The sequence below is a fragment of the Alnus glutinosa genome, chromosome 1 (assembly GCF_958979055.1).
Source record: "Alnus glutinosa chromosome 1, dhAlnGlut1.1, whole genome shotgun sequence".
Classification (NCBI taxonomy): Eukaryota; Viridiplantae; Streptophyta; class Magnoliopsida; order Fagales; family Betulaceae; genus Alnus; species Alnus glutinosa.
The window spans coordinates 2,535,154-2,641,891 of NC_084886.1; the positions used below are offsets into that span (position 1 = coordinate 2,535,154).

The window sequence follows — 106,738 nt, forward strand, 5'->3', positions numbered from 1 at the left end:
GTCTTTTCCATTGTTCGGTTTGTATGAAAAGTATTTTCCCACTATGATTGGAAACCATTCAATTTCCTAGCTTTCTGTGTAAGTTTTAATTACTGTGGTAAATAAATAAAGGTTTCCGTAACAGAAATGTGGAGGGGGTTTAAGGTAAAATTATACTCTGATTAGAGTCTGATAAGGCATAATTAATTATACTCTGATATGAAATAAAGTAGAAATCTTGTAAAAATACATATGGTGCTGTCTATTTCAAAGCAGGTTTGTTTAGTCATGTTATACAAATCTATATAATGGATGATGATGCTGTACCCTCATCTTTGTTTGAGGAGCCGTGGACTATACCAACAATATTCCATTACTAGTCATTGAAAAGGTACCAACCATTATTTCCCCCCGAGATTTTAGAGCAATAATGTAAAAGCTTTCCACATGATGCTTGCAAAATTTACAGAAATGTCCTGATCAGTTCGTTCCTCTGGCTCTTTGTAGTGCTGCTCGGGGTACTAAAACTTTTTTTTTTTACAAGTATGATGTGTCAGTCTAACGTGGTACGTAGTGCTTGTCACGCCCGCCACTAAAATGTGAATTGCCACGTGGACTAAATCTTTAATTCAAAAAGTTTTAGTGGCTGAAACCGTTGGAGGACAATATGAAATAGAATTATCAATTATGATCCTCTAATAGGGAGAAAATGATAACTATGACACGGGGTGCTTCACACAAAAAAAAAAAAAAAAAAAGAAGAAGAAGAAGAAGAAAGCATGCATGATTAACGTTAATATCAATGGCTTCTGTTTTGGAAAAATATTTACGGCCTCTAAGAATTAAGAGATCATGTTTCTCATAGAAGCTACATGATGAAAAGCTATGTTTCCTTTGGAAAAACGACAGCTAATGAAAATGCATGCATATGTATGTTCCTTAAACAGATGGCAAATTGATGGGCAGATCCACTGATCGATGATGCTTTAAACAACCAATTTTCATGCCACTTTCAATATATATATATATATCTCCTTTGAATTTTGCTGTAATTGGAATCTGCTTGCCATGTTAAATTTTGGTTCCATGCATGCCTTAAATTGAAAAAAGTAAAACGAAAGCCTCTGTAAAAGCACACCCAAGAATATCTTTTACTTTACTTTATTCTTCTTATTTCTGCTCCTTTCTTTGAAGCTCATGAGTACATTTTGATCAATGTGTTTTGGAAGCCAGGGTATTTTTTTTTCCTTTGAAAAAGTGTTATAATATGAAATAAAAGCAGTTTTGAGGGATTTTTTTTTAGTGTTTTATGTTTTGAATTGTTTATTAATGTTTTTGTTTTGAGAATAAAAAACCAAAAAAATAGTAGAAAAGAATTTTAGCAAAAAAGAACTTCATAATCCAAAATTTCAATTTTAGTGATTAATAGGTCCACCCCACTAATATTTTGGATTGTAACGACGTAGGAAAATTGTGATTATGTGAATCATATATATCAATACCATCACTCTAAAAAGACTAATCAAATTATAATAAATACTTTTATAATCCATCCATTCCGGGTGTACGTCGCTGATGCTACTTTTGTTTTCCTATTAGTCTGTAAAGCATGGACCTCTAGACTGATATAGGTTTTGAGGGGATTGCAGCACCATTACTCGAACAATTACATGTTAAGTAGCTGTTAAATCTCCAATTAATGCTTCGAGTTCTTGGCTAAATGGCTTGTTCAGAGAGTATCTTTGAGATGATCGATCCGCTCAAACATTGGGGGCAAGACTGAAGACTGTGTGTTAATCCTTCATCATTGTTAATTTGTTTTACAAGCTTATCATATATCCCCGTTAATTAATTGGAAACCAGAGTTTTCCCATTGCAGAAGAAAGTCAACGAAGGCATGGCATCCATGAAGTGCGTTTTTGTGCATGCATGTCTTATGTCTTATGGCTCATGATCCTGTTTTTTCATGTTTTCCCAAATGTTGTCAATTTGTAAAAAAAAACCCCCCCGACATGGGTACCCTTCACCAAAGGACCCTTACAGACTTACAGTGAAACAACCAGGATGACAACTTCCACGCTTTAAGGAACACCTCCAGCTGGGCTCTTTATGCTCCTCACCTTCTCAGCTCAAATTATTGTTTTTGCGCCTGCAGAAAAGAAAATGCAGTACTTTTCTTTCAAGTTAAAAGCACAAGCTAAGGTAGAAGACGATACAACTGAACGCTAACAAATAAAAAATCAAGAGACAAAAGAACTCGATCGGTTACAAAATCCTTTGGCCCGGAGGACCACATGAGCTGCTGCATGCCACTGCCTTCACCATCATCCTGCAAAGTGGCAAAGCCAGAGATCGAGCTCTTCTAGAAAAAGTGTAGATGAAGCAACTTCTTGGAGTTGGAGATGTACGTGGACCCTGCTCACTCTCTTCTTTATGTTTTGTAGGGCTCTTTACCATGCCACGCAAGAGTTGAAGAAACCTCCATGCTTCACACGTTCACCTGTAATTTCCTGGTGGATACAAATAACAAATTACATTAATGGTCCCCTTGAGAAAAAGTCTGCCACTAATTACACGTTTTCTTTGCCATAATTTTTTACAACATGGTTTTTACATCTCTTATACTACTGTTCATATCTTCGTGATGTCATCATCAACTCGTCCATTGGAGTCCCTATCTATCACGTTGATGGCGCAGCCAGCATCTTCTGATGCAAAAGACCAAACCCCGGCCATCATAGTATATTCCTGGTGTACCATGTGACTCGTTCTCCAATTTCAATATTTTAGGCATTTTTTAATATAATATCGTCTTGGGTTATTAATTTTTGTGTTCGTAGATAGTTAAAAAAAAAAAAGAAGGTAATATATAGTAATGTGTTAAATATAATTGGAAAGACAAATTAAGAGTTTTTCTTCAAATTAAATTGAAGAAACCCTTTTCAACTCGATCTTTAATTTAACAGATCGAGTTTGAATCCAATTTTAAAAAGAAATTAGTTGGTCTAACGTACACATTGTTGAAATCGATCTAGTTAATGCACTTGAAGAGGTGTTAGCTAAGAAATTGCAGACCTGTTTTTTGTTCACCCACGTTGTCGTCTTGTCTAGTGTACGTCTACAATAATTCACCATGGTTTTCGTTCGACCATAGGTTAAGGTTAAGCAGTTACCATAGTCACGAGGAAGTTGACGTGTCAAAACACCCAGAGTATAAATATAAGGTAATGTAGCATTTTGCTAGTTCACCACCTAGAGACACCTCATCGCTTTAGAAAACGTATAGATATAGAAGAAGAGATACACAACCTCCCATTGGAAATTAAAAAAGCTAAAAATTATTCATTCACTACAAAATTCCCTTCCTTTTCTCTCATATCTTTGGAAAAATCCCAATCCTAATTCGTATTCCACCGTCTAAGATAACTGACCACTCTCTGATCAGACACCCACTTTCTCTCTCTCCAGTTTGATCCAAATTTCGCTGTTTTTGGTTAAGAATAAAGGCAAATTCTCTGAAATTGTTGACGGATGCAGATGGGTTTTGAAGAATCCTGGTTTCTCTGATATGTAATCCTCGTTTCTGAATTGTTCTGTTTCGATCTGTAATGATCATAATGTACAGATGGAAAAGTTGTTTAAGCATATGTGGTTGTGTTCTGTTTTTGGTAGATTCTTTTTTTTCTTCTTTTGGTTGCTGATCAAGTTTACTTGTCAATCGGATTGTCTGATATATTTTACGATCTGGGTATGCTAAAAAGATAGACTTTTTTGGGTCGTTTCTACGCAAGATTGTTTATGATTGTGACCCCTGTTCTGAGTTTTGAAGGATGGGTGTTGGAATTGGCTTGCCTGGCTCATTTTGATCGTGTTGATCTGGCTTCTTTAAGATATGATGAATTTACGTGAATAGGAGTTTTTCTTTCCATGTCAAAATTCTTTTCTTTTGTGGTTTCTTTTGGATGTGGAATATCCTTCCCACGGAGAATTGGTATTCTTCTCTTCAACGTTTTCTTCTTTTGGCGTGTTTTAAATTCATAGCTTTGACTCATCAAATTGATAATATATGCGAGTTACTGCTGGTCCTTTCAATTTGGATGCTCTGAATCAGGCTGTTTTCACTTGGGTTGAGCGTAACTATTCAATGATCGGTTCACAAATTCCTTTGGTACATCAATGAACACCTTTGTTCGTATAGGATGATTTTTTTTTTATATTTTTTTCTTTTAGGTCTGTTTCGGAAAATGGGCTTTCTTCAAATGGAGATAGTTTGTTATATTATTTAGTTCTCTTTCAGTTTCTGTCATACTAGGAATTTTTATGAACATGCGTTTTATCTGTAGGTTTGAGACTTGAAGTTTGCTGATCCATACATATTTCAAGGTAGATACCTCTACCCAATATTCTACTAATGGGTATAAATAGTTTTTTGATAACTTACTAATGGATATAAATAGTAAGATATATTTAAATCTAGGCATTGTATACTCTCATTGGAGAGAGTAATGTAGTAATTTTTGTGCTCATGTCTTCCTAATTCACAGCAATTTGCATCTACTCATCCGCCGAGTTTGGGCACTGCAAACTGCGGCAGTGCCCATGGACGCCACAACGAGTGGAACCCCAACTATTCAATACCATAACATTCCTGACCAGCCAATTACTGCTATTGTTGCCTCATCTGTACCAGCATTTCAGCGACAGCAACGCCATTGCTTTGGGGATTCCATCCCCGGAGAATTCCCCTTGTCTGCCAATCCCTCCATTGTCCTCCATGTCCTGACGGCGTGTAATTTGGATCCTCAAGATCTTGCAAAACTAGAGGCAAGTGTCCTTATTATGTACATTTTGAGAATGAAGATGTTTTGCAATGTTAGAATTGATAATGCTCTTGACTTGATTTTGAATGTGCCTGTTGCAGGCAACATGCTCCTTCTTTAGGCAGCCTGCAAACTTTCCCCCTGACTTTGACTTGTCATTATCGGAGCTTGCTGCTCTTGACATGTGCCAAAAGAGGGCCATATTTAGGCCAATGACTACAGAAGAACGCCAAGAGTTGAAGCGAAGATGTGGGGGGTCATGGAAGCTGGTCCTGCGGTTTTTGCTGGCTGGAGAAGCCTGTTGCAGGAGGGAGAAATCGCAGGCAATAGCAGGGCCCGGTCACAGTATCGCTGTGACATCAATGGGGGCTGTTTACTCATTCGGCTCCAACAGCTCAGGACAGCTTGGACATGGCACCACTGAAGAGGAATGGCGGCCTCAGCCAATCAGGTTGCAACCATTTGACCATTCTTAGACCTGATACTGTAAATACAAGAATACGGAAAGCGAACTACTTGACTTAAGGAAAGTTAATTGAACTGCATTATGTTGCAGATCTCTGCAAGGCATTCGAATTATCCAAGCGGCTGCTGGGGCTGGCAAGACAATGCTGATCAGCGATGCTGGCCGGGTTTATGCCTTTGGAAAGGATTCCTTTGGTGAAGCCGAGTATGGAGTTCAAGGAGCTAAATTGGTTACGACTCCGCAGCTGGTTGAGTCCTTGAAAAACATATTTGTGGTGCAAGCTGCAATTGGAAATTTCTTTACGGCTGTCCTGTCACGAGAAGGCAGGATTTATACATTTTCTTGGGGCAACGATGTCAAACTTGGTCACCAGACGGACCCAAATGATGTGGAGCCCCATCCTTTGTTGGGGGCACTGGAAAACATACCAGTGGTGCAAATTGCAGCTGGATACTGCTACCTTCTTGCTCTGGCCTGTCAACCTAGTGGCATGTGAGCTGTCTTCATTTCTTTATCTTGAGATGGCATTCTAGTAATTTTAATAAAATTTTGGGAAGTTTATATGAATATTTTCATGATGTTGCAAAGTTCCAAAATTTCTTAACCATGCTGAGTAGTTTTTATTGACAACATACACGTTGATCTTTCTTTTCTTTTTTTTTAACTGATATTCGGACATGTGTTGCTTTTTATTTCATGAGAAATCATCTTTTAAATTCATTTCCAAATTGGTTCAAAGAAGACATCTTCAGGATTTTTTTCATTTACTATCCCAAAAGTTCCAAACTTCTAACAGGGATGTGACGATCCGAAAGCCTGATCGGCATCTCACTTATTTTCTTATAGAGCTGCACAGCATCTAATAAATGCATTGGATATGATATGTAGATAATTACCAAGTTGTTTTCTCTTCCTCATACAATTATATCAGGTCAGTATATTCTGTTGGGTGTGGCTTGGGTGGGAAGCTTGGACATGGTGCAAGGACCGATGAGAAGTACCCCCGACTAATTGAACAGTTTCAGCTTTTGAATCTTCAGCCAATGGTGGTTGCAGCTGGTGCTTGGCATGCTGCTGTGGTAGGGCGGGATGGACGGGTCTGTACATGGGGTTGGGGGCGTTATGGGTGCTTGGGTCATGGAAATGAAGAGTGTGAATCAGTTCCTAAGGTTGTGGAAGCCTTGAGCAATGTGAAAGCAGTTCATGTTGCTACAGGGGATTACACAACCTTTGTGGTGTCTGATGATGGTGATGTATATTCATTTGGCTGTGGAGAATCCTCCAGTCTTGGACATAATGCCGGTGCTGATGGACAGGTCTAGCTTCCTCCTTTTTCTTGATCATCTTATCTATTAATTTGGCTTAATCTGGTTCAATGGGCAGATTGTATGCAGTTTTCTGATTTTTTAAAAGCACTGCTTCATGCATCCTTGGGCCTTTGACACCATTAATTAAGCCTCCACATCTTGATCTTATTGTCTGAAGTTTAATTGTTATGAATAACTTGAACAAATGGTGAAGTTTTCCAATTTATTTGTTGAATTATCATTCATTTTACATACCATTTGTTTAATTTCCAATTTCCATATCTCAATAATGTGCTTGTCATTTCCAGTGCATACTCTGATGGTAATGCTGCATTTAGTGATTGTAGCACATTATATATATATATATATATAGAGAGAGAGAGAGAGAGAGAGAGAGAGATTTCATGAAGTTACTGAATTATTTATGTTGGTTGTGTTTGATATGTACCTTTCAGGGAAATAGGCATGCAAATGTGTTAAGCCCAGAGCTGGTAACATCATTGAAGCAAGTTAATGAGCGTGTGGTACAGATCAGCCTCACCAATTCCATATACTGGAACGCCCACACTTTCGCCCTTACTGAATCAGGAAAGCTATACGCATTTGGTGCTGGAGATAAAGGGCAGCTGGGCATAGAGCTTGTTGCCAACCAGACCGAAAGGGGGAGCCCAGAGCTTGTTGATGTTGATCTCAACTAGCTGTTAAATAGCTTTTACCTGCCACTATTTGCACCATATATGCATATCCTCTAATTTATCATCATCACAGTATCAGCATTTGGTGTTTAGATTTCCTCGTTTATTTTGTACATAGAAACAAAGAAAAAAAAAAAAAAAAATTGTGAAGGTTCAAGCTAGGTACACAGGGATTTGGTTGTTGATATCTGAAAAATTGGCTTGCACTTAGGCTTCAAGTAGTTGATAGTTGATACATTTGTCAAGGTTCATTATAACCTATTATATCTCTAATTCAATTCATAAGCCATCTGCTTAATTACCTAAAACTCCATGGAAAACAAAAATGCATTCATGGCATGCATCGACGTCCTCTCTTTTATTGGAAGGTTGTTGTTCACTTGGGTTTCATCATTTTAAAATAGAATTGTATTTGCACATCTCTTGCTTCTCTAGTTAATTTGGTTATGTAAAAATGCTTGAACATCTTTTACTTTTGGTTACTTCTGTTGACCGCACGCCGGAAGTCCAATCAAGGAGACTCACAAAGGCAGGAAACATGCAAGGGTGACTCGTCGGAGGTGTCAATAAGGAACACTTGGATGATTAATTTAGTAAGGGATTCTCTTGAGGGGAATAGAATACTATAAATATAAGAAAGGGATGGCTTTTTACCTGCCATAGTGAATTCCTATTTATAAGAAAAGGAATGTGGTAACTCGGGCAATGTGGCACTATTTGATTGGGGCAGTAACTTGGGCCACGTAGCACCATCCGATTGGGAAACATGCTGTTGGTAAAAGGTCTTGCTGGGCCCAAGTTAGCCTTTAGTAAATGGTGTCATCATTATTACCATTATTGATTCCCCTCTATTCATTTCATTGTGACAAGAAAGTCATCATGTTATAAGAATTGCCCAAAAAACTGAAGGCTAGCGTCCACATATCATCTGACGACTCTTAGCATTTCTAAATATTTTGAGAACCTAATTGTTTCAATAGTCAGGAAAATGAGCTTTACCTGAATGTGAATTTTGAATTTTAATGTATTAATTAAATGATTAAATTCAGTTCTTCTTAAAAGCTTATATTTTTTGAATAGGTTGTGATTTAACATGATATCACGAAGAAAAAAAAAATTATAAATTTGAACCCCGATTCATGCCGAGAGTTTGAACCCATAAATGAAGATGGATGTTTAATTAAACGACTAATTATTTTTATTAAAATAAATTTAAAGTTTTTGAAACAATTGGAATTATAGGCCATCTAGCTAAGTCGACGTGTAACTTTCATTCTTCGCAGAGTATGTAATAATAAGCAAGGAATAGAGTTTGGCGATGGAGAGTTTGTGTGTGGGTACGTATGGGGCACGTAACTTTTTAAAGTCCTTTTCGTCAGGGTGTATTTTAATTAAGAGTTAGGTGAGGTTGATTTCTTTGGCCTAAATCATAAAATTACAACTCAAAGACCATAAGATATTTTTGCTAATTGTTTTTTTCTTTATTGTCCTCTATTTTCCCAGATGAAAATGCCAGGGAATTCCACTTACATCTAGTTTTGGATCAATCCTTCTATATGATCATATGAGGTTTAGTCACTTTTTTCCCTATCATCAATATATGGGACACAAATTGTGGGCATGATCTGTGTTGGGTCTTGATGAAAAGCCCAATTGAGATCCAATCTGAGGCTCCTCTCTCTCTCTCTCTCTCTCTCTCTTCTGTGATATATAATTATATATCATATATTCACGGGTAACTGTAAAGAATGAGACAACAATGTGGCCATACCTTGTCTGAGTCTCAATCATAGGCCCTGTTTGAAGTTCTATCCCAATTTCTAGCTAAAAGCCCAAATCCCTCTTCGTCTCTCCGCCTTTTTTTTCTTCTTCTTTTGGAGGGGTGTTTGAAGGGAAAATGTAACGATGTGGTAATGGATTCACACATGAGAGGGAGATTGCTGGGTATACATGGGAAAAGGTTGAGTATTACATTAGAAAGATGTCACAACTGCGAATGGTTAGTATAAAATAATTGAATCCAAACTTATATATTTATAGTGTCCCAATATACTATATTATGGTTTCTTTAGAAGACTCTTCAAGATGTCAATCCCCTCAATAAGTGGTACTATTTAAGTTAATGGTGATGTATGATATGGTAGAATGGCGTGGGCATGGACATGGGTCCTTGGAGTAGGGATAAAGTTGCATGGCGCAAGCACATATGAGGGTCACTAGATTAGGGGTAAAACTACATGGTACGGGTACATACAAGGTTCCTAAAGTAAGAGAGAGTGCATGCCACAGGCCACGTACGAGGGATCATGGAGTAGGCACAAATGTGCATGGTGCATGCACGAATGGGGATCTTTTTACTATAGGCAAAGGTTCATGTGTGAACAAGCCCTCATAGTATACAAGTGATCCAAAAAACGACTTATAAGATAAATATAATTTTCGTTCAAGGATGAATGTAGTTATGTTGTTATCGACTCACATGTGACGGGAAAATTAAGATTGTTGAGTATACACGTGTGAATATAAAAATGTTGAGTCCCACATTAAAAAGATACAACAAGTATGAGTCGTTAATATAGCATAGTAAAACCCAAACAATATGAGTTGTTAATATAGCCTAGACTCAAGTTTTTTTTTTTCCTTTTAATTTTTTTTTTTTTGGTTTAAGCTTAAGCTTTTAACTAGGTTGAGTGGCGTCCAAGAATGCAATATTATGGTTTACTAGAAGACTCTCAAGAGGTTAATATGACGCGAACCCACTAGTAACAATATATAGAAAATGATAAATCAATTACTTCAAGAGAGTTGTGATTTTCAATAGTTATTTCGAGGGAGCCTTGATCTCAGGAACGGAGCCACTTGAGGCTTTGGGGGGATTGCCCCCCCCCCCCTCCAAGTAGGGTTGGTAATTTTGATACAATCTGTGAATTCAACACGAACACGACATGAAATTACAGAGTTATGGTTTAGGCTAAACGAGTTAGCGAGTTAACCCGTTTACTGACATAATTATAAACGGGTTGGCGGGTCAATCCGTGGGCTAACATGCCAACCCGTTTAGTTATCGGGTCACACGCCACCCCGTTTATTAAACGTTTATGACCCGTCAACTCATTTTATGATAAACGGGTTGACCCGCCAACTCGACGAATGACACACCCAACTCGTTTAGGTAATCGTGTCAGGTTCAGATTGGCCTAAACGGGTTGTTGGGTCAACCTAAACCCGACACGGCAACTCGAATTGCCAACCCTCCCCAAGCCCCAAGGTTTTCCAAAAAAAAAAAAAAACACTTTAACCTTTTTTTTTCATTTTTTTTTTTTTTTCAATTTGACCCTCTCCAAATTGCAAAAGCTAGATCCACGCCTCCACCCCTGCTTGACCTCTAAAACATAAAAACTTGTATTCTAAAACAATAATAAACTCATTCTTTTTCTTATTGATAGTTCCCTTTTAAATAGAGAAACAATAAACTACCGATTACATAAGAGACCAATTAAGTTTTGACTTCTAAGATTATGACGACTCTAGTAAAAAAAGATTCTGAATTAGAGATTTATTCTTTATTAGACTATAAAATAAACAAAGATATACTCTTTCTTGAACTCTAACCCGATACGAAAAATATCTAATAATTATTATCATATCATAATCCCTCCAACATTTATCCTACTTTTTTTCTTATTTCATTATGAAATCACCTTTATCATGAACATTAAGATATATTATCTGGCAACTTTATTCATGTGAAGGATCCTTGCAAAATAATTAGGCAGGATTGAAATCTAATAAATGTAAATAAAAATACAAAATCTAGACATATTATTATATCATAAAGCAAGTCTGACATTATGATTCAATTATAATTTAGTTGATAAGACAAAAATAGAGGAAGGTGTTGACTTTAGGAATTCGATCCCTAGCCCAGCACATGATCTAATCATTATAAATACGAGATGTCTTCAATCCAGGATGAGATAATAGAAATGGAGTCCATTGGATTAAGATAGAATATAAATAAATACTGTCGTGCTCTTATCATCATTGGTTTGAAAAAAAAATTCAATTGGAAGTGGGAAAGCACTGTTCAATAACTTATTAATACATTTAGTAATTAGACATTTAAAAGACCATCCGTGGTTGCGTGAGAATCTAACACAAGCCTGATTAGCGTTAATCGATTTAAATTTTATTGATATTTTGATAGGTCAGAATCAGACTGTGGCTCAACTGAACTTAAAAAAATACATACAGTTTCTCATCGTCTAAGCCCTCCCCAACTCCCTATCATTGAAAACCGTTTAATCTCAGCTCGTTCTTTCATTGATTCCTAGCTACTAAGTGCTATTATAATAAGCTCAATTAAACAATTTTTTGCCCCTCCTGCCCTTTTCGCCTAGGAAAATAAGGTTAGGAAGAACTTTACTTATAATTCCTGATATTTAATCACTTTTGAAACAAGATGCCAAAACTTTAAAAAATGTCAATTTTCAATTTTTTTCAATTTCAACATTTCGTTAGAATTTTTTGTTAAATCCTATCAAAATATATATCCCTCCTTTTTTTAGGAAAAAAATTTGCAAGAATTTAAATGTTGGTCAGAATTTAATGAAATTTATAAAAATATCCATGTCTGAATCTTTGAAAAAAATTTATAATTTTTTTTATTAAAAAAAAAGCACATGGGTATTTTAAAAATTTTGATAAGATTTAACCGAAATTTCTAACTGAGGGTTGAAATTGAAAAAAAAAAAATTGAAAGTTTAATACCTTAAATTGATATGTTTTAAAGTTTAAATACCTTATTTTAAAAGTGATGAAAGCTGAAAAATTATATGCTAAATTTTTTCAAAAAGTTATTTAAAAGAATAAACCAACTGCCAAAGTTCCCAGCAACACAAGAATGATGAATTTTGACCCTTGGAGCCCTAGATGCCCGCAGACTATGAGCTGAGCGGGTACCTTTTTGTAGATTATATATATATATTGAAAGAATTATAAAAAGAATAATAATACATAAAGACAACAGGGAACGTAGGCAAAAAAGGAATTTGATATTAATTAAGGACTTATAAAGAGGTTCAGAGCTCATGTGCTGGTATTGATGGATCACTGTCAAAAGTTTGGAATATGGGATCTTTCCATTCCATTTGAAAATGATATATATATATATATATATATATATATATATATATATATATATATATATATATATATATATATATATATAGTTAGATACATAAATTTTAAATTTTGACAATGAAATGAAACGGAGAAAATTTTTATCCAATTTATATATATATATATACCGTTAGATACATAAATTTTAAATTTTGACAATAAAATAAAACGGAGAAAATCTTTATCCCAAAAGTATAAATATAGTTTTCGAGTTTGAACATTCATTACATCAACCTTTGAGATGTAAAATTACTAATCAAACTTTCATGTATAAAGTTTGTTAATATATTATTCTCAATAGTTAATAGGACTAATATATTATATCTTTCTTGTAAGATAAATGACTCTGAATATGATTTAATTAGTTGTGTCCTAAAACCGACGACTTGGCCGGAATCGAAATTCGTAATAACGACCTACTAAAATTACCGGCATCCACTAGTAAATATGACATAAAAAAGTAATTCAAGTCTCTCTTGTGTCTCTAAAAAAATGAGGTGACTTTTAAAATCATTATATTATCAAAATTCAATAGTGATCAATTACAAGGCCAATGATAATTTTAAAAAGCACATCATTATTGAATAGACACAAAAAAAATTCTAGCATTACTCCATATGAAATACTAAATAAATAAATAAATTATAGAACCAAGAAGCAAAAAATTAAAAGTGATGAAAGAAAATAAAAAAGAGAGAAAAAAATATATATAAAAGGAAATTAAGTAGGTCGTGCCTTAATTTGAAATCTTTTTTAAGATTATAAACATCCTACAGCACTTTCTTTAATTTCTTTCTTTTTTTACTTTGTTTCTAAACCCTTATAACATGTCAAATGACCTCTTCTGAATTTATTTTTCTCCAAGCTTTTTTTTTTTTTTTTTTTTGAGAAAATGAAAATGAAAATAAAAGATATAATTTTGGGAGGCTCTTATAAATTAAGGGTAGACAATGGCCTAATTAGTAGCCGGCCCTGGCTTTTGCCCACACGCTCCTCTACCATCCACATGCTCATCATAAATGTAATTAACCAATAACTATATATGTACTATCAAGTACTACATTCGTCCATCCATAAAAACAAAAAACAAAAAATAATAATAAATAAATTGAAAACAAGTGAGAAGTTTACACGTACTTCTCATGAGGCTATGGTTTCTGCAGTGTCGGTGACATTTATCTGCTGCATTGCACATGGCGGAATGCCCGAATCAGTGTCCCTAATTTTTTATTATTATTATTATTATTATTATTAGTTGTTAGATTAATTATTTCAATAAAATAAGTTTTTCCTCACTTTCTTAAATTTTTATTTATCTCTTTATTTGTGTATTTCATTTCGTTCCACATTGAAAAGTTAGAAAAACTTTAATTTTGATACTTTAACAAGAGATTGTCTTTCACCAAGTATAAATTATCTTTTGGATAGACACATGCTTGGAATCTCACTTGCTTGTACTTTGCACTTTACGCATCCCACGGGCCTATTATTTTCGTGTGAAATGTGACGTAATCTTTTAGATTGGCACATGCTTTAGCGTTACGCCGTCACTTGTTATTTTTGGAGTAATGATAAAAAAAAAAATACCTCCATTACACACCCATTATATACCCCCAACTCACATGGGATGGGCCCATGTGATCGTGGATTCCATCCCATGTGAAGGAAGAGTGTGTAATTAATGTCTAATGAGTATTTTTGTATCATCCAATCCCCCTTATTTTTGTGTGAAATAGACAAATAATGCTACATATTACGTTCTTATTTACTGACACGCAAGTGCACATTATAAGAATTCTTGCATTTACCGCACCACTCATACCACGGGCCTATTATTTGAAATTAAATCTGTTAAGACTGCAACACGGCGGGGGCAGACCTACATGGGGCCATGGGAGGCCTGACCCCTCCGTGCTCCAAAATTTTCTCCTTTAAGAAAAAAAATAATAATAATAAATTTTACCCATAATTTTTTTTTTTTTTGAAGTTTTACCCCTCATTATTATTATTTTATTTTATTTATATATTTATTTATTTCAATTTGGCCCATCAATTTTCGCGAAGCTAGGGCCGCCACTGGAACACGGGTTTAGGATACAAGAAACATCTATTCCGATTGAAACTGAGCCTGAGGCGATGCCCCCACAAAGTCTATACCTTCAGGCATGAGTACTGGGACTTGATTGGGGCCACCAAAGACAGGAGCCGAACATTTCCAAAAAACATGCAGCATATTCAGACAAGCAACTTCAAAATGCATAATATATATATATATAGTGTAATCGATCTTATCCACCCCAATGACATTTATTAACGCACAAAAGTGGGTGTATATATGCTGCACGCTATGCTATCATTTCTTCCCATGAGTCCATGACCGGCCACGTGCCTTCCCAAATACCTAGGTATTGCACAGGGTGTCATGAGCTTTTTTTGGACCGTCTAGATCATGACACATGCAATATCATGAAAATGTGGTTGGCCTAATTTCCGGTGTATAGAGATTTTTAATAATTTTGTTATCCGAAATAGTCCGAACAGCAAATATGAAAGAGCTTTTATGAAATCCACTTGTATGAACAGGTATCGAACAACCCACCCATTTGCTCGAACAAGTAAATTTCATAAAAAAATTTTCACATTTGTTGAGAATTTGAATCTCCCGGTCCAGTACCACCAAACAGCCGTTCGAAAGTTGCACAACCGTCCTCAATTAGATTGATATGTATTGCACCGGATCACAATCTCAAAAACATACCAAAAAAATTGTGCCCATATATATAGTAAATCTAGCATTTCCCTTGGAATTAAAACCAATGGCCGAAAATGGTCTGCCACATGGCATCAATATAACAAAGATACGTGTTTAGTACTGGATGAGGACGTTGCTAAGATGTACTGTGCAGGAGTCATCACCCCACCCATTCCCTTCCATTGAACGACTGCTTTGGAAAAAAGAAGCCACCAAAGCAAAGGACCCTTCCAACTCCAACTCCAACTCCAGGCTGTTTTGGCCAAGTTTGGATCAGTTGATCAACGCTCAAGCTTTCCAGATAAAATAATCGAAAGGCTTAGACTTGACCTAAAGTTGAGGGACCCAGTTGGGCAGAATCCAAGGGAACAAAGCTCACATGGGAGAACGTGTCTTCCCAAGTAAAAGATGTCCTTGTCAGCAAATTTATTTTTAGAAATAATTACACCGTTGGCCCCTGTAGTATATCATAATTATTTTTCATTCCATATGGTTTAAAAAGTTCATGGGAGGTCTTTGTGGTTAGCAATAATTACAAATCAATATCTGGAGTCAAATTCTGTTAAAAATTTTAACAGATTTTGTCAAATGCCACGTCAGCACTACGTGTCGTCAATAAGATGGCAACACGTGTCCATCTTAATAAAAAATAAATAAATATACTTATTTTCCGTGCGCCACCCCTTTGCCTTTCATTTTTTCTTTTTCCTTTTTTTTTTTTTTTTTAAAAAAATAAGTATATTTATTTATTTTTTAATAAATTTATATTTTTTTATTCAGATGAACACGTGTCGCCATCTTATTGGCGACACGTTGCGCTAACGTGGTATTTGACAGAATTTGTTAAAAATTTTAACAGAATTTGACTCCAGGGATCGATTTGTAATTATAGTTTATCACAAGGACCTCCCATAAACTTTTTAAACCATAGAGAGTGATTTGTAATTATGGTATACCACAGAGACCAATGGTACAATTATCCCTTATTTTTATTTGATCACTATTATACTATTATGGCAAATTATATATAAATAATCCGGTTAGAGCATTCACAATGGATTATCTATTTGTAACTTAAAACTAGAATAGATAACAAAAGTGCTAAAAAGAGACTCCATCGGCTTGTGTATTCCAACTCTATAATAGATTTTTCTTAATTCCATAAATAGTGCAATTCCATTTATCTATTTTTTTTTATTCTTTATCTCCACCTTTTTCACTTTTTTTTTTTTTTTCCTCGATGACTCCACGTTCTTCCTTTTTTTTTCTTTTTCTTTTTTTTTCTTTTCTTTCTTTATAGTAGAGATCTAAGGGAAATTGTATAAAGTAGTGGAGTTATCAAGCGGGACCCACGTGAAAAAAAAATTACTATAATGAAAAATAATATAAAGTTAAGAATAGATAATTGGATGTATGGTACATTTTAAAACTCATTAACTAAACTAAATAAAGTGGATTTTGATTAACTATTCTAGATTGAAATATACATAAGCCATTGAGAATGCTCTTAATGACCATTGTTTGAGCTTATTTTGTTATAATTTATAGAGAAAACTTCACTTATAACTTCTGATTTTTTATTACTTTTGCAATTAAATACTCAAACTTTAAAAAATGTCAATTTAGAATATCTATCTTTCAAATTTTTTTAATTTCAATCATCCGTTAGAATTTTCCGTTAAATCCTATCAAAATTTCTAAATTACCCCTGTATTTTTTTTTAAAAAAAAAATAGAAAAATTCAGGAATAGGTACTTTTGCAAATTCCGTTACATTCTGACTAATAACTTTTTTAAGTTTGAGTACTCAATTGTAAAAGTGATGAAAGATCAAGGATTATAAGTAAATTTTTTCCTAATTTATAATGATACGTGAATGAGATAAGAGTGTAACAAGTATATATATGTATAGAAATATATATATATTTTTTTTTTAAATTCATGTATAGATATATGTTAGTTGCACAACAATGTTGATATGACCAGCATTTTTATTTTTTTTTAATTTATTTAAAAAAAAAATGTTGGATACATCAGCATTATTGTGTAAGAGTTGCATAAATAACAAATCTCATATATATATATATATATATATATACACTGTTAAATTATGAGTTAATTTAAAAGTTTAAGGTAATAAATAAAAAAATTAATTATTAATTAATATTTAACACTCTTTTTAAGTGTGGGCTTTAACTTTTCTTCAATAAATAAAGTACATGAAATATTTAATTAAAAAAAAATAAGATAAAAAAAAAAAAAGGAAGACAATTTTCAAACTTTGCATGAGAAGGATCCACATGTGATTATGGGCAGAGAGTATAGACATTTAACATTAAAGAATATTCAATTTATTCACTGACTTTCCGGATATAGATAGGGATAATGGTTAATTTGTGCCGGATCGAATTGTCAGCCTCCAACGACCGACCAATTGCATTTACAAAGAATTGTCCCTCGATCCTCCCTTCGAGGGAATTCAATCTTACGTCTTTTCTTTAACAATAAAAAGATTTTACTAAATGAAAGCAGAGTTAGACTAATTTTGGTTGCTACATGCATGCTTAATTAATAGGATGCATGAAAAGCTTTCACACATTAATCATCCTTATATATATATATATACATGGAAAGATGAAGATACCTAATAATTTATAATGAGATTGTGCTAAATTATGATTAAGAAGCTTTTCAATGCTTTCAACGTCCTCATCATGATAGCTAGGCAAACGGCTCATAAATTATTGTTGAAATCGTAGTCAGTACTGTCTTTTCTTGTAGAAACAACAAATCAAGGGAAAAGTAAACATATATATATAAGGGGAAATTAATTAAACATATTTGTCTGAACATTACTAGATTAAGGTGCAACAGAAGTCAGAAGCTGTATATGTGTGATGGAGAAAGAAAGTAGGGGCAGTAGTCTACATCTTTCGCGCAACACCGACACAAATTTCATATGAGAAAGTGTCGGTGTACAGTTAATAATGCAGAATATATGATAAAATAAAATGTCTTTTGGAGTTTTTTTTTTTTTTTTTTTTAGTAGTGTTTTGTGTTAGCTAGGGTTAGTTAATTTTGACATGGCTCGTAAACTCAACACGAATCTAAAATGAAATTAGAAGGATTATGATTAAAAGGTTTAACTCGTTTAATTAATTACATGGGTAAAGTTAATTTTATACTCGTAGTTCGGCACGATTTGAATCCAATACATGAACCTGAATTTCTCACCACCTATTTTCGTTTTAGAAAACAAAACAAATTAACGTCTCCAATGAAACGTCCGTAATTGCCGTCCTAAAACCCTAGCTAGCTCAATAAGTTTACCAATTAAGCACATAATAATCCACCAATGACGTACTCTCACCCCTAATTTTCAGGCAAATAAAGAAAAGAAAAAAAAAAAGGGTGGGAAGAAATTCTGAGAAGATCGAGAGGTTGCTTGACGGCCAAACTACTGGATAGGATTTTGGACCCCCCGCTGCCTCTTAATTAACCATAAATCATGGAGTTGGTGGCCCCAAACATATTGTTTAATCAGGCTCTTTTACCCGCTTTATTTATTATTATTAGTTTTTTTCGGGTAAAAGAATTTTATTTTTAAGAACCAGAAAAGAGAAACAGGTACGAGATCGAGTATATATCGACAAGACCAAACTTGGTCCGTTTGAATTCCCTATATAAGCACCCCCCCACCTTCTCCCAACTTCCTCACAACGGTTTGCTCTCTGCCTAGCTACTCTCTTCGATCTCTTTGTGTATTTCGTGCCATTAATACACAGAAAAAAGACAATGGCAATTCCAGTACTGATCACTCTTTTCTTACTCTTGGCTCTTAATCTAGCTCAAACCTCCATATCCTCACCAGTTCAAGACCCAGAACTAGTAGTACAAGAAGTACACAAGTATGATACTGAAACAATATTTGAATATATCGTTAATATATATATATAATGTGTCAGTAATTTTCTAATTTGGTCTTCTTTTTTGTTGGTTTACAGGAGCATCAATGCGTCTAGGAGAAGCTTAGGCTATCTCTCTTGTGGGACTGGGAATCCCATCGACGATTGCTGGAGGTGCGACCCGAATTGGGAGAAAAACCGCCAGCGCCTGGCGGATTGTTCAATTGGGTTTGGAAAGCATGCCATTGGCGGAAGGGATGGAAAAATATATGTGGTGACGGACTCCGGTGACGACAACCCTGTGAACCCCAAACCAGGCACTCTTAGGTACGCGGTGATCCAAGACGAGCCACTGTGGATCATTTTCAAAAGCAGCATGATGATCAAGCTGAAGGAGGAGCTGATCATGAATTCGTTCAAGACGATCGACGGCCGTGGCGCAAACGTGCACATTGCGGGGGGGCCATGCATTACTATACAGTACGTGACCAACGTTATTATCCATGGCTTGAACATACATGACTGCAAGCAAGGCGGGAATGCTTATGTGAGGGACTCTCCTAGCCATTATGGGTGGAGGACTGTATCGGACGGTGACGGAATTTCGATCTTCGGTGGAAGCCACGTGTGGGTGGATCATTGCTCCTTGTCGAATTGCCGTGATGGGCTGATTGATGCCATTCATGGATCCACGGCGATAACCATCTCTAACAATTATATGACCCACCATAACAAGGTCATGCTCTTGGGCCACAGTGACTCCTACACAAAAGACAAAGACATGCAGGTCACCATAGCCTTCAACCATTTTGGAGAAGGGCTTGTGCAAAGGATGCCAAGGTAATTAATCAAATTCATGAATGAATTTTGTTTGACTACCCAATTAATTACCCAGTTGTAGTAGGAGTAGGAGTTGGATTTCAAATGGGTTTTATTGAATTTGTTTGCAGATGTAGGCATGGTTATTTCCATGTGGTGAACAATGACTACTCCCACTGGGAAATGTATGCAATTGGTGGCAGCGCTGCTCCAACTATAAACAGCCAAGGCAACAGATTTCTTGCTCCCAATGACAGATACAACAAGGAGGTGAGAACTCGCGTACAAACTACTATATATATATTCAATCGTACGTTCTTGCTCAATTAATATTCAGACTCAAAAAGTACTAATGCAAGAAGGTCGCTACATATTTCAGGTCACTAAACACGAGAGTGCAGCACAGAGCGAGTGGAAGAAATGGAATTGGAGGTCGGAAGGAGACATGATGTTGAACGGTGCATTCTTCACTCCTTCTGGGGCCGGAGCATCTTCTAGTTACGCCAGGGCATCGAGCTTGGGTGCAAGATCATCTACGCTCGTCAGTACAATCACAGCCGGAGCGGGTGCACTTGGGTGCAAGAAGGGCGCGCGTTGCTGATGATGAGTGGCTCTGACTAGGACAGCCCGTGGCTAAAGGTGAAGGTGACCACAAAGTACGGAAGGAAAAAAGAACAAGACCAACTGTACTGTACTGTAGTTGCAAGAAAATTAGGATCCAAGTTCTTGTATATTAATTAACTATTAAAAGTGAGATATAATCGTTGTCTTATACATCTAATCTCTCTCTCTCTCTCTCTCTCGCACACATCCTTTCGGTCCCACTTGGGTTCTCCTCACATGGGAGGGATGGCCCAGTGTGTCTGAACTGAGCTAACATGTGAGAAAATAAATATTATTGCTACTCCATCTATTAATGGGGGAATGTGTTTCGGGCTTACATTTCTTCTTGAGGCGTGTTTCTTTGGAAACTCGCAGGGGCACCCCCACGCCTAGATTATTACAAGTTGTTGCCAGGAAGTAACTCCCCAATACTAAAGTATTCTAAGCAAATGCCGCCTACCATTTAAAAGGACTTCTCTTCTGTCTCCGACTAGTACAGTTGCCATAACCAATCAACATAATGGCCAACAGTAACACCACTCCCATCAATAAATACCAAATCTAGGGTTTTGCCTTTGCAAAATTAACGGTAAAGATATACTAGAGAGGTGAGACAAGACAAACTGGTAGGAGTAGAGATACAGGGAGGAGAATGCTAGTCACGAGTTCTCCATATTTTTCGATCGATCTTGGCATCTTGCATTTGCATTTAGAAACGGACAACATCTATGCAAACAATGTTGCGTTGGTACAAATAATTCGTCACCGACAGTAGATCCTTCCCCTTTTTTTTTGTTTTTCGTCATTAAGCGTCGTTTGTGAAGAACTTTGTCGATTATGATCAGTATTTGTCGATCCATTTAACCTTGATTTTTCACTCAAAAGGCAGTGTCTTACGTGGCAGCATCGGTTTGAAGAGAAATCCGTCCCCAAGGGAGGGATGATTATTGAATAACATTTATGGCCTTAATTGAGTACTTCAGTTCTGCTGTTAGTTCAGGGTACAAGCAACACGCTTTGCCCCATCACTGCTGAACACAGTTTGTGCTGCATCCGATTTTCTGTTTGGGTCCAATGGCTCGCGAAACTCTAAACCTTGGCAACATGATTTGATCCTAAATCTCTAACACCATTACTAAGATCTCTCTCTCCCTCACTCCCTTCTCAGTAATCAACAATAAACAACAACCTACTATGTTTATATCTTTCACCCAAACAAGTAAACGATTGGAACCAATTTGATTCATTAATTCTTGCTCACAAAAGCTAAATATAATAAATTCTCAACTCCTAAAGATCCTTCCAACTTTTGCACAACGTACGAAAGAAGACTAACTCTGTGGTTCTGGGACATCCGAAGTACTAGATCATTGCTGTCCAGCACTTCGCACCATCTCATAATCAGCATTTCCAGTGGGGGGTGCACCATGTGAGGAGGGAGAGAGAGAGAGAGAGAGAGAGACGGGGGGGCATGCATGAGGAAAAAGATGAAAGGGACTGCCATCAATCGATTCCCAAAAGGAACAACAAAATCAACCCATTAACCACAAGAAAAAGCATACTGCAATTTCAATCAAAAGCACTCCAAAATCTATGAGCAACAAGTTTCCATCCAAGTGAACATATGGTCTCAGAGTCACTTGAGCAACAAAATAAAACCGACAAAATACCCGAGAGCTCAAGTGAAGCAGAACTATAGAACTTAGACCTGGACATATCAGTACTCAGAAGGTGAGATAACATCATCAATTTTCAGTATCATCTTCACAACTTGAGTTGCCAGCAGGATCTGCTGCTGCTTCCCAATCAGAGTCTCAAACACATTTTGCTCACGCATGTCATTGGTGCCAACATCATTGCAATCTATTCCACAGTAGGGATTGTTCTCCTGCATATTGAATCCAAAATTATGATCACAATCGCTTCCATAATGCAAAGCTAGGATCGCCCCAGTCACGAGAGAGAGAGAGAGAGAGAGAGAGAGGAAACCAGAACCATCAGTCCAGAGTAAAATTATAATAGTGTTCCATTTACCTTAACTTGCTGTGACTTCACCGCAGATAGCGTTTCAATGGGTTGGAGTCCACTATTCTCTGCAAGTGCCATGGGGATAGAATCCAAAGCATCAGCAAATGCTCTGATAGCATACTGCAGATGAAAGGACAATATGGTCAGTACAACCCATTAATCAGAAGGATAGGATACCAAAAGAAAAGGTCATACCTGCTCAACTCCTGGATATCTATCTGCAGCTGCCTCTACAGCAACTGAGCAAGAAATCTCAGATGAGCCACCACCATACACAATAGAATTGTTGCGAATGAGATTCCTCGCAACGCACAAGGCATCGTGGATGCTGCGCTTTGTCTCCTCTATCATCATTTTGTTGCCTATTGCATTATTAAACACCAAAACAGAATATGAGATCATCAAATGCCTTAAAGATCATCCATTCTCAGTTTTTCCCTCTACTTTATATTTCCATTAGTTTTCTCAGCTTATTTGTTGACAACTATCCTAACAAGTTGAAAGTGAGCAACCTCCTTTCAAAATATACATCATGCTTCATATCTACACAAAAGTTGACATATGATGCTGCCAAAATGGATATAAACTAGATCACAGCTATAGTTTAGAGCATTTTCTCTGGATAACTAGGAGTATTATCAACAAAGAATCATAATAAGCTAAGATTATGATTGCAAAGGTAACAGGGCACAAAACATGAACATACCTCCACGAATAAATATGGTTACAGCCCTTGAATTTGCACAGTGTTCAATGTACAACATTCGATCTTTCGTTGTACCAAATGATCTTTCTCGAACCAAACCAGCCTATAAAAATTGAAAACAAAAGTTTTGGAGTCATAGAGAAGCGATGTTGGTAGACTAACTTATGTGAATCAAGCAAAATGTGAGAAACATAAACTGCAAGGTGACTATCAATGTGAAAAACGCCATGAGGTACAATGAAGAAAAATATTTTATTATTGATGTCTTAAATCTATTCGTATAAAACTCTCTCCACAGTTGTTTCCATCTAACAGTAACTTCATCTATGAACTGAGACTATGTCACAGTAAGACTAATTTTCATGTCCATTAGTTTCAGAAAATAAAATATATGTAGATCTACATACGTTGTACAATCAGAGCACTAGCAGGAACAACAATGAAAATAAAGGAGGAAGAAATACCTTTCCCAACTTTTCTGGGGTCAATTCTTGGAACCTTGGCACAATTCTCCCACCTACAAAGATGCCAACACCATTATTTGATGGAAGATAAACAACGCAAAACTGTAGAATCCAAAAGAATTGTCCAATGTGATCTATCAAAATAAATAAATGCATTACATCAAGAGTTGAAAAGCTTAAACAAGACAAACCTGTGGCTATTGCTATCAGTTCTAACTCCACACCACCGACCCATCTGACAGCAGGCAAGTTCCTGTGCATCAACAAATGATTTGCTTCATCATCGAACCCCCATTGACAGATAACCAAGGTAGCACCAACATCCTGCAACTCACTAAATCAGACGTTCCCCAGCCCAAAAGGCATGGTGACAACAAGAGAGATACATTGCACCAGGAAAAAACATTTTGATTTGCATATCATGAAACCCAAGTAAACTGGCTTAAGGGAGATAGAGAAACTTAAATTCACAACAAAAATAGATTACGGGGGAAAAAAACTTAACAATAAATAAAGAAAAATAATGTCATAGATGTTGGAAGAAAAAATTTAATGCTAAAGATTTTATTGTAATTCACAGTGCTATCTCACCTTGCATTTTTGAACCATATCATCAAAATACTTCACTTCTTGCAAGCGTAATGTCTGGAACTTTTCCACCGTATCAATATCGACCTTATGTTTAGTCTTTGGCTTCGGTGGCTCAAAGGGGCAAGTCAAGATTGCAATTTTTGCATCTTCAATTTGCTTTGGCATCTGTGGATGGCTCATATCCTTGTCAACAACAATTCCGTATATTAGATCAGTATCTTCCAACTTACCCCCTACTTTCCCATCTACTTTAATTAAGTCTAGGCGAACATCCTTCCTCTCCAAATCCGCGACAGCAAGAACTGCTTTAACAGCAATCTCAGCCAAACTGCGCTTGCATCGATTGACACTGCAATATAACGTAAAAGGCTTCACATGCACAGTACGTAACAGATAAAAGATACACCATCTAAAGAGTTCCATAAAAGTTACCATCAACCACCATTGCCCTTACTTGAATGCCAATTTGAGGGTCAAAATTTTTCATTTTAAATAAGAAATTAACAAAAAGAAAAAGAAAAAAGATGAGTTCCCTCAATGTAATATAGAAAAAGCTGGCAAAGCTCTTTTTTTTCTTTTTTTCTTTTTTGATAAGTAAACGAAAGTTTTATAAAAAGCGTAAGGCGCCCCTACATACACAAAAGTATTCAATAGGAACACCAAACTAAAACGAGCAAAACCCTCAAGGCTCCCTACACCACACGAAGCCCTCAAACCCAACCCACCAAACACCACCTAAAGCCCACAGCTGGGAAAGCTCTTCTAACCACTTCAAGTGCCACTAATGCGCTCAAAACTTCCTTTTGACATCCTCCATCAATAATAAAGCAGATTAACACAACCATATAAAAATTGGGAACTATTTACTGACGACAGATCAGGCCTGGCCCATACAATTAGTTATCATATTATAAAAAGAACTACGTAATTATGACTTGGCTAGTCACATCTTGGACATCAGCACAAGCTAACTGGGCCTTTCATACAGCAGAAGTTAATGCATTTTCACTTTTATATTAATTGTTTCTATAGCTACTAAGAAGAACATCTGTCTGTCAACTTTACATATAACATTTGCCGACTGGACATCAGCTCAAGCTCATTGGACCTGTGCCCATTCAATCATGATTCGTAACAAATAATAATCCGGAGGCACATGGCAAAATTTACAAGCAGCATTAGTAAAAAAAAAAAAATTAATAAAATTCACAAACTGATGGCAGAACCATAAAAACTATGCCAATGCTTTGTGACATCGTAGATACCAAAGATGCATTAACCACAATTTGATTGGCAAAAAATGAAGAGTAAAAGCAAATGAATATCACAATTTACTCATATATTGAACATAAAAAGGCCATTGTTTCTTTCTTTTAATTTTTTCTGACCAATGCCAGCGTTGTAATTCATCACCAATAATTTCTTCCCAAAAAGAAAAGCAGAATAAGAGCATGAAAGTAGAACATAACATACAAATTCAGAAAACACTAGCAACAGGAGCCATCAAATAGCATAATGGCAAAGAAAATACCACACTGATGCCACAAAGGCACTGCCAAGCATGGTGGTGAAACTAAAAAAGTAAACCGAACTTACATCTTCGATGACAAAGTAGTCATGCAAGTTTGAACCAAAGGCTCAAAATTTGACACTCCAAAATCGAACTTCTGAGCAATACGGTCCAAATGCTCAACAGCTATCCTAGAGGCCATTTCATAGCCCTCTGCGACCCGAATGGGATGAATACCACGTTCCAAGAGCTGCTCAGCCTGCTCCAGAAGTGCACCGGCCATGACAACAACTCCAGTCGTGCCATCACCAATCTCATAATCCTGACTCCGGGACAGTTCAACCATCAGCTTTGCAATTTGATTGTCAACATCCATCTGCTCCAAGATTGTTGCACCATCATTGCCTGACAACAAGAACATAACCGGTAAGAGACGCCCAAAACAAAATAAATAAATAGATAAAAAGATTTTTTTAAAAAAAATAACTGAAATCTTTTCATTTCTACTTCCTAACGCACGCAACGCAATAAAAGCAAAAACCCAACAGAAGAAAGGATAGCAGTAGTCTAGAGGGTACACCCCCAAACCAAAACTCTAGAGGGACACCCTCAGTGGTCTCCAAAGTGGATTCATGAATACTTAGCAGTCTTGATTCAAGGATTTCACTTGAAAATGATTTTACCCAAAAAAAAAAAAAAAGCATTTTCTTCAGAATATTGTTCAAAAAGGGTCATTCTCAGGATCCAGAGCAAAAGGTTAAGAAGGGACCCAAGAAGCTCAAACCTCGACAGAAAATTAGAGGAACCACTTAAATCTACTGCTCAAGCCCGGTTCCATCCAAATCAAATCCCCTCAACTTTGGACCTATACCCTCACATAATCGTCCGAAATGACACTAAAGCACACATCACTTCCTCACTGACTAGTTGATATAGCATACATAGATGATAGATCCGCACAAGCCATTTTACCCAACTCAAGCAACCAACTAACTCAGATCAATTACCTATAACAATCAATAGCCAATTCAAACTTCAAAATTCACTAATTGAACAAAAACATTAAAACACCGAGCATAGAAAGACATACTGATGGTGACGTCGCCATCAGGGCTCTGGAGCATCTTGTCCATGCCCTTGGGGCCGAGGGACGTGCGGAGAATGCGAGCAACGGCCTTGCCCGCTGAAATGTTGGCCTTCTGCGCATCCAACCCTCTCAGCCTCGTCTTCTGCTCCTGCTCCCTTATTATTATGAACGGCCTCCCGAAATCGTCGAACGCCAGCGCCATTTCTCACCTACCAAAGATGGAAATGAGCGTTGTGCGATGGTGGTGACGATCAGTGTGAAACTTGAAGAAGCTTCGAGAGGTTCGCGCTGTGTAGAAGAGTGGAGGGGTTCACTGGCTCGCCCTGGTTTTAGTTTTTCAAAGCCCTAGTTCGTACTAGTTATACCGCTTCATTTTATTAGGGTTTGGGTCTGGAGCGCTTCTGTGTATGGGCCGAGGATTGCTGTGTGGGCCAGATCCATTTGAGAGGCGTACTAATAGGACCTGAAACCGGTCCATGATCCCTATGGATGGGACCTTCGACACGGTTTGGAAAAAATGTTTGGGAGTCTTATTGTTATCTTTTTAGTTCCGGTTGGTTTGGGTATGTGATTTTAAAAATGTGAAATTTAAAAATAATGATTTTAAAATTCACAAGATTTGAAAAATATAATTTTTATAAATGCAACTATGTGTTTATAGTTAATTCATAGTTTTATTTTTAAAATTATATGTTTTTAAATAATGCATTCTTTTGCCTTGATTTAAAAATGCATTCTCAAACGATACATTTTATGTGATTTGGTTTAAAATTGTACTTTCGGTCTGCAAAATTATAATACCAAATGCACTCTTAAAAATTCACGTGGCATGACAATTCGTCTTTTATGAGAATAACGCACGGTATGGGTGAAAAGGCGGGCGGTTAATATCCGCCTACTAACTGGTAATAGTTAATCAACTAACTACTTTTTGTAGGCGGTTAGCGGTTTTAGGAATACGCCAAGGCGGTTAGTAATCGCCTACCCTATATATATACTTTAAATAACAATTAATTTCTTAAGGCGGAACGGTTGTGGTTATAGAAATAAAATGACTACATTTTCACCCCTAACGCATGGCAGTTTACATTTTAATAGTTGGCACGGTAAATATCATGCGAATTGTCAATTCTGTTTGTAAATATAGTAAATGTCATGTGGACTACCACGTGGTAGCTTATATTTTAGTGGCTAACATGATAATGAACTGTTCACGCCAATTTGTAAATAACGTATAATAAAAATTGTTATACCCCTAACTGTACTCTCACCATATGTATATATATATATATATATACCTGATTTAGCTTTCTTATCAAAACAAATTGATGTGCAATTAATGCTCGATCTATTGGATTTTGATTTTTAGATATCATTCATGTGTCGAGATCGAAGAATAGAACATTTTGGCCAAACTTTAGGTTTCATAATCATCCTGATCATTCCTGGATTGGGAAAAAAGACTTGATAGAATTATTCCGAATATTTTTAGAAAATTTCGAACGCTAATTTCTTCCTTTTGGCCACGTACACTTTAGGATTAATTCATTAAAACCCGGCCACATGATAAAATTAGAACATTAAACATATATTAATTAATTAATTAATTAATTAGTTGGCCGGGCATGAAAAATGTTAACCCAAGAACAACCACTAAATCTAGTGAACCAAAATCAGGAATTGCATGATCATCTTCTCCAACACAAGCTGCGATTTTAACTAAAAATACTTTAAGCTTAACTGAGATTAGCATTTAATTAACAAACTCTCCCACCCATGCATGGCTTTCCTCATACTCCGCAACTAAACCCACCCGCATTCCACGCTCACTCCTCTATATATATATATATATATATATATATATATATATATATATATATCAACCGGCCCTCCCCTCCTCATCCTTCCTGGCCTGCGGTGATTCTCTATCCACCTTAGAGAACTACTGCATTGATTCCCTACATATCATCTTCAAAAAAAGCTATATATAGCTATAGCTAGCTAATTCGATCGACCAAATATGACACGCCAAATTGCCGTTCTTCTTTTGGTTCTTTTTGCAGTTGCCGGGCTGGCTTTGGCTTCTGCAGCCCCCACCTCCCCTCTTGCCTCCAGCCCCTCTTCGGACGAAAACATTGGAAACTCTGATGGACCAAGTGGTGAGGACGTGGCTGAGGCCGCCCCAGTCGGAGGACCTGTGTCTCCTACACTTTTTCCTCCTAGTGCTGATCAGGCTTCTGTTCCCGGGCCTGCTGGTGGTGCCACCACTCACAAGGCAGTCGGTGTCGCGGGAGCCTTGGTGGCCGGTGCCGTTGCTGGCTTCTTATCCTTCTAATTAAGCTGTATGCATATATATACATAGCCATTAATGAAGACTTACGTAAAGCGTGTTTGCACAAACATATTCTACTAATTGGTATTGGAATTAATGTGCATTTCTGATTGTAATTTTCTTAATTTTCTTTGACATTTATGTGGGGATTCATGTAATGAATTCCGAATAAAGAAACTTGGAAGTGTGGAATTCAAAGCATGACATTTTTGTTAGTATTTGAAAATTGTGCCAGTGGTTCCACATAATCCAAATAAAAGTTTCTTTTTTTTTTCTTTTTTTTTTTCTTTTTGTCCTCTTTTAATCGCTGAATTAATCTTTGTATGAAACTTGTTCACTTTTATAGTTGAATTTTATTATATGAAATGTGAACAAACGATCGATTTGAATTATTATTATTAGTATTAACGTTATATTATTATTATTATTTTCATCTAGTCCTAATTATAATCATATAAATCATCCTGAAACATTTTTTTTTTTTTTTTTTTTTTTTTATCATTGGTTGGATTTAATTTCTGAGCGATAAAAAAGAAACAGGAAATCAGCTACATTTGTTTGCTTTATTACAAACATTCTCTCAACTCAAACTGGCATTAAGTAAAGATATGAGCACAAAACGTATTAAAAATGACATTATCCATTTAAATTGTCGGGTTTACAAATATCTTCCTTTTAAGTCCGTCTATCATGAGTCTCCGAGTGGAGAAATTTCGAATCCTTGAATTTGCCACATTCTTCTCATTCTAATTATCAGTTGATTAGGCCTCCCTCGGACTAGTAACTGGTATTATGATCTAATGCAAGCTTCAAAGTTAAAAACGCCTTCCAACTAGGGGTGACAGTTTATGTTTTCGTGTAAAGTTCGGATCGTATTCAAATATGAGTATAAAATTATATAACACAATCATAATTCGATCCATTTAATTAAATTGGTTAAACCCATCAACACTAACCCGCTAATTTCATATTGAATTTATGTCGGATTCGTAAGTCGTGTAAAAAATTATCGGTCCTACTTTCGACCCAGTTGATCAATGTAAACACATAACAATTTTAGGTTGGAAGGGAATTCCTCCGTCCTTTGAAGGAAAACTTGTTTCACACCTATTTTCTCCTGGCCTTTTTTAAGAAAAATTATGTCCCACACTTTAAAGCTTATTGATGCATGTCTTGTTACTTATGGCCCAAACTTTAAAAACTAAGGCTTAGTTTGGTTTGCGAAATGGGTATTCCATTAGAAAAAAAAATTGTTATTCCCATAAATAAAAGAGAGTGGAATGGAATGATTATTTATAATCTTTAGTTTTGTAACAACTAACACACTTTAATTAGAATCTAATCAAAATTACTAAAACACCCCACAATAAAAAACAAAAGGTTCCCACTTCAATAAGCACGCTTCAATCCAACAGAAAAGCCACGAGATATGTTGTATAAGATGGTGATAAGAGCTTGAAAAGCAAAATGCTGTAGGAGTTAATTCTACATTAAGAACTATTAGTCCAACCAACGTATCAATATTATCAAGTAAATAATCAATTATAATAATATAGGTGCGGTTCTCTTCTTTCTAGAGAGAGAAGGTCTGAATTTTCTAGAGCGAGAGAGAGTGAACTCTGTTGAGCTCCGTTCACCGGGGGGGAGGCTCCACGTCTACCCCTCCTGGTGCTGGTGTTCCCCTGGCCGTTAGGGCAAGGGGTTTTTGTCTCCTAGCCTTTTGGCTGTAGGAGTTTTGTTCCTCCCGGTGATTGAACCGGTGGAGGTTGTTAGTTTTTTCCTTTTTCCTTTTTTCTGTTTCTGTAGTTTTCTTGTGGCAAACAATGATTTCAGGTGCTGGCCCGTGAAGAACGGTGGGTGTTGAAGGATTTCCGGTGGAGTTTTGTTCAACGCCAGATCTATTAGCCTCGGCTGGTTTTTCTTCAGCAAGAACGTTCCAAGTGCGATGGCCAACCTCTTCTGGTCAGGATGGTTATTTTTCGAGGCTGTGCTGTTCGTCCATGGTCAGTAGTGACCCGCACGCGCCGACATTTCAGTTCTTCTGCTTTTGCGTGTGTGGGCTACAACTGTTTTCTCCGGTCTCGGAAGGTGCCGATCTCAGCTTGTGGAAGTCGTCTGTCGCTAGGAAGGTTCCCGGCGAGGGGGCGTGTTTTACATGCGCCGTCTCCGACAGTCGTTTCTTGTCGGTGTCTGCATTCTGGGTTTCTGTTTGTGTTTGTTGTATATTCCTGCTTGTAATCACAGTCTACCATTGGGTAACTGCTTCAAACCAGGTTTTCCTGGTTTTGTAGATAGAGATTCTTCATCTCTGTTCACTCCAACGGCCTTCGGGCTCTGTTTCTCGCCTTTGGGCGTTATATTTGTTTCTGGTGTCTTGCTTGTAATGTTTCTTTCTTCCCTGGTTTGTACCCCTTTGGAGAGTTGTTCTAATGGTTTGAAATGGAAGAAGACGGCATTGGGTTCAAAAAAAAAAAAAAGAAGTAAATAATCAATTTCTTTTATCTTTTTTCTTTTTTAATATAAGTACTTCACAAAAATTACAAGAAAGATATATATATAAAAGAGAATGCAACAAATAAATTATACGGCCCAAAATACTATTGGTACAAAGATCAAGAAAAGAGGTCGCCAATAAAGGTGATTCGGTAAGGTGCACCACGAATGGCGCAGCTTAAAGGTGCAAGAAGCGCATTAAACCTCGAAAGGTGAACCACCACAGTAGAGAAGACACTTTTGAAGGTCAAATAGAAACCTATGGTTAAGTTGGCTTTAACAGCTCGAAGGAAACACAGAAAAGAGATAACAATGTAATAACAGAAAGCCCAAAGAAAACATAGATTGCACAACAAGACCACCACAACATACCAACATTGGAGGAAGTAAGTGGAACGGAGGAACGACGACGGTAACAAGCACGGCTGATAGTCGCCAGAGCGTGAAGACACAACCAATAGAAGAGGCCAGAAGGTAGAGGGCCACCACGAACAACCAATCGCAATAGAAGCAGAGGGATGGGAGCAAGAACATGGTCACCACATGTCGACGAGCGAGATCCCCTCGTTGGCGTGTGCAAACCACGCTCCGATGTGTGAAAGTCCAAAGGAAGTGCGACTGGTGTCGGCAGAGTCAGAAGACAACGGAAAACACGATGCAGCAGCGTATGTCACGCTGGATCTAACGGAAGAAAGTAAATCTAGCTTTGAAAAATAAGACCCAAGAGATGAGCAGTGAAGACTTTGGTGATAGTAACGAAAAGAGAAAAAATGCCTCCAAAGAGGCAAACCAGGCCTCCAAAAAGGTTGATAAGGCCTCCAAAGAGGCTAATAAGGATAGAAAAAACTCAAGCTGGATAAAGGCCTCATAGGAGGCATAAGCAAAAGGGGAGGAGGGGGGAGGGAAGCATTGTGCTTCCCTTCTTCCATGGAGACTGCTTGTCTTAAACACAAATAAATAGATAATAATCTTCAACCACATCAAAAAGCCACCTGAGGAGCCCACAGGACCACTTGTATGATAGCAAATAGAAAAGAAAATCCATAAACAAACCCTTTATATTTTAGTAGTCAGCAGCATAGACCAAATCAAAACCTAAACAAAGTAACCAAAGATACACAACAACTACAATGTGAGCCATAACAATATAGGTAAGGATAATTAGTTCAAGATAAAGAATGCAACTTTCTCCTTTCCCATACAAAACTTCTTGTTTAGGAATAAAGAATGAAAAGTAATTAACAAATCCGAAAACCTACCAATGAAAACCAAACCAAAATGATAACCAATCTCAAATACACCATTACTGACGGATTAATTCAGTATCAAATTCTAGTAAAATAAAATAAATCACTAAATAACACCACAAAAAGAGGGGGCAGATGAAGAGACAGGATGAGCCACACTGAAGCTTCCAACAAAGAAGTTGTGAACAAAATCCTTGTAAGCTTTTCATTGAGCAAGTAGTATCAATCAGGAAAAACACAATGAGGCAGGTCGCTGAGCATGCACACCTCCATCAAAGATGAAGCAGTCCTAAAAATCTACTAAAATAACATGATCCAGCTTACATTACTGGGATATATTCCAAATCCCATTTAAACAAACAGGACAAGATGACTTACAAATTCTAAACCCATTAGTACAAAAGAAACTGCTTCCCACATTAAAAAAAAAAATAAAAAAAATATACATATAAAAGTTAAAACAAAAAGTACATAAGGAAACAGTGACTTCTGAGTCCTGACCCTAAACCCAAGTAATCCTCACAGTTTACATAATACAATTAAAGAATTACTTCGAAATCCTTCCTGCATTCAGGGATATTGCTTCAACAGAGACAGGGTTGTACAAATTTTACAATGACCAATTACAATTGAAACAGTGACCAAATGTTACAATGTACTACTAGCTCGACCCTGACTCTCCTAACGTGAAGAACAAACATTATCAGTTACAACACATCAAGTATGGGCCTCACGAAACTTTTACAAGCTCAGAGATAAAACCAATACAGTCAAACAACAAAAGAGACTGTTACACATCGTGGGCCTAATACATAAAGTCAACTTTACACAAGACAGTATTGTGCTTTACATAAGACTTATAAAAAAAAATGAGTATTGTGCTTTACATAGAGACTGACAGACATGGTGATTGTATCCACAAACTGTACACGAATATTCAATTATTTGAAAACTCGACTCTTTCTAGACATTTTCTTGCAGGAGCACAATTTTACAGATTTTTAGATGGTATAAGGCTACTTTTGCACACTTGGCAGACCAAAGCCATCACCAGAGGATTCCAATAAAGGCACCCATTTAACACATCTTCCTCCATGTAACCAGCACAGGCTGATTCAACCATTAAAACAAAATGTTGCCTACTCCACTCCCTGGATATAATGATAAAAAGAAAACCCCCAGGTCAATAGACATGGAATAAAATAATCAGCCAAAGACGCCATCCATCTCAACCACTCAATATTACCGAAAGATATTAGAAACAGAAACAAATCAAAATCTGAAAGCAAACAAAGTCAAGTATCCCCTAATCCATTTATTATACAGCCCTATGCCATTTTACCTCTATGAGATGCAATACGTAGAACTAATCCCTCAACTCCATAATTTCCGGTCATATCTTAGTTGCAGACTGTAGTTATTAAGACTTGCATGCTAGCAATGAGCTTACAGCTTTACTCTAGGTAACACCAACATCCTAAGTACTTAGGTTCAATGTAACACACCACAAAAAAGAGGTTGAAGAGGATTGGCTGTCAGTCATGAATCAAGATTTGAATATCATCAATATTTGAGAGTGATGCTTCATGACCACATCCACCGCAAACAGAAAACAAGGTGATAGTGTTATTTGATGAAGATTATAACTAGAACCATTCTTCAACTGCTAGCCACATGGCTCACAACTTGCTACTACAACTTTTTGCTCTTGACCAGACAAATGTCGACAATCATGTCTCCAAGAAAGCAAAATAGCACAAGATATTGAGTGAAAATACTCGGCATGTAATTTGATTGAGGAAAGGATACCATGTGGATCTACTACAGGGGCCACAAGGCAAGAAGCAGGGAACTCTTTGGCCATGGGTTAAAACTGGCGTCTAAGCTATTGAAAAAGAAGGGCCTTCCTTGCATACCATTCAAGCTCTAATAAGAGGACAGTTAACAACATCAGCTCTACAATTAGTTTTTAAGACCATAAAGTCAATTTGAAGCATTTAATAAATTTCGCTTTTGGGGAAAAGGAATATCAGAGTTTAAACCCTAACACCAGCCTATGGGATCGGATGGAAACAGTGGCTCAAGCTATACTAATGATTGGGTTAAAACAAGGCAATCATATACTTCATTTGATTATTCCTGAGATATTAATAACTAACATACTAATAGTCTCACAACCCTAAACAACACTGGAAACTTCCTTTTCACCTACCATACACCTAAAACAAAAGGCAAGCCGAAACTTGCTCAAACCAAAAGCAGCTAGACACACCTTGAATTACTCAGATTTTTCTTACAGAAATAAAAAAACATAGTAATAGAGGTATACTGAATTGCCATAAAAAGTCAACCAGCAACATGAGTTCAAAAAAGAAAATATATCATATAAGAAGTATAGAACTTAAACTTCATACTGCTATATGCATCTACCAATGGCTAAATTATCCACATGACAGACAAAAATAACTTCATTCAAAGCATATGGACGATGAACTCTCAATCTTATAAACCAACAAGAAGGTTTCAAGTGTACCAATATCACAGTTGAAGAAAGCAAATTGTCTGGAAGATAGATATTAGCATAACACCAATGGGATACCTAGTGAAGGATACCGGGAGTAAAACCCATAAAGATATCCACATTGGTATTCTACTAAAAGTTAAGCAATCGTTTTTTCAGCACACAAATATTAAGCAACTAATGAGTTCAGTAGCATGCAGTACGAAAGCAATGGAAATTTAGTTCTTCTCTCCAACCAACACAAGTAGAACTTACTTCTTCCCTCAAAGAAGCCACACTCTGAATGTGGGGCCACTGAGAACCAGAGAGAATAGAATCCAAGGGAGAAAATCTACGACTGAGAACATAGATTGTGAGGTCTCATTAGACCTGCCAAAGAAAATAACATCATGCTTGTGTCACTCTGATGGCAAACGTCTCCTCTTTCCATAATCAACATCCCTGGATCGAGACCTGCGATCTTCCTCTGGCATCGCTCGGGACCTGCTCCGAGGTCTTGAAGAAGATTGCCCCCTGTCCCATTCATCCTCATAACCCGCGTCACGTTCTCTCGGCCGATGGTCTCGATAACTATCTTTCTCTTCCCTATACCGGTGTTCCCTGGGCTCCCTTTCAGACCTGTCCCAGTCCTGTTCCCTCTCATCACGAGGCCTCCTCTCAGAGTTTCCTGACCAGTCACGCTCAGATCCCCGTTCCTTTTCCCTAGGGGCAGCACTTGACCTTACTCCTTTTTCGTTATTTGCCTCTCCATACCCATATTCAGAAGCACCATCATCACCACCATAGCTGGACTCCCTCGTCCTTCTACCATGTTCTTCTCCTCCCCATCCACCCATGTTCGTGTCATTCCACATCCCAGGATGATGACCATCCATTCCAGCAGAACCCATCATTCCCATTCCATTAGCTGCCATTCCCCGACCAAAGAAGGCTGGGTTGACATGAGGTGCCACACCAGCAAGTCCCATCGTATTAACAGCTGGAAAAGAAGGAAGCATTCCAGGAAAAGCAGGACCTGGAAACCCCCCATAACCGCCTCCTCGACCCATATATGTTGGATCAAATCCAGAACCCATCATGGCCTGTGGGTTCATCATACCACCAGCAGGACCCCCAAATGCAGGACCTGCAAGGCCTTGACCGTAACCTCCTCCAGTGGCACCTCCAACTCCACCATTGTTCCCAACCATGTTCCTTGCACCCATGGCCCCTCCTCTTCCCCTCCCAGGGCCTCGGTTGAGTACACCCTGCCCACCCCGTCCCCATCCACCCCGCCCATAATTTCTTCCTCCATCTCCACTTTGATAATTCATATTGCCCCCTCTCCCTGCACCATCATTCATTGGCCTCCTTCCCTGAGGTTGAGCCTGGGTCTGAGGTTGGTTCTTGTTTGCATAAGAAGCTCCCATCTGTTTCAATGTTTGCGGAGAAGCAAAGGCCACAACACAAGCTCTCCCATTGAAAGCATGACCATTCATTCCCTCCTTGCATGCAGTGGCTGCAGCTGCCTCATAGAATTCAACTTGACAATAGCCTTTGGATTTACCACTAGCTCTCTCATCAAAAAACTTAATTTCCTTGACCCTCCCATATTGAGATAAAACACATTCAAGCTCTGCATCAGTTGTCCACCAATGTAGTTCTCCCACAAACAGCATGGTTTGACCATTCTCTACAGGTGGCCGGATCTGATTTTCATTAACTATCGGATGATTGACATTTACATTCACGCTGATTTGATTAGAGGGTGGAACAGTTCGAGGACCACCAGTTCCAGAATTCAGTACAGGCATAGGCTCACTGGTAATTTTTCCAGGCATATCAGAAGGGGCAGCCCCAGAATTGGGGGGCACAGGTGTGGATCCTTGAAACCCCATATTTTTGAATGGGGCATCATGAGGCATGTCCACAACCCTCCCTCTGTGTGAGACTGAAGACCCATCTGGATAACTAACAGGTCCAACTTCTGGTCCCTTAACAGCAGATGGCCCCTCCTTCTGCTCAGGATAATGAGCACCAGCATTAGAATACTTTCCTTCAACTGAAACACCAGGAATGTTCAGCGCTTGTGATCCCCCAGCTTCCACTCTTTGTCCAGGAACATCAGTTTTCTGAGTTTGAAGTCCTCCATTGCCAACACCACCAGGTGGCTGTGTAGCCTCAGACCGATGCAACTGAAGGAAACCCTCTCCAACATTAACATCATTGTAGAGATCATCATAGTCATCATCTTCTCCCATCAGTTCGTCATCTGCAAGGGCAGGTATGGCTCCACTTCCTTGATACTGTGTCTTCTGAGCCCCTCCATACTCTTCATCATCATAATCTATTTGCTCTTCGGCCATTGGATCCATATAGGTTGACCAAACTATATTAAAGATAAATTACCTCTATCTCCACCTATATTATACATAAGCAGGAAAACCACTATTAAACGCATCTCCCATTACACATCAACAATAACTTCAAAGGAGAGAGAGATAGATCTATTTCGTATTGGATGTGAAAACTCTCATACACCCAGAGAGGATTTGCCATGGCTTTAAACCGTGTACAAAAAATCGAAATCACATATGAAATATCAAAGTCATACAATTATATCAATAATACATAAACCATCAACTCGAAAACATTGACTAGACCGTGTACAAACCTAGATATGTTAAATTACATCACTTTTCAGCCTTGAAATCTTAAGCATCTTGAACAAGAGAACTAATTTCTCCTTCTGGTAAAGTACATCAATAAAAAATACACTTTCTGCGACCCAACAAATATGAAACAGAAAAAATTCCCACACCAGCATCATAAAATTCCACCCCCCCCCCCCCCCCCAAAAAAAAAAAAAAAGTCTCGGGAACTGATGATGATCACAGTATTAATTGCCCCTGCCATGATGTCAAAAAAAAAAAAAAAAAATCTTCAAAACCCACCCTGCAAAATCATTGAAATCACAACCAAAACCACGTAACTACAGTATGTCGTAAAACCTTAAAACAGATAATTCATAGAAATAATACACAAATCAGATACCCCTGTCCTAGCACAACGGAAAAACAGGCAAGTTCCCATTTTGTTTACATCGTAAAACCGTAAAAATTGTAAGAAATCTCAGATAACCACGCTAAAAAAATCCAAAAAGGCAAAGTAAATTCGTGATTCATAGTTCAGAAATTCCACAGAACAAACCCAAAATCACAAACACCCACCAGAGTTTCAGATTAGAACACGGCAAAACCTATCTTATATCTAACCCGCAGCTTAGACTCACGCAAAACAAAGCAAAACCATGAATGAAAGAACAAAAAATCGTTAATATCACGTCTGCATACAGATTCAGAGAGGTTTTTCTTACTGTATTTCTTCTTCTTCTTCTTGGTGTCTCAGCTTCTAATGGTCAGACAAGGACGCCCGCTACCTCCCCTTTTTCTCATCTCTCTCAAGTGCGTTTTTTGTGTTTCTTCTTTTTATATTTCTTTTAACTTGTTGTGCCCAACAGTCGTACCATTGGGGTCTTGTTTTACTCTTGTAGATCAAATCTGAGTCGTATGTTGTTTTATTCTATTATTGAGCCTTAATACTTTTTTAAAACATAAAACTAATTATATTATTATGTCTAATCAAATTCATGTTTTACAATAATTCTATTGACAATTTCACCTGCTCTTGTACGTTAAAGCCCCTTTAACAATATTGTCTAATACGTGTTAGAAAAAAATGTCAATTTATTAAATTAACATATTTTAAAAATAAATATCGGTTTAATAAATTGAGGTGAAATAATTTTCTTGAGTTATATTAATTTCGTATAATAGTTTTTTTTAAAAAAAAAAATTATAAATTATTTTTTAAATTTGAGCTTTTTCTTTTAAAATCGTTGGACTACTGTCAAAGTTTGCTAGACCGTAAACAGAAGCTATCGGACCTTCAATAAAAATTGTCGGTCATTTTTTTTTTACCGTTGCTCATTTTCTCGTACCTTAAAAAATAATTTATATCAAAACAAACGGAGACCAATGGTATTGTTAAAACCAGGTGATAGTTGCAGTAAATTGTGGGCTGCGCTGCGTTGAAAATCTGAAACACAACTGTTACTTGATTAGTACGACTTTATTAATTCAGTTCTTATTTGTGTCGTGTCCTCTTTTTCTTTTCTTTTTTTGGGTGTTTTTTTTTTTTTGAACAACTTTTTTTTGGGTGTTATGTACGTTCAATGCGCCCTTTACATGTTAATTTCGTGAGAAATACCACGGGTATACATTAAAAAAAAAAAAATGGCATATTTTTTTTTCTTCTTTTTTTAAAAAAATTATTATTAAACTTATAAAACTCATATGTAAAATTTTACAAATATAATAATGCATTTATACATAAAAATATTTTATACGAGATTGACAAAAAATGAATAGATAATAAAAACAAACATTTCGTGACAAAAAATTACGGCTTACACGTTGACATGACAAATGTCACGTCAGCTTAAGAAAAGAGAATTAATTTTTTTTGTTTTTTTTTTTTTATCTAATGTAATAATGCATCTCTGTACGATTTCTTTTCAAATTATTTATTATGAAAAGTTTACTTATAATTTTTAATTTTTTATAAATTTTACAATTAAATACTTAAATTTTAAAAAATATCGATTTATGATATTTAATTTTTAATTTTTTTAAAATTTTAACCTTCAATTAAAATTTTCTGTTAAATCCTATTAAAAATTTTAAAATATCCTTATTTTTTAAAGAAAAAAATTATAAACTTTTCAAAGTTTTATGTATAGGTATTTTTGTAAATTCTGTTAAATTCTAACAAATACCTAAATCTTTGCAATATATTTTTTTTATTTTATTTTTAAAAAAATAAGGGTATTTTAAAAATTTTAATATGATTTAACAGAAAATTTTATCAAATTTTAAAATTTAAAAAATTAATACTTTCAATTGACACTTTTTTAAAATTTGAATATTTAATTATAAAATTAGTAAAAATAATATCAAGAATTATAAATCACATTTTTCCTTAATAATTAGATTTGTGGAATCTAAATGAAAGTTGCACAAATCTAATAATTGTGTTGCAAAATTATCTGCATCTCAACAAGTATCAAAACTTTGAAAACGTCAGAGAACATCATCGGCTGTCTTTGGGTCTCAACGTCTAGAACAAGAAAACCTTCGTGGGTCTGAACAATAAATCCTCGTCCCTCACCGGAGCTTTTCGATTCCCGATGGGCTTTGAGGTTTTTGATTCCCAAAAGTTCTCAGATGGTCCTCTCTTTAGCTCAGATTTCTTCGGTTTCTTTTCTTTTGCTCTTTGAAATCGTCCCTCAATTTTTTTGTTTTTGATTCCCTTATCCAAAAGAAAGGAGCATCGAGTTTTTCAACAGATCTGCTATTTTTCCTTTTCTCATTCATCTTTCTTCATGCGAGAGATGGAAAAATACCTTCTCGAAATACTTATTTTTTATTATTATTATTCTTACTATAAACTTTTTAATACAAATTCTAATAGACTATTTATCATATTCTTTATTTTCTTTAAATGATATTTTTTAATGTATTTTTAATCGTGAAAGTTGAGACAAAGGAGATAGAAAATAATAATAAAAAAGGCTCTAGCAAAATAGATGAAAGCACTATATTTTGAAGTGTCTGTTGGATGAGTAAAATAGGTCATAAAGCAAAATATAAAAATATCTGTAAAAGATGCTCTCAGACAACGAGGAGCTGGGGGTAAAAATATGGGCGAATAATAATCGCACGCATCCGATATTTGCACGTGCAGGTATAATTATCAAAACTTATTATCTTCATATATAAATGTAGATATCGATTTTAAGGTATGCGGGTGCAGTTATTAACCGTATCCGCATTCCCTTTATATATAATATATATTTAATTAAATTCAATAAAACAATGTCGTTTTGAATTTAGTAAGTTTAGGACATTTAGGTTATGTTGAGTTTTTTTCACTATCATCTGATTCATCTCAAAGTCATATTTCACTATATTTACTTTTTTTTTTTTTTTTTTGGGTAATCTAAATCTCGATTACTTTATAAGACAATGACCATCTATGGTTGATAATCATAAATTGTGTAACAAGTGAAATCTTAATTTATTTAAGCTTGCATATAGTAAACCGTATTATTTAACCCTACACATAGATTTAAATAGTAATTCGCTCATGACCTCATATGCGAACAACGAATAATAATCGCAATACCCGCGCGAATGCGGATGGTATTCGCATAATGCGAATGCAGATACCTAAAATTGATAACCGCATTATGCGGATGCAGATATTTCTAATAACTACATCTGTATTTTTGCTCGAAACGAGGAGTTGCACAATATCAGTTTTTTTTTTTTATTTTAAAAAAAAAAAAAAGTGTGTAAGCTCCCTCTGTAATTATCTGAAAACCCGGAGCATTTCTCTAATTTTGTTGCTTTGTCTTGCTTACCAAATGCTCCAATATTACACACACAAAAAGAAGAGAGAGAGAGAGAGAAAGCAGTAATGAAATTCAGGAGACACCTAAAACTCATTTCAATCACCATCGACATTGTAAGTTGTAACCTACTTCAAGCATCGGTTACCCAGCACTGACATACAATAAATGAGACTGGAAGAAGGAGCAAGTGATGTTAGATGAATGACAGTGACGTACCAATTTTCTTTCTTTTTAGGTATTCAATCGGGTGCTATAATTTCTTTTTTTCTTTTTTAAATTTCTTTATATATATATATATATTCACTTAAAATGAACAATATAAACAACACCAACAACAACAAAAAAGCATTGTCGGGTGGCTTAACTTGGGGTTTCGGCCGCCCGAAACCGGCCTTTAGGATATTACACAATTTACACTCTATCCAAATCTGTTGTGGTTATGTATTATTTAAAAGAAGACCTCTAAAGTGAATTTTCAAATTGAAGCCACCAAGGGGCAATAGGGTCAAATTAAACAGTCAATAAGTAAGAAGTAGATAAAGGTGACGAAAATTGAGAAATTCAGAACCAATGAAAGATTGGCAGAATGCATCATTGCTTGTAGATAGCATCCTTTTTTCAAGAGATTCCGATTGCAATATGCAAGTACGATCTCGTTCATGCTCCATGAGTTTGGGCCTTAACCTAAAAATTTGAGTTTTGACAAAGTTCTGACGTTAATCCGGCAATCTAAAAAGTAAAAGTTCAAACTCGAAAAATAGTTTACAATTTTAAAAAAAATTGAAAACTATTTTACAAAAATTAAATAGAGTTTTTTGGGTCAATCGAAAATGTCTTTGATTTGACAACAATTTTCAATCATACCAAACACCCAAAAAGTAGGAAAAACAATTTTCAAAAAACGTTTTACATTGAAACAAACGAAACGTATGAATAAACCATGAAATGAGATTCAGAGGCCAAGCCAGGAAAGTAATTTTGTCCCGATCTATATTATAATGCAAATTAGATTTCACACGTCTAATAAATATATTGTCGCATTATTTAAAATTTTTAAATAATGCAACACCATGTACACTTCATTCTCCATTTCACTTGAAAATTCTCCACTAGATGATTTCACTTAAAAGGGTATGATAATTGATAAGTACAAAAGAACACGTACAAAAATTGTACCCAGAGTATAGAGTGCGACTTAGAAAGCAATTGGTGGACTAACCACTCTTGATTCAAAAAATATATCTTTATCAAACACTACCTAAGCTGAACACTAAAAATGCATATAAACTCCGTTAACGTTTACCCCAATGACAATGGCCATTTCCCATTGGCTGCTAAGAGAAGAACTGTGAAGACCGCCCCCCCTAATGAAAGAATGGATATAGGAAACCCATATATTGTTACAAAAATGAAACTAAATATATTTTACACCACCTCCTCACCAACCCAAGAAAGCATGAGTGCCAAGGAAGACAAGGGCCCAGGGAGTGAACTGAGCTACATATGGAAAGTGGAAATGATGAGGCATTCCATCGAGTATCTCAATCACAAAATCAAGATCAGCCAAAATGGTTTTTTGCATCAATACATCCCCTTGAAAACAGGATTAGTTCGGCATATGCTTGCACCATATTCCTCATATTCTGCTTTTGTATGGCAAGCCTGCACATGTAGCACAACTTCCAGTCAAAAATCAAAATCAGACAATGAATATTTTAAATTGGGTGACATTAATGATTATTCTGAGAGAATACTCTCTGAACGAGTCAAATGAGGTAAGCTGGTTTTCAAATAAGTTAAAATTGATGTAATGCAATTTTATTACTGCGAACATCACACTAATCAGGAATGCCAAACTCCAGCTTATTCCCAAACTTTCAAGCTTCTAAAGTTCTCTTTACACTGGTTAGAATTTTAAATCTGTATAAGTTTCCATGTTATTGTCTTCTCCGATACCAATGAAATAGTCCCCCTTGATTCTTGAGAAGGGACATGCAAGACAATCCCATTTAACTAAATAAGTGGGTTGAACAGGTAATATGCAACGCCAAAAAGTGGAATAGTCAACAGCACCCACAGAGCAACCATAATATGCCTTCTACAGTACAGCAGAAAATAAACTCTAGGGTTCATGTGAGAAAAGGAAACTTATATATAATAATCATTATTGTTTCGGTCCATTCAGATGTGAGGGCAAAATTCATACCGCGAAAAATTCGGGTGTTGATGCAAGGACAGAGCCTCCAAACCAAACTGCGAATCTCTGGATTGGGTGGCTGACTACATTGACTTCTACTGGTTGTGACTGAAGGCCAAGAAGGGAGGGAGCAAGAGAGCACCAATAAATAATGCTTAGCCTTTTCATATCATGATTAGCCACACACATTATATATAAAACAAAAACAGACAAAGAAAGCGTATACTAAAGATTCTTACTTTTACTTCCCCACCAAATCGAGCTTCGGATGCAAGAACCCTGGCATCCACAATCTTCTTAAGATCCCGTTGCAACCTCCTGTGGAAGTCTTTGAACATGGTTGAGCCTCCTGACAACACTATATTCTGAGAATAAAGGAACAAAGCAAAAAGACAAAAACAAAATCAGTGAGTTGTAAAGTAAATTGTTATACACAAAGCAAAACCTGAGAAAATTCAAAAATACAAGAGGGCATACAACAATAACCCTTTTTTTAAGGTAACAATAACCTTTCATTACTGCAGAAAAATAAAAACTGGTATAGGAAAGTGTTTGAACCTTGAAACAAATGCAATTCAAATAACCATATGATAGATCAAAAGAGAAATATCCATGCCACAGTCCAGGAGATCAAACAATCATGATCTTAAGTTAAAGACTATTGGATCATGATAGTCAAAAGAAATTATGCCACAAAGTATTAAGAAATTGATAAATGGAGTTACAAATCCACCTAAATATCAAGATCGATTTAACAAGCCCACATCAGTACACATGAGTCCACCAACATGCCTACTATCAATATTCCATTGGAATATGACACATCCAAGAATAAAGTTTGCATAATTTTCTCAGAGCCATCGTACTTCACCTTATACAAAGCTCTTCTTGTGTCAATTGGTGCAGACTGAATACACTTGTCGATTACAGCTGGTAAAGGGGTAGTAAACTCGCTGCTATAAATCTCAGGATTAAAGAAAACCTATAAGACAAGTCAAACAAATTGCCAGAACAAAGTTCAGCAGTATGCAGTTGGTGAAAAGCTATTCAAAAGCAGAAAAGTTCACCAGTGTGTATTATTTCCGACCTCTTTCATAAATGTTTTCCAAGTTTTATACAGTAATTATTGAACACATAGGTGTTGTTTGGCAAATACTTGTATAGAACAGAGTAGTGGGTTGTTAATTTTGAAATTAGTAAAAAGTGATGATGTGATATTAAGTAAAAAGAATTTGTATAGAAAAGTGAAAAAAAAAAAAAAAAAAAAAAAAAGTGAATTTTTTATTTGAATAGTAATAAAAAAATTATTGATGTGATATAAAAAGTGGAAAAAGTTAGAATATTTTGATGTTAATTGTTATTGGAAATTGTAAAAAAAAAAAATTTAAAAAAAACTGCGAATAGTGACGCCCACTATTCTGTTCCATTCCTGGCATTTCCAAACAAGCCCATAATCTTTGCAATTGTATCACTGACATTAATGTTTATGAGAACTTGCATATACAGTGGCCAAAGCCAAAACTTGACATCATGGATAATTTTGAAGGGTAAACTTCCTTATCTTTTTGTTCCATAAATGGAGGAGTTGGCTCTAATTGTTTGAGAAGATTTATCTAATGTATGTTGCTAACACCTTGACGAGACTGTTTATGGGTAAATCTCAGATGGAAGTAAATGATGATCTCCTGAAATTTATATACCTGCAATCGGTTCACCCAACCTCATACTGTGTTGGATTGCTATTCCTAGTAGATAAGACATCCAACAGGCCATGTGGAATATCAATTTAATACAACCAGGATCAACAAAAATGGTAGTGTCAAGGCTAAAATTATGAGTGAACGTTTCATTATAATGGATTCATCACTGAAAACAAAATAACAACTCCATTGAACATTTACTAGAAAACCCAGAACTGGAATAATCTGCTTATGGTTTATCAAATGATTAACAAAGATATCCTTATATAAGGGCAAATTTAGTGAGACAGCTAAAACCAACCAAATCCTATGGTTATAACAGGTCCCAATTGCCAGCTCCTACCAACATCATAGTGAACAACAGCGTGGTTGCTTAAATTTTTTAAATAATCAAGACTATAGCTCATTAAGTTTGGACAACCACCTAATGTTCATTCAGTATAATGAACTGAGGGGTTGGGATGGAGTAGAGAGTCAAAGATAAGATAGATCAAACCTCAGGGCCAAGAAATCGTTCATAGCCAATATCACAAGAGTATGGTGCCCCCGTCTTTGGTTTAATGCCTCTCCATTGCTTAATATACTTTGCTGATTCTTTATCATGCTTATTGAACTCCTGAAATCATTGGAGAAATGAGAGTTATCATCAAGTAATTTCTAGACTGAATATACAGATTCACACAATTGCCCAGTGGAGAAAGTAATATGAAGAGATTCAAACTTGCAATATAATGCCCAGGACAACGTAAGAAAGAAAAACTGCACCCATTTGTAGCAATATTTGTTCAACTCAAACTGCTATAAAAGTAAGCACACCTTGACAATGTCTGAACAAGTGTAGCAATACATTTCCTTCACTTTCTGAGCTACTTCAAACGAGTCTTCAGGGGGCACATTCTCCCCTCTTTCCTACAAGAAACAAAAGAGTCCACAAATTAGTCATTGAAAGGAGTTCAAAATTTTATCGTTTTTATATATTCATGCAGACAGATCCGTACAAATAAAACAACGAGGAGCGTCGGACAATAATCTGTCAAATGGACCACATTTTTTTTTCTCTTAGATATCAGTGCACTAACATGTTGAATTGATGGCATTCAATAAATCCAGCCCATATGAATCTAACAATGAGTGGTTTCTTTAATGAGGTCCTTAAAATTAAGACCAAGATATTCCAGGAATTACATCTAAGGAACGCCCATTGCTGTAGAAGCCAAACACCAAGCCTTTTTTGTTATTTCATGTTCATTTGTTTATTGCTAATTAAATAATTATGTCAACGTTACTACCCTTCATCATAGGTCAACTGGGTCTTCAAATTCCACAACCTAAATAAATCTCATTGCGACTATAGAATCTTTGCCAACAAAAAATTGTGATAACAGGGATGCAATAATGGGTACACATTTGACAACATTTACCTTCCAAACAAAGCCAGAACAACCAATTAACTTACAGTTTGTATGATGAGATTCAAAGAGAACATACCCGCATGAGCTGCTGGACAAAAAGAGTAACATCTTTCCCAGTAATAGGAATTGACTTAATGCTACTCCCAATGACATAACCATCTGCAACAGGTACAACATGAGTAGCCCCATCTCCAACATCCACTACAACCCCTGTCATCTCACACTAAGAAGAACTGTAGGTCAATCTAAATGGAAAATATAAAATAAATATTAATGATAACATTAGAAAGGTGCATGTGTACACAGATCTAGATAGATAGGCCGATATATGTAGATTTCAATCACAAAATTAAGAACTCTTTAATGGAAGTACATAATATTAACAGAACCAATTTACTCTGTAATAATAACAATAAAAACCAACAGAGAAAACAAAACAATCCCTGCCAAGTTTCCAGGCAACACAACATTCTTGGCAGAATAGTAAATTCATTCTGGTTTTCTTATTTGGGCAGAAACGTATATAAGAAGAGAAAAGGTGTTCGAGTTAATGGGTTGAACCTGTGCATAACAAAGTTTGTAAGATTAATATGCCATATTGTGAAAGAAATCTTATAATAAGAGCTTCATCAAGCTGGTACCTCCCCCCTTTTTTGGGGAATAGAATTAAAAACTGAGTCATGCGACTCTCTAGAAATTGCAACACTACCTCCTCTCTCCTCCCTTTCACCCACCCACTTGATATTCATCCTTGAAAATATGTCACTACCTTTATGGAACAATCTAGACCTACAGCTTGGCTAAAACCTGCATGCATATAAATATTGGAACCTTCATGTAAAGTGAAGCAAGGTGCTTTCGTGTGAATGTCTGATTGATTTGCAGAAGCGTAAGTTTGAGCTAGCCTAAGGTTTGAGTCTATGAGGGAGTATATAATGTTTGTGTGGTGCGCCTGTAGTGTTGTCATGAGGACCAGATGTGAGTGTGTAGCTGTATCATACAGGTGTGTTTTTGAATGCCTTATGTCCGACTCCTCCATGTAAGTTTTCTAAAGAACTAAGAAGTTAAGAATTATCATATAAAAGTCACATATTTTTCGCCCAAATAATAGTAAATGAGTTTGTTACTATCATTTCTCAGCAGTACATGAGGCCTCTATCGAATTCTCAATCAAGTTTAACAAACTCTCTTTGTTGTAGTAACCTAAATGAATAAACTAGAATTTCAATCGAATTCAATAATTCCACTATTCTAATTCATTTTGGACTAATTTGAACATCATTCTTCAATTAACAAAAAACAGTTAATGCCAAGCCTCTAAATCCAAAAAATACAATACAATTCTTGAATATCAAAACCAACCTTAGACGTCGTGTACCCAGCCGCAAGAGCGAGCACCGAATTCACAGCTATATAAAGCCCAGGAACATTGAACGTCTCGAACATAATTTCACCAGTATACTCGCGATTCTCGGGTGCAGTAAGCGGGCTCTCTGTCAACAGAAAGTAATGATCTTCTGGATCACACCGCAAATAGTTAAATATACACTGCTGCCAGAACCGCTCCATTGCGTCCCAATTGTCCACCTGCCCATGCCGAATTGGATAGCTGAGATTGTAAGTACTGCTAGATCGAGATCTCGCAAGCGCCTCGTCCCCTATGAAGAAGTCAAGATCGGCCATTACGCCAGCACTGTGCTGCGCTAGCCAATTGGCTTTGGAAGAGCTTCGTGATTGATTCAGAAACGATTCGTTCACGGCAACTACTGTCGGAGCGATGAAGCACGGCTCAACGTTACCGGCGAATCCCATCTTAGTATAACTGCAATGAAAAAAAAAAAAAAAATAAAGGTCGAGAACTTATAGAAAACCCAATTGTATCAATTATTTTGTCAAACATCTGGTGTCACTGTGAGGTGGTATAAATTAAAGACATACAAACCCACATGATTATAGCAAAAATTAAGCAAACCCAATTGGGCCTCTCCATCAAACAGGTGGTACAAGAAGACAAAGTTTAAGGGAGAACCGATAGGGCATTTCGTCAAACAGTTTGTGCGCCTATATACAATACATATGCAAGTACGAGTTTAAATGCAGAGATGCATAAAGGCGTACCCGGTGCCGTTGTCGATGACTACAGCGGGGCGAGAGGTAGCGGGGTCCATGAGAATGAGAGAGGAGGTATCTCTGTTGGAGGTGGTAGGGGTGGACCTGCGGTTGAGATCCAAGAGAGCGTTTAGGGCAGAGGATCATGGTCGAGAAGGGCGCTTTGAGGAGCGCGAGGATGAATAATAAGAAGAAAGTGTCGGTGATGGCGAGGCAGGCTTGGATCTCAAGCGAAAGCAGCAACTCAACGCACAGGAGTTGGTGATTGCTCCACCCATTTCAACAACGACAAACATATAAGCCAAATCGAACTGGAATTCTCAATTTCTGCATCATGGTTGTGCGTGTGAGCGTGAGTGTGTATGTGCGCGTTCCTTCGATACCTTTCTTGGCAATCAAACACAAACAACACACCCACTGACCCCCCTCTCTCTCTCTCTCTGTCTCTCTGGGCTTGCTCTTTTTCTCTTTTGCCATTGCGAATTATCGTTTAGTTTTATATCTGACGGTGGCTAAAGAACGGTCAGATTTCAGCTTTTGAGGCAGTTTTTTGGGTCCCACGAGATGTCTGAAATCGAGTGGCTGTGAGCTTGCGGGATGATTGCAGTGGAACACTTCTCCAACGTTGACGTTGGCTAAGTCAAGTCTTGTGTGGATCAACAAAAATTCTTTGCTAGTTAACCAAGTTTCATTGGGTTCTGTATAATGCCCTTTTAGGATTTTTTTTTTTTTTTTAATAAAAAATAAAAAATATTAACAAAAAACTTAAAACATAAAATATTTAAAATTATTTTTACGGTTGTGTCCTATTACAACCAAAAAGTAAAAAAAATTCTCGAAAAAGTTTTGTCGAACAATCCCGTTATGTTGATTATAACCTTGAATTGGTGTGGATGGTTTTCAATTTTTGGGTTGATGTATAGATACATGATATTAAGTTTTTGGAAAATAAAAGTTTTCATGACCATTGAATTGCTAATGGTTATGAGTCTTGTGATTGAATCTTGGCTTATGACCATTTGGTCCTTAAGAGTTTTCATCACCATTGATTTCTAATGGTTATGACCATTGGTCTAAATATATTACATATACTTTATTTTTCATTCTAGTTAAAAAAAATTAGATTATTATCCACGATGAAATATCTATTGAGACAGTAGATCATAAGGATCCTAAAAAATGACTGAGTATTGTGCAATCAACAGCATAATCCCTTGCATCACGCAATCAGGAACAATCAAGCATGATCATAGGAATCAAGCATGATCACATCCATGTGATCATGCACACCCTTATACCCGAATACGCAAACTTGCTGCTCAACGGCTAGTTTCCATATTGTAGTGATTTTTATGTTCTTCCCTTCTCTGCTTTGTTTTCTTCCTCTCTTAGATTATTCTCGCCTTATTTAACTTTCTCTAGCTGTATAGTATCATTGTATACATATTCTTTCCTTGTAAAAAGCCTACGCTGTAAATCCCTATATAAGAAATACAATACACAGCTTGGAATTTCAAGCTTCCAAGTTCATTTCAATTCTCTGTTTTTGCATGGCATCAAAGCCTTACACAGTTCACACCGAAAATCATCACCAAATGGCCGAATCCTCAAACACTGTTACTGCCACCAATGTTGCATCAAACGTTGCTGCTTGGTACGCTCGAGTATCGATGACTACGTACGTGAATTTTAAATTTATATATTGAACCACTTCACAATAGTACGTATCAATTATACTATAGTAAGTGTTATCAAACCACAGAGATTGAGGGGTTGTTTTGCATAACGCGATATTCAAATGAACGTATTTAACTTAACTTAAAAATAAAAACAAAAGTAAAGTTGTAGAATTGAAGCTACAGCGAATCAAGAGATTGAAAACTATAAAATAAAACAAACTTAAAATAAACTTAGGGTAAGGATCTTATCAAATCCTCAACCAATGAAATGCTTACAGTCTATATGGATCTTCCTAACATGCATGATATGTGCGCGTAATGGGCGTCAACCATTACGACGACCTCGACATGAAAACACTTTTGTTAAGACGTAATAATAAAGCACCTAGTTTCACATTAAACAACTCCATGTAAAGATTTTAAACTACAATTGAACAACGTTTACACTACAAAAAGTGTGGGGTGATTAATACTCCCTAGCTTACTACTCTATAAAACATCCTAATAAGCATATACAATACATAAAAACCCTAATTAGGCCACAATAATAAGGAATCTAGTTTCACACCGATCTATTCCACATCAAAATTACACTACAATTGAAAAACGTTTTAAATTACCAAATGTGTGAAACGACCGGTATTCCCTATCATACCCTATAAGGTAACTCTAATAGGAAAACACATATCATGTCAAATTCAAATCATTGCAAAAAACATCGTTCTATTTCAAGAACGTTGGTTTAAACCCATAGACAAGTAAATCCCTTTTTCATGAGTAAATAGATTGGAATATTGATATCAAAACCAGCATGAGTTTTGATATCCTATAGTCTTGTACAATCATTACACATATCAAGAAAATCTCAAGAACATCAAGAACACTTCATGGCTTTTGGAAAAGATTTGATCAAAACCTTAAGAAATGGTTTAACTATACATGAAATAAACTAATCTAGACATTAATTATATGGAAAACAGTAAAGAAACAATAAGAAAATGAATCAAAAACAACTATATTAAAATTATGAAATTCGGATTACAAAAAGAAAATAAAACCTAAGCTATAACATAAAGAACAAAGAAGAAAAAGAAGAAGTTGCTCTCTGGATTTTGGCCCAGAAAACGTGCATCAAAGGAAACTAAAAACACAAGAAATTAAGTGATATACCTGAGAAAATTCGAAACCCCCAAAAGATGCATAAAAAAAAACCTAAATCCTAATCCTTATATTTATAAAGAATTGGATTTACAAAAAGACTACAGGAGTTAATTCTAACAAAGTATTCAGAGTTGGTCGCCATCGTGTCCATAGAACTCAACTTTTGATTTGGATCGCACAAAGATTTGAAAATATCTGGACCTTCTGGAAGATACGAAATCGATCGATCGAATATATGTCGATCGATCGATTTTATCATGTTCTGAGAATCGATTGATCGCATTTCGATTGATCAAAGTTGGGTTGACTGAAAGTCAATCGATCGAATTATCGACTGTACAAATAATCAATCGATCGAAATGCCTTGGATGATTTTTATCTTTTCAGGATCAACCTTGAACTCTGGAAATGACCAAATTACCCTTAATGTATTTTCAAGTCTAATTCAAGTGTTTTGAACTAGATTTCAACTAAGATCTGAAAATAAGACATAATACGAAACTATAACAAAACGTTATATATACAACATAAACTAGGTATAACAAACATAAATTAAGGGGTCTTGAATAGAATATTTCAAGACTTATCATTGCTGGCACTGCTACTCCCTTCACCATTCCAAATATCCACTCTCATGTTGCTCATAAGTTATAGTTAGACGAGCAAAATTACATGGCCTGGGTGTATCAATTCCAGCCCATACTCCACACCAATGACCTCGTGGGTATTGTTGATGTCACAAAACCATGCCCACCAATGTATATTCCTGGTCCTACTAAGGACCCTCCTAACCAACTGAACCCATAATTCACTCTCTGAGAAAAGAATGACCAATACCTTCTCAACTGGTTCATTGCAACCCTATCTAAGAAGGTAATCTCCACTGTCTATGGGTTAAACACCTCACGACAAGTGTGGTCTGCTTTAGCCAACAGGTATGATGCTCCCTCCAAGACCAGCATCCAGGATCTAAGGCGACAACTACAGCTTCTACGCCAAGGAAACAATGCATGCTCCAAATATGTGCATGCTGCAAAGTCCCTGGCAGATCAACTGGCTATGGTTGGAAAGCCAGTCTCAGATGAAGACCTCATCTCATATCTCATAGGTGGAATAAACCCACGCTACAATGCCTTCATCACATCATTCACTTTGATGACAAAAGATGAGTCAATGTCTCTCGCAGATTTTCAGACCTTTTTGCTCAGCCATGAACAGCTACTCAACAGCCAGGCTACCAGCATTAAACCTAGCTCTTTTGTAATGCATGCACAGAAGATGTCTCCCAACAACCGCAAGCCAAGGTTCACCAATCATCGGCAGAATCAGTCACGTTTCTCAAATCAAAAGGGAAACTTTTCATCCCCACAGAATAAATTATTCAACTCTGTAGGAACCTCACCTAAGGTAAGCCAAATTCTAGCCAACTTGTTCAAGATACTAATCGTCCTCCCTATCAGATTTGTGACAAAAGTAGCCATCATGCCCTAGACTACTTTTACCGGATGGATTATGCCTACCAAGGCAGACATCCCCTAAGTGAACTAGCTGCAATGGTCTCACAGTCCAATGCCCTGCAAGGAGAAGATGATTGGCTTGCAAACAGTGGAGCCAACAACCACATCACTGCAGACTTGGAGAACCTGTCCGTCAATCAACCATACAACGACAATGAGGCTGTCACAGTAGGGAACGATGGTGGGCTCTCTATAACTCATACTGGTTCTATTTCTTACACACACCAAAAACCACTTTACATCTTAAAAATGTTCTATGCTGCCCACAAGCATCCGTCAACCTTCTATCCACACAAAAATTTTGTAAGGATAATAAATGTTTCTTTAAGTTAACTAACACTTATTTTATTGTGAAGGAAAACCTAACCGGAGAGATTCTCCTACAAGGGCCTAGTGAAGGAGGACTCTACCCAATAAACCTAAAGAACTTCTCTGAGAATAAGCTTTGGACACTCACTGCCTTCCTTGGAGCAAAAACTTCTTCTTTTATTTGGCATAGGCGACTAGGACATCCACACTTGAAGATTTTTCAAAAAATTCTCAATTCAAATCAGCGTCCTGTCACAGACTCTAAAGCCAAAGCTACAGTTTGTAGTGATTGTCAACTTGTTAAGAGTCAACAATTACCTTTTCCTAAATCTCAAACTGTAACTCATTCCCCTTTAGAGCTTGTACACAGTTACATATGGACTTCCCCGATTTACTCAATAAGTGGATGCAAGTATTATGCAATTTTTGTTGATGATTTCTCTCGTTACTCTTGATTATTTCCTCTTAAACATAAATAAGATATGTTTGGTTGCTTTGCTAAATTTAAATGCTTAATGGAAAACTTACTCTCATACAAACTAAAAATGCTATAAACCGATGAGGGTGGTGAATACATCTCCCACACTTTTAAGCAATACCTGTCCACTCATGGCATCCTTCATAGGATTACATGTCCACACATTTCACAGTTGAATGGGGTTGCTGAAAGAAAGCATCGACGTGTCATGGAGACAGGTCTTGCCTTACTAGCACAATCTCATCTGCCTCCTAATTATTGGGTTGAAGTATGCATCACTGTTGTGTTCTTAATAAACCGCATGCCCTATCCAACTTTGCAAAATCATGCACCTTTCACCAAACTGTTTAAATTTGAACCTAACTACTCCCATTTAAGAGTCTTCGGTTTGTGCATGTTACCCTCTACTTCGAACATATAATAAACATAAATTATAATTTCGAAGCAAACATTGCATTTTTGTAGGTTACAGCTCAAACCACAAGGGTTATCAGTGCATGGATCCTACCAATTCCAGAATATACCTCTCAAGGAATGTGGTGTTCGATGAAACTTGCTTTCCTGCTAAGGAGATGCTCCCACCACCGCTACTTGCTGGCAACTTCTCCTCACCACTAGGTACAGCTCTTCTTCCTTCGCACTTCTTCTTCATTAACTCTCTCACATTTGCTCACCCACATAACATAGTTGCTTTCCCTGAAGCTTCTGTATCTTCCCCTGAGCCCCTCACACTGGCCCTATTCCTGATCCTGTTCCCAGCCCTCCTCCTACCCCTTTCCCTTCTGACGGTGCCTTTCTCCCTCAAGAGGATCCTTGTCTCTCCACACAGCCTGCACTTGAGCCCTGCTCTCCCCTGCAGCCACTTACCACTGAGGCCATTACTGCCCCTGCTGCCCCTGTCACTTAGGCCTCCTCTGTTCCTCCCACAGCAGCCCTCCCTCTTTGGCCCTCATCCCACACACCTCCTATAAGGTAACTCGCTCCCAAACAGGCACCCTTAAGCCCAAATCATTCCTTAACTTTCACGTCTACAATGTTACCAACACCCTATTCAAACCTTTGTTGCCACCACTGTCCCCCATGAGCCTACCACTTACCTCCAGCCTGCTGCTCATCCCGAGTGGCTTGCAGCCATGGCCCTCGAATTTTAGGCCCTCATGGACAACCACACCTCGACCTTGTGCCCTCAACCCCCTCATCGAACCATCATTAAGAATAAGTGGGTCTACAAATTGAAACAAAAGGCAGATGGCTCCCTAGACAGGTATAAGGCCCGGCTTGTGGCCAAAGGCTTCAAGCAGAGGGATGGCATCGATTACACCATGTTAGTTTGTGATTGACTGCATTCTATTGGACAAAATCACTTCTATATAATGATTTTTTTTTTTTGTTTACAGGGATGCTGTTTTATTCAGAGTCTACACTTCAGTTATGAGCTTCAAGAAGACTCTATGCAAGATTCAAAACAATGTAGTTCAGTTCCCTTGCATCCAATAACTTTTTGTTTGGACGTCCCTCTGTGTCCAGAAGCTTCGAACTGTTCTCAATTGCATCCGTCCTTATGTCTCCGCAACACATCCGGACGTCTTTCAGTGTTCGACAAGTAAAAGATTTCTTTCCAAAACACAGATATGGGTAGACAGCTGCAACCATTTGGACGACGTGGCTATTCATTCCGGACGCTATCCTTGATAAGGCAAGTCGTGCAGAAGATGTTCAACTGTCCGGACGTCAGACTCCATGGTCCGAACACTCAGGCCTTAATATGAAAATTACGTGCAGCAAAAGTGCAACCGCTCGGACGCTAAGGCAACACTGTCCGAACGTGGCCCTATTCATGAAATAATTTCAAGCAAATTTGGAAAGTCGATTGCACAGATGTCCGTCTGGACGCCCTCAGCTATCGTCCGGACGCCGCCTAGGAAAATTGTATCAGACGCGATTTAGGTTTCTGTAGCATATAAATATGAGAATTTCATATTCTCATGAATCTTACTAGATTTATAATCATTCCTAAACGTGTTTTAGCTACGCTCGCAATAATTCAAATTCTCAAATATAATATTCTTGAAAATATGGATGTCGGGAGAATGTTAGATTCTCCGAACCAAACACCATGTAAGATCATCTCATGCCCATTGCTTGATATCCAATAAAAATGGTTTATCCAGCCTAATTAACTTAGTTCTAGATGATTTTAAACTGCATGCAATAATTTAGTTGCTTTCGAATGCTTGTTGATGCATTATGATTTAGGGAATTAGGTTGGGTTTAATTTCAGTTTCAATTGAATTTATTGGGATTGAGACAAGTGTCCTATGTCTATTGTTATAAGACAAAGACCAAGCCAATCCATAATTTAAAATATTGAGTATTCACATCTGACTCGGCAAATTTTAGTTAAAGAATCATATTTTTATGTTTTAGCTATCCCATTTCTTCAAACACACATTTCACTTTATATTTTAGTTATTAACTTTCACTTATTTCATTTTATATTATTTATTTATTCACTTTCACGGTTTCCAAAGAAGATAGAAAATCGTACTTTTTTTATAAGTTTATTTATGCATTGTTGAGCTAAAGTGATTGGTACGTCAAGTCTAGATGACTACATACGTGAATTTTAAATTTATATATTGAACTACTCGCAATAGTACGAATCAATAATACAAATCAATTGTATTATAATAAGGGTTATCGAACCACAAGGATTAGAGAGTTGTTTTGCGTAACGGGATATTTAAAGGAACGTATTTAACTTAACTTAAAAATAAAAACAGAAGTAAAGTTGTAGAATTGAAGCTGCAACGAATCAAGTGATAAAATGAAAACGAAAAATGAAACAAACTTAAAAGAAAATTAGGGTAATGATCGCATCACATCCTAAACCAATAAAATGCTTAAATTCTATATGGATCTTCTTAATATGCATGATATGAACCCATAATGGGCGTCAACCATTACGACGACCTTGACATGAAAACACTTTCGTTAAGACTTAATAATAAAGCACATAGTTTCACATTAAACAACTCTATGTAAGATTAGTTTCACATTAAACAACTCTATGTAAGATTAATCTACAATTGAAAAGCATTTATACTACGAAATGTGTGAGGTGATTAATGCTCCCTAGCTTATTCCTCTATAAAATATCATAATAAGCATACACAATATATAAAACCCTAATTAGGCCACAATGATAAGGTATTTAATTTCACACCGATCTATTCCACATAAAAGTTACATTACAATTTAAAAACATTTTAGGCTACCAAAGGTGTGAAACGGCCGGTATTCCCTAGCATACCCTATAAGGTGACTCTAATAGGTGAACATATATCATGTAAAATAGAACCATTGCAAAATACATCATTCTATTTCAAGAACGTTGGTTTTACTCAAGAATCCAAGAAACTCATAGACAAATAAATCCATTTTTCATGAATAAATAGATTAGAATATTGATAATAAAACCTTTTAGCATGAGTTTTGATATCATTTAATCTTACACAATCATCACACATATCAAGAAAATCTCAAGAACATCAAGAACACTTCATGGTTTTGGAAGAGATTTGATCAAAACCATAAGGAAGGCTTTAGCCAGACATAGTTAAACTAGACTAAGCATGAAAACAGTAACGGAATAAGATAAAAATGATTTAAAAACAACTATATTAAACTTCTAAAAAATCGGATTGCAAAAGGTTAAAAAGGAAGAACAAAACATAAGATAGAACTTGAAATTTAACAAAGGAAGTTGCTTTCTAGATTTAAGCCCATAAAACGTGTATCAAAAGAAACTAAAAACACAAGAAATTAAAATGATACACTTGAGAAAATCGAAACCCCTAAAAAGTGCATAAATAAACCTAAATCCTAACCCTCATATTTATAGAGAATTAGATTTACAAAATGACTACAAGAGTTAATTCTAGCCAAGTATTCAGAGCTGGTCGACATCCATTTCTGTCCATAGAACTAAACTTTTGATTTGGATCGCACAAAGATTTGAAAATATCTGGACCTTATGGAAGACGCGTAGTTGATCGAACGAATATAATGTTGATCGAACAAATTTCGATTGATCGATTTGATAATGCTCTAAGAATCGATCGATCGGATCTCTGTTGATCGAAGTTGGTTTGACTGAAAGTATATTGATCGAATTATTGACTGTACAAATAATCAATCGATCGAATTGCCTTAGACGATTTTCATCTTTTCAGCATCAATCTTGAACTTTGAAAATGACCAAATTACCCTTGATGTATTTTCAGGTCTAATTCAAGTGTTTTGAACTAGATTTCAATTAAGACCTGAAAATAAGACATAACACAAAACTACAACAAAATGTTATATATATAACTCAAACTACGTCTAACAAACGTAATTTAATGGGATTTTAATCGAATAATTCAAGACTTATCAGTGATAGCCAATAAATTTAGAGTGAATAAATAAATAATATTTAAACGAAGTTTTATTAAATTAGCTAGCCAAATAAAAATGAAGTTTTGCCAATTTTTACTACATGGCTAACCCAATAAAAATGCCTTACAGAAGTAGAGATGAACCAAATTATTTCATCATATATTGGACAATGTATAACCACTAAACTTGTTTGTGAAAAAATAAAAACAAAAAATAGGCTACAAACTTAGGAATAGGATGGGAAAATTGCCCGCCTATTGCCTACTGACCTTCGTCGAACCTCCACCGACTTATAGCAATCGGTATAAATATTTTGTTTCGAAGTCGATTCGGTAGGCGATATAAGTTTTTTCTCACTCGTTTTGAATTTAGGGTTAAGTTTTTAATCGTAAGTCCTAACCCTACCTATCACTTCACTTCATCACTTCCCTTTAACACGCCGTTCTATTAGTGGTTGCAAGTAAGGGGTGAAATGTGGATGTGATTATTAACAATATCCGCATCTGCATAATGTGATTATAACTTTTAGGTATCCATATCCGCATTATGCGATTATTGTCTACTTCCGTAAGGTTATTGCGGTGATTAAATATGATTATTATTCACTATCTACATATGAAGTAATGTGCGTTATAGGCCTTGGAATTGTAATTTATGCTTATAGTAAATACATAACTGCATTATTTATAGTTGAACACTATTATTCATATCACACTTGCTAACTATTTTGCTATGAAATTTCATTTCATACATTATTTAGCTTTATGCATAATCTATTTATAGTGTGTATAGGGAACAAATATTGAAAAACCGCTATCCTCATACGAGGTAACACAAAACAACGTCATTTAAGTGAATTTATATATATATATATATATATATATATATATATATATATATAAGAGTATGCATATGTGGTTATTATCTGCATATGCATACATAAAAATCGATATCTGCAGTCGCACGTACAGACAATAGCTTTTACTAACCGCATCCACATATGCATGATATACGGATAGTGAATACCAGATATGTGTAGTTATTACCCGCCTACATTTTAACCCCGAGTTGCAAGATCACTAAGTTTTGATGTGTTTATGGTATACACTTTGTGAATGTTTTTTGACTAATGTTTTCGTTTTTTATATGAAAAATATTCTTATGCGGTAAAAATATGTTTTATTATTATTATTATTTGTGTTTTTAAGTATGTTACGTGTATTTGATTGTTTGTTAATATTTTTATTTTGTTTTATAAAAAAAAGAAAAAAAAAAAGAAAAGACACTAAACAAAAAATTTAACAAAGGGAACGTGCGTTGCAATTTTCTTGCAAATTTGCATTTTCTTTATTTCATGATTTGGGCAAATAATTCTGATTTTTTAATTTGATGATCTGACAAATACCAATGTGAAGCTCCACTAATTTAGAGTTGCGTTAATTAATATGGTACAATTAGAACTTAAAATAGGGCGTTACCTGGAAGAGCACCTGCTCCCTGGACGTTTGTCACCACGTTGAAATCAGCAACACATGTGACACGTCACGTGCCTGGCACTTTGGCTACTTGTGATTCGTGACCGTCAAATATCTGAACGTTGATCTGTGGATGGGACCCGGACAACGTGGGGACGAACCCAATGTTTGTCCTCCACATCCCTTCCATTTCATTTTTACAACTTTTTGTTGTGCTTGGACGAATCACCGGTACGTGTATTTTCCTCCTTTAATTACCCTTCTTCTTTTTTATTTCTTTTTCCGTCCAATTACAATGATTGTGCAGCATATTCATCATTGTTCATACAGTTGATCCAAATAATTCAGTTAAATAGATGAGCTAAACAGAACAAAGGTCAATTTCAATAGTCTAGTTAAGAAGACCCCTTAAGATACAACATACAAGAATGACTCTTTGGAAGTACCAACAAAAAAAATACTTCAATGTTTAAGTCAGGTGAAAAATTTGAGAGAGAATTTAATGAAAGGAGAGTACAGAGAAAAAAATTGATTTAGAGTAAAAATATACGGCATATGGTAGTTTTTTTTAATGGTTGATATTTAACTTCACTCCTTGTTATCATAAAAAAACTTTAAATTAAATATGAACCATTAAAAAAACTACAACACATATGTTGTAATATTTTTTATAGAACACAAGCAAAATTCCGTAATAGGGACCAAATAAATTAGTGTACCCGGTAGTAGGGATCATTACCTATATTTATAAGATTGCCATCAATATGGTAGGTGGGCTTGATATGACAACGGCAAAATGTAATGGACCAATATGAAAAGCGACATATACTCTTTACGTTGTTTAATTTATAATATAACAATAGGCAAAATTGTAAATGGAGTATATCTTTTCTTTCATCGATTGGTGACTCCTTCGAGGGAGGATTGACCTTTAGGGTACAATCCAACTTAAGGACAGGTGAACCTTCCTATATCCGATGAATAATGTATTTACGGAGCTTGAATGAGCCTTGTAAGACACGAAAAAAGGCTATTGTAAATGGTATCCCCAATCTCTAATATAAGTGTTCACCTAATCACGAAATATTGTTGAGAGGATTAAACCAAGACCTTCCAATTGAAAAGTATATCTCTCAAATACGTTCGTGTTAAGAGACAATCTTGATTCTCGATAGAGGTTATCATAAGATTATATATAATTTTTAATTCACATTTATTTAATGGGAAAATTATATTTAGTTTTTAGCTTTCCGAATAATTTTCATGAATTATTCATATTTTAGCAAATTATTGGTATTGTATTCATGAATTATGTATAAAGAAAGAGTCCGCAGGCAATGCCAAGCGCCGAACGTCCAGTTTTCCTCTGAACCTCCTCCGCCCACTCTACCATCACTCTCCAGTCCAGCTCCCTTCCCTTGTTCAGCAATCGCTATCATCCCCCCAAATTTCCCAAACCACCCTCAAGGCAAACAGCACGGCAATCATGGCCACGGAAAGGTCAACATCGTCATTCCGAACAGACTTCCATGGGCCTGGCCCAAAGAAAAAGAAGTTTCCCCTCACCCAACGGACAAACGCATCCCCACCCAAACACAAATGCGCACGGTAGCTGTCTCCCTCCCGTTCCTTGCTCTGTACAAATACAAAAACCAAAGCGCACCACCAGACCCATGCATTTATAATACTCGCTTTAATCTACAATCAATCTAATCAAATTAACTAAAATGCCCCTACGATTTGAGCCCACGCAGTGCTCTCTGCCACTACTGAATTTTCTGACCACTGCCTTAAATGGATCTCTCTGTCCCTACGCCAACTTTTCTTTATAATCAGCCTTTAACTGCCTTCCACTCTTGCTCTCTCTATGTCATTGCCCAAACTTTTAGTTTCACAGTGCTGCGATCGGGTCCGGCGACGTTGCCTGAACCGGCTCAAGTTGGAGCTCCTTGTTCGTAGGACCCGGTGTTGGCACTGATCAGTGTGGTTGATGATGGTGTGCAGTGGATTTTTGTTTGTTTGTTTGGATGGTTTTTGAGCGATTGAGATGAATCCGCTGTGCTGCATTGCTCCTGTTTCGATCGATCGGGACCGGGCTAATCCGGTCGGGGCGAAATCCCCGGGTCAGTGCCAGATAGGGCTCGACGCGCCGGTGAGAACCGTGAGCTACACGAGACCAAGCCTCTCGGCTCAGGTGTCGTCGGCGGGTATCGATTCGGACAGGGTTTCGGCGGTGGTGAAACACGACGCCGAGGATGCGGTCGCCGAGGCGAGGGATTCGAAGGCGTACGGCGGCGTGAGTGGCGGAGTGGCGGGGATTCTGTACAAGTGGGTGAACTATGGGAAGGGATGGAGGTCGAGGTGGTTCGTGCTCGAGGACGGCGTGCTCTCGTACTACAAGGTTCACGGGCCGGACAAGATTCTGATCAGCCCGGCGAGAGAGATGGGCGTGAAGGTGATCGGCGAGGACTCGATGAGGTATATGCGGAAGGCTAATTGGAGTAGCAACCGGCTCGGCGGGTCGGCCAGGGAGTGCAAGCCTTTTGGCGAAGTGCATTTGAAGGTGTTTTTATTTATTTATTTATTTATTTTTGTTTATCCTTTAGCTTGATCCAATGCAATACGCGTTGCGATTTGATTGGTTATGTGTTGTTTGATTTGTTTGGTTAATTTGTTAGTTTAACTTAAATGCGAAGGTTTAGTTTTACTATAGTTAGTGATGATCTTAATCTGTTTGTGTGATAGAGTGGAGGACTAGGAAACGTATTTGAATAAAAAAATTTCTTCTGTTTATTTTTTATTTTTATTTTTTTTTAAAAATTGTTTGAAAGGGTCTGGTTAGACCGGTTTGTTTAATTGACTCACTGTGCCGGCAATTTGTAGAGACTACGCAAAGGGGGCTTATTTCCAGAAGTAGTCAAGCAAGTAGTAGAACACTGAAAAGGAACCAAGTAAATTTGGGAACGACTCTTTGCAGGAGAAGAGAGAGAACAGTTGTGTGGAGAAAGAACAATCTTTTTATGACAAGGGAATCCCAAACTGAAGATAGCCTACTTTAGTGACAACAAGTACGTCCGCATCATGCATATAGATACATAGACTAACTTTTCTTTTTCTATATTCAACTTTTGGTCTTGAAATTGAGATGCATTTCTAAATATGTCCAATTCGAATAGAGAAACTAAATGTAGGGAAAATTTCATGACGATTCATATTACCACTTTAACAGCTTATACATGCATGCTAGCTTCTGCGAACTCTAGTTCTATCTTGTATGCATGTCTGAAATGCGGTATACAGAGAGAGGAGCTATACCTTCTTACAAGATCCATCACTCGTATATTTTCTAATTCCATTAATTGATTTGTAAGATGCTTTTGGTAACTTCAGTTATGCCCTTGATGAAGTAAACGGGATCTATGCAAGTTTGGTTGATTATGTTGTTGTCATTCCCAAGGCCCCTGAAGACCAGCTCTATATTCATGAATCCAAATTCATTTGTGTTGTTCTCATTTGAGTAAGAGGTCATTGGACCGAAGGAAAGTAGACTCTTATCCGCGTAGTCACCCAATATGCAGTTCATAATTAAAGTTGGATGTTTTCACCCACATCTCCAAATGGTTCTTGCTCTATTTAAATCACTGTCGCATAACCTCATACTTGATAATCATAAAGAAGCTCCTGCAAACCTACAAACACTCTCCAATAATCAAAGGATAGTTATTTTTTTTCCTTTCTGTCCCCACTCATGCTGCTATGCAGTTGTTGCACCTACAATTTGTTGTGAATAGTTGACTTATCCTCATGGCACAACTACTTTTTCATTTTTTCTCTTTTTTTTTTTTTTTGGGTGTGTGATTATGTAAACTTAGTGCTTATGACCTCTATCTTACATAGTTTCCTTTGTTTTAGTGGTTGCTGAAATTTCTGTATCTCTGCCTTACAGGTTTCTTCAGTTCGTGCAAGCAAATCTGATGATAAAAGGCTTTCAATATTCACTGGAACAAAAACTCTTCACTTGCGCTGTGTATCTAGGGAGGACAGATCTGCGTGGATTGAGGCACTCCTGGCTGCTAAGGATCTATTCCCTAGAGTTTTGACTTGCAATGAATTCGCACCTGCCGAAGATGTAGTTGTTTCAACAGAGAAGCTCCGGTTACGATTATTGCAGGAAGGCATTGGTGAGGCAGTTGTCAAAGATTGCGAATCAATCATGCTCTTAGAAGTCTCTGAGTTGCAAAACCGGTTGAAGGCTCTTCAACATAAACATGTTAAGTTGTTAGACACGCTGAGACAATTGGAGGTACTTGCCTTGTTTCATGACCCTGCTAAAGATCATTAAATTGTATGGATGGTTTTGTGAGAATTAAGCTGGATAGCTCCTGTTTAGTTTTTAAACTTTGTTGTGGTATTCTATCTTATTTTTGGCTTAAGATGTTGTATGTTCTGTGTTTAATGGTAACTTCTATGGCTAAAGCAGGTTTTGGTGTCTGATGTAATATAAGATAGTTGATGCACCAGCTTCAAAACCACAGGGACCTTATCCTTACGCTTATTATTAGCTTTCTGTTTTATTTCCTAGTGGCTTTTTAATGCAAGTTCTTATATCTTGGCTATCAAATATTTGTGCATCTGTTGATGAATGTCTTATGAAATGGTAGGGCTATATAAAAGGGTAGAGAAACATCCTTCTTTTTGGGGCCACCCTTAAGATCAAAATTCTTGCATGGCCCCTGCCAGCACAGTTTCCTTTTTTCAGTTGATACGTTTTTGTTTTACTATTGTATAAATATTTTTGATGGAAAACTTCCTAGTTTGACGAATAATTTTTCCTTCTAAATTTGTTTTGCAGACGGAGAAAATAGAGCTGGAAACTACTGTGGTGGATGAAACAAAAGAACGCGAGTCATGTTGTGGACAAGGGAATGGAAGATTTAGTGGTTAGTTATGCTTTCTATGTTAATAGTGTTTTGTTAAATTCATATTTCTTAAACCTGGACTGACTTAGTATACAAAAAGTTCATTAAGATGACTATATGAAAATTCCGGGTAGTATATTTCTCTTGTCAAAAAAAAAAAAAAAAACAGGTATTACATGAAGAACAAGTTTCTGATCCTGTACAGAATTCTGCATTTGAAGGACTCTTAATTAACCAAAGATGCTGTTATATCTTAGATGTAATTCCTCATAGACACTTTACATAACTTATTGAACTGAAACCAGCCTTTGCTTCAATCCCAGCATTAATTTTTCTTTTCTGGCTAGGGATTCTTTGGTTTAATCCTAGGCCGTCAAACCAGTCTTCCATATTACTTTTTCTACCACAAGGAACTCAGTGAGATAGCTCAAAACGTTACCTGCCCCCTCCAGTTTTATAATCTTCTCATTTTCTTATCTTCATTTTACAGATTTCTATTCTGTCATGTCAGAGGGCAGTGCTACGGACTCTTGTGCAGATAATGAGAGTCAAGATGGAGCAGATGTTGAAACAGATGAAGATGACAGAACATACTTCGATACAAATGATTTTTTGTCTTCAGATGCTTTAAGAAGTGCTTCATATAGGAGTAGGGAAACTCTGGGAAATGCTTATATATATGATAGAGATTCCTTCTTTTCTGATCATTTGCATGGAATTGAGAAGGAGATCAGGGTAGTTCAATATCCATACGTCAAAAGAAGGGATAATTTGCCAGAACCAAAGGAGAAAGAGAAGCCCGTAGGCTTGTGGTCAATTATCAAGGATAATATTGGAAAGGATCTCTCTGGAGTTTGTCTTCCTGTTTATTTTAATGAACCACTGTCTTCATTGCAAAAGTGCTTTGAAGATCTGGAGTATTCATACTTGGTTGATCGAGCACTGGAATGGGGAAAGCAGGTCAGGTCTCAGCTGTGCTTTCTTTTGTCGCAAAGCAGATTTAAAGCATGATGTCCTAGTTACATTTACATTCCAGGTAGTTGAGATGCTGGCCTTAGTTTTATTCATTTAATGCTTAGGAATCTTGTGTAGAGTTTGCCCACGACAAAATTTTTGGTATGAACTTTTTGTAGATGAAGAGAGAAGAGAGAAGATGGGGTGGGTGTTTGTGGGTTAGGGGGGGGGGGGGGGGGGGGGTGTAGCTTCATCCACTCACCCTTCCTGATTGGGCCAGTTAGGCTTAACATATTTTCTATTTCTTCCTGGGGTTGGTCATACTTACAGTTCATCTAGTGGACAAGTTTTTGTTCTAGATGGTCAATGGTAGGTGTAGATACCTACTTTTGCTTCTTTTGTTATTGATTATTGGAACTAGCTTTATGTAATTTATAAGTGAAGATATAGAGAATACTTTTAACAGTCAAGTGAGTAAAGGGACCAGCGATTGTGAAAATGTAGTTGACAGTTTGAATTTTGACACAGAAGGGTGTTTTCTCTGAGGGTGACACACTCTCTCTCTCCCCTTGCCAACTTAAGCACTAGTTCGATTTGGTTTTTCTTCCCCCCTCCCCCAAAGAGTGTTTTGGTTATAGATTTTTCAAGACAGTTTGGTTTAATGAGGAATATTTGAATAAAAAAAAGAAAAAAAAAAAGGAGTTAAAAAAAATGGAGGAGTTGAGATTTATTTGCAAGCTGAAGCAGCGAGAAAAAATTTTCTTCTTCTTCTTCATGCATCTGTTCTTATTTTATAATTTTCTTCTTCTGGATTTCTTCTTGAGTGGTTACAAAATAATTTATAATGGTTCTTGTATTTCCAATCTTATAATTGGGTTAATTATATGTGTGAGACTTATGACTTAAAAGTGGGGACTTTTGTGGTGCAGGGGAATGACTTGATGAGAATTTTAAACATTGCAGCCTTTGCTGTATCTGGTTATGCGTCAACAGAAGGACGGCAGTGCAAACCCTTCAATCCTCTGCTTGGGGAGACATATGAGGCTGATTATCCAGATAAAGGACTTCGTTTTTTCTCTGAAAAAGTAATGCTTCACTCTTCTAGTTAAACACATTTTTCTTCAAAGTTTTGACCTTTAATAACTTTATTTACCTTGGAAACACAGGAAATATGACTGTGAAGTTGTCTTCCTTGCATCATTGTTCCAACTCATTGAATTTTGAGTTTTGCAGTGAATGCTCAAATGGTTTGTAAACCACTAATTCTTGTCTAACAAGATGCTTCCTCTCAGGTGAGTCACCATCCAATGATTGTTGCTTGTCACTGTGAAGGAAGAGGATGGAAATTCTGGGCGGATTCCAATCTCAAAGGCAAGTTTTGGGGCCGTTCTATTCAGCTTGATCCTGTAGGTGTCCTTACTCTGCAGTTTGAGGATGGCGAGATGTTTCAGTGGAGCAAGGTTACCACTTCTATTTATAATATCATATTAGGTAAAATCTATTGTGACCATTATGGCACAATGCGCATTAAGGGCAGTGGAAATTACTCCTGCAAGCTCAAGTTCAAGGAGCAGTCTATCATAGACCGAAATCCACATCAGGTAAGTTTTGTATTTGTGAAGGAAAAAGGATAAAAGACACAATATCGGGCACTCTCCAGTCTTCACACTTTCTGTTTGATAGATTCATTGGAAAAAGGATTAATTTCTATAAGAAATATTTTTTTCAAGCATTTCGGAACAGTTATACTATTGAAAGCTGCTAAATGACCTAAGAAGCAGTACTACTTAACAAAAGTTTTCCTTTTTTTCCCTCACTGCTCTTTGGTTTTGTTCCTTCCAGAGTTCTTTGCTTTTTGATGAGAGTTCCACTTCTATGTACAACATAGAAGGGAAATAGAGGAGATTGGTGATTATTACCTCTTTGGCTCTCATCCATTAAGTATATTATATGCAAGTCAAATGGAACTTTATAAATTACAGAAGGAAGAAATAAAATATATATTTTCATCTTCATAACATGATGGGAAGTTTGCTGCTTCCCTTCCACACCCCTCTCCCCTTACTGGAAAGAGAAGGCTCGGTTGTCATTCAGAAAACTGTACTTTATGTGTGAACCTTTCTGAAAAAATTTCAGAGCCTTTAATGTGAAAGCTAAAATTGACAATTCCATAAATGAGTGGTGTAGAGACCATTTTTCCAACTTCTCCGCTTACTGGTAAGGATTTTATAAAATTTCAGGTCCATGGATTTGTGCAAGACAATAGAACTGGAGAGAAGGTAGCTATGTTGGTCGGGAAGTGGGATGAGGCTATGTACTATGTGCTGGGAGATCCAACTACAAAGCCTAGGGGTTATGATCCAATGACAGAAGCTGTTCTGCTGTGGGAAAGAGATAAATTTGTTACCAAGACAAGATACAATCTCTCTCCTTTTGCAATATCCTTAAATGAACTGACAACTGGCTTATTGGAGAAATTGCCTCCAACTGACTCGAGGCTGAGGCCGGATCAAAGACATCTAGAGAATGGAGAGTATGAATTAGGAAATGCAGAGAAGCTAAGGCTTGAGCAGTTACAGAGACAGGTATTCACCTTTACATCCCCTGCTGTACGTGTCCTTGCTTTAGAGTCTAATCGGAATTGGGGATAAGCTGAGTACTTTATGTCATTTAGACTCAGGTCAGGGTATTGTGTTCACTAGTTGTGGATTGCTTTTCCAGTCTTTCACCACTAACAGATATTCTTCAAAATGCTTAAGCCGACCATTTTCATAACAATTGGCTGCTGGAGTGAACTTGAAATATTTCTGCAGTGGCCTAAAAAATGTAAGAAATATAGTTATATCAACCCAAAGCGTGGGCTTTGGGTCTTCACTTTTTGACTGCATTTAGGTAGAACACCAGTACTTTCTGGAGCCTTAATTATCAGAGAATGAAGTTCTTAAGTGTGTGCTGATAAGTGCAATTTATTTAACATTAGGTCTCCTTCATTGAGCGGCTGCTGTTTATTTTGTAATGCAGGCAAGGAAGTTGCAGGAGAGAGGGTGGCAGCCAAGATGGTTTCAGAAGGATGAGGATGGTTGTTACCGTTATATGGGTGGATACTGGGAGGCAAGAGATAAGAGGAACTGGGATGGAATTCCTGATATATTTGGCCAAAGTAGCGATTTCCCTTCCTGCTCAGGAGAAGAGTAAGGTGTCCATTTGGTCCATCTTGCTCTAAATTATTTTGGTTTCCTTGTTTCCCTCTACTGGGTTTGAGTTTAGCTGTAGCTACTCTCAAGTTATAAAGAAGCTCCTAAAAAGTTTTAATCTAAATTTTGAAGGCTTTTGTGATCTAATTAGTTCCATCAATCGTGTGCTTGACTGTATTTATCATGGTGCATTCTTTTCCTTCTAAGCTTTGGGTTTTTAGAGGAATTCGTACAGAGCTCACTAATAATATATTCTTCACACTAATTTCATTACACCTAATTCATACCGGTGGCTGATGTGGCATGTGTTGAATGATCACTTAAAAAAAACAAATTTTTTTTACTTCATTCAGCTCATCACACCTCAACGGTGTGAAGTGAGTATGATAAAATGAGAATGAAGTCGAGCATTACTCATTAGCCTATTGGCCTGCTTACTAGTCACACTCACAAGATAATAGAAAGAGAAATACTATACTTCACGCCATAATTACATTATGCTAACGTTTAGTAATCATTGGATCAGTTTATATATATATAGATAATAAAATAAAAAATCTAAGGGCTATTAGCCAATGTCACGTCTGCATAATGTGATTATGGTGTGAAGTAAACATTGCTCTAAAAGAGAAATGCTTATTTTTGAGTTCATAACACAACTGATATATGTATATACTGTTTCAACTTAATTTTTTTTGGTGCTACATTCAATTTTGATTGTGTTGTCAGCATGTTCGATTGTTATGAAGTTCAGTTCAGACTGAAGTTTAAAATAAAAAAAGGGGAGGATAAGTTTTACTAATGTTAGTGGGGCTATTTTTATTTATTATTATTATTATTATTATTATATATTAAGTACATCAGACGAAACCGAACTAGAAGCTACAAACAATACTGCAACAAAAAGCATAAAAAAACAAAATCCAAATACAAAAAAACTAGAAGGAAAAATCCAATCTTGACACCTAGCCTCCCACTGCCCTGAAGGGAGATCTCATTGGCGGAAGGCTGAGGGACCTCCTAGAGCGGTGAGGCAGAAGCCCAACAAGAATAGATTTTTAGTAAGGTTTAGATCCGAATCTGAAAATTTTGAATGACCAAAAGGGCTCTTTGGAAGGGTCAGGATATTATGAATCTACTGTAAAAGACTCTTGATAGCGATGGCGTGGGGTACACGTGCTAGGATCGTAACCATGGGATTGAAGAGAGCAGATCGGAAAAGGCGGTGGAGAGGCGCGTAGATGAACGGATGTAAATCTGACCTCCAAAACCACAAACAAAAGGACAAAATAAAAGCAGCTAAAGATAAACACCACCACTATATTGCCATTATAACTTCCTTTTTGCAGATTTCAATAACCATCAAAATAATACGTATCTCATTCTTAAAAATCTGTCGTACCGAGACACCGAAAAGATAAACAAAGAATTCAGTAACTCCACCTGGTAATGAACAATTGAACACGTCCATTTGTTTCTAAGTCTAATCCTATTACAGGCCCCAGTCCAAGAAACTCAATTAATTAAATATGCATGAGCAAATTAGAAACTACAAATCCTAAGGGATCACATTTTAATTTAAAAATCCGGCTAAAAAAAAAATTAAAAAAATACTGCAAATATGATATGGTATAGGAAAGTAATATTTGTTCGTGGTCATTTCCATGATTTCCTGCCCCGGAACTGTTTGCCAGAACGCTGCTGTTTTTTCTTCTTCTCTAGTTGAGATCTTGCTACCTTGGCTTTCTTTGCAGCCATAGGCATAGCCTTCTTCCGCTCCTTCTGCCTATTGCTCAGACCACCCGTCTGTCCAATGACAATATTAGTGTAAACAATATTCAAACAAAGTATGTATCTACATGATGTCATTTTAGTCTAATAATTCTCATAATATGAGCAGTAGCAGTCATAACAATGCAAAAGTACGGCATGTTAAAAGCTTTTTAGCAAATTTTTAATTATCCACAAGTAGTTGAAGCATCCATCATTATTGACAATCAAGAAAGAACAGCAAGAGAGAGAGAGAGAGGAGCGTCTGAATCCCTCATTTCCAGATCCTCCCCTCAACCCTTATTTTGGATTCTGAAGTGACATCATGCTGTCGGGAAATTATCAAATTCAAGCCAAACTTCTGAAGAAAATTAATGAATTGATTGCCAGTCCAACACCAGGATCTAGAATGCAAGCATCCAAATGACCCCAACAACAAAAATTTAAAAAAACAAAATGAATTACCTTTTTCTGTTTTACAGCAGCTCGAGCCTGGTACTTCCCTCTGTCCTCCCTTCCCTCCTTCACTAACGCTAATCTTTCCTCCTTGCTCATCTTTTTGCGTACATGAACCTACAGAATGTATGCAAAAAGATCAATATATATCTTCCCCCCCCCCCCCCCCCCCCCCACCCCCCTTTGATCCTTGAAAGGATTCATTCTCTTCATCAAGAACAAGCTAAAGGTAACCAAGGCCAGTAAAGAAATAGAAAGCTTACTTCAAGCATGGCAGGATCCACTCGCTTAACACTCAGTCGATCAGAACTTGGAACACTCTTTCTTAATAACCCATGCTGAGCCAAAGCAGTTTTTGCATCCCTCTTTGCCTAAAAAAAAAATTAACCAAAGAAGCAACCAACGATCAACATATGATATTATGACATGCAACAAGTATCAAAAATTCACAAAGGATTAGAAAAATTGCCTTATTAATGCTTTTAATGGCACAATGTTACAAATTAGTATTAAATTTTTCATTTTTAATCGACTTAGGCCTGGTACAAATTATGATACCTTTAATTCCTTGATCCTTTGGAAGTCCTCATTAGAAAGAATTCCATCAGTTGAGTCTGATGAGGTACGCCCCATTGTCACTCCTGCCAATCTCTTTAGAGCCTGAAGGCTTGCATCAGCAGCAAGCAATTTTCCATCAAAATCAGATGCCTTCCTCTTCTTTCCTTTAGATTCTTTAACTCCAGTTTCACTAACCCTGGCGTCAGCATCATAAGTTTTATCTGAACTGTTAGGTTCATGCTCAGCGGCCTCTGCTGCTTCCATGCCCTTCTCTTCGTCTTCCTCCTCCTCCTCCTCCTGCTCCTCCTCCTCCTCACCATCATCGTTACCACTGGCATCACTGTCATCATCGTCTTCACTTCCAGTAACATCACTGTGTAGTTGATTTTCTTCATTATTGCTGGCAGCAGAAATCTCATAATTCTCATTATCATCTTCAGAGTCACTGAATGTTGACCCAACAGTATCACTAACATCCCCCTCGTTATTGTCATCAGCTTGTAATAACTCAACATCAGGAACATTGCTGACCACATCAACTTCTCCATATGCTTTTGGCCTTGCCTTTGGGTCAGTAGGGCGCCCACGATCCTTCTTAACTAGCAATGATGGGCAAACCTGCACGTAAACAAATTAGTAATTATTCCTAGATTGGTTACGGGCAAGCATGCGTGCACGCGCACGCGCAGAAGCAGACAAATAGTGAGAGAGAGAAAACAGCAAGAAGTAGTTATGATACCTCTCTAAACAAAGTAATCAATGAACGAGCTGCCACTGACACTGCCTTCTCATGTGATTTCTTGTATAATACAAGATCTTGCAGCAAATCTTCTGTCATCAACTAGTTGCCAGGAACAAAAAAACATAACATTAACAGCACTCAAAGACAGACTTATAAAAAGGCAATATATCAAAGCCATAAAAAAGAGATGCAGCATGAAGAATGAACTAAGACCAACTAATATTTACAGAAAGATACTAGACAACTTTAATTGAAACATTCTGATAATATCAGATAGAAAGATCAAAAAGAAACCGACATTCATAGATAGTTACCAATGGAATTCGTATACATATCTCCCTTATTACATTTAGTCCAACAGCAATGGCCTGGCAAAAGCAACTGGACTTAGAGAAATATCCATAAGTAGCCGAAAAGAAAAATATAATATAAGGCAGCCGTGAAGGAACACCTCTGTGCGTGAACGATCATGTACAAACTGATTTACTATCTGTTTGAATAGAGATTCAACTGCATCAGGTGGGACCTGCTTACAACAACTAAATCAATAGAGGAATTCTTGAAAGTTTAATAGAAGAGAATTTTTTTCCCTCTTTTTTGAAAGTCAAGCAAATGGAAGAGCCTACTATACCATATCATGGCAGGCCTGAACTGCTGCTGCAAGTGAATTTGTAACATCACGTTGATGGGGCTGCAATTACAAATATAGTTACCACCTCAAGTATAAAAGTGATAAAAACTTAAATGCATTAGTCAGAGAACATACCTGAACATATTTCTCAAGGAAAGGATAGAACTTTAACAGAATCAAGCGGTGAAGCCCAATTGTTCGAGCTATTACTTTCATCATCATCATCTTAACCTTGCACACAAAAGAAATGAATAATTCAGTTTCACAACCAAATTAGTTTAACTAAAAATAAACGACTAAATAGAAAAATTAAGAAAGGATTTGTCCTCGTTACATAAAGTAACTCAGTATTTTACTCTATCATGTTTTGGATAGTAGTCAGTATTTGGTCTCAGTGTCTAGTCAGTGTTCAAAAAACTTTACTGACAGCAGTCCTATTGACCAAAGTGACTAATTCGTGAATCACTCTGCTTCACAATGTGATTTATGAATTAACTATGAAAAGAGAGGGATCAAATACTATGTTTTCAATTTAGATAGATAAGAAACAATGAGAAGTGCAGTGGTAGGAAGATGAAAAATGAGAATAATAGAGGTGACGAGAATGACTATAATTCTCTTTTCCTAAGAGATTGAATCCTCCTACATGATGTATTTTTTAACCTGCAGCTTGTTTCTATTCTTTAAAAATAATTAGGGGTATATATGGTAGTAATGAAAAAATATCAAAAGATTCACTTTTTTTTTTCGATGAATAAGTGACCTTTATAAAATAAAAATAAATATATATATTTTTTTTTAAAAAAAAAAGAAAGATTCACTTGCTTCCATCAGTTCATACAAATTTGGTGAGTAGAAAGTGGAGACCTAGGGGGAAGTTTAGCCCCTTCTCTTCCATCCACTTTTTCACTTAAATATCCACACATGGGAAGTGTTCTTCATTTTAATCTAGTTCACACACTTCCTTAAATCTGAATACACCGTAAATAATCCTTCTTAGCCATAGAAAACCATTTTGAAACAAAGATGATAATATATATAAAGCTTGTATATTCTCCTGAATTGTTGACCCAATAAATCCTTTAAGTCTCCCCATTGTAACGTCTCCCTTTCCAACATATAACACTTTCCCTGGATCTGTCCAGAAGACATCTCTAAACTCAAGTCTTCTCTGTTTTCGTAAAAGTTCATCTTAATTTTCCCATATTTTACAAATCTAAATGTGACTGATTTTCTATGATCTTATTCTCTACCATAATGGTATGCCAAGAACAATTAACACTATGCATACTCACAAAGAGAGTGAGAGAACCAAATCTGGCAAGGAAAAAAAAAAGAAACACATAACTCATTGACATAGGTTATCCAATGCACAACGATATATATTTTTTTTGATAGGTAATGCACAACGATATATAAAAACAGAAAGTTTGAGATCATCTATTGAAAACAATGCAGATAATTTTTCTCACCTCAAACCGTTCATTGGAAGTTTGGAGGCGAGAGAACAACTTCTCAGCGAATCCCTGCAGGCAGATCAGAAATATAAAATTTCCTTCTATCAACACAGAGAATATTAGAAGTAACTGGACATCAGGCGATAAAGAGAAAACCTAACAACCTGCGCATCTTTAAGATGGTAAAGTGGTGAATAATAATTTGATGTGCTCTTTTCTGATGACAGGCGTTGCTGCCTTTTCATAGTACGCATTGCACGCTGCAGTTTTGCCTTCTTTTTCTTCTTGCTCGAAGCTGTTCCTTGATGGTGTGCCTGAAATAAATAAATACAGAATATAAATACAATGTAATTTACCTTATGCAAGTCTTTAATTTTACAAATATCTGCGACTCTAAATGATTGTACAAAATTGTACTTATGAAATGTATTGGGGGTAATCTGTGTAGTTATGTGAAAAGCCTAGCAAAATGTGCAATTGACCTTATAAACAGCCTCTTTAGTGATGACAGCCTGATGCTTTTGAGGAGTTGAGTCATCTTCACTGCTTGAAGCATCACTATCATCACCATCTTCAATCTTCTCATAATCCAGAAGAAACGACAGAGCAGCAATCATTATCCTAAGTAATTCAAACACACACTGTGATTCCCAAACATCCTAAAGATTACCAATTACACACAGCCACCAACAAGAAAAATACTTTTATACCTTGATGAAGAATGAAAACATGCTGTACAAATCGCATTCGCGGTTCTATCATCGAACCACACCTTTCTCCGGTGAAGCTCACATAGCGTAATGAACGATCTCTTGGCCTTTGCTTCATCCTCTTGCTATCAAATTACACAAATTCTATTATTTTTAGACTAATGGAGCTCAGCCCACGATTAAGCAACAAATAAATCGACTAGTACTACACACCTGTAGCATGGGAAATAAGATATTTTGAAGCGCACGATTCTTAGCCTCGTTTTTATGCTTCTGATTCATTTGCCTAATGCTATGAACAACATGAGAGAACGCCAAGTTCCTTAAAACCCTATCGCCTAGAGTCTGTAGCTCCATGAACAACGCTAGGGTTTCTCTGATCTCAACCATCTGAAAAAACAACGAGATGTCTCGAATTCAACACGACACCGTTTTTTCCTTCAAATTCTTGCAAATTTGCGAAATTACCTTCCGGTTAGCGAGGAGAATCAGCGCTTGCGCGATGTGACACCTAAGCCCCGACGGTAGCGATCTGGCGGAGGAGGCCAGGAAATCGGCGAGTTGGCTGGGGAAATCGGCGAGGTGCTGAGGGTAGAACGGGGTGACGTGTGCCAATACCATGGCTCGGTCGCCAAGGTCTTTGGCCACGGTGGGGTCGCTGCCGATGCCGCTGATGGAGGTGAAGTTGAGCGCCGCTTGTTGCCGGAAGAGCTCTAGCGAGGACTTGAATTGGCTGTGGACCAGGACTAGCTCCGATTCATACCCTTCCGGGTCGGACTTCATCTTGTTCTGGAGCGCCGTGAGGCTCAGCTTTTCGGAGCTCCGGCCCGAGGCCGAGAGCGCCTCCGGAGACAGCCAGGGCTGCTGAGACGCCATTTTGGTCAGTGCGTGAGGATTAAGTAAAACCAAAAACCCTAAACCCCTTATGTACTTGTTTACAAAAACCTAAAACCCCCGTGGCCGTGAGTAATTCAAATGATTCTTTGCCCTTCGGTTCGCAGAAGAAATCCTTTCTTGAAATAATTATTTTTTTACGAAAATGAATAAATTATATTTTTTATTAAAAAAAATATAAACCTACGTGATACTGTAGCGGCCAGTCACAGATTGCCCCATGCATTTGAGGGTGGCCTGGCCTCCACCATTTTTGACTTTATTTTTTTTTTTAAAAAAATAATAATAATAATAATAAATAATAATTTTAGTTTTTTTTTAAAATAAATAAATAAAATAGATAATATGGAGCTTTTTAGTAATTTTAATTTGATTCAAATTAAAATATATGTGTTATTACTAAATTAGGGTAGAAATAACTAGTTATTTCACTCTCTTTTATTTTCAGTAATAATTATTCATTTTTTCAATTGAATACTCATTCCGCAAACCAAACGATGTCTAAATGTTATTTTTGTATCTCTCAAAAAAATGATATGTCTTTCAAAATTATTATTGAATTAAAATCTAATAGTGATATATCATAAATTCAATAATGATTTAAAAAATCACATCATTTTTTAATGATGACACGTAGCATTACTCATTTACAACTTACAACTTTTTTCTGAGACCGTTTGGGATTGTGTTGAATTATTATTTTGTATTCAAACAGAATTTTTGAGAAAAAAACTTTATTTTCAAGTTTTTTTTAAAAAAGTTATTTTTTTGACATATTTAAAGCAAAAAAGTCAAATAAATACCTTTTAAATGTTTTACTAAATAAATCAATTTTCGCGCACAACTTTATATATACTAAAAATATTTTTTAAACAAGCCCTAAGATGTAAAAGAGTTATTTTTTTTTATTTTTTTTTTTTAAAAAGAAGAAAATATAATCACTAACGTAGACTTTAACACGTGCCATCAAGTTATAAAATAATTGTAGATAAATTGTATGTCGAGTATTACTCGGTAGCCTATTGGATAGACCCTCGTGCTTGAGTAAAGGCTCTCTTATTTGAATATATAGGGATATGATTCTTTTATCACTCTACGATACAATTCTTGATTATTTTATCCATGTGGTAAGGTAATTTCTAAATTTGCTTTAAAGCTTCTTTTTTTTTTTTTAATAAAAAGTAAAAGTAAAAGTTGTCAAGTGACAATGTATCATATCTCATTCAAAAGTGACTCCTCTCAAAGCCCTTTTACAATTTTTCTTCCTCTTAAAAAGGGGTAGAATGGTAGGGAATCTTAGGACATGATTCTCTCAATTTCAAATGAAATAATATCAATTGTATGGTTATAATTTAAGATTAATATATCCAACTTTTTTGTACATAATTTCATATTATTTTATTTTTTTAAAAGACATGCCACCTTAAACAAGACGATGTGTTATGGTGAGGATTTTATTCCATAATTGTGGTACTGTTTGGCAATTATTTTTTATTTTTATTTTTTACTTTTTATATCACATCAATCATTTTTATTGAGATATATTAGCTGCACAACAATTTTACACAATAATGCTGATGTGTCTAACATTTTATTTTATTTTTATTTTAAAAAAAAAAACGTTGGACACATCAGCATTGTTGTGTAAGAATTATACAAATAACATATATCTTTTTTATTACTAGTCAAATAAATAAATAAATAAAAAAGCCTACTACAAAACAAATTTATTTTACTTTTCTATAAAATAATTCAAATTTTTTTTTATACTTTATATCACATTAATAACTTCTTATAACTATTCAAACAAAAATTTCACGACACAACCAAACGGTGCCGTTATTCCCTTTAAAAACCGCCGTAGTAAATGCGTTTCTTCAACAGAGAGCAACAACATCGTGCTTAATACGCCGCTGAAACTCGCGCTTCTTTCATCGCCAAGTTATTGGTAAAAATAAGAACGGCGGTACACGACGGAAAAAGGTACACGACATGTAGCTACAGATTAAAAACGACAATTTCCACGGAACGATAAAAAACGTGAAGAAAGGAAGCGATTAGAGAGACTGTGATATGAAGCTCCAATGCTCAGCCAGCAGAAGCGCCATTGCGGCCATGAAGAACGAGTTTCACTCGGCCGAGCTTTTACACAGACCTCAGGTTCTCTCTCTCTCAAATCGTGTGCTGGGTGCTTTCGAAACTGTCTTCTTCTAATAATCTTATTGTATTGCGAGCCCAGTTCGTGCTTTGGTTGACTGCTTGAAAGAATAAGAACCAAAAATTGAAAAAAAACTAAATTTTGCGAATTCACGAAAATTTTGAGGATCAGATGTTTCAATTTTTCCTGAAAATTTCTGTAAATGAATGGGAATGTGTTCTAAGTTTGCTGATTGGAAATAGAGAAATTAGGAAACCAATATAAGATGCTATATGAGTTCTGGCTGGCAGTTTAACATGTAAGTTTTTAAGTGGCATTGTTTTGGTTTTGGTGCTAATAGTTCTTTAATTTTGGTCTCAAATACTTTCTTATTTCAAGCCATGTTATGCCACAACACTGCCTTTTTTATTGATTTAAATATTATGAAATATGTGGGTGTTCAACAGGATCTAGACATATAGTTGATAATGGGTTTTTTTGTCCCTCATTGCCAGAGTTGTGTTCCCAAAGTGAGACCAAGCAGTGAAGAATTCGTGTCTAAATTGCTCGATCGAAGATGGGCATTGCCCAGCCCTGATACAAAAATTCACCAAACAGTGCTTTCTTCCCCACAAGTACGAAGTAGAGATGGACCATTTGGTTACACATCCCTATTGAACAATACTCAACCAGCGTTTGGTGATGGCATGATGGCGAAGGATGAGCAAAACCCATCCTTCTATATTGTGAGGGATGATTTGTTGCATCCATTGGTGAATGGTAATAAAGCGAGAAAATTGGATGGACTGCTTCCTCTCATTGAAGAGCATACAGTCACTGACGTGGTATGATTATAAATCCATATACCTTTTGAATGTAAGACCGCGATTATGTGTTATTTACATTTCCTTTGAACAGCAATATAGGCCCTTCCTTGATTTCCATATTTTAGTGATTGTCTTATTGGCTTCTGAAATTTATATCCTCTTGTATTTATACCTATGCATAACCAAAAGCATCACTTAGGAGCTGTGAACCATTATTTTTTCATTGGCTTATATGCATGATTGGGACCCCAAATAATAACCTGTCGGGTATTAGTATCTGTTGATAGAGATCCCGACAACGTTTGTTTGATGTGTTCCAGCGAAGTTCTTTGTGGAGGAGATGGTATTGGGTACTAGATGTTAAATATACTTATCCCAAAAGCTTAAGTTGATATAGGAAGAGATGAATATAATCATTTAATTTATATTCTAACATTCATCCTCATTTGTGGGCTCAAACTCTCCCTTAATAGGTGAGGTCCAACACGTGAAATATTTAATTGAAATAAAAAGTGAATGACGGAGGCATAGTTCGAATTTAGTACCTCTGCTCTGATACTATGTTAAATCACAATTTATCCCAAAAGTTTAAGCTGATAGAAAGAGATAAATTGAATCATTTAATTTATATTTTAACACTTGATCCTGTTGAGTTTTTGGATATTCTTCGAATGGATATGCCACTGCATCTGGGGCGGATGGTTGTCTATTATAGTCCATCAGTTTTGGGCATAGAAATTTGCTTGGGTGGTGAACCTTAGGAGGGATCTTAGCCTGCGCGTGTGTGTGTGTGTGTGTTTTCTTCTTTTTCCATTTTATTTTCATATATGAACAGTTTCTATTTAATACCAAATGAAATCTGTTTCATTTTAGGAACGCTCAAGAACAAATAACATTCAACTGATTCAAGTGGGAAATTTTCTAGGTTACTTGTGGAGGTTGTCAAAGTGCACATGCAGCAGCTGTTGGTAGGAAATGTTCTTGCTTGCTGCAGTTACAGTAGGATGTCTTTTTTTTTTTTTTCCCCCTTCTTCTTCTTCTTTTATTATTTATTTATTATTTCTATGGCACAGAAAGGTTTTCACTAGGTTTGGTAGAACAACCTATAAGAGCGGTTGCTTGTAATGAGTGATTTGCATAACTTGCAGCTGTTTCATGTGCCGAGAGAGGACTTAAGTCACATTTGCTTCTACGAGGGGAGCAGCCTGAAATTCTGACCGGCTATAACCTGATTTCAACATTATATGGGAATGTTACCTATGTTCCAAGATCTATTTATGCCAATAGGGAAGAAATGCTGAAAAGCCATGCTAATTTGGTCGCGGGAAACAGTGGTTGTGTTGTATTGTTCAGTGATATTTTGGAAGCTTCTTTTACAACTCAAACTTCTAGTGCTTCAAACTTTCTGCAAATGGATGCTAATAGAAGTGCTAAAAACTGTCCAAGAAAGGTTGTAATTGTCAATGAAGGCGCAGGGGATGCTGTGGCCATACTAGGTAAAGTTGTGGATAATAAAGCATCATATGTGTGTTTGCATTTGTACATATTTGCATGCCTTTTTGAGGATAATTTTCTCTTTCTCCTTGTCTTGGCTGTGTAATGATTTGATGCGAGTGAGTAAGCATGAGAGCATTTTTGGATGCGAGCTATAACATGCACATTCTTCTTATCTGCACATCTTTTTGAAGATATGTATTACTTTCAGTTTGTAATTTGCCTTGACATCTTGTAACAAGCGTTACTCTACTTTGTGGTAATGACTTTGATTGAAGGCCAAAAACATCTATTAGAAAATATGACTTTCAGTTGATGGTTTTTTATGGATTACATTAAACTAAGTGTTTATCAGATTTGATGTCTATTTTCTGATTGAATAAAGCGTAGTTCTTCATCCTATTGTATCATTACTATTGTCAGATTGCTATGATTGCTTTTACTAAAAATGGTTTCCTTTTCATAGGTGTCATTCGCCTTGTGCAATACTTATCCCAGAATCATTTACTTGGAAAAGAGAGGCCACTGAAATTTGTTGTAGATGCTGGTACAGGGACAACTGCTGTTGGTTTAGGACTTGGAGCCCTATGCTTAGGGTGTGTTCCATTGGATCAGGATTCTCTAGAATTCATGTTTTATTTTCTTTTAGTTGAAGAAATAAATAATTTAACTGATTGCATTACTTTCTCATGGGAATGTTTCTTTATTGAAGTACACTATTGTTGGTTGGTGACTGCTCATGCTGGTTCATGTCAGGCTCCCTTGGGAGGTAACTGCTGTGATGCTGGCTGATACAGTTGATGGTTACAAACAACAGGAGAAACGCCTGATTTCCAGTTTCAAGAGGTGTTTCAGTTTTCATCTTGTTGATCACAGCTTAAATGAACTTCATGACGGAATAGTAAATTGGGTAGAACGTTGCCATCCAAGAAAGTAATATGTCATTCCTTCTCTTCTTTTATTGTTAATGGTATTATTTCGATCAAACATTTCATAGATTCTAACTACTCTCAGCTTTTTATGTGAACTAGTGCTTGTGCAAAGCACAGGAGGCCATCAACTAAGATACTTTGAATGGGAATCTTAAGAATATTGATTTTATACTGTCAAAAACTAATTAAGACATGTGGCAGGAAGAAATTTCTTCCTTTCCTATGCGTTTCATCAGAAACTCGAAACCAATGTATACAGGATGAAAGGTTCCTCTTTTTTTTTTTGTTTTTAAAATCACAAAATAGAGAAAGCCTTAAAAGCAGACAGAAAATCAATACAGTTTTTTTCTAAATAAAGAAGGCTAGGCTAACATGCTGAAATTGGTTTGTTTTAGGTGTTAGAGGGAATAGGACTTTTAGACTTCAGTTATATTTGCAAGGAGTCATAGCCGTAGTAGCTATATTAGCAGTTGTTGGTGTGGGCTTTGCCAAGCATGTACCATTCGGATATGCCATATTTCTTATTCAATCTACGATCGAGGCTTCTCCTGTAGGTAGTCTGAAGCAGAAGTGATACTGGATGTGACTGGAGGAAGGGAGATATGGGTACAATAGGAGGGCTAGGTTAAGCAGAAAAACTGGGGGAAATTTGGGATCTGATGGGATCTTGCAATAATTTTTGGTCTTGGAGTTCCATTCAATGCCAATATTGTAATCTTGCAATACTGTTGTAATATTTATTTCAAATGACAAATATTTAGTCATTAACTATAATCTGCCTTTTCACCATTGAAAAATTGATTGTGTATTTGGGTAGTGTACTTGAGAATATCACCAGTTCAACAGAAATTGAATCAACAAAATATATATATAAACCTTTTGACATAGGGGATGAGGATGTTCAGGGAACTAAAAGCTGCAAAGATTGAAAAGCTTGACGAATTTGCCTTTTATATCTGATGACAGAAACATTTGATATCTATGTCAATATGTATTTTCAGAAAATCTCTTTTTTTCTTTGTTTGCATCTTTTAAGGTTACTAAACTCAAATCTCTCTCTCTCTCTCTCTCTCTCTCTCTCTCTCTATTTATCCAGATTTGGCAATGTATTGAAAGGGGAAGTAGAAGCATGCCAACAAATTGCGCAGCAAACTGGTATTCTGGTGGATCCCATGTATACTTTAGCTGCTTGGGAAATGGCAGCACTCCTTAGTGAGAAGGAGGGGAAAGGGGCTGTAAATGTGGTTATGCTCCACACTGGGGGCACACTGGGCATGTTCGGATTAGCACAGAGGTACAGATCTTACTTCCATACGCTCAAAGATGGACTTTCCATTTAAAAGATTACTAATTTAACCTTTGTTTTCTCCACCCAAAATTTCCTTTGGTCTGTGATGAAAAAGTGTAACAAAAAAAAAAAAAAAAAAATCAGTTTTTGTTATATACTCTGATTCATATGTTGTTTTCCTATTTTTGATGTGTTAATTTATTAGTATATGTATCGAGTAATGTTGCTCTTCACACTAGATGTTTACATCAGTTTCACATCGACTTATGTGACGTGTTTTACGTGGATAATACTTTTATTTTTTTGACTGACAAGAGTACCAAGGATATGAACTATCTCTGTATTGATTTGACAGCGGAAAATAGTATAACAAGCATTACATAAAATGGAAAATTTAAAACTTTTTGCTAAATTACAACACAAGCCACTAATTTTCAATTCTAAATGGGCCTAAAATTCATTTAACTAGGCCCATTAATAAATCCCCACATGATTATAGGCTTTGACCCAAAGATTTGATTCATAATAAATAAAATTTCCCAAAAATCCTCCTATTATCTAATCACCAGCTGGGGTATCACAGATTACATACATATCGAAGGATTAGTTTTGAATAAAATGGGCTCGTGGTTAACTTGAAGGATAAAAGGAAAGTATCCAGTTAACCGCGGAGAAATTAACTTTGGGAATCATAACAAACAGATTGATGGAAAAAGTAATTGAGTTTGATGGCAGCCGGGTTGATGCTGGAATATGTTCATGTTTGAGCCGACCGAGCTTGGGCTTGTCAAAAAATCCACATAGATCTAAACTCTCAGCCCGGCTCAAAATTGTTTATATATATATATATATATATATAATGTTATTATTCACATCTATTTATCATATTTATTTTTCATATCGGTTGACGTGACATGTTTTAAGTAAGGGTGTGCAAAACCCGCCCCGCCCCGCAGAACACCAGATTTTCGATTTTTTTTTTTGCGGTTTAGGGTCCAAAAATGATATATCCGTGCCGGGCAGGTTGCGAGTTTAGAGTTTTAAAAAAACTGGGTCCCCGCCCCGCCTTGCCTTGCATCAATGGGAACAGTAAGAAAAGAAAAGAAAACCCTAGTCCCAGACTCCCCAAGTCCCCCACTTACCCAATTATCTAGCCCTAGCGCCACATGCACACTACTCCTTCGGCCTTCACTTCAACTTTCTTTCTTCCGTCTTCGAGTTCAAGCACCGCACTTCACTGTTCTTCTCTCTGCATCTTCACCTCTTCATCAACCTTCTTCAATCTTCACCTCTCCATTTTCTTCAGGTTTGCATTTGTAGGTATTATATGCTCTTTCTATTTCCTGTACAATATTTGTATATATGTATAGTTTATATTGAATCTCCATCTGAAGTTGGTCTTTTGATCTACTGCTTGTAGCAGATTGTGTGTATAGCTGCCCCGACCTGACCTGCGCGGATTGCCTCTTTTTTGTGCGGTTTGCAAGTTGAAAATCGTCAACCCGTAGGGGTGCAGGACGGGGGCAAAAAGGGCAAAAATCTGCCCCGCCCTGCCCCGTGTATACCCCTAGTTTTAAGTTACTTTTCACGTCAGTCACTTTTTTTTAAAAGAAAAAGAGGAAAACTACTTAAATCACACTATATCAGCCAGTGTGAAATAAGTGTAATTAAGAGTATTAGAATGAAGATTCATGTCTCTCTTGCGTCTTCTCAAAATTGATGTGGTTTTTAAAATTACCATTGGATCAAAATCTAATAGTGGTCTATCACAAATCTAATTGTGATTTTAAAAGCTACGTCAATTTTTGGAGAATACAAAGAATAAGTGGGTCCTCCTCCTAGCATTAATCGTGTGATAAATGAATGTGAAAAGTAATATTACTCTTTTCTTTTTGGCTTTGCTTGTGTCCAAATTCAATTGAATATAAGACAAAGTGTTTTATAACAGGCCATGAGAGACACGTCTTAATCTTAATATATATTGTTTGGACATAAATTAGCTACAAATACAAATCAGTCTAATAAAGTTACATGTTTATTTCCTATTGATGCTATTTAAAAAACATGTGAAAAGTACATGCTATTAAAATATAACATGTACTTCTTATATGCTAAGAGAAATATCACTTTATTATACTGGTGTGTGAAAATTAGACCCAATTGAATCCTTTCTCTTCCTTAGAGTTCTCTCTCTTTATGGGGTGGTTGAGAAGTAATTTTATTTTCAGCAGCATCGTTTTATATATATATATATAGAGAGAGAGAGAGAGAGAGAGAGAGGAACATTCTTGGTGATAGTGTTAAATATTGATTTAAAAAAGTGGGTAGCACAGCACAACGTATAATTGCAACCTTTAGGCAGTAGAATCTAATACCCAAATAAGAAAAAGTGTAGGAATTCTTCTCCCAACACATGTTGCAATTGTGAAACGATTCGCCACGGTGACAGGACACGACACGGTCCGCATTGCGCACACTCTGCCCGATATATAATATATAGTTCCTTGTTAACCCAAATATATGTTGGATCAGTGGTACTGCCTGGGGCCATGGTGGGGGCAACGCAACCTGCCTTCGGCTTTTGAGCCACAATTCAAAGCAACTCCTGGTTTACAAAAGGAAACGCGTTTGAGGATGCCCCATTGCTTTGCACCTCCTGCTTCAACCATTCTGCCAATCTCTAATAAAATGTCCCATGATTTCTTGTCTTCAGTCAAACATTATTTATACTCAGTGCATCTCAACTATGTTCGAGAAATTGTGTATCTCAACTATTCCACTAACCGAGACTTGGCTGATCAACTCTTTTTAGTTTCATGCCAATAACTAAACCACTCCATTTTTTTTTCCTGGAGGATAGATTTGAGCCACTACAAGTGGTAAAGGTTGGGTTTGGCCACTCCCTTTTTTTTATTCTTTTTTTTTTTAGGGTATTCCCGGTTTCTTATAGGCTGCAATGTACTTCGTTCGCTGAACGGCTGTCCTACCAAAGTGGTAATCGAACCTTTTGAGCGCAATATTGCCTTGCTAGGAAACTAATGATTAATCTCTAGCCCAATGCCCGACGTCACTCCAGGCGTTGGGCCTTAAATCATTAGCAGATAGTCAGAGGCCTGCAATGACCTCCTTTACACAACCTAGGTGGCTGGCTCCAAGAGGAAGGTAGCACTCAGGAGAATTCATACCTGGGATCAAATGGGAGAAAAGCCCTATATATTGTCGTAGACTCTAACCAATTGAGCTACCCTCTTGGGGTTTGGCCACCCATATTTGTTCATTTGAGATGGCTGAATTACTCGTTAGAGCCCATCTAGCCACCCATTAAATAATATTAATGTGGCATATGAAACACATGGTAATTGTTGATAGGTTTGACGTGGGCCATTCAGTTTTTGGACGAAAAATCAACAAAAGTTCCAACAAAGTTTATAATAAGATGTTCACCCACATGTACTATTTGTGACACTTTTTGCAAATTGAGGCGACTACTCTTGATAACTAGGTAAATCATGAATACTAAAAAAATATTCAACCATAATTTAAAATTCAAACGAAATCATGTCTTCTTACTGGCATACCCATTTATTTGTTAAAATATTGACCAAGAGCAATTCTATATATTATAGAAACAATTGGCTAAAAAAAATAAAAAATAAATACAGTATTTTCATGAATGTATTCTTTTTTATCATGTGGAGTGAAATTAATTGATCTATCCATCTATTTTTTTATTTTTATTTTTAAAAAAAAGAGACAGGGATAAACTTTCAACTGTGACTTATGGTCCTTTACCCGAAATCTCTTATAATCTATAGAGAAAAAAGTCGTAAGGTTCACTTGCTCTGGACAGATACAATTCGATAAGCCCGTCTCTCTCTCTCTCTCTGATAGTAGTACGCAACTTTTGAATTGTCTTTTGAAAGGACATGCAACTAGGGAAAATTTATGCATTTCATTTGCCTTGCTTATGGTTGTGGAGTTAATGATTGTTCAATGTCGCCTGGTAGGAAAATATACGAAAAAGGGGGTAGTATGGTATTAAGTCACAAACATAGAGAATGTCTCCGTGTGCTTGGAACCCAATATAGTAACCCTCCTTAAAAAAAGGTTGGTGGAGGGCAAGGAACCATCCCTTTCACTTACTTTTTGGGTCATAAAAAGGGAATCCTCATACATTCATAGGAAAAAGGGAGAACAATGGCCCATGAAACATGTGTAAGAGAATGGGGAACACAACAATATAGCCTACTGAGCTACTATATATTAAAAAAAATATCGAGTTTCTGAAAAGTGACCAATATAAAATATCAAATGATTTGGATAGTAGTGGAAAATGATGAATTGCCCAACAATCACTCCCACGTTACACAGTAAAAAGGAAGGGGTGACTGTTTTGCATATTCTACCTATCAAATGAGAAAAAACACCCATATAATCGTATTCGTATGGATCCAAATTGGCTGCAATCTCTTGTTTGAGGGGTCTTATAAAACAAACCTTTCACAATTGTATGTTTGGTTGTACCAAAAAAATAAACACAATTTTTTTTTAATTCTATGAGATCTCGATTCTATTTATATTGAATTTCTTGAGATTTATGAGGAATTTATTAGGAATATGTATTTTATATTCTGCTCTACATACATGCCAAATCCCATTTTATATAATCTTTACTTCTTCCTTTCTACTTGACATTATTTAAATTATAAAGTGACAGCAATCCTACTCCACTCCTGGATTGAAGAAAGTTGTTTTCAACAGGATATGGAAATTGATTTTATCATGTATAGTTCAAAAAATAGAACATTTGCAAATAGTACTGAAAGATAGATTTAAGTTAATTAGTTCAAGCATGTGGATACAAACTTTGGTAAGACTCGTATTTGGAAACGGGCTTGCAAGCGGAAAGTGTTTAACAACTTATAAACATGTGATTAATATTGCATTTAAGTCGTGTGAGAAAAATACACCTAATCAACGTCCACGACATCTCACCTTATCAATACTGATCCAATGGTACTAATGATCGACTTAATACTTTAATCCAACTTATAAATTGCTCATTTCATTCTATAACTCAACCACAAAATTGCAACTCATTAGAGACAGACAAGAGGTATAAAGAAACCCCAAGTCTGACTTTAAGCAGTTGCCTAAACAATATACAAAAATTACAAAGACACTTTGAAACATAAAGATACAAGAGAATAAACAAATAACCAAAAAAAATAACATTGCTAACATCAAAGAAGAAGACACAGCCTACTGAGGTGGCGCGTGCAAAACACACGCCATTCCCCGAGGCTTTCCAAACAACAAACATCCACCGCCAATTACCAACCACCATCAGCTATGCCGGCCTAAAATATACAGCGTGACCCACACGAGCCTGTCCATATAGAGATCCCCCCACGTGCATACCATGGGCAGGCAACAACGAGCTGCAAGTGTTAAAAGTTATCTGTGAGGTAAATGCCATCAATGCTAAAACTCATAGAACCAGTCGTTGGAGGAAGAGAGTGTACTCGATAGTCAAAAAGGATGTGCCAAAGATGTTTTAATTTAAGGTGTAACTGAAGGACACTTAGTTAGATAATAAATATTGAGAATGGGTTATGGAGGACGTGGGAGGGGGGAGACAACAGCATGCAAAGTATCGAAAACACAACTAAAATATGCTTTGAATACTGTCCTTGGAAGTCTCATGTTGGACCTTACTGGAAACTCCAGCGCACGTGTGTTGGTCTTGACTTGAAAGAGTCGAAACCCTTTACGCAGCGACCTTTTTTATTTTTTATTTTTTTGGAATTGTGATCAACTAATTAATAAAAATTTAATTAGGAGTGTTTTTTTCTTTTCTTTTAAATATAGCTTTGTTATTAATCACGATATCGACTAATTCTAGACGTCATGTTTATTTTTTTAAAAAGGGATAAATACCCCATTGGTACCTGAGTTTTACGTGTTTTTAAATTTAGTACCTCAGTTTTGTTTAGTATCATAGGTGGTACCTGAATTAAGGGTAAAAACCCATTTGGTACCTCTGTTAGATTTTCCGTCCAAATTTTAACGCCTCGCCAGCGGTTGACACGTGGCACTACATAAAAAAAAATTAAAAATTAAAAATTAAAATATTTAGAAAATGATTAAAAATAATAAAATTTTAAAAAAAAAATTAAAAAAAGAAAAAAGAAGAGGGGTGGCTGAGCCACCCCCTTGGCCGGTCTGTCCGGTCTGGGGTGGCCGAACCACCCCATAGGGGGTGGTTCGGCCACCCCACAGTTGAAAAAAAAAAAAAAAAAAAAAAAATTTGAAGGGTTTTGGCCCTAGGGGGTGGCCGAACCACCCCCTAGGGCCACAGGGGTGGTTCGGCCACCCCCAGACCGGCCGGACTGGGGGTGGCCGAACCACCCCTGTGGCCCTAGGGGGTGGTTCGGCCACCCCCATGGGCAAACCCTCAATTTTTTTTTGAAGGGTTTTGGCCCTAGGGGGTGGCCGAACCACCCCCTAGGGCCAAAACCCTTCAAATTTTTTTTTTTTTTTTTTTTTTTTCAACTGTGGGGTGGGGGGTGGTTCGGCCACCCCAGACCGGTCAGACCGGCCAAGGGGGTGGCTGGGCCACCTCCTTGGCCAAAATGGGGGTGGCCGGCCACCCCCATGGTGGCCAAGGGGGGTGGCTCAGCCACCCCTCTTCTTTTTTCTTTTTTTAATTTTCTTTTTTAAAATTTTATTATTTTTAATCATTTTTTAAAGATTTTAATTTTTAATTTTTAATTTTTTTTTATGTAGTGCCACGTGTCAACCTCAGCGGTTGACACGTGGCGAGGCGTTAAAATTTGGACGGAAAATCTAACAGAGGTACCAAATGGGTTTTTACCCTTAATTCAGGTACCACCTATGATACTAAAAAAAACTGAGGTACTAAATTTAAAAACACGTAAAACTCAGGTACCAATGGGGTATTTATCCCTTTTAAAAATGATATAACTTTTAAAATTATCATTTAATCTTTTGATAGATCACTTTTAAATTTTAGTCAAATAATGATTTAAAAAGTATATCAGTTTTAAAGGGATATAAGAAGAATATGAAGAATAAACTTAGCAAGTTCTCATTAAATACTCAATCAGTTGTTGGTTTACTCCATGTTTATTTTCATTTCAATTAAATACTCAATCAATCGGTTGTTGGTTTACTTGTTGAGAAATCGTTTGAGTCAAAAAAATGCGAATATTATTTAAGTATTAATTAAATGATTAAATTTATAATTTTTTTTATCAACTTCTAGCTTTTAAACTAATTAGTTATTTAACAACGCCGCTAAATGTAGAGATATGTTTGCTAATATGTTTTGAATGATGTATTTTATTTTTTATTTAAAAAAGTGTATTGATGTGCAGTAAATATGAAAGCAGATTATTTTTAATGTTTTTATTTTTCGGGGGGAAGGGGGAGGGAGGGGATTTGTTAATTTTTTAGTTTTGAGGAAAAAAATCATTCCACTGCACTTTGATATTTGTCTTTTTGAACAAGATAATTAAGTACAAAAAAGAAAAGAAAAATAAAATATCGCAATTCAGATATTTGCCTTGAACAAGATAAGTACGTAAAAAGAAAAAGAAAAAAAAAAAAAAACAAAAAAAAGGTATCGCAATTCAGACATTCAAGAAAAGTAGTAAACTGAAATTCGAAATGAAATATAAGAATAATAATGTTAGAAGATAAGTACAGCCGTGCACAGAAATATTCAATTTTTTTTTTTTTTTTAAAAAAAATAAATTCAACTTTAATTCATTCACAAGAACATGTTACTCTTAAACAATAAACCTAAAAACTGATATAGCTGAGCTAAAACAGTAATCTTGCAGAAAATGAGAAAATTTTTAATTCTAAAGAAATTAAAAATTTTCCAGCTCTATATATCTATCTTGGACAAAGCCAAAGACTTGTATGTACAAAACGGACTAAGAATCAAAACGGTGTTGATTAAGGGCTTGATCCTTTGCAGAGTTTTCAACCTTGTCAAGATTAACAATCTTTTTGTACGGGTTGAGATGTGGACACCGATCTAAAAAGAGAAAGAACAACCCCTTGCAGGAGTTGAAGTGGGACTGGCTCTATTATAAACAGAACAAAATTTCTATAGAAAGGATCTAACTTAAAAAAATAAATAAATAAATAAAATGTAAAGCGAACTGGGCATAAACTTTAAAAAAATGTAATATATATACGTATTTTATTAAATTTTTGAATTTGATTAAAAGAACGCATACCCTAGCCATTATCATCCTTCCACAGTTCCACTACCACTTAATCATAGAACAATTATTATTATTTTGTTCTATTTCTATTATTACAATTATTACAATTCAAGTTTACAGAAAAACCAGCTTATCAAGTTATGTATGCGGTTTAAAACGACAAGACCAAAAATAGTTCAGATTTCAAGCTGAAATTGTGTGGCGCAATGAAAATATTAGATTAGAGTGGCCGGGGAAGAATCCTTTTAAATGACTGGTGAGGTTATCAAACAAAATCTTCTAAATTTAAACCCTCCTAACTTGTCATGATCAGCTAAACAACATGAATTCTTTCCGTTTGAAATTAGTGAGTTAAAGATTAAGTAAATAGATTGAATTATGATTGATTAATATAATTTCATATTAATGTCTTGTGACGATTCAAACTTGACAAACAATATTTAAAGCTGATAATTTTTTACACAATTTATAAATTTATACAAACTCAACATAAAAGTAAGAGTTAAGATTAAAGAATTTAACGCATTTAATTAGAAAAATTGAATCAAAATTAACTTATATAATTTTATAATCATATTGAAATATAATTTAGGCCTATCCGCTAACATAAATTACCACATTTAATTATTATTTTATTAAGTTACACTTGCGAAAAATAAAAAATAAATAAAAAAAATAAATAAAAAAAAAAAAGAAAGAAAAGAGAAAAGAAAAGAAAGGGCGGTTAAACCAGCATCTTTGCACTTCCACCTATTGCTTTGAATAGGGTTATAGTCCCTAATGTACTGCCAAATTTTGAGTGGGAGACGTACTTGTGGGTGTTTTTAATAGTCAACATAATTACCCAGTCCATCCTTATCAACGTTTCTTTAAGCCTAAGAGCCTTACAGTAACTGTTGGATAATAGAAAAAAAGGAGAGAAAAAAAAAAACGAGACAAAATGGCGGGTTTAATGTTTGTTAAGAGTAAGGTAAAAAAAAAATAAAAAAATATTAACAAATAATTCAAACATAAAACTCTCTAAAAACTAGTAAAAAAAAAAAAACTAAAAAAAAGAAAAGAAAACTTGATCGACTCTAGCATGGAGCCAAACAAGATTAAGATTTTGCGAATTGGGGGTTCTGAAAATAATAGACGAAGAAGAGGAAAAGTCGGACAAAGGAAATTAAAAGCGGGTACACCAAATCAAGCATTACGAGTAGTCAAAATAGCAACATGAAAAAGTTAGTACCATGCACCAGCTCCAGAGGGCAATTATTACCCTCCGGTCTTAGCATACTCTCAGAGCGTACTATTAAGCCACATCCTGGCCCCACCCATCGCCACGTGTACGGACCAGCTAACTTCGACTAACCCCTTCCCCTCCCCAATCAAACCGTAGAAACAGGATACAAATTTCAAGGACAAGTGGGTATTCCGTAATTTCATCACAATGTTAAGAACTTAAGATGGAAAAAGGACATTTTTAGCAACTTGGGGTTGAAGAGAAAGTGGAGAAAAAAAGGAAAGAGCCAAAGCCAGTAGTGTGGACTTGAAGAGAGACAGATAGACGGTCTCGTAGAGAGAGAAAAAGATTTTATTAGTGCTGTGATTACTGTTACTTGGGGAAGAGACTAGATGGAAAACAAACTAAGCGCCCGGTAAGCGGTAAAACAATCAGTACCCACCGGAAAACCACTCTCCAAATTGTCTTTCAGGTGGTTTTAGGAGCGGCGAGGATTTTTCGAAGCTCGCCATGGGAGAAACCGGGATTGTCCGGTTTCCGGGAAACCTAGACCCTAGGGCGCAAGAGTTCAGGCCTAGAAACCCTAACAACCAGGCCCAACTGGCCCTCTTCAGGCCACTGCAGCAGGCGGTGCCCCAGGTGTACTACCCGTACGCAGCGAGCGAGGTGCAAGTGCAAGTGCAGCTGGTGCCGTTTTGCGAGGCTGCCGTTGGATACGGGTGCCAGGTGGCAGCAGCACCCCCGGCGTACGTTAGCGCCCCGGGGGTGAGGGTTCAGGCGGCGGTTCCGGCTCCGTCTTCAGCGGCGACGCGAACGCTGGTGCTGAGTTCGGTGCCGTGTGACGTCAGCGAGGGGACGGTGAGGCGGGAGCTGGAGGGGTTTGGGGAGGTCAGGGGGGTCCAGATGGAGCGAATCCGGGAGGGGATTGTGATCGTCCATTTCTACGATTTGAGGCATGCAGAGGAGGCCCTCAGTGCCATTCGTGACCAGCACATGCAACAACAGACCAGGCTCAGGAACCACTACTACACTAGCTGTTCAACCACAGCTTTGTCCCCACTGCCCCCGCCGGCGCGTGGGCTTATTGCTGGCCGGACCGTCTGGGCCCAGTTCAGCATCCCGTCGCCCACCTACGCCGTTTGGGAGGGACACAACCAGGGCACCATCGTCATCTTCAATTTGGACTCCCAAGTCTCCAAAGCCGCTCTAAAAGAAATCTTCGAAACTTTCGGTAGGTAAATTTTTGCTTTTGCTCTCTTAAGAGATCTGAAGGCTTTTTCAAGGAGTTGTTTTGTAGTTATTGTTTTGTGGGGCTAAGGCTTTATCCAAGGTTGCGGTATTTATTATATTGGGTTGATTTAGGCCCGGTGAAAGAATTGAGAGAGACACCATTGAAGAAGCACCAGAGGTTCGTGGAGTTCTACGATGTGAGAGACGCGGCCAAGGCTCTCGGAGAAATGAACGGCAAAGAAATTCACGGCAAGCCGGTCGTTATAGAGTTCAGTCGACCCGGTGGTCATAGCAGGAAGTTCTTCAACGCGCCAAGCCCAGCGTTCTCGGCAAACTTCCATCACACGAAATCTCCGAGATACCCTCCAGTCCTATCGCCGCCAACTCCTCCTCCGCCGCCGCCGCCTCCTTTACACCGGAAATTATCGGGACGGCTCGGTCCAAACGTGTCTCGTTCACATCTCTCTCAAACACAGTTTTCCATAAAGAAATCGAGTTTCAGTAAGGGAAGCCCCAAGAGCGCAAATCTTGAAGCCGAAGTGGCTTCGATGAGTCTGGGTGGCGACGTTGCGAATGGAATTGAAGAGAAGGAAACGAATGGGCCTCCGAAGAGGAACGCAAAGAAGTGCCCAAGCAATAACTCCGCAGTGGCTGGAAAGCAGCCTAAGAGTAGTAGGCCGTGGAAAGGTAGACAAGCAAAGAAGTTCGATAGCCGTTTTCTAATAAACGAGGATGCCATATTGGAACCCAATTGCAGAGATTCCAGAACCACTGTCATGATCAAGAACATACCAAACAAGTACAGGTCGGTCGGTCGTTCTTCTTCTGTGTTCTATTACTTCATTCTTTCCCACTCCTTGGCATATGTTATTGAGAATAATATTCGTGCGGGTATTGTTATTTTTTGTTCAAATATATTGTTTTAACTTGTTTTGCAGTCAGAAGCTGCTCTTGAACATGCTGGACAACCACTGTATCCACTGCAACGAGCAGATTGCCGACGGCGATGTCCAGCCTTTGTCCTCCTACGATTTTGTCTATCTGCCCATTGATTTCAAGTAATCTATCTACCTGCTATTCCTTTAATCAATATTATGCTTTAAATATAATTTATTTGAAGCTTTGATCCCATATATATGTCATGGTATAATCATTGAATGAGTTACTAATATGGATGGCATACGTTTATTTTGCTTGAAACGTTTCGTGGAAGCAGCAACAAGTGCAATGTGGGATATGGATTCGTGAACATGACGTCCCCGCAGGCAACCTGGAGGCTTTACAAGGCCTTTCACCTTCAACATTGGGAGGTCTTCAACTCCAGAAAAATTTGTGAAGTTACATATGCAAGAGTTCAGGTATTTCCGTTTCCTTGAAGGTGCTCCTTTTCTCCCCCTAAAATACTGAACATTTTGTCCTACTCATCTAAAAAATATATATATTTTTTCCGTCTACTTTTCTGAATCAATTTAAAAACAAAAGGGATTGGAAGCGTTGAAGGAGCATTTCAAGAACTCGAAGTTCCCGTGCGAGATGGACCACTACCTACCAGTGGTGTTTTCACCACCTCGAGACGGGAGGCAACTGACGGAGCCTCTCCCCATAGTTGGCCAGAACAAGCAGCCCATCTCCATTGGTCTCTCTAGTCCAAAAGCTGATGAGATGGACGGTCACGATACGCTAGGAGATGACGGCAAAAATGTCCAAGACTGTGACGACGCTGACCAATACCAATGCGACGTACTGATGATACACATGGCTGCCAGTAGCAACAGCAACAGCGACCCAAACGTCGGCGTTGCCGTCAACAGTGATGATGATTATGGAGATGATCAAGACAGAGAAAAATAAATTCACATATCATGTCTCATTTATTTTTGCTGCACGGAACTGGCTGCACCCCCACCCCACCCCCAATAGGTGGTCGTTGAGCACCGAGCCATCCTTAGATAGGCCACCCATCAGCCTGCCTTTGTGTCATTCTCAGGTTGTGACCTGACTACCATCACTTCCATTTACTCTCTCTCTCTCTCTCCCTCTCTCTCTGCAAGGAGATGCTAGTGTTTTTTGTTTTTTTTAATAGCTTTGGTACCAAAATTGTAATTCAGAAAAAGAAAAAAAAAAAAGAATGTAGCTTTTGTTACATGGAATTTAGATTATATTTGACAATGGGATAATCAGTTTTCTTTGTTTTCTTCTTTTTTTCTTGTTAAATATGTTGTATATATACATTGGAAATGTTGAAGATTCTTTTAATTCTCTTCAATGAGAGAATTTCTTCTCGATATTTTCTGTGTAAACTTTCGGAGATGAGAGGGACGGACGGACCATTGGATAAAGAGGAGCCACCTCTTTCGCCGATATATGGGCACGCAGGTGGTTGCCATCCAGCAGTTGTACGTCCCTTTTGCGCTTTTTGGCTAACTTGCACTGTTCTTGGCAGGTCCGACCTATCTATGCTTTTTATAGGAAAGTATGGATTATATGTAACATCCAATTTCGGTGTTTTTATTTTCTGTTTAATTATGTGATTTATTGTTAGCAGCATAAATGGATCCGAAGTTGCAAATTTGTGTGCTAGAAATATCATTACCATAAACACTCACGTGTCCCAGTGCAATGATATCCAATATTGCACCAGATCTCTCTCTCTCTCTCTCTCTCTCTCTCTCTCTCTATATATATATATATATAGATATATATATTACAATATTTTATTTGCTTTAGAGTTATGATATCTTTTGGTGTAGAATTCAAATAATTAATCATAAAAAAATATATTTCAAAGAGTGTTGGTTGATTGCTTTGAGTAGAGTGGAATTAATCCCACTATGTTTGTTAGATTATTAATTTTTTCTTTTATTTTCTGTTCTTAAAACAAAAATATTAACAAATAACTTTAAATACAAAACACTGAAATATATCTGCGTCGCATCGCAACACGAAATAAGGACAATGCAGTTATGTTTCTTGAGAAGCTTCATTACAGGAGCTGTTTCTTTCTTATCTGTAATTTTTATTATTATTATTATTATTTTTTTGATGAATTTCTTAACTGTAATTTGCCATTACGTTAATTAGGAATTGATAATTTGGGCCATGTTGGTTTGGAAGCTGGAATTCCAATTACTCATCTATAATATCGTGCAGAAATTTCTTTCTTTTTTCTCATGATCTCTTCGGATTCAATATTCTCTGTGCCTTTTTACACTTCCCACAATGTTTACGCGGCCTGAGACTCTGAGAGAGTGCCATGTTTGAAACTGATATATAACTGAAGTTACACTAGGTACGTAGGTTAACCAAGTCTTAATGTATTCTTCATATTGATTAAACTGAATAAATCATAATATTAATGTTTTCTTCGTATTGATTAACGTATGTTACACTAAGTAGGTTAACCAAGGTTAATCAATTGATTATATTATTTTAGTTGATGTTATTGCCATTGTTATTGTCGTATTCATCAATTATATCAATTATAGATGAATGGTGGATGGAGGAATGCTCTTCTTACATCCAGTCTATTGTACTTGCTGAGCAAGTTTCATCTTCCTGATTTATGAGAATCATTATTTCCTTAATAAAAAAAAAAAAAACTCTTTTAGGGAAAGTTTGACTTCTTAGAAATAATTAAAATATAGTTTGACAATTAAATTCGAATATTAAAGAGTTCGCATGTGTATATGTGCATAATATATGGTTATTCTGTCTCCAAGAAGTAGTTGAATCGGTTGGAGACCACGTCTTATGAAGCGGAAGTCACTAGTTCGAATCATCGTTTCCTTCTTGCGTGGACACGTAAAATACAAATATATATATATTTGGTTATTCTAAATTTAATGAAAACTAAATATTCATTTACTTTTCAAAAATATGTGACTTTCGCATATGTTCAAATCTCAATATCAAATCAAAGATTAGAACTCGCAATTATTGCTTGCTCATTTTTTCGATTGGAGAGAGATAATTGCATAGCAAAAATATACCCAAAGTAACAATATTAAAAAATAGAAAATAGAAAGTTTCATTTGAGAAATTTATAATTTCGAGTAACAAACTAACAATAATTACTTAAAATGATGGTATTTATCTTTCGCTGAAGACTAGATTCAGTGTTTATGGTTTTGAAGATAATAGTAATCGACCATGTGCTTCGAATAGAGAGCACTTCCTATTATAATTTATTTTTTATTCATAACTAAAATAACTGTTTAATTTGTTTCTCGTGTGTGTATATACATTAAATTATTATTATTTTCATAAAAATACACATTTATTTACGTTTGTGATGGGATAATATTTCAAGTGTAGTATATATTATTATTTTACAAGACTCATTTTGTTGATTTGATCTGTTAATGTTTTTTGAGATTGGATATAGTCTTTTCTTTAAGGCATGTGTGATAGACGGAAGGGTCATTTTAGTGACAACACAATTTTTTTTTTATTGGAATTGAATCAAAATTTTTAAATTATTCAAAATTTATAATAAATCAATAATAATAATAATTTTTTATAAAAAGCTTCAAAACATAAATTATAGTAGTCACATCAACCTTAAAGCCTCTTATGATGGACTCCTTAAGAGCTTTGTGGGTCGTGTCACGTGTGATCGCCCCCAACAACGTTTGGAGGTGGTTGCGACCACTCTCATTATTCTGTTACGGTGGCAGGTCCTAGAGGTGGTCGGCCACTTATATAATGTTTTGATTTTTTTATTTGTTATAAAGTTGAAGTTTAAAAAAAAAAAAAAGGAAGAAAAAGAAAAGAGAAGAAGAAAGAGTTAAAAACTTATTATGTTCTCCAATAAATTGCCACTTCTCTATTTTTTTTTTTAGAAGAATAGTTATTTCTTTAAGAGAAATATGCAACCAATAGTCACTATGAAATCATTAAAAAAAATAGAGAGGATTAATATGATCATTAATAAAGGATTTCGTATAGATTTTTTATAGTTGGAGTGGAATTGCGAGAAATTACTCGAGAGAGAGAGAGAGAGAGAGAGAGAGAGAGAGAGAGAGAGAAAAAAGAGAAGAGAAGCCATGTGAATTGCTGACAGGTAAGAATCTAATGCCACGTAGGACAAGGTACTGATTTGGCAATAGATGTGGCTGTAGAGGCATTGACTCTGAAACCCGTACCACCACGGGTGCAGAGCCTAAAGGCTAAAAGCTCCCCCTCTATTCCTCTCTTTAGCAGAGGCAGAGTCACTTTCTTGCTCACCCGCTTCACAGCAGCGAGCATACACACAGCACTACAACTCCTTTTTGTTTGTCACACTATCTGTCCAGCGAGAGAGAGGTCAGCCCACATCCCCACCTCCACCCCCCCACACAGTCCACCCCTTCTGAGTCCTCTCTCTGCGCCCTTTCTATCCTTTCTCACTTCCCATTTAATGCTCCCTTCTGTAGCTCTTCCCTCATCTGTCAGCGTCCTGCGTCTTTTCTTTTCATTTTTTTTGGCTCCTTTCCCTGATGTTCTGGGGTTTTGACACGTGGGGCCACCTGATTACTTCCATTTCATGATGGATCCAACCATCCAGGTCTTTCGTAATGTTGGTTTTTTTTGGTGTTTTGGCCCAGCTCAAACCTCGTATGGTTGGTGTCAATGCTGACAGTTGCTGTGTATGACCAAGTCATGCACGACAAATACAAGTCCTCTTAAATATAATACACGATCGCTACAAATACAAAGATACACAAAATCAACATAGATTCACGAAGTAACAGCCAACAGGATCGGGGCTGGGCTGGGACAACCTAGTGAGATTTCGCAAATTTCAAATTACTGTAACTAGCTACCTAGCTACCTCCTAGCTATGGCTGTAGTCGTTCGTAAGAGATAAACCTCGACTGAACTGGCCGGTATAAATGATTGTTGGTATAACAGAATAATGATAGTCTAACATTGCTTTTAGGAAATTATCAAGTGTTTGGATTATTATAATTAGGGCGGATAATTTTTTATACAATTCAAAGAAACTAATGAATTAAGGTTGTTGAATGTGGTTTGATCAATTTAATTAAATGGGTTGAATTAATTTTTTTTTTTTTTTTAAAAAAAAAATTAGTAGATTGACAATGTCACGTTAACATAGTATGATAGTGATGTTGCATATAACAATACCTTTACAACTTTTATTATAATTTTCTTACAAATTTACGTCACGTGAAAGTCTTTAATTTAGCAACTACCATAATAAGTGTCATGTGAATTATTATGTCAGAAATAGTGATACATTATTACCTTAAGACACAACTCCTAATCATCTTTGTTCACATGACAATTTTTACTTTTACATAAATTTTTAATCTAGTATGTTAAAGTGACATTTGTCCTTCAAAAAATGTGATTATCAAGTATATTTTTAATAAAATTAACCGTGCAAATCATTGGATTAAATTAAGGTTACATGAGTCATGCGTATAAGATTAGACCATCATTGGATGCTCTAGCTAGCGACTTTAATAGGAGAACAAATTATTATAAGTACATTAATAATAAGTACATCAGAAACAAATTACAAACGACAACAACTACATGAAACAGAAAAATAGGAGAACAAAAACAAGCTTAACAACTCAAAAATTCAAGCTAAATAATAGACAACAAACACTAGTTGAAAATCACAGCCAATGAAAACTGCAGCTCAGTGTGATGAGTAAAACCATCTAGAATGAGAGAACTCTTAAAAATTTAGATATAGACCAGCTTAAAAAAAAAAAATAATAATAAATAAATAAATAAATAAATCCTAAGAGAGTAAGATTAAAAAGAAGAAGGGGGGATTGGGGAAGAAAAGCAAGTAATTGTCCATGGAGGGTGACGCATGTTTGTGACAATAATTAGAGGCCGACAAAGATACGAAAATAAGGACATGATGAAACACTAGAGCGCAACAGCGAAACTCACCGACAGCACAACACAACACAACATGAATTGAATGCCCGGCCATAACTATCAAGCCTAACAAATCTTTGCATTAACGGGATTCTTTGTCCTTTCCCTCGTGTTGGGTTGTGTTTTATATTCCTTGAAGATGTTTTCCGATATAAATTTTGTATTGGGAGGTACTTGGGTTTTTTTTGTCTGGTTATTGTTTTAGTTTAGGCGTTTAGGAATTCCTTTGACCGGGAACAGGGAAAAACCGTTGAGTGGTCAAAAATTAGGGTGGGGGCAAGCAGCAACTGCTCAGCCCACTGTGGAAACTGTGGCGTGCGTGTTCTTTTTGAGCTAATCAAGGCCACACGGTTGGCCACTTGGACTCATCTCCTTAAAATAATTACCACCATTTCTTTGAAACCCAATAAAAAAGAGAAATATATGTAACATTCTTGGATAGGGGGAGAGCTTTGGAAAAACCATTTGTACGGCTGCTTGTCTTCTTTTGGGCGATACTGTATCTGTATTTCAATCACCTATTTATTTTTATATATTTATTTATTATGAATTGAGCCTTGTTTGTTTTGTGAAATTTTTGAGAGGTATTTTCCATTTTAGGTTTTGAAAGGGGTTTTTTGAGAAAGTGAAAATATAAAAGAATTTTCAATGGGTGTTACATTTGAATAAAAAAATAAAAAATAGTCTATGGGGGTTCACAAAAGAAAACTCATTTGGAAAATTCGAAAGTATATATTTTTAAAAAGAAAAAATTGATATGCCTTTTTAAAAATATATAAAGAAAAAGGTTGGTCTTTTATGGGTGGTGGTCACCATCCATTGTTTGTGAGGGACAGGGCCACCAGATAAATTACTAACCATCGTAGTGGTTGCCATACAAATCAAACAGCCATTGCAGAGCTGTCAAATAATTTAAATTTCGTCCTCAAGGAGTAGTTCAATCGGCTGGAGATCAAGCTTCATGAAGCGGAGGTCACTAGTTCTAATCTTCCCTCCCCCTCTTGTATGGACATGTAAATTTAAACTCCCACCGTTGAGCTGCCAAATATACTCGTGGCCACCATTGAGGTTACAATGCATATGCAATGGCCACCATGAGACCGTTAGATAGGTCTCGCGACCACCACAAGACTTTCATTATCTACCAAAATTGTTATTTTTTTTGTCTGAAAATTGTAAAGTACTTTTGAAAATTCTGTTAAACATCCTTAAGAGGCATAATCAAGAATAGATGTGGACACCACTGTGATCTATATTGAATGCTAGAAGCCTTAAATCATTTGGGCCTAAAGTGTGCACTAATTACTTCTCACTTAAGGTAATATCGGTTTATATAACCAAGGTCCAAGACCTACAACATGTACTTCTAGAAATGTAGGTCTTGGTTATATAAACTGTTATGGTGTGTGATCAATGAATAATCAGGCTCTCTTATGGGCCAAGTGAATCAAACTTCTACATTTTCAGTAAAGCCATCAAGGAATATTTGTAAACAGGAAAGCAAGATGTAATTTCTTTGTATGTTTGAGGAATTAATAGACATCTTGTCCATAGCATCAAGTTAAGATAAATTTATGACCGAATGATCCTCAGCCCAACAGCAGCCAAGCTTTAGCACTCATAATTAAGACCCAGCTTGATTGGTCTTTTGGGCTTAAACTGCATGATCCTAAATTCATCTCTCCGTCTCTCTCTCTCTCAACAAACAGAAGAAAACGGTTTGATCAAAAGCCATAAGAGGAGTGCAGCGAGTGCTATATATATTTCTAAGTGTTTAATTTTTTACGTGACAATAAAAATCATAATAAAATGAAATAACAAATAAAAGTAAATGTAGCATTAGAAGATGATGATTCTTATTGTCACATCAGAAAGTAAGCACTACCCAACATTGATAGTGCCTCGTAGGTTTACGTAAACAAAGAGTCACAAGATAAAGATCCGGTGAAATATTCTTCTACAAATAAGATAAGGGATGTGAGCGCAAGGGAGGGTCTTATTTGTTTGGACAAGTATTTAGACAGTTTGAATTATCTGAGCACTTGCTGAGCAGATGGAGCCTTTTTATGCACTTACATACTCTTGTCTGATTGTAATTCAATAGGACACGGGTATTGCATCAAATTTTAATTCCTCACGGGGCTATGTACCATTACTTGGAATTCTTTTTTTTTTTTTTTTTTATTTTTATTTCAACGACAAATTAGGCTTATCAAACGTACATTTTATTATAGGATGATTTTTTTTTTATTTAAATTAGAATAGAAAAAATTTATATAATTTAGTCTATTAAATTAACACATGCTTAAAATACATGCAAAAATTTTGTGCATTTTGAAACATAACAATTTTTATTTTTTATTTTTAAAATAAAAAAACTTGATTGACAGCAACATTCTGGATCCTGTTCCCACTGAAACAGAGCTAGTAGCACCTTTACATGATATGTGTCATTGTGTCTCATACTTTTGTTTTTCATAGGATTCTTTCTAGGTGAGCGGAAACTTACACACGTAGTCAAGTACCTAGCTACTAGCTAGAACAGAGAACCAACTAGGTCCTTGAAAATGTAGCTTTGCTAGTAAGAGAATCTTCAAGAAAATAGGTAAATAGTATATCACAGTAAAAAGAAAAAGAAAAAAAAAATTATTCCTTCCAGTGTAAATAATTAATAGACTCTAGAGTTTTTTAAATGCAAGTAGAATAAAAAATGTATTAGTAGAAATATGAAAAAAATAATAATTTAAAAAAAAAGAGTTTGACTTTTTCAATATCTTTAACTATTATTATTGAACTAGCTGTAGCAAAAGTGTAAATGTGACATGACCGATGGACCTCTTTGTATTTATTACCTTGGTTGCCTCACCGAGCTAAATATTGAAATATCATGTGAAATTATTGATTATTTTAAAATTTGGAATTAAAAGGGAGAGAAATTTAATTAATACTTTATCAAATTGGGTCTTAGCTAACCAGTTTTCAAACCTGCAGTTCAAGCATCAAGGAGCAGAAGCTTTTATTGTCATCCAAACAAATACATAAACGACACAGCTTTTATGGTTTTCCTGTGTCGACAAACAAACCAGACCACAAGCTTGGCTACAGAATCTACTGAAACATGAATGACGACGCTCAGAGCTCATCGTTGAAGGAGGTTCTTTTGGTGTTGGTTGAGGAAGTTTTGATGGGGTAAGAGGCCTCCATGGCTATACCACACAGTCCCTCTTCTGCATCAACTCCACGTTGCACCCTGAAGTAACCCTTCTCTCCCCATTCGGGTCCCCAGGAGTTCTTCACTATCCAGTAATTCGTTCCATCCTGAGTTGCTCCATAGCCCACAATCGCCACCCCGTGATTCAGCTCTGTGCCACAATCTCCGTTGAATACTCCCTGCAGTACTCATATTCCATTTTTCATTAGTGATTAATTATGTATTTATACATATTTTGTGTCAGTCAATAGTGATTACTTGTTTATAAATGAAACGTCTTTAGCTATAAGGGTAGAGTTTTCCTTCAAACTGGTCGGGGTCGAGGAAATTCTTTTAACACTGTTTTATCCTGGTTTAGGGTTTAGACATGAGACATGAACTCTTGCGTGTGTCTGTTTTCATACCACGTTAAATCTATCCAGAAAGTTTAAAGTTGATATGAAAACATAAGTTTAATGATTTAATTAATATTTTAACAAAACTTGCCTCCGAGTAGAATTGAAAATCCTTGCCACCAGCATCAATTGCAACAGATACAGGCTGGTTTGCAACAGCTTTCATCAAGGCATTTTCATCATTTTCCGGAACACTCTCATGTCCATCAATTTGCACCAATGGAGAATTCATCTGCAAAGCATGAACGGAAGTACATACTCATATATATATATATATATACTCTGTTTTTTGCATGCACAAAAGTTTAATAGATTAGTCACGTTGCAGTTTTTTCACCTTGGATGAGTCACATGACCCACCTAGGGCTTGGTAGGGGTAATTCTTCTCTGCTGTCAACCCACCAGTTTGCTTAATGAATTCAAATGCATTTTCCATGAATCCTCCATCACAACCTTGATCTTCAGTATCGCAATCAACCAGCTCTTGCTCTGACAGGGAGACTAACTCGTTTGTTTTGATTTTGTTGATGCCCTCCACTGCAACTACACTTGAAAATGCCCAGCAGCTACCTATAATACATCAACAGTTTTGAGTGATTTCTCAGCATCTCATGATGGGATCCTGATAAAAATTAATATATATTGAAAAGACATGAACACATATACATATATATAGTCACAACTTGGAAGAAAAACTTGCCACATTTGCCTTGGTCCTTGACACCCGTGACTGCTCCTTGTTTCCTCCAATCAACAGAGGATGGAAGATTGTCGGTCTTCTCATGCATGAAACTGCCGGTCCCTCGTCGGCTACCTCGGAACATCCTGTAGTGGCTAACCTTTGAACCGGCATAGGAGCTTGCAAACTCATGGTTGGTCATATCCGCAAACTTATTCAGTTTCAGCTTGTACGGCTTATTCATATTGTTCACCTTGTGAACATGCTTCACATTCTCCTTGAACACATTGAAACGCTTATGCTTCTCCTGCAGGTCCTGAGAAACGGTGTGGTGGCTCCTCCACCTCTCATACAAGTCCCAGAGTCTCTCTTCTGAAGCCAAGTCCTCCTCTTGGAAGTCAAAGCTCTTGGCAAGCCCCAAAAGCAGAGCTAATGAAAGAGCAACCAATAAAATCTTCCCCATATCCATGATGTAGATGAAGCTGTTTGATATGGTCGAGCAATTCAACCACGACCTTATATACAAATACAAATACCGGTCGGCTTCCTTGCTCTTTAGAGCTTTAACCAGAAAATATGGGGGAAAGGGGGTTCTTTTTAGAGGTGGATTTGGATATATTTGGAACCACGTTATCTTGGTTAACTTGCTTATAGAAGGTGAGGAGTTGGTTGTGTTGGTAGAGGCTCCAAGACACGATTTCTTGCAAGTGAGGAGATAAAGGTGCCCAAAACTGCCCTGTCTTTTGCTCAAAACTGAAAACTTTTTCAGAAGGCTGCTAAACGGATTGAAATCTGTTCACCCAAATCACTGCTTTCGGTATGAATGAGATCAAACCCCACACATCCATGGACATATCAAATATGGCGTGCTTTTGATAAAGCCAAATTATCCAAATTTCCCTCAAGATCATGCATCAGAGAATGGCATAGGCAGGCCGCGTGGCCTATACATATCAGTCACCTATATTTTTTATCTGTGATTCCATTGGGAGAGTTGAAGCCATTCTATTAACGAAGGAAAAACTTTATTTATTCTCCGAACCGTTATGACTTCAACAATGTTTTTTCAAAAATTCAAAAATTTGCAATGTATATCAATCCTTTCCAATAACCTCATCTGTTCGAATCTTTTATTAAATCATAACGGAAGAAGCAAAAATAACTAAAATACCCCGTTCATAAAATAATTTTTTTTTAAAAAAAAAAAAAACTTGAAAAACTCCCATTGCAAACTTTCCATTTTGTTTTGTTTTGATTTTTTTTTTTTTTTTTTTTTTTTTTAAAAAAAATTTATAAATTAATACTCTATTTGTATTTTTATAAATTTTACAAAGGTATAAAAGACATTTTACTTGTTAGCAATTTGAATTAGCAAAAAACCCTAACAATAAGGGTGATTGAAAGGCATTGATACATTAGACATATACATTGCAAA

The 106,738-nt window shown here is 36.5% G+C and overlaps 10 protein-coding genes across 13 annotated transcripts; 5 read left to right on the top strand and 5 right to left on the bottom strand.

Moving 5' to 3' along the window:
• Positions 1–3,220: 3,220 nt before the first annotated feature.
• Positions 3,221–7,575, top strand: LOC133865565 (ultraviolet-B receptor UVR8). 2 transcript variants are annotated; one of them, XM_062301986.1, is made up of 7 exons: positions 3,221–3,549; positions 4,323–4,362; positions 4,524–4,803; positions 4,901–5,250; positions 5,356–5,757; positions 6,197–6,581; positions 7,028–7,575. In XM_062301986.1, exons 3-7 carry the CDS (start codon positions 4,579–4,581, stop codon positions 7,268–7,270), a joined length of 1,605 nt encoding a protein of 534 aa, XP_062157970.1. In that variant the 5' UTR covers positions 3,221–3,549; positions 4,323–4,362; positions 4,524–4,578; the 3' UTR covers positions 7,271–7,575. The 2 variants fall into 2 exon arrangements, with proteins under 2 accessions (XP_062157970.1, XP_062157978.1); XM_062301994.1 differs by lacking the exon at positions 3,221–3,549 and adding an exon at positions 3,608–4,147.
• An 11,283-nt stretch (positions 7,576–18,858) lies between these two features.
• On the top strand, positions 18,859–20,704 carry LOC133865580 (probable pectate lyase 5). Its single transcript, XM_062302005.1, has 4 exons — positions 18,859–19,107; positions 19,204–19,944; positions 20,055–20,193; positions 20,303–20,704. The coding sequence occupies exons 1-4, from the start codon at positions 18,995–18,997 to the stop codon at positions 20,522–20,524; spliced, it is 1,215 nt and encodes a 404-aa protein (XP_062157989.1). The 5' UTR covers positions 18,859–18,994; the 3' UTR covers positions 20,525–20,704.
• Positions 20,705–22,066: 1,362 nt separating this feature from the next.
• On the bottom strand, positions 22,067–27,255 carry LOC133865588 (T-complex protein 1 subunit epsilon). The gene is made up of 9 exons (XM_062302014.1): positions 26,916–27,255; positions 25,912–26,230; positions 24,316–24,664; positions 23,916–24,048; positions 23,725–23,777; positions 23,261–23,363; positions 22,750–22,916; positions 22,561–22,674; positions 22,067–22,414 (listed from the first exon to the last, which is right to left on the bottom strand). The coding sequence occupies exons 1-9, from the start codon at positions 27,112–27,114 to the stop codon at positions 22,244–22,246; spliced, it is 1,608 nt and encodes a 535-aa protein (XP_062157998.1). The 5' UTR covers positions 27,115–27,255; the 3' UTR covers positions 22,067–22,243.
• Positions 27,256–33,295: 6,040 nt separating this feature from the next.
• Positions 33,296–39,017, bottom strand: LOC133865599 (uncharacterized). 2 transcript variants are annotated; one of them, XR_009899781.1, is made up of 3 exons: positions 38,861–39,017; positions 35,761–37,905; positions 33,296–34,135 (listed from the first exon to the last, which is right to left on the bottom strand). XR_009899781.1 is itself a non-coding variant. In XM_062302020.1 (2 exons), the coding sequence occupies exon 2, from the start codon at positions 37,857–37,859 to the stop codon at positions 35,904–35,906; it is 1,956 nt and encodes a 651-aa protein (XP_062158004.1). In that variant the 5' UTR covers positions 37,860–37,905; positions 38,861–39,017; the 3' UTR covers positions 35,467–35,903. The 2 variants fall into 2 exon arrangements, 1 of the variants encoding a protein (XP_062158004.1); XM_062302020.1 differs by lacking the exon at positions 33,296–34,135 and having other exon boundaries at positions 35,467–37,905.
• A 4,059-nt stretch (positions 39,018–43,076) lies between these two features.
• On the bottom strand, positions 43,077–49,849 carry LOC133865611 (actin-related protein 3). Its single transcript, XM_062302031.1, has 9 exons — positions 49,387–49,849; positions 48,631–49,090; positions 47,345–47,491; positions 46,673–46,765; positions 46,353–46,472; positions 45,028–45,138; positions 44,396–44,521; positions 44,166–44,264; positions 43,077–43,621 (listed from the first exon to the last, which is right to left on the bottom strand). Exons 1-9 carry the CDS (start codon positions 49,434–49,436, stop codon positions 43,541–43,543), a joined length of 1,287 nt encoding a protein of 428 aa, XP_062158015.1. The 5' UTR covers positions 49,437–49,849; the 3' UTR covers positions 43,077–43,540.
• A 12,242-nt stretch (positions 49,850–62,091) lies between these two features.
• LOC133865621 (oxysterol-binding protein-related protein 1D) lies at positions 62,092–69,663 on the top strand. 2 transcript variants are annotated; one of them, XM_062302046.1, is made up of 9 exons: positions 62,859–62,999; positions 63,320–63,504; positions 64,383–64,739; positions 65,289–65,376; positions 65,846–66,315; positions 67,239–67,394; positions 67,602–67,910; positions 68,550–68,894; positions 69,331–69,663. In XM_062302046.1, the coding sequence occupies exons 3-9, from the start codon at positions 64,650–64,652 to the stop codon at positions 69,502–69,504; spliced, it is 1,632 nt and encodes a 543-aa protein (XP_062158030.1). In that variant the 5' UTR covers positions 62,859–62,999; positions 63,320–63,504; positions 64,383–64,649; the 3' UTR covers positions 69,505–69,663. The 2 variants fall into 2 exon arrangements, with proteins under 2 accessions (XP_062158022.1, XP_062158030.1); XM_062302038.1 differs by lacking the exon at positions 63,320–63,504 and having other exon boundaries at positions 62,092–62,999.
• A 1,287-nt stretch (positions 69,664–70,950) lies between these two features.
• LOC133865642 (uncharacterized) lies at positions 70,951–76,818 on the bottom strand. Its single transcript, XM_062302062.1, has 15 exons — positions 76,296–76,818; positions 76,041–76,217; positions 75,828–75,952; positions 75,600–75,738; positions 75,282–75,431; positions 75,133–75,186; positions 73,796–73,891; positions 73,661–73,720; positions 73,481–73,555; positions 73,344–73,397; positions 73,027–73,128; positions 72,288–72,905; positions 71,993–72,100; positions 71,739–71,846; positions 70,951–71,309 (listed from the first exon to the last, which is right to left on the bottom strand). Exons 1-15 carry the CDS (start codon positions 76,701–76,703, stop codon positions 71,160–71,162), a joined length of 2,424 nt encoding a protein of 807 aa, XP_062158046.1. The 5' UTR covers positions 76,704–76,818; the 3' UTR covers positions 70,951–71,159.
• A 1,814-nt stretch (positions 76,819–78,632) lies between these two features.
• On the top strand, positions 78,633–83,706 carry LOC133858420 (D-cysteine desulfhydrase 2, mitochondrial). The gene is made up of 7 exons (XM_062293889.1): positions 78,633–78,881; positions 79,374–79,703; positions 80,611–80,653; positions 80,834–81,181; positions 81,646–81,775; positions 81,936–82,112; positions 83,208–83,706. Exons 1-7 carry the CDS (start codon positions 78,795–78,797, stop codon positions 83,449–83,451), a joined length of 1,359 nt encoding a protein of 452 aa, XP_062149873.1. The 5' UTR covers positions 78,633–78,794; the 3' UTR covers positions 83,452–83,706.
• A 9,408-nt stretch (positions 83,707–93,114) lies between these two features.
• On the top strand, positions 93,115–96,274 carry LOC133858397 (protein terminal ear1). The gene is made up of 5 exons (XM_062293862.1): positions 93,115–94,116; positions 94,248–94,920; positions 95,054–95,173; positions 95,332–95,473; positions 95,598–96,274. Exons 1-5 carry the CDS (start codon positions 93,396–93,398, stop codon positions 95,964–95,966), a joined length of 2,025 nt encoding a protein of 674 aa, XP_062149846.1. The 5' UTR covers positions 93,115–93,395; the 3' UTR covers positions 95,967–96,274.
• A 7,806-nt stretch (positions 96,275–104,080) lies between these two features.
• On the bottom strand, positions 104,081–105,791 carry LOC133858590 (vignain-like). Its single transcript, XM_062294068.1, has 4 exons — positions 105,321–105,791; positions 104,962–105,190; positions 104,716–104,856; positions 104,081–104,408 (listed from the first exon to the last, which is right to left on the bottom strand). Exons 1-4 carry the CDS (start codon positions 105,770–105,772, stop codon positions 104,151–104,153), a joined length of 1,080 nt encoding a protein of 359 aa, XP_062150052.1. The 5' UTR covers positions 105,773–105,791; the 3' UTR covers positions 104,081–104,150.
• Positions 105,792–106,738: the final 947 nt, after the last annotated feature.

What these genes read in the sequence shown, in the direction of transcription:
- LOC133865580 (XM_062302005.1), top strand. Translation starts at nt 18,995, where the DNA reads ATGGCAATTCCAGTACTGATCACTCTTTTCTTACTCTTGGCTCTTAAT. An exon ending in GTAGTACAAGAAGTACACAA is followed by an intron (nt 19,108 to 19,203) that starts GTATGATACTGA and finishes GTTGGTTTACAG; the next exon opens with GAGCATCAATGCGTCTAGGA. An exon ending in CTTGTGCAAAGGATGCCAAG is followed by an intron (nt 19,945 to 20,054) that starts GTAATTAATCAA and finishes ATTTGTTTGCAG; the next exon opens with ATGTAGGCATGGTTATTTCC.
- LOC133865599 (XM_062302020.1), bottom strand. Translation starts at nt 37,859, where the DNA reads ATGGATCCAATGGCCGAAGAGCAAATAGATTATGATGATGAAGAGTAT.
- LOC133865565 (XM_062301986.1), top strand. Translation starts at nt 4,579, where the DNA reads ATGGACGCCACAACGAGTGGAACCCCAACTATTCAATACCATAACATT. An exon ending in AAGATCTTGCAAAACTAGAG is followed by an intron (nt 4,804 to 4,900) that starts GCAAGTGTCCTT and finishes TGCCTGTTGCAG; the next exon opens with GCAACATGCTCCTTCTTTAG. An exon ending in TGGCGGCCTCAGCCAATCAG is followed by an intron (nt 5,251 to 5,355) that starts GTTGCAACCATT and finishes ATTATGTTGCAG; the next exon opens with ATCTCTGCAAGGCATTCGAA.
- LOC133865588 (XM_062302014.1), bottom strand. Translation starts at nt 27,114, where the DNA reads ATGGCGCTGGCGTTCGACGATTTCGGGAGGCCGTTCATAATAATAAGG. An exon ending in TGATGGCGACGTCACCATCA is followed by an intron (nt 26,231 to 26,915) that starts GTATGTCTTTCT and finishes TCTTGTTGTCAG; the next exon opens with GCAATGATGGTGCAACAATC. An exon ending in TGAAGTCACAGCAAGTTAAG is followed by an intron (nt 22,415 to 22,560) that starts GTAAATGGAACA and finishes TTCAATATGCAG; the next exon opens with GAGAACAATCCCTACTGTGG.
- LOC133865611 (XM_062302031.1), bottom strand. Translation starts at nt 49,436, where the DNA reads ATGGACCCCGCTACCTCTCGCCCCGCTGTAGTCATCGACAACGGCACC. An exon ending in AACGATTTCTTGGCCCTGAG is followed by an intron (nt 45,139 to 46,352) that starts GTTTGATCTATC and finishes CTTGTCTTATAG; the next exon opens with GTTTTCTTTAATCCTGAGAT. An exon ending in GATTTGGTGGGGAAGTAAAA is followed by an intron (nt 44,265 to 44,395) that starts GTAAGAATCTTT and finishes CTTGGCCTTCAG; the next exon opens with TCACAACCAGTAGAAGTCAA.
- LOC133858590 (XM_062294068.1), bottom strand. Translation starts at nt 105,772, where the DNA reads ATGGATATGGGGAAGATTTTATTGGTTGCTCTTTCATTAGCTCTGCTT. An exon ending in GACCAAGGCAAATGTGGCAA is followed by an intron (nt 105,191 to 105,320) that starts GTTTTTCTTCCA and finishes TATTATAGGTAG; the next exon opens with CTGCTGGGCATTTTCAAGTG. An exon ending in GGTCATGTGACTCATCCAAG is followed by an intron (nt 104,857 to 104,961) that starts GTGAAAAAACTG and finishes CATGCTTTGCAG; the next exon opens with ATGAATTCTCCATTGGTGCA.
- LOC133858420 (XM_062293889.1), top strand. Translation starts at nt 78,795, where the DNA reads ATGAAGCTCCAATGCTCAGCCAGCAGAAGCGCCATTGCGGCCATGAAG. An exon ending in AGCTTTTACACAGACCTCAG is followed by an intron (nt 78,882 to 79,373) that starts GTTCTCTCTCTC and finishes CCTCATTGCCAG; the next exon opens with AGTTGTGTTCCCAAAGTGAG. An exon ending in GAACGTTGCCATCCAAGAAA is followed by an intron (nt 82,113 to 83,207) that starts GTAATATGTCAT and finishes CTATTTATCCAG; the next exon opens with ATTTGGCAATGTATTGAAAG.
- LOC133865642 (XM_062302062.1), bottom strand. Translation starts at nt 76,703, where the DNA reads ATGGCGTCTCAGCAGCCCTGGCTGTCTCCGGAGGCGCTCTCGGCCTCG. An exon ending in TCTTATTTCCCATGCTACAG is followed by an intron (nt 75,953 to 76,040) that starts GTGTGTAGTACT and finishes GTAATTTGATAG; the next exon opens with CAAGAGGATGAAGCAAAGGC. An exon ending in CTGCTGTAAAACAGAAAAAG is followed by an intron (nt 71,310 to 71,738) that starts GTAATTCATTTT and finishes GTCATTGGACAG; the next exon opens with ACGGGTGGTCTGAGCAATAG.
- LOC133858397 (XM_062293862.1), top strand. Translation starts at nt 93,396, where the DNA reads ATGGGAGAAACCGGGATTGTCCGGTTTCCGGGAAACCTAGACCCTAGG. An exon ending in AGAAATCTTCGAAACTTTCG is followed by an intron (nt 94,117 to 94,247) that starts GTAGGTAAATTT and finishes GGGTTGATTTAG; the next exon opens with GCCCGGTGAAAGAATTGAGA. An exon ending in TTACATATGCAAGAGTTCAG is followed by an intron (nt 95,474 to 95,597) that starts GTATTTCCGTTT and finishes TAAAAACAAAAG; the next exon opens with GGATTGGAAGCGTTGAAGGA.
- LOC133865621 (XM_062302038.1), top strand. Translation starts at nt 62,484, where the DNA reads ATGAATCCGCTGTGCTGCATTGCTCCTGTTTCGATCGATCGGGACCGG. An exon ending in AGGGAATGGAAGATTTAGTG is followed by an intron (nt 65,377 to 65,845) that starts GTTAGTTATGCT and finishes TTCATTTTACAG; the next exon opens with ATTTCTATTCTGTCATGTCA. An exon ending in TTGAGCAGTTACAGAGACAG is followed by an intron (nt 68,895 to 69,330) that starts GTATTCACCTTT and finishes TTTGTAATGCAG; the next exon opens with GCAAGGAAGTTGCAGGAGAG.